The sequence below is a fragment of the Pelobates fuscus genome, chromosome 7 (genome assembly GCF_036172605.1).
Source record: "Pelobates fuscus isolate aPelFus1 chromosome 7, aPelFus1.pri, whole genome shotgun sequence".
Classification (NCBI taxonomy): domain Eukaryota; kingdom Metazoa; phylum Chordata; class Amphibia; order Anura; family Pelobatidae; genus Pelobates; species Pelobates fuscus.
In genome coordinates, this window is record NC_086323.1 from 53,799,666 (window position 1) to 53,943,844 (window position 144,179).

The window sequence follows — 144,179 nt, forward strand, 5'->3', positions numbered from 1 at the left end:
GCCTTTACAGCAACAGTGACTAAAGAAATTTGGACTGCTCTAGGGGTGACTCTAGCCTTCCACACCCCTTACCACCCACAAAGTAGTGGTAAAGTGGAGCGCATGAATGGCACTTTAAAAACCAGAATGTTAAAAATGTCACAAGAAACAAAGATGCCCTGGCCAGAAAGCCTGCCAATAGCTTTATTTAGTGTTAGGCACACACCTAGAGGGAAGCATTCACTGTCCCCATATGAGATTCTATTTGGGACAGCACCCAGACTAGGTTGTTATTATCCGCAGCAGTTGCAGCTCCAATCAGATGTTTTAGTAGACTATGTAACTGAACTTGCAAGTGCTTTAAACAAAATACATGCCCAAGTTTTCTCTTCAATTCCAGATCCCGATTTGGATACAGGTATCCATAACCTGCTCCCCGGAGATTGGGTTCTGGTCAAGAAGTTTGTACGGAAAAATACCCTGGAACCAAGATTTGACGGTCCATTCCAAGTTCTCCTGATTACCGCAACCTCCGTCAAACTGGCCGGTAGGCCAAATTGGATCCACGCTTCCCACTGCAAGAAATCTCCTGCCCCAGAGGAAGCGAATACCGCACAAGCATGTACCTCTGGTACACCTTCTCCTTAATTAGCCTCATAAAGGCCCAGCAAGTAGCCAATACCAAAGATGTTAGTGGGTACACCTTCTGGTATAATTCATCGTGCACCCAGGTGGCTACTTACACCTTTGACTACTGTGATATTGTAGAATGCCCATTTCCCACACCACAAATCCAGAGCATCTATAGAGATATCCCTCATTCAAAAGACCCATACGTTTGTGTAGTTGACAAGCAATGGGGGCACAATTGTGACCATTGGGGGGCGGCGGGATGGAATGCCGGGCCTGCCTGGGGTTACAAACCAAAAAGTGCCGTATCTAAAGTAGATGATCATGGTAGATCCCTTCTCCAGAGAATGACTTTGAGAAAGCCTGGGGGGGGTACACCAATGAAATTAATCCTTAACATTGAGCATCCAAGCCCCACGGATGCAGACCAGTATGTGATGGGAATGTATTGGAAAAAGGGTTCCTACCGTAAATTAGGGCATTTCTACCTCAAAGATATGTGCAACTCTTCTGAGTGGCAAGGGGCCACCCATATGGTCCCTAACCCATTAAAACCTCATATCCAGACCTTTCAAGACATGATGGCCATTGCTAACCCCACCTTTGAAGATACCATGGCCGCTGAAACAGGTTTTAATGATGTTAACCTATGGTTAGAATGGATGAAATACAATGCTAATAAGCATAACAAAACCGCATGCTATGTGTGTGGCGGTGCCCGGCCTCACCTGGGTACTGTGCCTTTAACCCTGCCAGTAGATATAGAAGAATGTGTTTTAAGCCTTTTTGCCTATCACTATAATTTTAACAGGTCCATATGTATTGCATGGACAAAAGAGTATCCTCTCCTAACCCAGGATGTCAAACCCCCAGATGGTATTACCGTGTATAAAGGTAATTACACTTGTTATGCTAATTATGATGGAATAGGTAAATTCTTGGGTAACTTCTCTAAGGGGTATTGTGCTACCTACAGAAATGTCTCTATGGACTTGTTGCAGTTTCACACCAGGTCATTAGGGGATATTTACTGGTTGTGTGGGGATTTACAGCTAAGATCCAGAATGGACAAGGAGTGGTGGGGGGAGTGTACTCTGGCTAAAGCCATTATGCCTATACATATCATCTCTGACACACACCTCGTCACCCATGGGTCCAAGCACACTAAGGTTAAGCGTGACGCCCCAGTGAAAGGAAGTTTTGATCCTCATGTGTATATTGATGCCATTGGAGTGCCTAGGGGGGTGCCCAATGAGTTTAAAGCAAGAGATGAAGTTGCTGCAGGATTTGAATCACTTTTTGCCATAGTTACCACAAACAAGAATTTAAATTGGATAAATTACATTTATTATAATCAACAGCGTTTTGTTAATTATACCAGAGACGCCCTCCAGGGGTTGGCCGAACAGCTGCAGGCCACATCCCAAATGGCTTTCCAGAATAGAATGGCCCTAGATATGATCTTAGCCGAAAAAGGAGGGGTTTGTAAAATTTTGCCCGACACCATGACATGTTGTACCTATATCCCAGAAAACACAGGCCCTAATGGTAAAGTTACACTAGCCATAGAGAAATTAAATGACCTGTCTGAAGAATTAAAAAGGAATTCTGGGATAAAAGATCCCTGGGAAAGATGGTTTGGTTGGATGACAGGATGGCAAAAGGCTTTAATGCATATTGGTATGGCTATACTAATTTTCCTTTTTATCTTTGCTCTTCTCTTTTGTTGTATCCTCCCATGTCTGAGAAAATCCCTCATGAAGACTGTTGACCAAGCGGCACCCACTTTCACCCATCTCGAAGTTGATGACCAAGAATTCCAAGACATCAACTCACCCTGTCTGCCGCTGCAAACAATCCCTTTTGTTGATAAAGTGCAGGAATTCTAGGAAGGGACTAGCTTAGGGACAGCATCTGTCAGTGAATGGTAAAGGCCCCGTGTGGAGAAGTGGTGGGTTAGCTGCCATGGGACACCCATGGGTGTGAAGTGTTCGAGAGCCATACTGACGGATGAGTTAGCCTATCAGGTTCAGATCTAGGGACAGTCTTGCACTTTGCATTAACACCTAGCTAGGGGCCACGGGGTTTCTGTGCCTTTGGGTTAACACGTCTTCTGATACTAACAAATAAAGTTTTATCTCTTAGAATCTAACATTTCATAGGGGGGACTGATGTGGGATTATTAAAAATCTTTATTGTACTTGTATTGAATTATTGTACTAACTCCATTTTAACTTTATACTGTGACAATCCTCCATTTTGTCCTCCTAACCTGACTTCTTCAATCCTCCATTTTGTCCTCATAACTTAACTTGTTCATTTTAAAACCACCTTACGTGACAAAATTTCCCAACACAATTAATATAATAGACAAAGACTGTATTTCCTGCAAAGACATGATTAACACAGGAGTTGCTGACTTCTCCTTAAACTTGTAAGATAGTATAGTTTGAAGGCCATGAGAACACAGTAGTAATGAAATGTTCTATTCATAAGAGACCTTGCACCTGGACACGAGGCCTGATATCACTGACCGTGTAAAATGACGCTCAAGACCCCCTTATCCCCACCTGTGTCCAGAACAATCCCACCTCTGGTGGGTGGGCACGGGACTAACCACTTAATTTTTGAACCAATAAGTAAGACACTAATCCCGACACTTAACAATTAATCCAATTGATGATGTTTATTTGCTGATATTCTAATAATCAATGATGACGCAAAATGCCTCTTAAAAGGGCCTGCGCGCCCGCTTTTTACTCACTTGCCAATAAATTTTCTCGAAGTTATTTTAACCTGAACCTTGTGTGTCAGACTTAATTACTTCAGCGTATATACGCAATTCAATTTTATTAATTTGGACAGGAACAGATAGACATTTAAACATTTTGGTTTACTGCTAAAAAGTACCATAACATATCTATCTAATCTGTCTATAATAATGCTGGACCATGGGTTATGGTAAAATAATGCCATTAGGGTGCTCTGGACATATTAGCAACCCAAGACTCGACCCCATTTATTTTAAAACAATATTTATTTAAAGGAACACTACACAAAAGAAGTTAACCCCTTAAGGACAGAGCTTCAGAAGCTTGTCTTTCACTTAATGACGACGGCATTTTTTGCATTTTTTGCTATTTGCGTTCAACTGCAATTTGCTTTTTACTTATTCATTGCACCGACACATATTATATACCGTTTTTTAAAGGACAGAAAGGGCTTTAATTTGATGTAACACATATATATATAAATGCTTATTTATTATTAAAAAAATACAGAAATATGCAAAAAAATGAATTTTTGTGTGTTTTTTTTACAGTTTTTGCAATAATAATGTGTACATAATTAGTGCAGGTTAAGGAAAGTAATTAAAAATAAATTCATTTAGTTGTTCTGAATTACAGAATATATAATGTGTCTGGGATTTTAAGTTTTTTTTGGTAGTTACAGGTCACAAAGCACAAGGAGTAAAATACACTTTTTATGTGGAGCGATTTTAGAATTTGGTATGTTTGTCTTGTAAGCCTAATAGCCATAAAAGAAAACAAAATTGCCACACAAAAGTATATATTTATATAAAGTAGACACCACAGGCTATTTACCTAAGGTTGTTTTGACACTTTCTACGTAGCCATTTTACCACCAACCTCTGCTAAATATTGGAGTAAAATTGTGTTTTTTGGGGGTTTTCGCACACAAACTTATAACAAAGAACTTCTCATGTGTATTTTGTAAAGTTGGTGTGTGCTATTCCTGTACAAAGTTTTATTATGTGTTCAGTTACTTCTGCTGAGTACAACGGTACCCCCATTGTATGTCTTTGGCACTATTTCGTGAAGCTACAGTGCCATATAGGAGACCTGTCCTTTTCAGTATTCACAGTAGAATTTTGAGAGACGGATTTAATGAGCCTATGCTTCCATTTGGGGTATTATAACAGTCTGTCTGTTCGAAAAAAAAACCCAAAGGCCTACCATTTGTAAAAGTAGACACTCCAGGGTATCTCATAAGGTGCATATTGTGCCTTAACATGCCCCCATTTTTTTACCAATACATGCCAAAGTATGTGGTAAAAAATAATTTTGTGCATTTTTTACATATGGATTGCATTTGTGCTGGGCATTTTGTATATTTCACATGTGCCACTAAGTTCAAACCCCCCAAATTATGTTCAGCTAAGTCTTCTGAGTAAAATGACACCCCCATTGTATGTCTTTGGCACTAGTTCGTGAAGCTACAGTGCCATATAGGAGACCTGTCCTTTTCAGTACTCACAGTAGAATTTTGAGAGACGGATTTAATGAGCCTATGCTTCCCTTTGGGGTATTATAACAGTTTGACTGTTCAAAAAAAACCCACAAAGGCCTACCATTTGTAAAAGTAGACACTCCAGGGTATCTCATAAGGTGCATATTGTGCCTTAACATGCCCCCATTTTTTCACCAATAGTTGCCAAAGTATGTGGTATAAAATAATTTTGTGCACTTTTTACATATGGATTGCATTTGTGCTGGGCATTTTGTATATTTCACATGTGCCACTAAGTTCAAACCCCCCAAATTATGTTCAGCTAAGTCTTCTGAGTAAAATGACACCCCCATTGTATGTCTTTGGCACTAGTTCGTGAAGCTACAGTGCCATAAAGGAGACCTGTCCTTTTCTGTACTCACAGTAGAATTTTGAGAGACGGATTTAATGAGCCTATGCTTCCATTTGGGGTATTATAACAGTTTGACTGTTCAAAAAAAAACCACAAAGGCCTACCATTTGTAAAAGTAGACACTCCAGGGTATCTCATAAGGTGCATATTGTGCCTTAACATGCCCCCATTTTTTCACCAATAGATGCCAAAGTATGTGGTAAAAAATAATTTTGTGCGTTTTTTACATATGGATTGCATTTGTGCTGGGCATTTTGTATATTTCACATGTGCCACTAAGTTCAAACCCCCCAAATTATGTTCAGCTAAGTCTTCTGAGTAAAATGACACCCCCATTGTATGTCTTTGGCACTAGTTCGTGAAGCTACAGTGCCATAAAGGAGACCTGTCCTTTTCTGTACTCACAGTAGAATTTTGAGAGACGGATTTAATGAGCCTATGCTTCCATTTGGGGTATTATAACAGTTTGACTGTTCAAAAAAAAACCACAAAGGCCTACCATTTGTAAAAGTAGACACTCCAGGGTATCTCATAAGGTGCATATTGTGCCTTAACATGCCCCCATTTTTTCACCAATAGATGCCAAAGTATGTGGTAAAAAATAATTTTGTGCGTTTTTTACATATGGATTGCATTTGTGCTGGGCATTTTGTATATTTCACATGTGCCACTAAGTTCAAACCCCCCAAATTATGTTCAGCTAAGTCTTCTGAGTAAAATGACACCCCCATTGTATGTCTTTGGCACTAGTTCGTGAAGCTACAGTGCCATATAGGAGACCTGTCCTTTTCAGTACTCACAGTAGAATTTTGAGAGACGGATTTAATGAGCCTATGCTTCCATTTGGGGTATTATAACAGTTTGACTGTTCAAAAAAAACCCACAAAGGCCTACCATTTGTAAAAGTAGACACTCCAGGGTATCTCATAAGGTGCATATTGTGCCTTAACATGCCCCCATTTTTTCACCAATAGATGCCAAAGTATGTGGTATAAAATTATTTTGTGCGTTTTTTACATATGGATTGCATTTGTGCTGGGCATTTTGTATATTTCACATGTGCCACTAAGTTCATACCCCCCAAATTATGTTCAGCTAAGTCTTCTGAGTAAAATGACACCCCTATTGTATGTCTTTGGGACTATTTTGTGAAGCTACAGTGCCATATAGGAGACCAAGCCATATCAGTTTTTACCGAACTTTGAATTTTGACGCTGGGCCTATGTGCAATTTCCAAGCATCTTAGCATGTTTTAAATTCAAACTACCCCACAAAGGCCTACCATTTCTTAAAGTAGACACTCCAGGGTATCTCATAAGGTGCATATTGTGCCTTAACATGCCCCCATTTTTTCACCAATAGATGCCAAAGTATGTGGTATAAAATTATTTTGTGCGTTTTTTACATATGGATTGCATTTGTGCTGGGCATTTTGTATATTTCACATGTGCCACTAAGTTCATACCCCCCAAATTATGTTCAGCTAAGTCTTCTGAGTAAAATGACACCCCTATTGTATGTCTTTGGGACTATTTTGTGAAGCTACAGTGCCATATAGGAGACCAAGCCATATCAGTTTTTACCGAACTTTGAATTTTGACGCTGGGCCTATGTGCAATTTCCAAGCATCTTAGCAGGTATTAAATTCAAACTACCCCACAAAGGCCTACCATTTTTTAAAGTAGACACCCCAGGGTATTTCAAAAGGTATATTCTAAACCTTAGTGTAGGATCATTTTTTTGTTAGTTTGTACCAAGTCTAGTTGCAATTAGCATTTTTTCTGCCTTTTTGACACACACTTGGAGATGTTACTGTATATTTTGCTATCCTTATGTGTGCTACGGCAGTATAACACCTAATATGTTGCTCAGCTATGTCATCTTAGTGCAATGATACCCCCATATACAGAATAGTTGGGGTAAACTTATCCGGGGGTAGTACACAGTTATCTGCGTCCCGGGCAAAGCTGTCATGGATTCCGAAACCAAAACACAGACAGACCACAAAGAGAGAGAACACAGAGAGAGAAACTTGTAATACCGGTCCTTAGAATGGCCGGGCTATACAAGCAGAGAATTGTCAAGGTACAAGCCGAGGTCAAAGAAGTAAAGAGAAACGGAACAACGATAGGACAAGCCGAGGTCAAGGATCAGAGAAGACAGGATAAACGGTAGACAAAGCCAAGATTCGGTAACCAAAAATCACACCCCAAAACTGGTCTACTTATTCGGCCTGGGTGTGAAAAATTTTAAAACAATGGCCAATACATAGGCCGGGCTGAGAGGGGCAATCAGGGCAGTAATAGCTGGTCTCAACTCTTACGCCCCTCTTGTAACACACCCTGCACCTTTTCTGGGGGTTTTGTTTTTTAGGGGTTGGTGGAATCTTAAAGCAGAAGTGACCTGCCTCCATTCTTCTGCTAGGCTCCACTGATGGTCTCCTTGTGTGGCATTCTAGCAGCTTAGAAATTAGCTCAAACTGGAAAGAAAGAAAAGTGCTTTTCAGCCCAGCATTTGCCTTTTTAAAAATAACAAAGGCATTGTGGATTGCCATCTGCAAAAGGTATATGCCCACTTTTTTATACCATGCCCTGGTCTTTCTCATGATCAAATATGGCTGCATCAGTTGATCGGACAGGTCAACGCCCCCCATATGCCGATTATATTGCCGTATGCAGACTGGCACCCGTTTATATTCGTCTCTGCCACGAACTGCGACCCTCCGAGTGTTTTCACCATGGATGGTGGTTAAGATGAAAACATCCTTTTTATCCCTGTACTTGAGTGCCAGCAGTTCATTCTGGCAGAGAGCTGCTGTTTCCCCCCTTTTCATTTTTTTGTTCGCTAGAGCCTTTGGGAAACCTGTGCGACTCTTCCGAATAGTGCCACAGGCCACGGTCTCGAAGCAATACAACATTTGTAACAGTGGGATGCTATTATAAAAGTTATCGATGTATAGATGATAACCTTTATTAAGTAGTGGCATTATTAAGTCCCAGACAATTTTTCCACTTGTCCCTACTGTATCTGGGCAACCTGGGGGATCAAGGTGGCTATCCCTTCCTTCGTATACACGGAAGGTGTATACGTAGCCACTGCCACTTTCACATAGTTTATAAAATTTGATCCCATATCGGGATCTTTTGGATGGGATATATTGTCTAAACCCCAGTCTTCCCTTAAACTTCATTAGGGACTCGTCAATGGAAATGTTTTTATTGGGGGTATATATAGCGGCAAATTTACTGTTAAAGTGGGCAATTAAAGGGCGTAGTTTGTAAAGAAGATCGTACTGCGGATCACCTTTTGGGGGGCACTTGTTGTTATCACTAAAGTGCATAAATCTTAGTATGTCTTCATATCTTTCCCTTGTCATTGTCTCGGCAAAAATAGGAGTATTGCAAATAGGATGTTTAGCCCAATACATCCTAATTGTGGGCTTTTTAATTAGCCCCATTAACATGGTCAGTGCCCAGAATTGTTTAAATTCTGGCACACTGGTTGGGTACCATCTCTCTTTCCTAGAGATAAGAGAGTCTGGATTGCGTGCCAGATATTGCTCCGCATAGAGATTAGTCTGGGTGACTATCTCCCCAAAAATCTCATCCCCCAAGAACAGCTGCATAACATCCAGCGCACTATAGGCAGACAGGTCCGCCTGTATGCCAGGATTGCCTGTAAACACTGGGATGTCTGGGGAAAAATTATTAGGGGGTACCCAGTCATCTGCGCCATGGTCAGCATTAGGGGAATCGTCGATTTCTCCTGATGGTCCTGCAGTATCTGGCACATAGTCCATGTCCCCTGCATCCCCTGCGTCACTCCCTGCTTCACTCTCTGAGGCAGTGTCAGTCGCCTCTGAGTCTGCCGCTAACAGGGCATAAGCCTCCTCCGCGCTATACTTTCTAAACATTGTTAATACAGCTAACACAGCTAACAAAACTCTAACAAAAAAAAAAAATTTTTTTTTTTTTTATACCCTAATTCCCACTAAATTCCACCCACCAAAATAACTAAATCACAAATTAATAAAATCAAATAATAAAATTTAACCCCTTAGGGTTACAAAAAACCTAAAAATTAACCCTTGAAAGTAAAAAAAAAAAATAGATCACAGTAGAGTACTGTGACCTGTATATTGATCACTGCTAGCAGTGATCAAGCAGCAGGGAAAGGGTTAATTTTTTTTTTAACTCCACAAAAGTGAATTTTATACTTAAGTATAACTCTGCAATAAATCAGGGACACAATGTAGCACCGATCCGTCTCCCTCCACTTCACAAACCCACACGAGGTGGAGGGAGGCGGATCAGATATCCCAGCAGCATTGTGACCGCTGTGACTGGCTATCACAGCGATCACATGGGCTGGGATATCCGGATTTGCTGCTGCTGGTCTGCCCCTGACTCGGAGGGACCCAGCAACAGCATTAACCCCGCGATCGCCGGCACTGCGCGATCGCGGCGTTAATTTTAACGCGTGACGGACGAGGTCCGTCACTCGTCATTAACGCATTCCCCTGAGTGACGGACCTCGTCCGTCACTCGTCGTTAAGGGGTTAAGTGCTTTACATGTCAGGATAGGCTTATTTTATTTGCAGTTTATAAAAGTTCAGTTGGTTTTTTTTTATAAATAATTGCAGTAACTCCTCCCCTGCTGTTGTCTGCAGAGGCTCCAGACAAGGGAGAGCATAAAAGTCCTCCCACAACCGGTCCTTTTCCTTTCCACAAATAGCAGGCTCTGTGCCTGCTATGGTAACTCACTGGCTAGGGAGTACAGGAATGACGTGATTGAAGTTCCCATTATACAGGAGGTTGACAAAGTGTCCCCAAGCAGGGCAGGCCATTGGGCAAACCAGAAAATGCCCAGTGGGAAATGATGGCCAAGGGTCGAGGCTGACCAGGGAGATCAAAGGATATCCTTTGCTGGCCCATGCAGGGCTGAAGCTCAGTTAGCGTCCCAAACAAAAAATGAATTCCCTTTATCTGAATGGGCCGGTGGGGAGATCAGAGATCTCCATCACCGTCCCATTAGTCAGACATGCAGAGCGGCGCAGGGAGCATCGGGTCTCATCTCTGGCTGGGGATATAGTCTCTTGTGAGCTCCAGTCACAACCCTGGAGTTCGTCTAAAGCAGGGGTGCCGAAAAGGTAGATCCCCAGATGTTGTAGAACTGCAACTTCCATGACGTTTTGCATGCCGTTAGAATGAAGCTGTTGTTTTAAAACATCTGGTGACGTACCTTTTGAGCAGCCCTGGTCTAAAGTAAGAGTGCTGCAAGGGAGAGAGAGTGACCTGAGCCCACTTGATCACCAGGATGTCCCGACTCCTCTGATGTCCCCCCCTTCCTTTAGCCAAAGGTAACGAAAGGGAGGGGGGAGTAGATTTTTTTTTTTTAATTATATTTTTAATCTTAATATTTTCTTTCCCCCTTCGTCATCCTGGACCCCTATGCCCCCACACAATAGCCCATAAATGCACACGAAAGCATCCTATACACACACAAACCAGCTCCAATCCAAACACACTATAGCCAATATATTAATACACACACTACAGCCCATACAATTATATATATATACACTACACCCATACATAGATTTTCTTTAGAGGTTTTTCACTCACAATACAACTGTATCAGTGTATGACAAGAGAACGCAAAGGCAAAACAATCTGCATCAAGTATGGCTCTTAAGCAGGTAATTAATCTTTGGTGACAATCGGGTCCGTTTGAAGGAATTTGAGGGCCCCAAGCAAAATTGACATGGAGGCAATTTTTACTCCCCCCATGTTCTTTTTACCCCCCCCTCCCTATGTTCTTTTTACTCCCCCCCTCCCTATGTTCTAATCACCTCCCCTTCCCTGTAGCGGGGCCGTGCGGTAACAGGAGATTCAGTTTCCTCTTCCCGGCCAGACTGAAAGGAAGTGAGCACTAAGTGTGACTGACAGGAGGAAGAGGAGCTCGGCCATGCTACAGGGAAGGGGATTGTGACGAGAGAGGCAGTACTGCAGCCGCCTGAGACTCTCTATAGAGAGCTCAGGCAGCTGCAGCCTTATTGGAAGCGCCGGCCCTGCTTGGGGTCCCAGGCCAGCTCGGGGCACCAAGCAATTGCTTGGTTAGCTTGCCTGGTAGCGACGGGCCTGGTGACAATGCAACAACATTTCCTATACCGTCAATATGAGACTGTGATGTCCAATAGAGTGATGCAGGTGAAGCATCAAGTAGCCTTAACACCACATAACTACTAGAGGAAAAATTACTGGTTGGAGAAAAAACAAGCATGGAAATAAGCAGGTAGGATGAAATTCCGTTGAAATTCTCACTGTAGCTTCTATCGTACTGTTAAGTCCCAGCTCCCTCTGGTTGTCTGACAGGCAGGTTCAGGCTCTGAAGAAAGGACGTTAGGTACTCTGAGGACAAGGTGAGTGTTGCGATTCCTTGTGGGAAAATCAGGAAGTCTCTCAGTTTCTTGGCTACTGGAGCCAACTGCCTCTTCGCAAGCAGCACTGCAAATGGAATATTGCCACAGAGTAACTCTCGAACTGGACAGAGTCGAACTCTCTGGATCTAGTCATGATAGCGGATCAAACCGCAGTGTCTCCGATTATGACTGTTGTGTCTCTGGGCGCTCCCTGCAGAGCAGTTGCTGCCTTACGGACCCTGAATGCTGAGAGTATCATCCCTTGGGGATCAATTCCTTTAAGGCCCATCGAGGCCACCAGCCTCAAAGGTCAGCAGGGCATCCCCTCTCCTCTGATTTTTTTCCGGTACAACCTTTGTACATATATTCTGTTTTCTATGTAGAGACTCAAGTGTAGATACTGAGCGGGTGAGTTTCTGTACCTGCTGGGCTTGGTTGTCCACACTCTTGGTGGGTCACATTGCAGTCAGCCTTCTTGTGTTTGCTCTCTCTTTTCCACCTCAGTAATTTTCTGACAGGGGACCCCAACTTCGATTGTGCCTCTCGGAGGTCTGATTTCCAGACCTTGTGCAGGTCATGCAGGAGGTGAATTATGTCACCTTTTGTGGCCAGCACTGAGTCCTCATCTGATTCGGAGTCTAGGTAGAAGTTGTCCATTCCGGGCGAGGTAGGTATTGCCCCTTCATCGTGGGAGGCCTACTACTCTCTCAAAAGAAAGACGATTATCCAGTGAAATTTTGGGGGGCAAAATATTTCGTGCATTTACCCCATGATGGTCTCTGTTGGGGGAAATAAAGGGTTTGACCTGTAGGATCTCTAGAGTGCAAATAAAGGCCAATTATTTCTAGTCTGGCCCAGAGCTCCGTGGGTTCAGATCTTCTCTGCTACTCAACTAGCCAGGCCCCCTCACAGCCCATATATACACACATATACATGCACATTAGATACATGTATACATATCCCATAGACAAACACATACAAGGTCTGTCCGGAAAAAGTTCAGCCATTGTTAATATAACGACAATGGTTTGCGCAACATCGATCAATGTAACCTGGCAGCCAAGGAGAATGCACTGGAATGCGCATGCATGAACAATGACAACTTCACTGTAGTAGTCAGTGGGGGAACTAGACACAGTTGAGTGACCATGTGTACTTTGTGGCCATCGCATGCAGAATGACTGAGTAAGTAGAGAAATGAATCTGCATCAAATTTTGCATTAAGCTTGAACATTCCTCTGCGGAAACTAGTTGGATGATTCAGAAGGCTTTCAGGGACGATGCAATGAGTGCAGCGCAAATAAATATGTGGCACAAATGCTTCAAAGATGGTCGAGAATCTGTTGAAAGATTTGGTGCCCTACGACTTCTGGCATTTCCCAAAACTAAAATCACCTTTGAAAGAGAAGGGATTTCAGACTGTGAATGACATTCAGGTAATTACGATGAGGCAGCTGATTGAGAGTCCAACAAAGGATTTTGCAGAGTGTTTTGAACAGTGGAAGAGATGCTGGGAGAACTGTGTGAGGTCCCAAGGTGCCTACTTTGAGGGGGACTGAGACCTCATACACTACACCATCTAGACACACAAACACTCTCTATACATACACAAACTACCCTGTACACACAAACTACAGCCCCTATACACATATTACACCCTCTAGAAACACTAAAAATGCTAGATAGACAGACAGACAGACACACACACACACACACACAATCAATCAATTTCTACAGCCCCTAGAAGCACTTACTTTACATTTAGTGGAAACAAATACACACCACAGTTCCTAGCCAAACACACTACACCAGTTGCCTCTACGCACACGCAATCCCACAATCAGCCTCCAGCCACATACAACAATACAGAGAGCCTCCCCATGCATGCATAACATCCTTTATTGGCCATGCCCCACGTTTGTCCTTTGGTATCCTCCTTATAGGGACAACAGAGACAAGTCACCAGCAGACACAGAGCTGTGCTGCGTAAAACAAACACAGGGCATTGTTCCCATGCGAAAGCTCTACAGCAGGGCTCTGCACATGAGATGCCATGGAGGGACATTGAACTAACATACGGACTTTGAGGTGGTGTGCGTGCCTATGTTGATGACATGACATGCGCCCTCTCTGTTCCCGCCCCTATCTACAGGAGGGACTGCTCTGGATTTGACATACATTTTGCACAGAATTGACATTAGGCAGCACGGTAACAGAGTTCTTGTCACGTGTGCTGGTGGCAAAACTAGCTCCCGGCACAACAAGTGCAAATATCTCTGGATGCACAGCTTTTCATCCTGAAACACTTCACATTCAGACTACTACCAACCAAGTCTTTAGGATGTAAATAAATGTCAGGTCCATAGAAACGCTGTTGCAAGCGCTTTTAATTTACACCTCTTCCGCTTCTTAGGTGGGTTTTATAATACCTACTCTCGATAGTGTGTGGACGCGTGCGCTATTAGACCAATCGTCTTATCCCTTTCTCTGAGTTATCTAATTGCATTTCTTTCCCCTTCCAGGGAAACCATAGAAACGGGTTGTTTGTTTTTCGGAACCCATATTGTGGCCGCACATGCGCACCGAGACACATCTCTCCTCCTTTCGGGAGTAAACTCCACCCACTCCAATAGGATTACCCACGCGATTGGCGTATCCCTGCAATAGGAGGGATTTATCTACCTTCAAAAAGCTGATTCCTCGTGGATGCCCTTTCAGCTCTTGAGAAATGCGGTGTTAACCGTCTAAACACGTGTCAAGCTGCCGATGCATATACTTTGCTTTTATATTCACTTTGTTTGTTGACAGTGATACTGAGATCTTTCATTTAGGGGGGCTGCCTTTAAGCAGCAGGGAGTGGCTTAGCTAGCATTAGTAGAGAACAGGATACTTATCCATTAACCTTCAATTTGTTTGTTGGCTCTCACCGCTCATTCGCTCTATTCCTGGCGCCTATACACATCTTGAGTATTGTTTACATAGGGGGGCTGCATTGTAGCAGTAGGGGGAGGAGTTTAAACCATTTCAGGGTTTAAATTGAAACTTGTGTGCCCTTTATGTCTTTACTTCCTTCCCCCAATATAATCTACTCTACTTACCAAGATCTTTTGAACTACATGGGTGTAGAGCAGGCATAGGCAACCTTCGGCACTGCAGATGTTTTTGACTACACCTCCCATGATGCTTTGCCAGCATTATGGGTGTGAGCGCTTTATGGGGGATGTAGTCCAAAACATCTGGAGTGCCGAAGGTTGCCTACCCCTGGTGTAGAGTATATATATATATATTTACTAACCTCGGCTAAGGAAGCTCCTTCCCTTAATACTTAGATCTCAGGTCTAGTGTTTATCTACTTCCACTGCTGAATAGACTCTCTATATAATTACTCCCTGCCTCATATGTTTAATACAGGTTCAATCCTATATGTTGAACATTTTATCCACAGGACACTACAGAAAGCAGTTTGATATTTTGTGTCAAATTAGTTAACTATCTAAATGTTACATTTGTAGCTTGAGGAGTTTACAGTGACAGTCTGAAATAAAGATTTAGCAGTCATTCAATTATCACTTTTCATATGCTCACATCACATTTAGGTTGCACAAGCACCTTTTTCTGTTTAGTATGTGCTTATTTTCAATAAAGACCCTTCCTGGACTGATAAGGAATGGGTCTCCGCTCACTCGTTACCAATTCGCGGCAATGCTCCGCAGGGCGCTGTCAGCCTGCGGAGCGGATGCACAGGGGTCCTCGGCACATTCCTTTCGGATTGGGGCCGCCACTCAGGCGAGTTTGCTGGGCTACTCGGCTGCGGAAATTAATCGCATTGGTAGATGGGAATCGTAATAGACCTGTCTGTTGGTGAAGCACCCCAACAGCCGACAGTGGTGAATATTTGCTGGCATTGATTAACAATAAAGCTGTGGCCGTTGCCCTTACCCGGGTAGGGGTGTTCCTGGGGTAGTCAGCAGTCAAGTTTATTATCCTATATTGAATTTTATCTAGAGGTATTCCTTGTGGGGCTGGTTTTTCCTCCTATGTTTAGAAAGGTAACCATCCTCATTATTTGATTTCAATAGTTAAACCCTATCTACCTCTGTAACCCTTTCCAAACTGTTAGGATAGGTTTTCGTCCTATTCTTTTGTAGTTTCTTCTTTCATTTTAACCTTCATCTGGTGAAGTAAGAGGATTGGAGATCTGTTCACCTGCTCACCTTGGTGTTCTCTGTACAGTGCTTGGGTTTATAGAGTTCCAAGCAAACGGTGCCAACAATGACCGCTGCATGCTGGGAGTCGCCAGGAGGATCCCACATCTTCATGTTAGGCAGAGGGTGGGTGGCTATGGACTCACTATGTGTATTTTCTATTTAAACTGGTGAGTGCTTTGTCCTTCAAATAAATGATTTGTCCACCAAAGTGCTACTATCAAAGAAGGGAAGGGAAATAGTATAAATTAGATCAACAATGTGTCAAGTAGCTGTGAATTCTCCTAGAAACATAACTACAGGGCCGAGGGAGGGTGTCTGAGAACCTTCATCTTAGAAGTGTTACATCTGTTTGATTGGAAATTACAACAAATCTCAAGTTATTTCTTCATGTAAATGTTACACCATTTTCCAAAGCACGAGGGAGTGAAGTAACCGAGATGCATCAAATCATCCTCGCTTTTGTCCTTTAGAAAAGGAAGGATATATTTCCCCATCCTGAGCTCTAATTTCTAAAGAAACATTAATACACTTCCGCTTTTCCTCTGCGCAGTACGTGCTGGTCTTTAATGTATATATCACATAGATAAGACCATCTAATTAAATCTATCTGAATTACAGGTTTCGATTTAAAGTATGCAATGTGTTTATTCTCCAACAATGTAGTTGACATGTCACTGTCAACGGTGTCATCCAAAAAATCCAAATTGGAAAAAAAAAATGACCTAACTCACTATTTAAAAATCCCCTAAATCAACAAAGAGTACCTTTGGTAAACCACTATTTACCATTCTATATGCTGCAATAGTTGATAGAGCACAGACACTTACTTCTCTACTAATAGAGAGTTTTTTAACATTCATTTTTGTAATGTTATATAATTCTCAATATATAAGCAGAGGGTAAAGTATTTGTTGTGGCCCCAGAGGGCTGTGGTAAAAAGTCCCATCCCTAGAGTCACAAATAAAAGATGGCCCGTTTTTATTAATCGGTGTATTTAAAGACGCACTCGAAGCACGTGGTAGTGGTTATGGTGTGAGGGGTTCCCTGGCACTATCCCCCAGATAAGAGTCAAATCATTTTCATTCTCCTACTGTTAAACTAACCACAATTCCAAATCCTATTACAATGGTATCCTTGCCCTCAGTCCTATAATGAATGACTGCCTGGAGTGGAGCCAATCAGGATAGAGAGGCTTTAATATGTACATTTAATGACAGTGAACAAAAAAGGAACAAAGGGCACTGCCTGTAGAGTATATATTGGTGTATATCGTTATATTGATATAGAATAAAAGTAAAATAAAAAAAAAAAATATTTATTGGTGAACAAGATACAAGGTGATTATTTCGTACATCCACTCCTGAGCCTTCTGTATAAATGCATACAGGGGCATACAGAGATACTATGCAGAAATAAAAAAGGTTTAAAAGGACAGTTAACAGCACCTAGATCACAGCTGTTCTCAGATCTTACACTGTCTCCACCGTTACAGTTAATAGTACTCTTGGCAGTTAGTCCTGCTGCACAAAATTTGTAACTGTAAACAAGGTATGGGAGACTAAAGTCGTCTGAGTTATTCTCAGATCTTACACTGTCTCCACCGTTATAGTTAATGGTACTCTTGGCAGTTAGTCCTGCTGCACAAAATCTGTAACTATAAACAAGGTGCAAGAGACTTAAGTCGTCTGAGTGGGGTCTCTATCGTTAAGGTAATAGTATCTCAATATAGTTTTCAAAAGCAAAGGTATCAACTGTAATTGGAATTACCACGGGAGACCCGTGCTGCCTGAATGCTGTCTTAGAGTTAAAAGGCTGCAAGCTATGGTAGTGGTACGTTCGAATCCTGCAATAGACTCTACTCCGGGTACTAGATAGTAAATTACCCCAAATATAATGTAGAGAAAAGACAGAGAAAAAGAAGATATATCTCTGTGCCTTCAAGGGCACCTACCAGATAAGAGAGCTAACTGCAGGAAAAAGAAAGGTACAAAAGGAGAGATGTATTTAAATAAATCACAGTAGATAAATAGTAAATACTAACTGTGCCTTCAAGGGCACCTTCCTTTTAAGTCACTAGCTGGCTTGCGTCTAGATAACTAGAATCTCAACACAATAAAGTATATGTGCATGTGTTAAACACATAAATAGTGTTATAACCACAATCAGTGTCAGTGGCTATAACCTAGGTGTCCCTCCCGATACACCCGCAACCTATATAGATATCGTTAATGATCGTAATATTCTTAGGTATTGACTGCTGGTGCAGAGGGTATAATTCTTAGGAGAGACCAGAAAAAACCCCGACGCGCGTTTCGCCGGTAAGGCGGCTTTTCAAGGGGGCTGTGGTAAAAAGTCCCATCCCTAGAGTCACAAATAAAAGATGGCCCGTTTTTATTAATCGGTGTATTTAAAGACGCACTCGAAGCACGTGGTAGTGGTTATGGTGTGAGGGGTTCCCTGGCACTATCCCCCAGATAAGAGTCAAATCATTTTCATTCTCCTACTGTTAAACTAACCACAATTCCAAATCCTATTACAATGGTATCCTTGCCCTCAGTCCTATAATGAATGACTGCCTGGAGTGGAGCCAATCAGGATAGAGAGGCTTTAATATGTACATTTAATGACAGTGAAACAGTGCAGAATTTATGATCATCTTGGCGAGATTTGCTACAGGGCAAACCTGGGGTTCCGTACAGACAAATTGTTAATAGATACCACAACTGTTCCTTATTTTCAAAAAAATAATTTTTTTATCTTAATCATGTTTCTTAATTACAATCATGTCTACAAAAAGTTATAAAGTGGATGTTTTCGCCAAGCTATATTTAGACCTAAATCTCCCTCAGCATGACTTTCCATAATTCCTTTAGATCACCAAACCCTTTTCTTTGTCGCCTCCTTGTAGTGTTTTTCTCCAGTAAAATTTCGTTTTGTGACATCTTATACCTTTAACAGCTGTTTAACAACGGTCACAATATCTCTGCTTCTTAACCACTTCCTAAATCAAATGTAGACATTTTTATTTGCATGTACTTTGCCGAATGAAATCTAGTTAATAAAATCTCATTTAAACTTTAGTTACTCTGGACCTCCAGATGCTGCTGAAGTTCAACTCCTACAATTTTTGGATTAAATAGTTAGCCAGAGAATCATGGGAGTTGTAGTTCAGAAACATCTGGAGGGCCAACACTTGGAGAACCCTGCTGTAGAAGAACAAATGTATCTGCCAGAAGCCAGTAATCACTGATAGAATGCCTGTATATTTGCTGAAAATGTAAGCTCGCCCTCTCCTTCCAAACAGTAAAGGAGATTTGAATAGGTCATATCATTAGTACTGGCAGGGAGCGAGGGATGAGTGAATGGACTACAATTTCACTGTTACCATTACATTAGCATTCCAAAGACAGATACAGATTGCTATAGCAGTTTTATTTTAAAAATATTTTATGTAACTGTATTTACAGCATGTGGGCAGTGTGCTGAAAAGCACACATTCTTTTTACATTCTGTCGCCACTTTTAGTAAGAGGTACAACTAGTAATACCATCAGGGTTCTTGCAATTACTTATAATCAAGGTATTTGACCATTTTTAAATGTAGTCTTAATTACCATTTGTGAGAAAAATAGCATTTTAAATTTTTTAAGTAATATTTGAGACCCTGTGTGAAATATAGCAAGATTAAGGACACCTACCGTCTAAAGCTTTTACTTTCCCAAATATTTTATAAAGGCTAAAAAAAATAAGTTAATAATAAAAATTGTAAATGATATAGTTTCAATTTATAAAAAATTTCTGCAAAGCAATATATACACAAACTTGCTGTTATTTTACGCTTATATGCTAGCTGGGCATCTCCTGCTTCAAATGCATGTTATGCTAATATTTTTTCAACCAAAAATTGCTAAGCAGTGCAGGGGTTAATATGTAATTTGTACCTTTATTAAGGAGTTCAATAAAAAATTAAGGACATCAAACTTTGATAAGAAGGGAATGGGAAAAAGATTACTGCTCTCCTCATTTTAATCTTGTTAATTCTTATTCTCAGTAATGACTACCGTTGACACCTCACCCGAAAAACTAGACCCAGCACTGAGTTACATCGGCACTGGGATTAAATAAGTTATTGAATTTTTTAAAAAAAATAATTAAATCTTTGCGGCCAGGGGAGAGGGGAAAAGGCAGAGTTTAGTATTAGGAAGACATCTTTGTATGCGTAACACTAGAGTGTTCCTTTAAACATCCTTGGCCCAGACGTTTAAAGGTCTGCATTCCCAAAACAAACGAAAAAAAGATTAATAAGCAATGATCATTATCACTATCACCAGATGCCCTGCTAAACCTTTTTCACACAAAAAAAGTCACATTTATTGGCATTATAAGGACTACTGATAAGTGTGTGCTACAAAAAATAAAGAGTGTGCATCCTCCCAGGGTCTGCCATTTCATTTGGTTAAGTGGGTAGAACCAAACAAGTCAGTGGGACAGCGGTCCGCCATCTTTAAACTTCACCAGCCACTGTAGCATTTCAAAATTCCTCCACTACCTCTTGTCTGAACTCCACAATGTAACCATCACATTGTAAGCTCACGGGCAGGCCCTCTACATATTGTATCGGTCTGTTCTAATTGTATTGTCTTTTTCCCAATTGTACAGCGCTGCTGAATATGTTGGCGCTTTATAAATGCCAGTAATAAATACGTAAGCCCTGAAGTTACATTGCGATGGGGGCGTGAGTGTTCCTTTAAACTCTGGGCCCCGTTCATCTACAGATCTACACAACAAATGTGTGTTTTTCTAATTAGGTTTTATCTGAGAGTTGGCCTGAATCCTGTCAATTCTCTGGCTGTAATGCAGTTATGATGGAGCAAGAATTCAGAATAAGGGGAAGTTATCACACTTTGCATTACACTAGTTTCAGAATCCCCTTCTGGCAGTTTTGAGGTGTGTCACTGCTTCCTCTTGTGTCATAACATTCTAAAAGCACAATACAGCAGTAAGGAGACAGACCGCCTTAAAGAGCAAGCTCCCTGCCCGTGGCAGAGTTAGACTAAGACGTAGAGGCAGAGGGGATAATATCGTATCTGTGAAGCTCAGCTCACTCTTCGCATAGAGAAATCATCCGTAAACCACAGACTTTTGACAAAGGGTTCCCAAACATGGCTCTGGTTGAGATTATGCGTCTTTGGAGCGAGGGGGTAGTAGCTGCAGAAAAGGGGGATTGGAATGACGCCCTGAAATGTTTCACCTCCATCTCAGACCCTCGAGCCAAAATTTGCTTCAACATTGGTTGCTGCCATCTTGTCCTGGGAAATTTACAACTGGCTGAGGAGGTGAGTAAAAAGTAACCGTTACACATTAAAATCAGGGAATATTAATAAAAATGTGCAGTCCTACCACATCCCGCGGTTTTAGACATCTTGCAATACCTGTATTTGCTGTCGTGCCATAACAACTTGTATGTCAAACTTTTACACAACAAAGATAAAGAATAATAAAAAAAAAAATCAGGGAATAAAACTTAATAAATGGATTGGATGCAACTCTAATGGAACAAGCAAGCAAACAATATAAACATTGAACTACAAATTACTAAACACACACACACACTCAAAAAAATAGTGAAATTTTAAAAGCTTTATCTGCTGCCATGACAACAGGAGTATTGGACCTATGTCTATCCCTTCTCTGTGTCACATGACTACAGATTAACATTAATACTGTCTGTTAAAGTAGCAGTTTGTAAAACAATTTGTAAGACAGCAGTTTTAATTGACACGGCTCTGTGCGTGCTATTTGTTTGTCCCCAGGGTCAACATAACTGAGAAACAACACCATTCTCTAAACTTAGCAAACAGCATGCTTTCGAAAAAATCCAAGGTTAATAACAAGAACTAAATCACTTCCAATATAAAGTTGCTCATACAATGCATTAAACAAAAGCAGGACACAGTCTGAAATGAAATAAGAGTAATGTTAATGATTTCTACCCGGCTTAGATCACTAACAATACCAGGGGTCTTTTGCTACATCGTTTCTTTTTTTTTTTTTTTTTTATTCTTTATTTTTGATATGCAGGTGAGTACAACAGTGCCTGTATAGCCACAACGGCATCAGCAGGCTCGATTTTCATAGACAAAACACAACAGTGTTGTGGCATGTTGGGTTTGCATATATTTTTAAATAAAAAGGTAACCAATCGAAAAGTAAGCGTGGATATTAATTAACATTAATTAACATTAACATCAACAGTAATTGATACTATGCAATTGATAGGCCATGCTATTATGTATGAATTGAGTTAATTTAGTGTATAGGCTTTAGTGTATAGGCTAGTGGATCTGCAAGAACAACGCAAAGGACTATGAATAGTTCTGTTCCCTCGCTATACTGGTCTTAACAGCAAGATTCATAAAAAGTAACAATTCAATAATAACATGCTGAACATAACTTATGAGGTGCTACTATAAGGCTAATCTATACATAGGGTTATAGTTACGATGCTGCAGGGTATTGCTGTGTGTTGAATGCTTAAACTTTCGTTTCTGTATGAGAGACATGGTGGGAGCCCGGCAGTGTACTTTGGCATAGTGGTGACAAAGAGGGCAGATCATGGCGCCGGCACCAGGTTACTGGAGAGGGTCTTTGGCTGAGCTTCTCTTTTCTACGTCCATCTCGAGGCAGCGGGTGAGAAAGTCTCTGAAAGTGACTGATAATTTCTCCGGCTTTTGCAGCTCCGGCTTCCCGTTTGTAACTATGAGATACAGTGCCCTCAGAGGATTTTCATGCAAGTGAGGAGGCTCCCCCTCGATCATTTCGATGACCACGATTCCCAGAGACCAGATGTCCACTTTAGGACCAGAAGCTTTTCGAGTAGCCACTTCTGGTGCCATCCAAAGCTTGCAGACACCAGTGCTGGCAGGTTGCCTGCTCTGCTGTATGCGTTGCGCCTCGGAGGAGGATCTTGGTTGAAATCATTGCTCCCGAGCAGGCCTCAGAAGGAGCGATGGTGTCTTCCATAGACACAGTGTGTTTTCCCGCTTGTGGTATGCGTTGCAATCCTCCCCTAGGTCAGCTCGATGCGGGCAGCCGACTCAACCCTGGGGCGGGTAGTTGTGGTAGTCAGATGGCGGTGGATGGTGTATTCTGTGGCAGGCTCCACCTTGCTGGCAGGGTGCATGGTGTGCGGCGGCCATCTTGGGGGATATCGCCGGGGAGCGTTCCGCAGCAGGGTATCAGTGTTCGGCTCAGCTTGGCGGCATGGTCGTTGCTTGTGTAGACCGGGATAACCCCCCCGGTCCAGGGGGGGGGGGCCAGACACCGGCCGGAGACCCGGGAGAGCGGCCGTCTCATCCCGGCTCAAGCTCCTGCACGCCTCAGGCCTTCATCGGGCTACGGTATGTGCCGAATATGGTTTTGGGGGGTGTCCCCTCGTACCCCAGAAACTGGGGCTTTGTGTGGTCGTCGTTGCGGGTGGCTGGTAGTAGTTAGCCTTCATTTTGCACCGTTTTCCGGCCCCAAAGCGGGAGCTCAGACGGAGCACGTCTGATCCCTTCGGAGGTCCGGCCCCGCCCCCCATGCTACATCGTTTCTTAACAATCCTAGTTAACCATAAACTGTTAGTACAAGCGCCATGACCACTCCAATGTTTTAAAGTGGTTATGGTGCACGGATTCTGTATGTACAGCTTTTCAGTGTGAAATGCTGCATATACGGAGAAGTTTAATGTTGCTGTCACAGGTGTAAATTTGCCTCTGACCGCCTTCATTAGTTAGCCAGGAACATTCTCAGCCACAGTATCCAGTTTCTGCATCTGTGTGGTAGCCATATACCATTTAACAGGCATGAGAGGAGGCTTCGAGGCAGGTGGTCCCCATGTAAGAGGCAAAATGGTGCCAGGACACTGCTGGCATCACAACCAATACTGCAGGCTTTAGTCATTATGTTGCTTAGACTAATCATTTAAAGGGGAACAATGATCAAAAGTGCCCACCTATTACTTTAATGAATTAAACATCTTACAAATCTAAAAAAGATTTTATATATAATTTTCAATGTTCCTGTCTAACATGACTTTATAGTTGAACCCTCAGCCCTCTTGGCTCTTTCTGGGAGCAGAAATAGATCCTTTCCTAGTTTGTAACTGGAGCAAGTTGGACAAAAGTGACGCATTAAAGTATTAAGTAAAAAAATCCTACTGGTACTGTTCCCTAGTCAGGTAACTAACAAATATCTGCAACAACTTAAACAAATTGTGGCACTCAGAGCTGATAGAAAATCAGGGATACATGCGGTCTGCCACAAAAACAACAATAATGCCAAGTTCATATGGAGCCTAGACTGACCCATTAAACAGTAATAGGGATTTCTTCCCTACATAAGATTTTTGGCCTCTCACTTTCTTTACATATATTCTATGGCTTGATAATATAAAAAAGAGGCAACCTAAAGCTGTTTTCTGAGACCTGCTTCCATCACTCCCTGCATCTCGTTGTGTGTTCTAAGTTATTAGTCATTGTTGGTGGAACTTATAAATATGTAGTAAAAACATTATTTTGTTTATTGTGTGTGTTAAATGTTGCTTTTCATAAGTAACCTCTTGTTTTCCTGTACACTGTATAATGATAGACCTGAAGCTTTTATTATTATTATTATTATTGCCATTTATATAGTGCCAACAGATTCCATAGCGCTTTACAATATTATGAGAGGGGTGGGGGAGGGGGGGGGGGGGTGTAACTATAAATAAGACAATTAGAAGAAAACTTACAGTAACGATAGGTTGAAGAGGACCCTGCTCAAGCGAGCTTACAGTCTATAGGATTCTCATGGTTTCATCAAACTTTTAATTTTTAAGGAGTTCTGCACATATTGGGTGAATTAATCATCAACATCTCTGCTCTTTAGGCATTCACATTAACCATAGAAAGAGACAAGCATTTGGCTGTAGGATATTTCCAACGTGGCCTGGTCTTCTTCAAGAATGGCAAGTAAGACATATCGGACACTGCAAGCATTATATAAAAATATAATAAAAGTGGTTGTGTTTCTAAATCCATATTAGATTTTATGATCTGTCTGTTCAAGGTTTTTATCAGATCAGACTCCTATAATGCTGAAGGACCACCAATATTATATATTGCTTATGACACCAATTAACTCTGTAAAAAACAGACCTTTTAAAGTATGCAGTTTTTTTCCTGCAAAGGATTCCTTTTGATAGACAGTCGCTGGATGTTACATTAGGAGTTACCAACAGCTAGCTCTCAAGGTGTTGTAATCCGCATACCCATAATGCTTTGTTTCTCAGCCTTTGCCTTGCTGTAGACTATGTGTTGATTGCCCCTGTATCAGAGCATAGCTGCAGCAAGGCAAATATTAACATTCGATTAGTAAAGGTCAACGTATATGGTGCTTGGGTTAACAAAGGTCAATGTATATAGTGCTCGAGTTAAAGATCAATGTATATAGTGCTTGGGTTAATAAAGGTCAATGTATATATAGTGCTTGGGTTAATAAAGGTCAATGTATATATAGTGCTTGGGTTAATAAAGGTCGACGTATATAGTGCTTGGGTTAATAAAGGTCGACGTATATAGTGCTTGGGTTAATAAAGGTCAATGTATATATAGTGCTTGGGTTAATAAAGGTCAACGTATATAGTGCTTGGGTTAATAAAGGTCGACGTATATAGTGCTTGGGTTAATAAAGGTCAATGTATATATAGTGCTTGGGTTAATAAAGGTCAATGTATATATAGTGCTTGGGTTAATAAAGGTCGACGTATATAGTGCTTGGGTTAATAAAGGTCAATGTATATAGATTTTGGATTAATAAAGGTCAATGTCTATATAATGCTTGTATTAATAAAGTTCAATGTGTACACAATTTTGTTTAATAAAGGGAACGTTATAAAAGCTTTGGATTAATAAAACAAACCAGGGAGTCAAAGTATATATCAGTGTATTAGTAAATGTAAAATTGAACTAGAACTGTAGGCTAGTATAAAATCCCACATGGTAGTAAAGGTATGTGCATTATTCTACCATGCTGCTACGGGTTACAAATTATCACCTTGTTATTGTGTCAGGTACATGTCAGCACTACAGGACTGGGTGCGGACCTTCACAGAAATGCGTGGGAACCAGCTGATTGACTACAAAATCCTGGGGATGACCTTCCAGCTCTACAGCTGTGAGGTAAGAAGATTATGAAAATCAATAACAGAAGATCATAGCGGCTTCAGAGAAGCAAGATGTATCAATTATATGTCTGTTCTCATGCTGGGCCTACAGTAGTTAATTGTGAGTTTTTAGCTGCGTTGTAACTTTACATAGCAGAATTGGTAATAGGTTTTGCACTCAGCTGATTGTCAAATGTTGACTTACTTGCTTTTAAATAGAAGTGACATGCGCAGTAGGCCACTTGACCAATACAGTTTTAAAACTGAAAAATCGTGAAAACAATATTTTGTAATATATGCTCTTTGTGTAATATATTCATAAATGCACATATGTAAATGAACAATTTAATTTCATCTCCCAGCTTACTTTTGCTCTATGGGAACCACCATGTTTAAGTACTCTCTGGTCGGACATTATCTGACCAAAGACTACGTTACTTGGGCAGCTGAAAAACAGTCTCGGATGTTTTTTTCCTTCTTTTTTTTTTTTAATTCTTTCTTTTATTATGGCATTTGCGTTATGGGATACAGAATAAAAGGAGGAGGCACTGTGGGGTAACACAAGTTGATAAAAACAAGATGGAGTGCAGTACACTCCTACACAAGACTGCCATATTTTTTAAACATCAAGTAAACATATCAAGACAAACAGTTGTTTAAGATATGGGTGCAATGGTGAGTTAGCGGTTGCTCAAATAGTAGGTTTCATGTGCACAATATAACAGATTTGCAAGCTCATTAGACACCATAGAAGAACAATTGTGTGGCATAAAATAACATTGCACATTTTATAAAATAACGTAGATTAATCACAAGGTTAGCTTTTATTTCAGCTCTGATATAAGATTTTGAGGGACTGTAACATATTCACTTGCTGACATTGGATTTAAGGGTTATATATGAGCAAGCTTGAGTAGACAAGGTTGATACGTCTAGCAACTATCTGCTACATCCCCCCGGGAGATTTCGGGTTCTCTAAGGGTTAGGCTAAGAACATGCTGTATGGTCAGTGTGTTCAAACAGAAAGAAGAAGAAAAACAAAAACAACACGAAGCATACAGTGGTCATACTGTAGTTCGAAGCTTGTGCAGGCGTATGTCTGTGTTACTTTCTGTAAGTATGATCTTATGATAAGTAGCCAGTCCAGTGCCATGAGTCCCATAGAGTCCTGTAATGCCTCCCCTATCAGTCTATGCCTTCAGGAGGTGCAAGCCAGTCCTGCCGCATGTCGATCAGGTTTTCGCGCCAGTGTGGAGGTCGGCGAGCCTGTGGGTGCAGGGAGATCGCAGGCATTGCGTTTAGGTCGGAGAACGGTCGCCTCCTTGTGCTCCAGCTGGGTAGGTGAGGAGTGACTCCGTCAGCCGTTATGGAGAGGCAGTTGAGTGCCGGTCCCTGGGATGTTGGGGCGCCATGCCTGTGTGTGGAGCAGCTCTTCCATGTTAAGGTTCGCGGGCGCCTCTTCTGACTCCTCTGTAGGGTGCGGATGCGTCGTTTGCGCTGTGGGCCCCGTCTCCCCCCGATTTTCAGCATCGGACGGCCAAATGAGAGTGGCTGCTGTTTAGGGGGTTCACCGTTCCCCTCTAGCGTGCCTTGCTTAGGAGTGGCTGTGTCTGCCGTCTGTGAGGAAAGGGCTGCTGCCTTGGCGGGTGTACCGTGTGCACAGGTCAGTCCTGGGGGTAGGAATGCAGCGTGAGGTGCCGGGATGTCCCTCACCAGCAGGGGGGGTATCGGGGTATCTCACCAGGTCGTTCTCAGTAGTTTGTGGGTCCCCTCACTTCTGTGCCGAGGTAGGCCGTAACTAGGCCTCAAGCTTGCTCCAGTGAGATGTTGACCGGTCGACGGGGAGCCAGCAGCCAGGTTAATTGCCCTGGGGTTGTAGGGTCGCTGCAGGGTCTGCTAGTGTCGAATTTGTGTAGCAAGAGTCCAGTTATAAGATTTTATTTGAAGATGGCTCCCGGAGCTCATGCTGCATGCGACCGCTCGCCATGCCAGTCAAGCCCCGCCCCCCTTTCCTTCTTTTTTTGATGCCAGACATTTGCACATGAAATCAGGATTTGTGAACTTGCAGTAGCTCTCAGTGGCCTTTGATCTTATAAGTGGTGCTTCCAACCAATAAGAATTTAAATATGGCTGCTTTAAATTCTATTATAAAGTATGTCTTCGTAATCCTTTTTTTTGGTCAGATTTTGTATAATATCGCTCTGGCGCATGCCAAACTTGGAGAATGGGCCAAAGCTGAAGAAAATCTCCTTCAAGCTCTGAGTCAGAAATCAGAGCCCCGACACAGCACCAAGATTGATAAAGCTCTTCAAAACATCTTGGTAAGTACTATGTAAGTTACTGTGTTTTGGTTAGATTTATACCGGCCTATAATGAAAATTACATTATTTTATCTCCTGCCCAGATTTAAGAATGCGTAAACATGTTTAATATGTTCTTCTGATCTATGTAAAGTTTTTATATTTTATTGATTGAGTGATTGATTATAGGGACCTTTTGAAAGCTTATTTAAAACCATCGCTACGGATATAGGGTACTTAGCTGGAGATGTCCTTATAAGAAAGACTCGCACAATCACTTCATAAGTGATTTCGCTTCTTGGTGGAAGTGTCTTTTATTTTTATTTTTTTATCCAAATGATGCAGAAATTAATAATCCTATAAATTTAGCATCGAAATGCTATTTTGGGATCGAAACTTTTCATGACAACGGACGTTGACGCACATTCACTAATCGGGAAGTTCAAGAGCACTTCATGGAAAGAGTGCAAGACTTAGAATTAAGTTAAAGATAACTTAGTCTTACGTAATTGCACAACAGCATTTTAGTCCCATTACAAACCTTAATATGGTAAGGTAATATGAATGAAACATTGTATATATGCCAATGTATATTTGCTTAAAACAAAGTTTTGTGCTTTAAAAAAAATTAATTTATTTTGAAGTCCTATAACTGCTTTCCTTCACATTTGAGAAATACATTTATATTTTAATAGACCTTTTCCACCTTATATCTGCAAGGCTATGCTGGTGTATTATATTTTAGGACTGACCAGGTTATAAATCTGATGGACTCCCAATGCTTATGAGAACTCTCAATGCTTTTGCTTATTATTAGACATATAACTTTTTAAATGTGTGACGGCTTACTCTAATCTGATGTCAGCATCAAAGTGCAAATGTAATTAGAAAAGGACTTTATATTAGAAGACATTTCTTTTTATAGCTGGTGGATAGGCTTTTGTGAGATTAAGTAATCATTTCTGGATGGTGATGACTAATAATTCTTTCATTAATATTTGATATTTCCTTTTAGAAACAAAAAGATTTTCCTCTGGCGCAAATGCCAAAGGGAAAGATGTTCCAGCCCAATGAGAAGCTGATTGAGCAGCTGGATAAGAGAGATTTCTTGGGCAAAGCTTCGGTATGTTGTGTCAATGCAATAATAACTACAAGCCATTGGAAAATGGGCAATAATCTCTGTTACATATCACATAAAGAGAAATTGCGATCTGCCAATCATATATATATATGTAAAGGTGGAGCCTGGAGTTGTGGGAGGGGCCAGTGCTGATATAAATACTCACCCCCTGCCCTATACTCCTCCTAGGCTTTCGTTTCATTTCGAGTCCCACCCACCCACCTTTTTAAAATTATTATTTCACTTAATCTACCTTCCTTGGTGGGCCCACTTTATTTACAGGTCTACCAATACGTTGGTTTCGGCACACCTCAACCTAATTAGTCATACTCCTACTAGTATGAGAAGGTATCAATTATACTTACGGCTGTTATTGTCCTGACCACAAATATATATATATATAGATAGATCTGTAATTGTTTAATCAATGAGACTCTTTTTGAAGACTTATCTGCTGGTTTAATACAATGTGTGGTAGAAAGTGGTGATAACCATATATAAGGGTGTCACAAATGACAGAATGTAGCTTACATAGAGGCAAAAACCATAACCCCCATGCTTTGGGATGCATCATTTTCCGATCTGGGATACTCAATGTTTTGAGGTCAGCTCAGGCTACAGCTTTATATGAAGTGCCTGGTGTAGAGACTACCTTGGACAAATGCTCAACTCAGAGAGTGTCTTTTAACTGTAGCAATTTGCAGCTTTGTAAGCCCAACTGCAGCTGTAAGCCAGCCCCTCAGAGCTGTCAATCAGGAACCCGTTATTTAATGCCACTTTTTGACAAAGTTCTGTCTCGTTTTATATTACAGGTTGTAGCTTCTGTGGTTGATAAGGACAGTTTTTCTGGTTTTGCTCCTCTGCAACCTCAGGTGAGCCCTTGTGTCTGCTTCTACTTTGATAGTAATGGTAGTATAGGCTATCCGCTATACATGGATATAATGCATTCTGTAAGTATCATATCAAACACGGTCTAGAATACAAAATGTACTGTCTGCACTGCCAGTGCTAATTCATCAAGGAGGTGCTTACAAACTACTTCCTTGCAAGAATAAAATAGAAAGTATAAAAATATACATTATTCAAGATATATATTGAAATCTAACCACTCACTGATGGCATATATCCAACCATGTAGTGCATAATGTGTGCACCCAGAGAAAATTACCAGCTACATTTTACTTATAAATACATTTTTATTTATGAACTATATTTCTTTTGATGCTTAGCCAGCCGGAAGGAAATATAGTTCAGCGTGGTCCAACAAATCCAGCACAGTGATCTGTCAGAACTAATAGCGCACTATCCAAACTGGACAGCAATGGACCCACTCCTAGTGCTCTTGGCCCATCACCAACATGTAAGAGGGATGGATTTTCCCTCCTGATGATGTGCAAGTGTAGTTTATATAATATTAGAGTGGAGAAAGGCAAGGGGGGCGAGGGAGAGCCCGCATACTTCTCACACCTCTAAAAAATAATGTGCCAAAAAGCAGGCACAGGCGTTTATAAAATTATAGCCACATGCCACTACACTGAGCTTTAATAATTATTGTGCTTGGAGTGACCCTTAGAGCAGCTGTCTTAAACCCCCTTAATTTCAATCTGGCATATATCAATAAAGTTAAAGTACTAAATCCTGGGTTTAGCGAATGGCATATAGGGAACATATTTTATATGTGGTGCTTTACCGTCAATACATTTGTAGCTGATATCATGAAAGTAACCCTTTGGTATTTCCATATAGACCAGAAACCCCCCACCTCGTCCAAAAGCCCCTGAAGTCCTCACGTAAGTAACATTTGGGTCTTATATACAATTAGCAATTTTATTTAAATCAGCTATTTTAGAAGCAAACTCAGACCTAATGTTTAGAATGCAGGTAGAAATACAGAGGAATGTATTTATTAGTTTTTCCATAGTGCCGGAGGGGCAATCTCCAGGATGTAACCAGTTTACCAGCAGCATTTGCTTTGGTAATGGATTTTGTAGTGACTGCTGGTGTATGTTGGACAGGATTAACCTAAGCATACTGACAGAAAATGGGTTTATTTGCTAAATTGAGGAAAATATACCTAAGAATTACACATTTCACACCAAAATAGCCAAATAGTAAACGTTCTCTTACTCAACTAGTTTTCCAATCTGGCTATTGGCTTGCTCTAGTCTAGAGAGTAAGCCCCATGTCTACTGTATACAGCAAGTATATCATCTGTGCTGGTCATATCGCTAGTGAGCTTTTTTTTTTTTTGTCAATCTCTTTTTATTGAAATTTTGTTTTTATCATACCCTTGCGGGTCAAGAATATTTGAAATGTACATCATACATAATCATGAAAACATAGTACGGCATGAACAATAGCACTTAAACAAAATCATGTACTAGAGAATGTGGACCTGCAAAGGTATGTTATCGTGAGTGTGTGAATTGCTTCGGGAGAATGGGTGAGTAACTATAATAGGTGTATAGTAACCCTATCGGGTTCTGAGTTATGGCCTTCTTCTATGTATACCCAGGGCCCAGGGGGGGCCTGGGCGGGGGGGGGGGGGGGTAAGTAGGTTTGGAGCGGTCGCTCCCTCTTGTCAGTGGGGGGGATGAGGTGAGCTAGGAGTGGCTCAAGGCCAGCAGATTATGTGTAGCTATAATTGTGCAACGTAGAACATGTGTGGTAAAGTCTCTGTTGCTGGAGTCAGGCCTCAGGAGTAGGTCGCTGGTCAATGGCCTGGTTGGGTGCGGGTATGCCCAAAGCGTGGCAGAATGTCGGGAACTCCTCAAGTGTGGAGAGTTTGTGAACAGTTCTGTGTCTATTGACCACCAGGAATCTGGGTGACCTCCAATGGTATTCTATCCCCGCTTCTCTGAGGGTGCTGGTGACTTGGTTCAGCGATCTGCGCCATTGTAGCGTGGCTCTGGTGAGGTCTTGGTAGATGTTAAGCTGTGCGCCTTCAAATGTTAGTGGCGTCTTGCCCCGGAGAGCAGTCATCAGGATTCTTTTGACTTGGGGGGTAGCACAGCGGACAATCACGTCTCGGGCCAAGCTTGGGGCTGACCTGCCCGAAGGTGGCAGGCGGTATATCCCATCCGTATTAAATTTCTTGGCCTGTGTAGGTGGCAGGATGGCGGCCACGAGGCGTCTCAGGTAGTGAGGTAATTCGTCTGAGGAGACGTCGTCTGGTACTCCTCTTATTTTTATGTGGTTTCGCCTTGTCCTGTCGTCGAGGGCGATATATTGGAGGGAGAGTGCTTGCTGTTGATTCTGGAGTGCCAGTACTGTGTCCTGCAAGGTTGTTAGTCCCTGTTTGATGTTAGTAACATCGTTCTTTGTGGTCTGAACCCTGACAGCTATAGCCTGCACGTCAGACTTAATGGCTGCTATGCTGGTCGCCAGGAGGTTTTTGATTTCCCCAATTAGGTGTTGGAAGTCCCGCTGGGTGACTGGGGCAGACCCATCTGTGGTTCCCCCTGGTGTAAGTACCTGTTCTGGGGGTTGGGCATGTGGGCTGGGACCCCTGTGTATCTTCATGGTGTCCTGCTCCGCTGCTCCCGCCATTTTGGCTGGCGGCCTGTGTTGTTGCAGCATGGTGCTGATATCCCTGGACCCTGATGCTGTCTCCGGTGGGGGTTTCTGGGACTGGCGGCCCATTTCTGCCCGAATGGGTAAGGGTGCCGTATGGGGATCGTCCCCTGCTGAATCCTCTGGCTGATCGAGGCCGTCGAGGAATGCCGTCCAATCGAGGGCTGCAGCCGGCTTGTAGGCCGCGGGTCTGCGTTTCCGGCGGTTCACCTGTGCCGGGCACACAAATGGCATGGGAGGTTGTAGGGTAGAGTACCGATGGTGCCCCTGGTCAGGAGTGGGTCAGTTGGGGGTTTTATTCCCCACTTGTCAGGCTTTTTTGCGGGTTTCGGTCGGGAGCCGTGCTGAGTTGCGACCGCTCCGGCTCGTGGTCAGGCTCCCGCTAGTGAGCTTTTTAATAAACATTCAAGTAGAACTCAGCTTTTGAAGATATAAAGGTATTTAATGGACATTAACTTTATGTCTTCAATCTGTCTTGGTTTGAAAAATAGCAGGTGAAAGACATTGGGTTAAAATATCAACAAACGACATTAAAAACGTTTGCTTGTGTATCCTACCATATATGTGTAGGTGGCTGTACATGAGTAATGAGAGTTATGAATTTGTGAAAGTTTGATCTCCCCCTCCCTTTCTATTTTTTCCCTTTGAGGCAGTGGGAGCTGGAAGGTCATTTGAGATATTTGTAAGAACCCAGTTTATCAGCAGATGCCTATTTTAATTCCTTCTTTAATGTACACACAATCTCAGTCGCTTATACAAACACATACAACAAACACTCATTTACAAATACATGTTCTCTCTCCTTTTCACACAAGTTCACTTGGATCTAATGATCATAATAATAATAATTATTAGTATTTAACCAGGAAAGGTACATTCAGATTACTCTGGTTTTCAAGTACGTCCTGGGGATGTTGTCTTAGCCCAACATCCAGGCGTGGTTTCTATCACCCAATTAAATGGTACTCTTAGCCCATCACCAACATGTAAGAGGGATACATTTTCTTGCCTGATGATGTGCAAGGGTAGTTTATATAATATCAGAGTGGAGAAAGGCGAGGGGTGCAAGGGAGAGCCCGCATAATAAAACGAGAACACACACAGATAAGCCTCCAGCCACACTCACATACTTCTATATACCCACATGCTGGCACATAATCATATATCCACTCACAGACACCTAGGTATAGGGATATACTTGGGAAGTAATTCTCAGTTCAGACGGTTATTATGGATTTCTATTGGCCTTTTTCGGGGGTGAAAAAATAAGATTTTAGAAAAAAGAAGTCATCAAATGGTAATTTCATTTATTTATTTTTTTACAGGTACCTAGTTATTGCTCCCCCTTCATTATTTTTAGGGTGAGGGGGGTAGGTAGGGGTTATTTGTTTTTGGGAGGGGGGTAACTAGGGGTTTGGGGACGCCTAGTCACCTGGGGTGCTAATTTTTTATTTAGGCTGCTTAGGGGTGGGGACCAGGTGGGGGAGAGGGGAGGACAATAGGTGTCCACCCCTTATTCTTCATTAGGGCCCCCACCCGCCGCTCAGGAGGGAGGACAATAGGTGTCCCCTGTGGCACAACCAGCCTCGCCACTGGGCATTGGAGAAGACTGATTGCCAGCCTCCTGCCATGTGACTATGGCCCCTGGGATGTATTGCCTGCTCTCCTGTACTTTTGAGGTTTGCTACCAACTAGGTGGATTTGGCTATGGAGCTTGTCTAGTGCCCTCTGTTGGTAGCAACAGCAATATGCACTACCTGAATAGCAAGACTGGTTCATTTGCATATTCGGGTAGATTTGCATATTGCTAATTCTGCAGGCACATGAGATATTTTCTGTTAATTATTGTCTCCCCCACCTCTTTAAAAAGATGCCATTGTGTTATAATAAGTCACTGTATGTTGCCTGCTATGATTTGACTGTTTGTAATTTTATTGAGTTGTCACAGCAATGTTAATGTAATGACCATATGGGCTAGTCCCAAGGAAATTAAAGTTTTAGTCAGTACTTCTTCACTCTCAATCTAGAGTCCTGTCTCTTATTGAGGGAATTGCTATATCATTACAAGGGATTGCTATACTCTGCATGCTCCCTTGGATAATCACTTCTAAGCTCTTGTAAGAGCTTGTTCCTGTTTTGCTCTCTGAAGGAGTCTACAGTGGTTATGGTGTTGGCTGGAGTGCTTGGAGCCCTCAGGAAGTGCTAGGAGCATCCTTCAATGGAGCCAATCGGGGTACCAGGTGATCCGTTACATCCCCCCTTATTTTACTTTAGGGCTCCCACCTGCCGTTCAGGGGTGGGGGGCCAATAGGTCCCCCCCTTCAGGTTAGAAGCCCCCACTTGCAAGGCTCCGGACAGGGGGGGAACTTTTTTTAATAGACATGCCCCTACTCGCGGTATAGCAAGTAGGGGCATAATTTACTAATACTAAGTAATGTTTACTTAGTATTAGTAAATGTGGCTGAAAGACCAATTTAGTTCTTTTAGCCTTTTAGTAGATAGCTCCCTAATACCGTGGGAATTAGGGAGTTATCTATTTATTCATACCTGTCATTCAATTGACTGGCTAAGTAACTTACATTTTATATGAATATGTGTTACTTGATTGTTGTAAGTGTTGCAAATGCTTAGCCAGCTATTCGGACGTGTCCGAATGTCCAAATTTCCCGAGATTCGTTCGAATGTCCTAATTGCACGTCTACAAGTTATTATTCAGGTTTACACTGATTTAATACCCCCCAAAACAAACCCTTGTAATTTGTCATTCTCAATCAGCTGAGTCTTTCATCACCTGGGTCACAATTGTTTTTTTCTCTCCACGTACTTGACAACTTGTCCAACATTAAAGCCAATGAATGAGAGCATAGCAGGGAAATGAAACATTGATAGACTTATCTCACTCTCTCTCTTAGGACATTGCAGGGGGAGCCACACAGAGTCCTGTTTGAGTTTAATCCCGAGACCTCAGAAGAAATACAGGTTATGCCAGGAAACATTGTGTTTCTCGTCATGAAAGGAGCAGACAACTGGGCCACTGTCATGTTCAATGGAAAGGTAATCGTAATTCAAGGGCATTTTAAGATCTAGCGGTTCGGGGAAGGTAGTATGTCATTTTATAATGTATGTATTGACATATGTATCTTGGCCTCCAATGCAGTGCCCATTGGAACTCCGTTCCTGTACTATTTGTAGAGGGAACAGAGTTCCCACTATTCTTACAGTGAAGGGAGCGGCATTGCTGACAGTACAACATTCATACAAAGCCCTGGACTTTATTTTTTGAACCGCAGGAAAAGCAAATAAAAAAGGTGCTCTACCTGAATCTTTACTTATGCAGTTTTTAAATCCTCATATATAGTCATCCCATTGTACAGCGCTATGGAATTTGATGGCGCTATATAAACAATAATAATTATAATAATGTGCTTCTCCCTTCACACAAAGCTGCCATCATTTTGACACAATTAGATGCTGTTTGGGGTGGTAAGGTCAAATGGCCCTTTAACAGCCAGCTTCAATTTCCAGTGCGTTAAGAGTGACATTTTATTCTATTTGATTACAGATTTTGAAGATCTGTAATGCTGCAATTTTCTCATTTGATAATTAAATCACTCAAACTAGCCTGTATAATGGCATTAATGGTGGGTATTTAATATATATATTCATATTCTTATTTTATTATTTAAATGTTTTATTATGCTATCCCAGCAGGTATTTTAAAATTAATATACCCAAACCGCTAATTGCACTGCATATAGACTAGGGCTGCCTAATAAGTAGACCCCAGATGTGGTAGAACTGTGATGCTTTGCAGGTCTTTAGAATGATACTTAATGGGAGTTGTAGTCCTCCCCCATCTGGGGATCTACCGATTGGGCAGCCCTGATATGGACAATATATTGCATTTACACATTCCAATATGCACCTCACTACGCACAGGGTATAGCTGACTTGTGTGTGAATTACAAACACATATAAATGGATTTAAGTGTAAAAGGTTTTTATGGAAACCGTGATGTCTCCTCAAGGTTATGGGTGCATTCTTGTGGCTGATCATCTATAAATGGCCAGTAGAGGGGGCAGGCAGGCTGCTCAAAGCAAGTTGGTAATAAATGCACCATTGTAGGAGTAAAACAAAACTTAATATATAAAAGGTAGACTAAAAATGTCCAGGTGCCAACAAAGAGAAATAAATTATGTTACAGGAAGGACCTGCAGAGAAACTGGAATCCATGTCCACCAATCCATGATGAAAAGCTTATCAGCCAACACTTTAGAAGGTTAAATAGGAACAGACAGGGAGCTATAATATAGGGAGACTTAATGTAAAGAATTGTGTTTAGAGACAGCTGGTGAAGTATTAAGTATTGTGATGCTGGACCACCAGGGTTCTAACCCCCAATGTCTCGAAAAACTTCTGTGGACATCCACCAATCAGGACAGGGAAGACTGTTACGATTAAAGACACACAGGTAACAAGTGGCATAACAGGAGCTGAAGCCATGGGAAGCACTTTCAGGATATATCAGAAAAACTAGGAGGGCCAAATTAGGTAATTTAAAAACAAAAAAAACAACAAATTGCATTCTAAACCTTAACCTAGGTTCTGGTCTTTCCTGGTTGCACCCAAAGTACCAGAATCTTATTTCTTCATTTGCGGTCAATATAAGAACATTCTTAACTCGACCCTTGACATTTAAAATATAACACCAAAACCAAAACAGGTTAATAATGCTGAATATTCTATTCTTGCCAATGTACTATTGACATTTGTAATAATATGAAGTGTTCACCTCTAACAGTTTTACAGTCTGCACGTTATGGTGAATTTTGCTTTAAGCTTTGCACAAAGACAAAGGATTTTCTCAAACTCACATAAAGCGCTACAGGCCAATAGTAGGGCTTCTATCACTCTGAACAATTTCCCATGATATTCACCCAGACTTCTGGCCAATAATTTCTCACATAGATCAAGTATCAGTACTGTGTATGTACAGTTGGGCTTAATGTTGTGAAAGCATCATAGGAGTTATTTTTCAACAGCTGGGGTTCCAGCCTTTGGTCAATCCTTATGTATATGTGTTTTCCTAAAACATCTACAACTTGTACTTTTTAATCAGGTGTTTTCCTACCGTAAGGAGTTGGCAGTTACAATACTGACTTTGTTTTTCTATTTTTGGCATTTAGAAAGGCATCGTACCATACAATTATCTGCAGCCAGTGGAACTGCGCTTTCAACAAACTCAGGTAATAACCATACAATGAGTACATGTTTTTTTTTTTCACTGAACAATGCGTTGCGAATTAAAAAAAAAAAAAAGAATTACAAATTTTAGATTAAAAACAGTGGATTTGGAAACTTTCTCCAACCCAGCTGTAGTCAGACATGATGATTATTTTTAGCCCGTGTATTGCAATTTGTGTTCAATTCAGCATGATTCAATACTCCATGAATAAAGCAAAGCTGTTTTGTTTTTACTTTGAGAAAGTGCAACCCGATTGCCAGTGTATAAATACAAAAAGATAACCAATACACCCACTAAACACGATTGCAGAATTTTCTTTATATGTATTTGCGTAATCATCTAGAACTAGAGATATTTGGAGTTATGCCGGAGAATCAAAAATCTGTTACACTAGGAGTTCTACTCACTAAACTGTATATTTTAAGTGAAAATACTTGATTTGGAAAAGTTGTTGATTTGGACAATGTTTAAAGATTAGGCTGTTTTGGCCCAAAATATGCAGTTCCCAAATCCATTCTCCAAATTTCCTGGTTTACGGATTCGATAATCGAATATTGCAATGAATAAATATATGAAATTATAAAAATAAAAACAAGAATGGATAATCAATAACTATGGAAGAACCATTAAAAAAAAGCACGTAGGGGGTGAGGAGCTAGCTGTTGAACAGAGTGGACGCATCGGCATGAGCTCCGAGATTTACAGCCAACATAATTGAGGTTTTGGAGGTGAAAACCGGCACCTGTCTGCTCAACCACCCCATACCTGCTGTGGAAAAGCAATATGGGCCGAACAAATAAAAGAAGCAAAGGCCAACAAGAGCCGAGACATCAGGGAACTCCTGCATGGCTCTCAACGGTCGCTCTGGAACAAAATGGCGCTGGAGGGAGAACAATCCTCTGTTCTTTGGAGGATACCCCCTTTGTTCCAGGAGCAGGGGCATAAGACAGCTTGTCGATCAGTGCACCCGTTAAGCAGCCCACCACTGGATACCCGGTCATGGCTGTGCAGCTAAAAATCATGCTGGCTGAACTGAGAGCAAGCATAGATGCAGATATGGCCTACATTATGGACGCCATAGAAGGGTCTACCTCACGGATCACTATGCTGGAGGCAACAACAAGCAGTCAGGACTCAAGGATGGCCTCCATGGAGCAAAAACTTGAAGCCCTTCAAAAACAGCAACAAGTCACGAACGAGAAGGTGGAAGCCATGGAAGAACTGAGGCGGTGTTATAACCAGAAAATATTGGGTGTCCATGACTGTGTGCCTCTCCGACCTACCTCACTACATCAGACGCCTGCTCAACACAGTATTACCGCCAAAACAGGCTAAAGCAGTGAAGGTAGATGGTCTGTTTCGACTACCGAAGCAGTCTACAGCCCTCTTGACCGCTACAGCAGACCTCATCCTCTGCTTCCAAACGCATCAGGATAAGGCCCTTCTCCAGGCAGCAGTTCAAGGAAAGACCCCATTACATTTTGAGGGATCGACACTTCTGCTCTTCCCAGATCTAACTCGCAGCGTGCTGATGTGGCGCAGAACCCTGCAGCCGCTCCTAAAAATTCTACGCACGAAGAACATCTTATACCAATGGGGGACACCGAAATTTCTCATCTTTACCCACATGGGCACTCCTTACCGAGCACGGGACTACTCGGAGCTGGAAACCCACATGCGCACACTGGGCCTAATGGAGAGAGCATCGAGCACAGGCCTGGCTCAACTTTATCCCTCTACTATAGAGGAGTTTACACCTCGTGCAGCTCGACGCCCAGCACCCAAGATAGACGTGACATGAGAAACTGTACCTAATATCAGCTATAGAGCTGCTGGTCCACGCCGGATTCACCACAGATGCCATGAACACCTACCTGACTTTTTTAAATGTTATAATTTTGTAGTTTTCATTGCTTTTGGCTTTCCTTTTGCTGTACCTTTGATGGACAACATATAGGCTGGTTCACCACTAGCACTTACTCACTCCCTGAGCTAAGACGAGGGAACTTGCAGGAAGACATCACAATGCCCACACGGCAGAGCTCAGCTCGGCAGAGCTTAACTTAGTCATAAACTCCCGCCACCCTCCCCAGACTTCGGATGGCAATCATATGAGAACGCTGCATAACTGGAAGGAAGGTAAAGTCCCATAGGGACACGTCAGGCCCAAACGAATACCACAACACATGAGAGCCTTAGGGGATGGTACTGGCTGGCACGTTTCTGTGCACACACTACCTTCTCACAATTTCCTTTCACAAGCTAACCGTAGCGTTCCTCTTGCCTTATAATATAAAATGTGCTGATTTCCTTAGCGAATGTCACTATTTGGACAACTTGATAATACTGATGTTCAACCACCGTTTATTTGTCCTGGACATGCTTATGCACACAAAAATAAAGAATAAAAAAAAAAACCCTAATATATAAAGGAGTAATGAACTTCATAAAGTCATTGTCATCATGACTTTCAGGATTATTCACTAAAGTTAGAATTCAAAGTGAATTTGACATTTAAGGCCAGAGTAACCGAATTGAAAGCATAGCAGATATAGGACATTTTTTTTTTTCAAGCTTGGTTACTTTGACCTTAAATTTGAAATTCACCATGAATGCTCACTTTAGTTATTAACCTTCTTCTTAAATGGAAACCGTCACTTTGCTGGAAATGACATTATTGAATAAAACATTGAAAATTGTGTTATAGATTTAGCTATTGACAGTTCAATGAAGTGCAGTCTACAAAACGAAAGAACATAATCTGTCCCGGTTAAATAACGTCCTTAATAAACTTGACACACAAAATATAACATTTAATAGATATTATTTAAAAGGTAAAGTAACGTTAGGACACGGGAATACAGAGGATATTGCTCTAAATAATACGTACCTTAACTAAGGAGGTTACATAGAAACATAGAATGTGACGGCAGATAAGAACCATTCGGCCCATTTAGTCTGCCCAGTTTTCTAAATACTTTCATTAGTCCCTGGCCTTATCTTATAGTTAGGATAGCCTTATGCCTATCCCACGCATGCTTAAACTCCTTTACTGTGTTAACCTCTACCACTTCAGCTGGAAGGCTATTCCATGCATCCACTACCCTCTCAGTAAAGTAATACTTCCTGATATTATTTTTAAACCTTTGTCCCTCTAATTTAGGACTATGTCCTCTTGTTGTGGTAGTTTTTCTTCTTTTAAACATAGTCTCCTCCTTTACTGTGTTGATTCTCTTTATGTATTTAAATGTTTCTATCATATCCCCCCTGTCTCGTCTTTCCTAGGTTCTAGTTACTATAAAGTAGGGAGGACAATGACCAATGGTAAATTCTCCAAATCTAACCATAAGTTGTTAACTAGTATAAGCTGCAGATCATGAGGATGGTAACTTTTCAATAAAGTCTGTAACTGGAGACAAGTAACTAGCTGGTTACAGACTTTATTGAAAAGTTACCATCCTCGTGATCTGCAGCTTATACTATTTAACAACTTATGGTTAGATTTGGAGAATTTACCATTGGTCATTGTCCTCCCTACTGTATAGTAACTAGAACCTCCTTAGTTAAAGTACTTAATATTTAGAGCAATATCCTCTGAGTATTTTTCTCCCACCCTTTGTATTCCCGTGTTCTAAGGTTACTTTACCTTTTTAAGAATATCTATTAAATGTTATATTTTATGTGTCAAGTTCATTAAGGACATTATTTACCCAGGACAGATTCTGTTCTTTCGTTTTGTCTACTGAAATTTCTTTAAAGGGTTATCCCCTCTAATCTGTCCCAAAGAAGTTTCTAAACATACTAGCAGTTTCCTATAGCTTTCTCTTTTTGAAGCACAGCCAAGGCACGCAGCATTGGAGAGGAGAAAGAGGTAATGTTTTTAATTCTTCTCCTCTGCTAGGTGCAAAGTACAGGGTTTAACAGTGACTTGTCAGGAAGCCAAGATGGAGGTAGTCAGCTCCAGGTTAGAAAAAAAAATACAGCGCAGTACATTTCTGTATTTATTATATTTTCAGACACAATATATATATATATTAAATATTATTAATAATTAAACATAATTCCTTAATGACCAATCACGTATCATGTAGCCCTTATCATAGGATTTGCTTAACTCTTTGTGATGGAGCTAAAAAGCAGTGTCTTTAACTGGATTCCATAAAAGGAGGGTCCTTGTCTTTTATGTTCTGCACTAATTTCACTAAAAATACAGAATACAAGAATGATGTTTATATATCTTTCAGCCGGCTGCATCACAGGAAGAAGTCCCCTCAACCAGTGTCCCACCAGAGCAGATAGACATCCCAGCACCACCGACTATTGTACCCCCTGCGAGACCTAACAGTGAGTAGTGAATTATTACAAGAAGTAAGATGAGCCCAAATATAATTTGCTTTAAGCACATTTGTACTGCACAATTTTGCGCTGAACTAGCTAAGACAACAATCACAACCATATCTTGCTCATTCGGGAAAAGTAAACACAAAGTAGTTCTTTGCTCGCATTTTCAATGCTCTTGAGCAGCAGCAAGAGTTCTTAATATTCAGTGCCCCCAACTGTCAGTTTTGGTGAGACCAACACAAGTTTGTTCCGTGAGGTCCTACATCTGTGGACACAAGTGAACCTACCTCAGTCGGCACAGAATGAGCACATCGTTAGATGCACTCACTCAGTGAGAAGGATGCTAGGACATTGCAGAGTGCTTTTCTACATGGTTTGACCGTAATGCCCTCCTTTCTGTGCAGAGCACCCAATTTTGTAATGAAGTGATCCCCTGCCCTGATTTTATACATGCCAATGTAATCATGCAACTTTTTGGATCTAAAACATACATAAATCCTTTTTGTATTATTATACTACAACAACAGTTACAGAATTACATCTTTTCTTTTCTTATTTATCAGTTAAATCCAGTACCAATGAGAAGCAGAAAACAGCATGTTCGGTAAGAGTTGTACTACAAAGTAACCTGCAGGACAAAACCATTGATAGTTTACATTAAAACAGTTTGTGCTACTGATTGTGCAAGATGAGAACAAGAAATGTTTTGTACTTATGGTACTTTTTTTTGGTTTTATAAAGTAATAGAACATTGGGGGAAAGCATATCCAAGGTTTGTGAAGCTGAAGTAATAGGACGTATGATAACTAACTCTGGGAGTTAGACACTAATACATTGGACCATTTATATATATAGGGATAGAATGTGCTTTTATTCCTGGGAGCAAAAGACTGATAGCGGCCTATTATAGAAGAATTTCTTGTACTTTTTTTGTTGTTGCTTTGTTTTTTTTTTATTTTTTATTTTTGCAGTGCATATTAAGATAACATACAGGCATGTGGTGCCCCAAAGGCAGTCCACTTGCACAATTCGAAACATAGGTTACAATGGGGTACATAAGAACAATGCACAATTTTATATATATATTTAGATACCAGAGGATAGGTCACGAGTTTATATATAGTAAACATGCTATTCAAATTAAGAGGTCACGAGTGTATACGTATTAAACATGCTATTCAAATTAAGAGGTCGCGGGTTTATACAAAGTAAGCATGCTATTCAAATTAGGAGTGAGTAGTTATTATATAGTAATTCAGCGCGTAATGTTCAACAAATAGCTTAATAAACTGGCTATGAAGCTTTAAAACACAGCTATGAATAAGTCTTATAGGTTAGGGCTAGAGATCATACGCTTAATAATAGTAAGATTGACATGCATTTTACACAGGTTTTAGACTGAGGCTTGAAGCACAATAGCAGTATAATAACGTGGCATATGGAGTGGAAAAATGGTTTCATACTATAAGATTTGCATTGGAGGGAGTTAGACAGTGCGCAAACATTATGGAAAATTATTGACTAAACGTATGGTTAAGTCCAATTAGTGCTAGACCCCAAGATTGTCCGGCTGCAGTGCTGCGGTGGTTGCATGTTACCGGAACATTGGGCGCTTGTGGTATTGTCCCTGTTAGCCGATGCCCTCTGTTGGGGTGCAGTCAGTACCAGTTGAGGGTCCTCTGGATGGCAATTTGATGCGATGGCTTCCTGGGCGTGATGGGAGTCGTTGAGGTGGGTCACCAAGCCGGTATATGGCTGCTCCTGGAGAGGAGGGTGTACTGTGTGTAGCATCACTCGACATTTGGTCGGTGCTGAGTGATTGTGAGGAAGGGAGGGCTTTTCCCCAGCCCCAGGCCTCTTGTGGGGTCGGCTTCTTGTTGCCACAGACTCGGACGTCTATGTGAGCCGGGTCTTTCCCCTGGTGGGCGCCGAGGGTGGCCCTGGTGTTTCGCCGCCGCCGACGGCGGGCGGGCTTCCGGCGTGGTGGCTGAAGCTGTGGAGGATGTCTCCGTGGGACCTCCGGCCCAGGTGGGTATTTAGTGGGTGTTGAGGGGCAAGCTTTACCCGGGATCAGCCCACTCCTTCCCCTTCTCCTCACCTCCTCTCCATGTGCAGGGGGGGACCCGGTTAGGAGTCGTTCCAGTCGGGCCCAGAAGTTCTGGAATATCCGGTCCAGGTTGGTCGGCTGGGGCAGCGTGAATGTAGGCTGGGATACAGCCTCCGCCATCTTGCTGGGTCCAGCCCGTCCAGGGCCCCAGTCTGGGAAGTCAGCTGCAGTCAATGTCTCTGTACTTGCTGTGTTGGTGGAGACCGGGATAACCCCCTCCGGTCCATAGGGGGGGGAACGGGAGCCGGAACTGATCTTGTCCACGCTTTGCGACGACGGGAGAGCGGCCGCCTCCCCCGTGTCCGCCTCGTGAGTAGGCCGCAATGGCTGGATATTCGGGACTTTGGCATACAGCCTCGGGAGAGGTGTCATTCTGACGGTCTCGGTGTCCTGAGTCGATTAGTGGCCAAAGTGGGTCGGGTCACAGGTTCCGTTTAGCGATTTTTAGGTTGCTTTGTGCGTGGCTGCTGGAGCTTCAGCAGCACACGTCTGCTCCCTTCTGCAGTCAGGCCCCGCCCCGTTGCTTTGTTTTTACCCTTAGGCAAGATGAGATAAGTACTGGCTGGGCTGGTGACCTCTTTGATGTCTATTTATTACAGGAACATCTTTACATGGTTAAAGTTTACTACAAATACACAGTAGCAATACAAACACCACACAAGCTTGCATATGAAGATCTTCTGTTACTGATCAGCAGCAAATTGAAGTGTACGCCCTGCAGTATCAAGCTCAGGTAAGATCAACTATCAAAGGATAATAGAGAGGTATTCATGAAATTTGTACTTAATCCCTTTAGGACCCAACATTACTATGACATTTAGAAGCTCCATAAAATCTGTCAGTCAGTAAAAGTGATTGGGAAAGGTGGAGACAGTCAGCACAAAGCTTTGCCAGATGGCGTCCATGAGAGAGACTTTCAAGCTGTATCCAAACCCTTATTCATCTCTCTACAGCAAGACCATGGCTGGTTCATTAGCCTAACCAAGAGTTCACAAATACCCTATACCAGGATCTTTCTGAATAAGTCTGTTAAGGACCTCTTGTTTAAGGTGGAGGGCAAGAGCAAAAGCACAGGTGGTAGCCCGGGGCCACAATACTCAAAAGTAAGGGTTGTCCATGATGCAGTGTCAGACCTTGCAGAAAACAAAAACAAACATCTGCACCTGCCACTGTTGCAGAGGATGGTGAGAGTTGGACCCCTCCACAGAGACTTGGGAAAAGTTGATGGGCATTTGGGCCTTCTAAAACTTGGAACACAAGCATGGCTTGGACTTCTAACTGTGCTTAGTGGAGTGACAACAATTACAAAGAGACGCCTGATGGCCACTACATTGCTTGTTTTAGGAACAAAAACACCTTAAATGTCACCCATCAGCAGTAAGATTTTTCTTGAGACTGAAAAGCACTCAGCCATAAACACCTTCAAGATAGGGGCTTCCAAAGGACAACCCAGGTGATCCTCAAAAAGTGGTGCAACTACAAGCCTCAATTTAGAACACTGGTAGACAGTTAAACCACAGGACCCTACACAAGAGAATCTGCAAAGAGAATCTCAGAACATCCATGGAAGTATTTAGCATGTAGGTAAAAAATGCATAATTGCACACTCTATAAGTGTTTCCCAGGTGAGACTCCAACACGTATAGGTTGATGGCAGCTTTTTAATCACAGAGAATTTTGTGAAGTGTTTTACTAACATTTAATACAAAAGGATTGACTTTATATAATTTATTCATCCATTACAAAATATCATCTATGTTATACAGTAATACTGTTAAATTGTTTTAGTTTCAAAGATGGAGATGCTGATGTAACACTGAATAAGGACAACATAGAAAAAGCTTGGGAGTTAATCACAGACAATTGCCTGAAACTGAAGTGCACCGATCTAGAGGTAAGAGAAGAACCATACTTACGGTAACAGGCCAACACAGATGAAGGGATCAGGTAACCAGGACAACACAAGACCACCTAACATACATTGCCTGGCAGATTCTCTGCTAGTGCAGTAAACCCATGGAACCATAACGAACATTGGTCATAACATTTAGATTTCTCTCTCTAGGCAGAGGAATCCCCTGTGGTTATAGAGGAGGTCGACGGTCAAAATACTCTCCCAGATCAGGGAAACACAGAAATCCATGTGACTGCTCTGTTTGACTATGAGGCTTCACAACCAGAAGATTTGTCTTTTAAGAAAGGAGCAATTATTAAAGTACTGTCTAAAGGTAAATGTTGCTGGTAGGATTCTAGGTACAAACTAAAGAGTAAATAGCGTTAACTGAGAAAGTATTTATCAGATAATTAAACAAGATGTAGAAATGGCAGTGCTTGAGACATCTGTATTAAAATAGTTACTTAACCCTTTAAGGACACATGAAATGTGTGACATGTCATGATTCCCTTTTATTCCAGAAGTTTGGTCCTTAAGGGGTTAAACATGATGCTTGAAGTAACACTCTGTGTTAATGTAGTAGACCATGAAGAAATTAGATTTGCCCACTAATTGATTTGCATTAAAAACAGGTCTGTCCCATGCACCAAATTAACACTACTATGTTGACCTTATGCAGTATGCACTATATATTAACATAAAGTCCTGTTTTCCCAGTTTCCAAGGATTGGTGGGAAGGTGAACATCAGGGAAAAGTGGGAATCTTTCCAACGGCGTTTGTAAAATAAAACATGGAAGAAAAAAACCAAAAAACATTTCAGAAAATCTGTTTCAGCCGTCAAAGTCCATAAAAAGAATATTTAAAATTGTGTATATAATCCCTTGTTTTGCACTGAAGAGATTAAAATAAAATAAAAAAAAATTGGTCCAGATTTCACTTGTGAATTTTGTACATTATTTTATAACGTTGCATTTATTGCATATTATATATATATATGTGGCTTGATACATTTTAGACATGGTAATATTTTTATATTATGAACCTTTTCTGCTGCAGGAGAAATGTGAGGCATTTGAAGTGCTATTAAAAACAAAATAGTAAGTGGTACTTGGGTGCCAAGCGAAATAAAATTATTGCTTGGATTGGTATAAGTGCTACAGGCTAGCAAAATTTGAGCAATGATGAATTTAAATTCCAATTGACTTCAGGCAGAAAGCAGACCCTTCCACACCACAATAATTATGTATGTCTGTAGATTAGATCTGAGGATATTACTCCAAGTCTAAAGTAATTTTTTCAGTAATAAAATTTAAATGCTGATGTTACCTTCTATCACTTGTGGCTGGAAAATATACCTGCAGGACGACCTGAATCCACTGTAGATTATCTAGAGAAGAGCTATAAAAGGAACGCTTCAAGCACCCTGAACACTACAATCGCCTGCAGTGGTTGTGGTGCCAGGAGTGTCTTGAATGTATCCCAGTGTAATCCATCAACTCCGCTGATGCGCTCAGCCAACAAAAGCGACTCTGCTTACCTCAGTAATGCTAACTAAATTCTTCTGCAGGAGAATCTTGAGGCACAGTATGCAGCCATGGGTGCCAGATGCACTCTTGTAAGTTGTCAAACTTTTTTAAAACAGTTTGATAAATTACACTGGGAGGGCATAAAAACGCTCCAGGCAGTGCACTGTTGGTGTTTTGGTGCCATACCAACCCAGAGTCATTTGTCAAACATATTTAGAATAATAAACTTTATGTGAACAACAGTTTGAGATTTCCCATTTTACAAGTACTAACAGTACCAAATACCATGGTAAACACTGAAAAAATTAACAATACATTGTGTTTTTCATAGTGCCTTAAGGAGGCATGGTTGAGCTGAGAGTTTGGAAATGGTGAGATTGGAATATATTTTACGAAAACATTGTAAAACTGGGTTCTAAGCAACATTAATCTCCCATTATCATACAAATATTTTAGATATATGTACTTTAAACTCTTTTACCGAGAAGGATGGATTTAAATCTAGTCTTAAAGTATGCTATCGAATAAGATATTACACCATTTCTTGGTACTCATTTTATCAAACGTAAAAGTATGGGAAATTGTTTAAACCCTGTTGGGAAACATAAACTGGGACTCAGAAGTTTGAACTAGTAGTTCTCTTGAGGCAATTTCCAACAAAGCTCACAAAAGACCCCTTAACATTTTGAAGAAGAAAAAAATAAATACAAATTCAAAACATTTTGTTGATGGGGGTGGGGAGCTTTTATGTCCCATTAACAAAAATATCAATCAAGTGTTGCCTCTATGTAAACAGACAGAATACGCAAGCTATTAGAATATAATTTGAACAATACACATCCAGATAATAGCATAGTTTAAGATTAATCAATAAGTGCACACAACATTGCCAGATGATCTTAAAATAATATTTATTAAAACTTAAGTGCCAGTAAGATAGCCCTCCCATAATAGCTCTTGATGATAACAGTTTTGCTTAATGCAGTCAGTACTACCTTGGCATAGGTCTGTTTTGGAATTTCTATAAATCTTATTAGGATTCATCTACTGTCATACAGTGTAATTAAAAATAATGTTTTCACACCTCCAGTGTAGGAATTCTTGATTGATAAAATAAAAAAAAATAACTCCTCAAACACACATCTCTATTGCGCACACACACACAAAGAATCATCTTTTAAATTGATAAAGAAAACACCATCCTCGCAACCGCCTCTTCCAATAATGAGTGTTGCAACCAATAGCCAACAATCCTTCTTTGTTTTCTCTAATGGACTCCAATATTGAGATGGTGTGATTGCTTCAAGTTCAAGAGCGGAAAGAGATGTGGGGGGGGATATACTCCGATATATATACGGTAGCTGCACTAATGTGAAATCTCGCTTCTACTGGTTGAACAACCACCCGATCACTATAATCCGAGAAAAAAAATAAAAATAGTTCATCCCTTAATAAATAAAATATAACCATTCCTTCTAGTACTTAAAGCACATCACTATTTGCAAGGTTGTCCATCAAATAATGTAGGGGGCATACGAGGAGTTCTAAAAAGTCGTTACATATTGTTTTTGTTCCAAGAGGAAAGAAAGACAACTCATGCAGGTAGCTGTAGAGAAGATGAGTTTATTAATGGTAAAGCAGATCCGAGCGAACGGTGCTCACACAAGAACACAAGGAAAGGTGGGAGTGGATAGGAGTCTCTGCACTCTCTAGATCCTGCTAAAGGAAGGATGGCCAAAAGGACATCTCGTCACCTGTTTGTCCAGTCAAGTGGAACTGCTTCGTCCAGGAGAAACCTAGATTATGGGCAAGACAGCCAGTCCCATATAGTATGTAACGTGTATGTTCAATGGATGAAGTGTTGAACGTGCTGGAGTACGCACTGGTACTCTTGGCATACACAGAAATACACCAATGCTACATGACAGAGTTGTGACAAGAAGAACCACTCTTTCCTCGTAACTGTAAAAGTGAGGGCACCCCTGTCTTTTACACTGCATGTCTATCTGACCATGTGCTCATCAACTAGCATAAACATCCTGATGCTCACACACTTCTTGTGTGCAATGCTATTCAGGATGCCGGAGAAATGAAGAGGATAGAACAATCTCTGTTCTTGATTTGTGCTATGAACTCTGGCATGTGTATCCGACATTGCATTGCCACTTGATCCAATACTTCCGTTACCTTTCTGCCAGATGAAAGGGACTTTTTCAAAGGGGCAGGGTAAGAAAACCACCTACAGCTGCAGTCTAGCTGTAACAACTGTGAGGCTGTTTATCTAGCATCTACTTGTCCTAATTCCTGCCCCACCTTAAAAGCACCACCTTCTAATATGTCAGCACCCATCCTGCAATACACAGCCTTAAGGGAACATGGAGCGCACACACACACAAACACACATGACAATAAAGCAGGCAGGGAGACAGACACCAAAGTAGATTAAGGACACTCAATGGGAACAAGCAAGCATCCATAACCATAACACAAACACTCACCCCCTCACCTGTTCCCCAAAGAGGGGAAAGGAAAAGAAATAAAGCCACCCAGCCAATCACACCTCCTTCAGCCAGCACAAGCTGATGGATGAGAGGGGACAAGTCCCTCTGCTTCCTCTAATAGAGAGAATTCCTGACATTCGGCTGCAATTAGGATGTGGAGGTATACATCCTCCACCATGAAAAACAACCATAAAACTCATTAAAACTTGGATGCTCAGAGGGAGGTTCTCATTTCCCCTGCCTGCCTTACGCTGCTGGGGGATATTTTCTATCCATGTGTTAGGCATAGGTTTGGGGGGTGCTGTGAGAGGCATGCACAAATAACGAGAAAGATGGGGGCACAATAGCCCCTTCCCCCTAAACTCAAGAAGCCCCATGTTCCTTCTGGATGGGAACTTCCTGCTGTGTCCGTCAGGTGACGTTGCCGCCTGCGGGGCTGGGGGTTTTCAGATTGTGTGGGAATTGCTGGACGCTCTCCCACACATGCTCCCCCCAGATCGGTGAGGGGGGAGAGAAGGCTGCCCTCCTCAGGGCTCAGGACAGATCCTGCCCTGTGCTGCTGATCCGTCATGCCATATGTCACTTAATTCTTCTCCCCGTATTCCTCAGTGCGGGGGGTTCAGTGATCCTTGCCCTCGTTGCTGCTTCTCCTTCTGCTGCATCAAGAGCTGCTCCAAGGCTGAAGGGCCAGGGTGCATCATCGTGGTTGACCAGATGGACTGAGAAAGAAACATATCAATGGTTACACAACGATCATGCTTACTACCCACAGAAGAACACCACAAAACAGAATATATATACATATATATACACACACACATACATAATTACATACATTCACACATACACCAAATAGGTTATGGTGGCGAAAAAAATTGTGATTGAAAACCCCTTCCACCTGAAGTCTGTAGATAGTTAATACAATGTTAAGCCATGAGTGGTTCACTGGCTTTGCATCTTTTCCCAAGCTGTGTTTCCAAGCAGTTGTATACAGCAAATACAGACTCAAAAGGAATCCATGTTTAAAATGGAATGAGACAAAAATGTGATTCTTTGTTAAGCTAATTTGCAGATGCCCACCCAGAATCCTTTGTGGTAGTAACATCACTGCAAATGTGTGATTTCTGAGGGGAAAAGCAAGTCGTATGGCTTGACTGGTGTGCAGATATTTGTTTAACATTGTATTAACTATATATATCTATATCTCTTTATCTATAGATATATACACACACATATACATCCACACACAGACAGATCTATGTCATTCTTAAGAGAATATTTGAATCGTGAAACTAAAGTCAACCATTTTTATTTTGTTAAATGCATTTGAAAAAAAAAAAAAAAAAACTACAAACATGTATTCCTAATATATCCATTATAGTGTCCTGAAGGTGTTTAGAGGTCTGGCTCCCTTAGAATACATGAAAAAGGTGAGTCTTCCCTCTCAGTGCAGCCCGGATTCCTTGACTGAGATCAAATCAATCAATCTTGATAATCTCAGCTACTCCAATGTTTCCAGAGGTATTGGGAGGCTAGTACGCATGCGAAGCGAATAGTCGCACCGCACCAATTACTGCTCTAGGAGCAACATTTGATTGTGAACAGAGTTTGATTCAATGTAAAAGTGCCTCTAATGGCTGTCCGGAAAGGAGGTGTGTTAACCATGCAATGTTTTACATTGCAGAGATAAAACTAAAAGGCCACCGCATCCACACCAGTTCATTGAGATTAAAGGGTCTGGGTGCCTTTAGTTATCCTTTAAATTCAATCAACTTACATTTCCCATAATTTCTATTTTACAAGGTCTCAAACGGCCTCAAGTGTTCCTCACAAAACTTTCAGGATTAGAAGGTATTACAGGACAGAGTTTGATAAATCTTGGGTGCTTGAAAGCCCATTCAGCACTGGCCACCATAGAGTTCCCCCCCCGAGGTGGGCAACTGTGCGGAATGGAGGCGGCGAGGGAGCTGTAATCTTCCTGCTCTGCTCCCTTGTGCTTCCTGCTGTGATGTCGGGAGCCAGGATATGATGTCACTCCAGCCCGGCATCACTAAACAGCGCATGAGGGAGCAAAACATGAATAGCTTGAAGATTACAGTTGGACACAGCTGAGATTATCAATCTTAATGAAAGCATTGGGAGGCTATTGTACATGCGCGGCACAAACACCACACTGCGCCAATCAGCATCTCCTCATAGATATACATTGAATCAATGCATCTCAATGGGGAATGTTCTGTGCCTCTATGCAATGCGTGAATATGCTCAGTGGAGGTGCTGCACTAGACTGAGTGACTGCCACTAAAGGTGTTACCAGGCAGCACTGTAAACTTTGCCTTTTCTCTGAAAAGGCCAGGTTTACATTGAAAATCTTGAAGGGATAGGCTGTAGACACCAAACCACTACATTAAGTTGTAGTGGTTCTGGTGACTATAGTGTTTTTTGAAGAATTATATTTTTCTCCTTGAAAATAAATCTTTGTTTAGAAGAAGAAAAAAAAAAATGGCCCCTAGAATAAAAGCAATGGTATTTTTTCATGTCCCCTTTTAGAAGTAAGATGACGTGTGTAAATCGCCAAAACGTCAATTATTAAATAAACTCCATACCTTCAAGCTCTCCATGAGAGCAGCAGATGAGTCCTCTCGGGTATTACCGTGAGCTGCCCAAGTGTTGACATTGCTGGAATTGTTCACTTGGCGCCAGCTGTTCTCCGAAGATGAATTCACGGACAAGTAGTCAAGACCAAAGCCACCCATTGCTAGAAAAGATATATATTCAATTTAAACATTACAAGAGCAGGGAAGTTATTCAAGACAACACAAAACCACACTTCAAAGGGAAACTGATAAAAAACGGTCTGATAAATAACAAAATGTAGATATGCACACTGCTGTATTTACTTCAAGCCTGGAAATGAGTGTGAAATCTTGAGCATTTTTGATCTTTGTTAATCATGTTCTAGTAATCTTGACTGTTTTCTCTCAATTTCCAGTTTGTGGAGGAGGAGAAAAACAATATTCCAGTTTCTCCTCTTTCAATGCATTGTCTGCCAGGACAGAACTGGATTGCTGTGTCAAATGTGAAGTTACTAATATACATTAAAAAAAATAAAATCATCACATGGAAATGTCAGTGTTTGCTGTACTGTAAGTATATGTTGAGAATTGTCCTGCTACAATGCTGTGCGTCTTTCTCTTTGAGAAAAAGTGTATATAAAATGAAATAAAGACAAGATTCCTATAAATGGGGGTGTTCATAAAAAGGGAAGAATTAAGAATCTTGTAGGAGCAGACCCTTACCCTTACTGCAAAGTGATAACTTGGTGCCTAGGTATCAGATAATAGGACTTCCTAGCAATAGAATTTTTGAAAACAGGCAACCCCTCCCCAAAAACATTAAGCCGATGATTTAAAAAAAGAAAAGAAAAGCAATATCTGCAAAATGTTCATTTAATGCATATGTATACATTATTTTAAAAAATTATATTCTGAACAAGACAAACACAATGGAAAAACCCACCTGGCTTGTCAGTTTTCCAACGATCAACAGCTCGTCGATCTCTGCTGTCTGGAGTACCAATAGGCCCAAAATTGGAGAACGGCTGAGATGTGTGGTTGTGGGTAGGCGGAGAACTGGGAAGGCTGCTTGGGTTTGAGGAATGAGGTGACTGGCTGGCTGGTGTAGAGTGATCTGTCAAACAACCATTTGGGAAGCTAACATTAGCTGAGTGGAACGAAATAAAACAATCAAAAACTCTGATCAGTGCAAAGCAGCATGGGAAGAAAATTAATTAATTTAATTAAATTAACATTATTACATAAAACATATAAACCAGCTATGCAACTGAATTAAGCTAATCAAACATTCTGGTAGTGAACTAAGTTACAGTCAAATATTCTTTCCTAAATAGTCATCTTTAATGTATTGAGCTTTACATGTTTTCTTCATTACCTGAGCTTGCCGGAAGTGATGGTGACCAAGGTTTGCCCTCAAACAGAGAGTAGAGGGAGGTCTCCTGCTGCCCCATGGGTGGACAGACCTCATGCTTTGTGCTAGTGCAAGGAGGTTTGCCGTACACCTCATTAAACATGCTGTTACTGGGGAATCTTTCCTGCAATTACAAGTAATAGTATTGTCAACAAATAATACAATTAAACATTGCCTACTTCAACAAAAAGAATAAGCACAGATGGTCCCATCCCAATTATTCAACTACTCAGGAATTTATATCCACGCAAAACCACCTCTTACCTGGCTCAGTGAAAATCCAGTGAGTGAGAGGAAAGAGGTGGGCTGGGATATCAGTTCAGATGGCTTTTCCAGAAGAGACTTCTCCAAAAGAAAGAGAGAAACACTTACTGCCATACCCATTTATTTACTATACCTATGCATAGAACTTTGAGTGCCAGGGATTGAGCAACCCATTGCTTAGCATGGTAAAATTAGTTTTTTTGTTTTTTTTAACCCCATCCACAGCGGATAAAAAGGATGCGTTTCAGAATTATTTGATGGCCCGGGTCAAATATAAAATAACTTTTACCCTGTTAGCAGCAGCAAAGTAAATGAATGGTTGCTAGAACACTCTATTCAACAGCCACTACTGAGTGCTTTAAAAAAGTTAGCTGTGGATTCTGCTTCGATTTTTATAGGATCGTCAGTAAATGTTCATTTAAAAAAAAATGTTTTTTTGTTTTTTTTTCATTAATTGGTATGTCTGAGCACATCATATACGTTGAATTAACACTCTCAGTGCTTTGTGCACTTATGGCACTACTGAAGGCATGCCCCAGCAAGCAGGTGATTATATTGATAGAATATTGCATTTCTGTGCAGATTAGACATGTGCACCAGTGAAATTTTCATTTTGTACGAATGATTTCGTACTAAATAAAAATGACATTTGTCAATCCCGAATTGTATCCACAACTCATTCATTTTCGAATGAAATTTGTTAAAAAATAATTTGTTTTTGTCCATTAGGATGAAAACAGCACTGCACCAAAAAAAAAATTTTTTGTAAAAAAGCAATGAGGGAGCCGGCAGTGCTACCAGCTCCTTCCTTGTAATAAATAACGATTCCTACCCCCACCACTGCATTAAAACACCTAAGGGGGTCATCTATGCACCCCCCCCCCTATTAATAAAAGAGCGGTTAAATCCTCCTGCATGCCCCTACACAGCCTAATTAATTAAAGAGGGGACCTAATGTCCCCTCTGATCCCCACCCATAAGCGGCGGGTGTAGACCCTAAATAAATAAATAATGGGGGGACCTAATGCCCCCCCAGGTCCCCATCCATTAGCAGTGGGTCCCCATCCATCACCACAAATAATAAAGTGACTAGAGGTCCTCATGACCCTAGTTACTCCCCCCGCCGCCCCCCCCGAAATAAAAATACCCTACCTAATAATAGTGAGGGGGGTGGGGGGTGGGGGTGGGGGGAGGAGGCAATAAACTAACATCCTGTAAAATAAATTTTGATACTTACCATTAGATGTCTCTTTTCTTTCTTCAACCCCCAAAAAAGGCCAAATAAAAATCCATAATACCCGTCGCAACTGTTATAAAAAAATGTAACAAACAAACAAAACCAGAGCACAAAAAAAAAAAACAGAAAAAAAAAATCCCTGACTGTAAAAAAAAAAAAAAAAGAATCCTTCACCAATGGAGGGCACGGTGAAGAATGAGCTCCACTGTGCGGGAAAAGGCTTATAAGGCCTTCCCCCACCCTGCAATTGGGCTCAGAGAGCTCTGATTGGTTGGTTTAAGCCAACCAATCAGAGTGCTCTGACAGGTCAATGAAGAGACTGACAGGTAAGGGGGGTGACTAGGAGCTTGGGGACCCCTAGTCACTTTATTATTTGTTTAACCTCCCCCCAATAATTTCTTTATTTAGGGTCCCCACCCGCCGCTCATGGGTGAGGACCAGGGGAAACATTAGGTCCCCCTTTAATTAATAAGTGGTCCCCACTAGTGATGTCCCGAACAGTTCGCCGGCGAACATAGCGTGTTCACGGTCGCGAACACGCGCGATGTTCGGTCCGCCCCCTATTCGTCATCATTGAGTAAACTTTGACCCTGTACCTCACAGTCAGCAGACACATTCCAGCCAATCAGCAGCAGACCCTCACTCCCAGACCCTCCCACCTCCATAACGAATAGGGGGCGAACGCGAACACGCTATGTTCGACGGCGAACGGTTCCCGGCGAACTGTTCGGGACATCACTAGTCCCCACCTGTCGCTCATAGGTGGGGACATTAGGTCACCCCAATTATTTATTTTCGGTCCCCACCTGCCGTTCATGGGTGGGGACTAGGGAGACATTAGGTCCCCCCTTTAATTAAAGTCCACAACTGCCGCTCATGGGTGGAGACCAGGGGGGACATTAGATCCCTCTGTTTATATTAGTAGCCTTCACCCGTGACATTATGTCGTCGTCCCCCCCCTCCCCCCCAACCCATTTTAGTTATATTCTGTTTCCCACCAATGGTAGTAGTTGCCCAATCAGTAGTAATTTTACATTTGTTTAGGCGGCATGCCACGAGTAGGGGCATGCGGGAGGATTTAACCTCCCTTTTATTAATATGGAGGCAATATTGACCCACATAGGTTTTAATGGGGGGGAGATGGGGTGGGTAGGAATTAATATTACTACAAGGAGCGAGCTGGTAGCGCTGCTGGTTCCCTCCTTGGTTTTGTTTTGGGTTTTTCCGCGCATGCGCAATGTTATTTTCTCCGTGCTGTGGGGGTTAATTCCCCTGCAGCACGGAGTCTATTAAATGAACGAAACGAAAAGGTAATACATTCAACATTTGCCCTTTCATTTAGCTTATATTTAGTTTGTAGGGCTTCGAATACGAAAAAACCAGAACTTTCAGGACGAAATCATATCCGTACGAAAACGAATGCACATGTCTAGTGCAGATGCCTGTGTAAGCCCAGAGCATGATGGGGCAACCATGTTGTTCACAAGACAACTGCTGAGTAGAGCTTGTTTTACTTATCTCACTTACTCACCCCAATAAATTCTTCCCTAGCATTAAAGTGACCCATACATTTTAAAATCCACCCTGAACTGCAGACAATGCGTTTGGTGGGATGGAATGTGTGTGTATGCTTTTCATCAATATGTACCAATATACAGCCTATCAGCAGTGGCTGTAGGTGAAAGGCCTTGTCTCACTTTTTCTACAGGGAGATTTTTTTTTTTCTCCTCCCCACGTGAATCTTGGAAAATACAAACTAGTTCACCTTCACTTGTCCAATGCATGCAAATAAGTTTCAGTTCTGTATTTTGAAGAAAGGAGTCTATGGAATTAAAGTGGACTTGTGAATTAGAAATAAAGCTAATGATAGTGCCTTATTATCAACTTGGTTGTATACATATACATTTTGCAGTTTGTCTGGTACCTTCTGGAGGATATTACAATGAAAGCATTCAAAAACTTTAACAACTAGGCGGAAGTTGCAAGTAATTATAGATTATAATAACAATGCTGCCAGTAATAATTATTTATATACATAACAATTTTCCTCACGCAAACCAATGGTAATGTAGCTTACCGTAGCACAACTAAATAGGTATTTTATATTTCAGAGGTATGAAAATAGCAGTGTGAACACACGTTGCTATGACTGGAACTCTGAAGTTCGAACTCTAAGCTTAGCCGATTAAAGCCCCAGCTACACTATCTTGCTAGCATTATGATTAGCGAGCTGTAGTGATTATGGTGCATGAAGTGTTCCTTTAAATCAACTCTCATCTAAGAACAAACACACTGAGCAACCAATCAGGAAAAACCTAGTCATTCATTGACCAGATAAAACACAGATGGAAACATACTAAAGACAGACTGTTTGCTATAAAAATAAAATAAAAAAATTCTGAAGTTATTAAACCATAATGTACATAAAGGACATCCATTTTAGTACTGCTTGCCTCAAAGTGCTTTATAATAGAAGTTGACCTTAAGTTGAAATCTTCGGTTCTCCAGTTATTGATCTAAAACAGTACTGTAGGCCAAATACGATAGCTAAGAATGACCGATCCAGACTTCATGTTTTAGACAGAGACAGTAAAACCACCACTGGGAGAAAACTTTGAGAGAAGCAGAAAAGAAAAAACAGCCCACCAAACCGAATACATACAAAGAGGCTTCGTCCAGGGAGAGAAGCCAGAGGGCCGAGCAGAGCTGGGTAAAGATCAGGAGGAGGGGAGAAAGCCAGCTCTTCCTCCTCCTCTAGAGCAGCCAGACTCTTTAACAGGTCCGGGGGCAGGAGAGGGGAACGCTTGGGCTCCTAGTAAGAGAGACAAGCAGAAAGAAACAGGAAGGAAGAGAGAGGAAAGAAACAGAAAAATAAAATGGAGAGAAGAGTTACACAGAATGATAAAAAGGAATGATAAAAAGGTCATTTGTAGAACACGAGTGAGGATTTAAACCATACAGCGGACTCCTAGGCCATTGACTGGCTGCAACACACCAAGTACTTTACTAAGTGTATCGGCTACTAATATTCTACTTACAGGAATGACAAATTGAATATTCTATATGGCACCGACTATTTTGAAAATCTTATATTACTCTTTGAAAGAATATAAAGTTTATTTGATTTATTTGCCATTAAACTATCTGTATTGGAATGATCAAACTTTGTCTTACCAGCTATTCTTGGGACACACTCCCATGATTCTTTATGAAAAGAATGCTAAAAAAATATTCACATTCATTCAAATTCATTTTTGGAGTGGCAGAGTGGAGGACGGCAGTTTGACACCTTCAGCCTGAATCCAAGGTGTAAGACTGCATGCTAGTTATCACGGATTAAGCAAGGAACTAAGGAAGCACTGATGGGATTTATGCCAAAAAAAAAGGATCTAAGTACAACACAAAAAGAGTAGTTTTTAAATCCCCACTTGTGTGTAAGGAATAACAAAAGAAGAGGACTGAGACTATCACACAATTATAAAATAGATGATCAGCACAAGGTGACTGTGTGAAATATGTCTTGACAGTACCAGAACACAAATAATCTTTGGAGGGGAGAGACGCACACAAAATAATTCTTCTTACCTCAAATGGCATTCGAGTCATTGGCTCTGGGCCGGATGAACGGAAGCTTGTGGGCGGACGCTTGCCCCTTTGGTTATTAAGGGATTGCTGTGCAAGAAGGGCCCTGCTGTCATTTAAGTTGAAGGAGGAGTTGTCATTCCAATAGAAGTCTGTCATCTTATCAGATGTGCTCTGGTTATAGGCATCCATCGGGTAAGATTTGATCTTTTTCTCCAGAGGCTGCTGCATGACTGAGTGCTGCTGCAAGCACTGCTCCAACATACTCAAAGGTTCTGCTGGTAATCGGCTATCCATATAATAGGACTGTTTCATGGGCATCACCTTTCCCATTGAGTTAGAGACTGGAGGAGAACTCCATAACTGCTTGGATGCATCGGCTTGCTGGTACTAATAAGGACAGAATAAAAAATAAAAAATAAACACTTTGCATAGGTTCTATAGAAGTGAGGACACATAGTATGTCTCAATGTGCACCATTCTTATGGATAGTATCATCTATGAGTTGTGCCATAGATCACATCACAAATACTTTTTTTTTGTCCTTAACCACCCCCACACCTCCCAATATGGAACATGCACTAGGTAAGAGAAAAAAAATGGTAGAACAAATGCATATGATTAAAAATGGCCTCGGTTATAAAAAGCACAGAATCTTGCAAAAACATAAGTCTCCAAGGGGTATCTACCGCAATCTAATTATTATATAACTTTATATATATTATATAACACACTAGCAGTATCTCTCCTTATCTTTTTGCCCCATTCCTCAAAATCTGCTCATTCTACCACACTACTGTCAACAACAAAATACATAAAATAAGACTTTCAAAATACACCACCACACTACAAACCTCAAAAAAAATAAAAATTACATATGTTTAATACAACTCACTGTGGACTTTGTAAAGACCACCAGAGAGCTACTAGAGGCAGTTTAACTCTGTGAAAAGACGCTGGACGTCCTCACGCTTTGTATGAGGACATCCTGCATCTTTTAAATTTCCATAGGAAAACACTAATTCAATGGACCTAACTCCTAATGCAAAAGAATACAGCTTTGTATTGCTAACACCATAGTGTTCCTTTAAGTCAAATCTGCTGAAATTAAAAATAGATATTCAAGTCATCTATTTTGGAGTACAATTCCAAAATGAACTTCACAAACATTTTGGATGGAAATACAGCGGTCATGTGCAGAAATCAAAACAAGAATGTACACATTTTAGCTCATTAACAGCCAATCTAAATGGGACAATGTTGCACATTTGCCATCTACTAGGTGCCTTCAGAAATGCTAAATGGAATGTAGGTTGTGAAGGAAAGAATACGCAGGATTTTGACTAGTTGTCTGGTCTGACATATGAAAGTTAGCCTAAATGTCACTGTTGTCTAGCCGTGTAATACAAATCAGAATAGAAAATAAATGTTACTTTGCATTAAACCCCTTACCACACAATATGAAAACGAAACAAACCCAAATCATACATACTTGTTGGAGGGAAGGGTGATGTGTGGGGTTCTTGCCATGCGATTGCATTGGTTTAGTTGGAGATTGTTGCTGCTGGGCCATTGCTTGGATTTGTAATTGAGTTGCAGTCTGTGCACTGGATTGAGTTGGAGAGTTGGACGGAGCCTGCGATTGTGATTGCCCAGGTAACTGGTTTCCAAGAGCTCCCTGGTTAGGAGTTCCTGGTCCAGAGGGTCGCTGCTGACTGTAAGGAATGTGTGATGGTTTCCCAGGAGGTCCCTGGTTTCCAGAATTGGAGTGAGATGAAGGCTGTAGGAAAGATCCTGGGACATTAACCCCAGCCGGAAATGTATATCCAGAGCTCATGGAGAAAGCCACAGGAGGTGGGATCACATAGGCTGGTGGTGGGAAACCTGTGGAGTGGAACATTCGTGAAGTCAGCAGCAACTTGTGCAAGTATTAGGGATCGACCGATTATCGGTCTGGCCGATATTATCGGGCGATATTCTGTATTTTCAGCAATATCGGTATTGGCTAATAAAGATACCGATATTGCAGACCAGTGCCGCCCAGCACACTCTTACTTACCTTCCCAGCAGCTCTCTTCAGCTCCCCTGTCTAAATCTTGCGAGTACCGCGGCCGTCAGAGAGTTGCCATGGGTTACCACGGCAATGCTTCGTGCAGGAGTTAGACACAGGAGCTGAAGGAAAGGTAAGAGTGTACTGGGCCCCCCAGGGAATACCATATCCCCCACCCTGGCCAGGTATGAAGCAAGGAGTGGGGACTAAAACCAATTTTTGAAAAAAAATTATATTTAAAAATAAAAGTAAAAAAATAAAAAGCCCCTCCCCCCATTTTACACACATTACATACCTACACAAACACTCTGCATCCACTACACAAACACTCTCACTGCATCCACTACACAAACACTCTCACTGCATCCACTACACAAACACTCTCACTGCATCCACTACACAAACACTCTCACTGCATCCACTACACAAACACTCTCACTGCATCCACTAATCAAACACTCTCACTGCATCCACTAATCAAACACTCTCACTGCATCCACTAATCAAACACTCTCACTGCATCCACTAATCAAACACTCTCACTGCATCCACTAATCAAACACTCTCACTGCATCCACTAATCAAACACTCTCACTGCATCCACTAATCAAATACTCTCACTGCATCCACTAATCAAATACTCTCACTGCATCCACTAATCAAATACTCTCACTGCATCCACTAATCAAATACTCTCACTGCATCCACTAATCAAATACTCTCACTGCATCCACTAATCAAATACTCTCACTGCATCCACTAATCAAATACTCTCACTGCATCCACTAATCAAATACTCTCACTGCATCCACTACACACACATGTATTCTGGAAAACATAAATTCTGACTGTCATGTATATTTTGTGCTTTTCCCTTAATAGAAAGAAAAAAAAAAAATGATTTGCAAAAAATAAATAAAAAAATCATAAACATGTTCAGTTAACAGTACATTTGTGTAGAAATAGTTGTTTTTTTTTTTTGTTTGTTTGTTTTTTTAAATGGTAAATTTACAGAATATCTGTATCGGTAAGTTATCGTCCTGAAAGTTCACAGATTATTGGTATAGGCTCTAAAAAAAAATAAAAAAAAAAATCAGTCGATCCCTACAAGTATGTATACAAAACTAGCTGAAGAAAGCCACTCTTCAAATGCCTGACTAGCACACAGAGGAAGGTTTTCAAAATTACATTCAAATACTGTAAGTTTCTAACAAATGTTTATTTATCTCTGTGGGAGCTCCAAAAACGAAACCTGTCAGACAGGAATCTTAACAACAATTACAGCCGGCAACATGCATTGAACTAAACTGGCTAAATGAAACCCGTCAGATGTGGTTAATTAAGATTCCTTTCCTAACCATTTATGTGCTGAACAACCCAAGAAAATTTATATAAAAAAATATCTTTATAAAACAAAAAAATATAAAATAAATCGACTTAGGGGGAACACCATTACTAATGTATTAAAACTCAGATCAAAATATTGTATTATAAAAAGAAGTGAAAATGTGAGATCCGCACCTTTATTACATATAGAAGTGCCTAATGACACAAGGGCCTGAAATATTCTAAGCATGTTTGCATACAGGTTTTTACATGTAATGTGACACTTCCCTCCCCTGAAGCAATTCAGCTTTCTGTAATTATTAAAGCGACACTGTCATGGCCAAATCCCCCCTCCCGACTCCACTACTAATCTAATTGACCCCCTAGTCACCCCCAAATGCCCCTAAGCCCCCCATATTATTGGTAGAAAGCTCCCTGATACCGTGGGAATTAGGGAGCTATCTACTAAGCGGCTGCAAGATGCAGCTGCGGCACGAATTGGATCGGAATTTCATTAATTAGAATGAAATTCCGATCAGAACAAAGTCCCAAATTGCGTCCCAACATGAATGAACAAACTGTTCTAATTCTGTTAGGGTGAAATTCGGCAAGAAAACTAGAGCAGACAGGAAGAAATTAAGAACAGATTCTGACAGAGGGAGAGAAGAGGAATCGATTAAAGAAAGGCAAGTTTGGCGTGACAGTGCCGCTTTAAGGCCTGTTCAAAGTTAGCACTTCTCAAAGAAAATACTTGTTTCAATGCCTCTCTATGAGAAGCACTGTTTACAGTGACTGCTGTGCTTGCACTGTGTGTCTCTATGCTTCTCCACTAGAAACATCTGATTGGACAAAAGTCATCAGTAATTATGACTTTACTGGAGATATATAAAAACTGCAGTGTGGAGGGGGGATTTAATAGATTTCCAGCACTTTCAAAGCAGAAATGGGTGAACTAATAATCTAAATATAAATAGAACTCAAATTAAAAAAAAATATATGAAAATATTTATATTTACACACACCAACATATATATTGGAGTAATCTTGTAACACATTTTAATGAGAAAAACTTAATCCAATTGATTAAAAAAAATAAAAAAATAGACTAATAGAGTTACCTAAGCTGCAGAATATTACACACACACACATTTATTTACTAAAAAGTAAATTAGCATGAACCACTCTCTCTGCACAGCAAAAAAACTTAAAGGGAACCTGTCTCTTTTGTTAATATTATGTTTACTGATCCTGTACATTTAGCAAATTTAAATTTGCAATATATGAAAAAAATAAATATTATAAATCCACCCCTATCTACTCTGGCACTGAATCTCCCCAGCTTGCCCTTTAAGGTCACTGAACATGGTGGAAAAGGAGACCCGGAATCAAGGTTTCTATTCTTCACGGCATGCCTGGTCTGACCTGAATTGCGATATCACTTTATAAATTTGTAATATATATTTGAAATCAAATGAAAAAAGGATAACATAAGTAACAGTCGATATCCAATATTTAAAAACAATACAAAAAGAAAAAGAAAAAAAACAGAAAAACAGCAGTTGAAACCTAATTACCTGGCCGGCTAGGCAGAGGTGGAAAGGCTCCAGGGTGGTGAATTGGGATGAACTGGGTGTTTGCACTTGGACTTGAAGTTGGCGTTGATGGGGTTTTCCTTGCTTCAGGGACCGGAGTTTTCACCTGTAAAAAGACAGGTTTAGGATTAGAACAATGAGATAGCATTTATTTGGCATAAAAGAAACACAAATCTTATGTAACCATAGGAGTGATTATGGCCGTCTGACTCCTAAGTTTGTCAAACCCTGATTTATAGTGATACACAATAAAATAAAATAAATATATCTTTCAATTTTACCTGCACTGCAATGCTCTGTTTTCCAAGTTCTGTGACCTTCTCAATATTTAACTTCTTGGGCTCATTCTTCCGTTTAATGTTATTATCTTTTTTGGTAATCGCAGTGTTCAACCCCTTGCTATAGTCTCTCTGTTCCTTGCCAGCATTTACTGTTCTGGAGTAACATTTTGCTGGAGGTTCACGGTTTATCTCCTGTGGCTTAATGTTTTCTTTGAATGTAACCACTGGTTTTTCAGAGGATTCACAGCTAGGGCTACGGCCAGTGGACAACACAGATTTTAGGCCAGGGCTGCCTTCATTTTTTTGAGTCTCTGAATGGATGGTCTCCTGTGGGGAAGACCTGCCATCTGCTTCATTTGCATCTTCGGTCAAAAGCTCAGGGATATCTGTGAAGAATTCTACCTCTCCTGCAATACAACGATATTGCATAAGCCTGCCAAAGAAAAACAGAAGTATTAGGTGTTGGCCATTGATGTAACGATTTGGTTTTAATGCACTAGTCATATGGGATGCATTCTTTGGTTCTGCATCCACAATTAACAAAGAGTATAGCCAAATTGCCCTCTCCTAACAAGAACTGTTAGAAAAAAAACACCATTTGAACACCAATCCCCCCTTCACCCCCACCAAAATGTAGCTACTAATAGTTGCAGTACAGGGTCTGCTCAGTAAGCTATTATATAGCCTGTAAAACTCACTTAGGAGTTGCAATAACTTTATCCATTTTATAGACATGGAAGATGATTATGTGAAAAAACTTACAACACTGGGACTCAAACATCAGGTCTCTGGGTATGCAGAGAGGCATGATTCAACAGGTATAATAATACATAATAAATGCAATTGCTTCTTGTTGCAAGGAAAAATACAGCTGCTATTCTGGACTCAATATGGAGGTCCCCTACCTTGGGCATAGTTGAAAACTACTTTAAAAGGGTATACAACTTATTTGTCATATTTTGAAAAGCTTGTTGGCTTTTTTTGGACTAAATTATGTTATTAATAGCACTGGCAACATCACAATTACACAATAAAATGCAAGATCTTCCCTGACAGGTCAATAAATGTACTATAGAATCAATCATGAGATCGCAAGCAGAGAAATGAGCATATTCATTTTTAATACTGCCATAGAAATGTCAAGAGTTCCTCAAATAGGCGGTGAGGCAATGAATTAATAAAGCAATGAACATGCTTGAGTAACACACCGAGGCTGGTTTTCACAGATCCATTTCCCCAAGGATACAAGACGCATGGGCCGTAGCCTACGGTGCTGTGCATCCCTGTCTCCAGTGATGGCTTGGTGGCCTCTAGAAAAATCTAGATTCCTGTTGAAAAAATAAATAGTCAAGACAGCAGTGCTGGATAAGAATGATAAAAACTGTACAATAAACTAGTGCTTTTGTTTTGTTGCTAGGTTCTTGAGTGTGCTTTGCAACATTTAATGGAACCATGACCATTCTTCGATTTTTTATTATAATGTAGAACAAAAAAAATCTTTAGAACACCTTCATTAGACTCTTCCCATTCCCACTGAGAATAGCAATCTTGCTACAGTAAACTATTTACCATGGGCAGTGTCCGAAAGCATTGGCACAACTCCATACTTTGCAGATCAACTAAAAATAGCACAAGACCCCATTTTTGGGACCCAACCCAGGAATCACTGGTTTAGTAAATAACCTCTGAATTTACTAAAGTACGGTTCATTAAGTTCACAATATACAGGCATTGCAACAGCCATTTTGGGGGTACGGAAACGGCATAGTTAGCAAGAGCAACAAGGAGAAAATATTTACCTAAAGGCTGGGCGAAGAGCAAGGAATCCTTGCAGCTCAAACTCCTCCGGAAGTGGCAACACTAAGGAATGAGGAAAAACAACACTTCATTACAACCAGCATTACTGTTTATAGGGACACTATAGTCACCTGAACAACTTTAGCTTAATGAAGCAGTTTTGGTTTATAGAACATGCCCCTGCAGCCTCACTGCTCAATCCTCTGCCATTTAGGAGTTAAATCCCTTTGTTTATGAACCCTAGTCACAGCTCCCTGCATGTGACTTGCACAGCCTTCCATAAACACTTCCTGTAAAGAGAGCCCTATTTAGGCTTTCTTTTTTGCAAGTTCTGTTTAATTAAGATTTTCTTATCCCCTGCTATGTTAATAGCTTGCTAGACCCTGCAAGAGCCTCCTGTATGTGATTAAAGTTCAATTTAAAGATTGAGATACAATTATTTAAGGTAAATTAAATCTGTTTGAAAGTGAAACCAGTTTTTTTTTTCATGCAGGCTCTGTCAATCATAGCCAGGGGAGGTGTTGCTAGGGCTGCATAAACAGAAACAAAGTGATTTAACTCCTAAATGACAGTGAATTGAGCAGTGAAATTGCAGGGGAATGATCTATACACTAAAACTGCTTTATTTAGCTAAAGTAATTTAGGTGACTATAGTGTTCCTTTAATGGATTAAGAATAGTAGAGCTAACGAATGATCACTTCAATAATGAGCAAACATTATTTAACGCCCCTTCAAATTTGTAGAAAACTGTTTCTTTCTTCCCAAGATGCATTCTCTATTGCATACAACTGAAAAGTAAAGTGATGGCATCTGTCCGTACCTTTTACTTGACCAGACAGGTAAAAATTGGTGTGAGCAGTTTGACAAAGCACTGAGCACATCAGGTACCTACAGCGTGGTATGGCTAATGCAGACGGGAACTTTCACGTTAGCCGTTCAACTTTAGAACAGCAATGATAAGCAGAGAGCCTGGCTGATGAATTAGCCCAGCATTCTGAGCCTATAATTGTTCTTCAAAGTCGGACAGTTATTGGGGATAGTCACCATTCATCAAAGCTTTAGAGATTTGCAAACATCATTCTCACTATAGGCTCAACCGAAAACTGAACGATATCACACAGAGAAGTTCAAGTTTCAATAAGGTAAGCATGCCCACAAAGAGAGCCATTTTCAGCAAGCGTGTGTTTTTCTGTGAATGAGACAAGTTTGCATTTCTTTATGTACTATTTTCATAGTGTATTACAAAATAAATGGTCAACACTAAACAGAAGGATCCCTTTAAAAATTCACAATTTAATAATGTACCCTTTTGACAGTAAACACTTATTGACCTCTTTGAAATTATGGCACAGTTAAATCACTAGTTAAAATTATTAAGGCTTTCCCCAAAAAAATTACCCGTTTGTTAATTTGCAAGCATCACTGCTCTGGACTTCCCAACCGATATGAAAAAAGGCAAGGACCAAAAAAAAAAAAAAAAGGCATTTCAAACATAATGCCCTTAAGGACCAAACTTCTGGAATAAAAGGGAATCATGACATGTCACACATTTCATGTGTCCTTAAGGGGTTAAAGAAGAACTAGGGAACAATGTTTAACGTCTACACTACAAAGGTTCCATAGTTTGCCGGCTCAGGTTCCATAGTTCCCTTTGACATTCATATTTTGGAGAGTCAGTTATTTACTAAACATGGTGAGGCAAGCAAAACCTACATGGATTGCATGCTGGGAAAGCACTGTACACACAGTATACATTGCGGAGGTTATTTATTGAATTATTCTCAGAATTTTAAGGGCTGCTTACTTAAATGACTGTGTTTTAATCATAGCAACATATTTCCTTAACTTGATGAGGCTGTTATTTTACAAGTCTGTCAGACAATAACAAGTCAAAAAGTGTTTGTTTGTTTTTTCAGCATAAACCCAGATCTGTATGCTTTATTAAAAGAGACATAGCTTAATCAACTAGCCCTTTATCTTAAATAACATTATTGCAAAAATGCTTACAAAACAAGGGAGAAAAATAGGAAAAAAACAAAAACATGAAAATTAAACCAATGACTATGAGAGATATTGGTCTATTCACTCAAACCAAAACCGCTCCGCACAAATGGGGCAACATTATTTGACCAGCCTCCAAATAGTCAACACTCAAGCTGCGGAGAGTTTTTAAACTGCTTGCTGGCAAATAGTACTTGTAATTATCACTCGCTTGTAAAAAGGACCGAAAGGCAATTTAGCATTCAATGCTTTTTGGAATCAAATTAAAATTTAAAATCTGTGCTTTGGAAATGCCAAAATCCTAAAGTGGACACCAAATGTATCTCTTCGAACAGTGCAGATTTGGTCTGATTGACTGAACAACCTGATTGGCAATTCTCATATTTACAAAAAAAGGTTGCAAAATTTTTACCATCTTGACAAATGTTGGCATTTAGTGAAAGGGCCAGATGGCATTTCTTCTATGTACCTTGAAAAGACACGGGATTCCTGATATCGCTAGAATGTAAGCTCGTTTTATCATGGACCTCAACCCCCCTATGTTCCTGTGCAACCAACTAGTCTTATTGCAAATACTTGTCTGTAAGTCCATCTATTGTACAGCGCTGCGGAATTTGTTGGCGCTTGATAAATAATAGTAATAATATCAAACGATAGGCTTAGCCTTCTCAATACTTTGTCAACTCTTCACGCACAATTCAATTCAATGCAATGATTCTAATAATGGCTTATTCAACTTATTTTTTTTGCACTTCCCAATATAGGACTGTCAAATGTGGCTCAACTAATTTACTGGGCTACAGCTTTCCTCATCTTCAACCAGTTTAAAGGCTGATGGGAGATACAGTTTAGCAGCCACAGGAGGGCAGCAGCTGGAAAGCACAATTGTGATAAATTAAACAATTTGTACACTATATAGAAACATAACTCTTACTGTTGGCACCAGAGAGGTCCTCATCAAGCACATGAAAACGGTTTAGCAGAGAAATCAGCCAAGGCCACACACTGCAAGAAAGAAAAAGAGGAACATGTTCACCTTCAAAGCAGAATACCTCTGGGAATTAAAAATGCAGAGAGCCGGCAGGATCTCATATCACATATATTCTGTGTCTTGGTAATTTGATATTCTAAGCAGACTCCGATAATGTCAAATATACATATATATTATCTTATCCTATGCTATCTTCTGCTTCCTAAATGGCATACTAGTTAAGCTAAATAAATACTACTTCCATGTCCTCAGCAACTCTTCAGCAAAAATACATTTAAAGCAGCGTTTCCCTATTGGTGTTCCGCCAAAATTTTCAAAAATAAAATGGCCGTGGGCAGCGAGGGAGTAGTGAGCAGTGATCTGCCCTGCACGTTATGGAAAAGGAGAAATACTAATAAAAGGAAGGTTTTCTAGAGATACTTCAAGAGGTGCCTAGATGTTTTTACTGCAAATGAAGGACAAACAGGAAATGCCGTATCAAACATGGCCCTGCAAGCCGTTAGAACAGAGGACGACATCAAAGGCAGGGAATAGCCAGTTTAGATAGGTATGAAGGTATTACATTACATTACAGTAGGAATAAGTTAATAAGTAGTTGGAAAAATGTGTCAAGAGGGAAGGTGTATTTTTATATTACCAGCATTGAGAAGACACACAAAAATCATTGTAGTAGTATGCCAAGATAAACGTATGAAATAATATGTAGTACTTTCTGAATCTTTCATGCCCTTAATTTCACTGTGATCAATGTACATGTACCAACATTATATTGTACAATGTATACTGACTGTTGTACAATATGTTACATTACAAGGTGTCTATAAAAAAATCCATTAAAAAAAAAAGTATGAAATAATAAGAGAATAGGAGAGTAGAGGCAAAGGTCAGAGTCCCAAGGAATGCTGTCAGAAAGCAGAACAAAACAGGCAAACTCACTGGTGAATGTCCAACCATTTACAATAAAGTAAATGTTTACACGGCTACTTTACACATTCCAGTTCTTTTAAGTCAAATGTGAATCTACATTTTTGTCAATCTATGCAACTGTACATCCACACGCTAAGACTGTATCTTTCAAACTCTATTCAGTTTATAAAATTTTAACTCCCACTTTTAGCCACATATTTAAAGAACTCCAAAAAGTGCAAAAGTAATTCTGCTTACTATTGTCTTTCCTCAACTGCGTTTTCATGGAAGACACTGGGACGCAGCTTCATCCAGTCTAATGACACCTTGATGGCAGGAAGCGGGTCCGCACAGGAAGTCTCCTCACAGTGGTGGGTCTTCATGGGGCTCCTGCAAAGGATGCCCAGGAACGACACTGAGGGAAAAAAAAGGAACATAGAAAGATCAACTGCAATCTCTTCATGGAATATGAGTGGGAAGTTTAGCTTTCACTCAAGTGTACAGATTTATAAGAAAGACATACATGAGGAAAATACTGCAAAGAACCATGTCCCCATCACATAGGTTCCCACTACCCAGACAAAGCTAAAGCCTACTTTCGTTTTAGTAATATGAATTCTGCTGGCCTTTAAACACAATTCACCAGACGATAGTCTGCTGACTCTCTTAGCCAATAAATTTTGTCAAGAGTCAAACAGTGTGAAAACAGATTATTATCTAGGCACAGTGACAAGGGACTCCTGTGTACAGCGCACTGTAGTGATTAGACTGTCCCTTTAAAAACCAGCAGCCAATAAGAAGCTGAGTTTCAAACAAATGTGCAGTTCTTAAAGGGACACTATAGTCACCTGAAAAACTTTAGCTTAATGAAGCAGTTTTGGTGTATAGAACATGCCCCTGCAGCCTCACTGCTCAATCCTCTGCCATTTAGGCGTTAAATCCCTTTGTTTATGAACCCTAGTCACACCTCCCTGCATGTGACTTGCACAGCCTTCCATAAACACTTCCTGTATAGAGAGAGCCCTATTTAGGCTTTCTTTATTGCAAGTTCTGTTTAATTAAGATGTTCTTATACCCTGCAAGAGCCTCCTGTATGTGATTAAAGTTCAATTTAGAGATTGAGGTACAATTATTTAAGGTAAATTACATCTGTTTGAAAGTGAAACCAGGTTTTTTTTCATGCAGGCTCTGTCAATCATAGCCAGGGGAGGTGTGGCTTGGGCTGCATAAACAGAAACAAAGTGATTTAACTCCTAAATGACAGTGAATTGAGCAGTGAAATTGCAGGGGAATGATCTATACACTAAAACTGCTTTATTTAGCTAAAGTAATTTAGGTGACTATAGTGTTCCTTTAACTCAGCATTCTGCTGCCAAATATCATCTATGTAATAAGGAAGTCCAAGTGAGCTATAACTACTATATTTAATTTCAACTGAAAAAATGAACAGATTTAAAATATATCAGGCCACGTCCACATATAGCTAGTTTTTTTTAAATATGGCTTCTGTTCAGGACTAAAGCAATTTCACCGTGCTGGTTTGTAGGCAAACTATGCAGAGAAATACATCATTTTCTAGAGACTCTATTTACTCAACTGTGGTAAATAACAAATGTTAGATATGCATTCTAAAAAGCATTCGATAAAATACTGCCAACAGTGCAGGTTTTATCAAGTTTCATGAATTGAGCAGGTTAATCTATAATACCCACTGAAGAGAGCAAGTAGTTGTGACCAGCGTAGGTCTTCTTCTGGAGTAAAACTCTGCTGCTCAGCCTCCAGGCCAAAACTCCTCAGGTGGTGCAGCTGAAAGAGGTTAATCACGGTGATGTGAACCAACTGCTGGGAGTTGAAGGCTTTCTGGAAAAGCATGTTCTGTGTAGGAGAGATGAAATCCATGTGACCATTTTGAATTCAAACACAAAGGGGGAAAATAGTGTTTAAAAAAAAAAAAAAAAAAAAAAAAAAATACATACAAAACATGCAGTTGAAAACATTATTCAGTAACAAAGATTTTTATTTATTTTTTTCCCCCAGAATGGATCCTCTGGAAAGGTTTCTTATCGTCAAATTTATCATTATCAAAATCTATTAGAAATTCATTTTACAAACTGCAGCATGCCGAAAGGCTAAGCCTGCTGTGCTCTAAGCCTGTGACCATAAGGTTTGAACAGGTTATAGAGGGAAACAATCTACCACTATGTATGAGGGCAGCAAGCAGGAGAAGAAAAACATGGTCTATTTGTGCTACTTACAGGTGCTTAACCCATTGACCTGTATTCACTAAAGGATATACATTTCACAATATACTTTTTGGAGATCACCAGCAGATTAAATATCTGGATATTTTGATTATTCAAATACCAACAGAATTCACAAATAGAAGAGAAGATTCCAAACATATACAATGTGTTGTTAGATATATGTTTAGTAAAGATAAATGTTTTTGCCATGTTAATATATAAAAGGTTTGCTGAACGACAGGTGCATAGTTTGTTTTTTTGTTTAGTTTTAAATGACAGGAAAGGCAAGACTTATAACAATGACCAACACACTGCCAAAATGGAGGAGCTAATTTCCAGAATAGAGGTAAATATAGCAGCGTGGAGTTCTACATTTAATTTTATTTTTCAGACGTCCAAGCATATTTGTTACATACAATGCATGTTCCTAAAATTCCCTTTAAAAATAGCCAATGCAAAAAACATGGTCTTTCTTTAAAAATCGAAAATGGAATTCCACGTTAATCTGATCACATACTCCTAATGTGCAGCACTTTAGCAGAATGTAGAAAAATATGGCAACATAGCATCAACATCAAACAAAACAAGACTGCGAAAGTGAACCAGTGCATATTTGTATGATATGATGCAAATTAATGTATCTTGTGGTCTGAAAAAAAATTAAAAAAAATAAAGCAAAAATAAATAACTAAAAAAAGTTTAAAAAGCACCCCCCCCCCTCTACCAAATAAAAAAAAAAAAAAACACATTAACGCTTCGTACTGTGTTATTATGTAAAACGCAATTTAGCTGCAATGAAGATAATTCTGCTAATAAATGACTTGCTGTTTGGAACAACTATCCAATGATCTTGTACTGCCCTGTGATAAATTCATCTCTGTAACCATTCTGGGAGATCTATGGCTACACCCAAAGGGGCAACAGGCATACATAAACCAGCACTGCCTATGGAGAACAGGAAATCTGAACTAGTTTAACTTTTCATAACTGAAATAAACACAACATTTTTAACTCCTGAACAAGAGAACTTCATAAAATGTCAAACAAAAGCATGGCAAATCCAGCACAATTGGTTAGATCTTGGGGTGAACATTTGTGTTCAATATGACTTTACCTAATGTGATTTTGCTTTCTTACAGAGACTCCTCCCAAATCAAATGGTTACTATAGCAGAGCTGGAAAGGTTTTCCAACACGTCCAGCTCTTTTGTTTTTTCTGTTATACCACCCACTTGGTTATACCACCCACTTGGTTATACCACCCACTTATTTTTCTCTCTGCCGTGGACTTTGTATTTTTCAGCTTTGTGATAAAATCTTGAGTTGCGGACAATCACATTCTACAATATCATAGACCAGCATCAAGCTGGAAACCATCCCTGAAATTCTGCTAAGGACTATCCCAAGGATTTTGTCCAATTTGTTTATTTCACAGTAACCCAGGTATAGCATATGAATTCAAATAGTCAAATAGACTCAAAACAACAACAAAAAAAACAAAGAAGAAGACAAGAAGAAGAAAGGAAAATGTGCCCATTCCGGTTCCACTGTTCTGAATTCCGACTAATAATCTTCTGAAGAAGTGGGAGTCACAAAAGAACGGTTACATTACAGACTAGTGCAGCCTGATACATAATCCATTCCTGCTAACAAACCGGATAATTTAGCCTCAGAGCTAATGCACATAATCATGCTCACAAACACAAAGTAGAAAATAAAGTTGAGACAAGAGCACTTGTAAAAATAAAATTGGACACCGATGCATTCACATATTCCAGGAGTGAACACTATAGTCATTATATTAAAACCAAACTCAAAAGGAGGAGTGGCAGTCATATATTACAATAACCACATGACAAGACATTATTGGTCAAAGAGTTTAATTGATAAATAAAACGGGCACCTTGAAATGCACGTCCGTTGCTAATTTTAACTCTAAGCACTGATGTGTACTCTTTGTAACATGAGCCACAGAACACACATACTGTACTGACAAAGTGAAAGTTCTACTGTATGGTTCATTCTTACAACAATCACATATATATACATAAACAAAATGTTAAATACTGCACGGAATCAAGATAAAGAAAACAATTCTGCTGATAGTAAAGGGTTTTAGAAATGCTTTTTTAACAGTTATGGGGGGGGGTGGGAGGGGAGCCCTGCGACTACAAAAATGTTTCTTTAAATCTCCACACACAATAAAATAGATCTTTAAACAAATTATTATAAATATACTAGAACCCAATGTGACTAGTGGCAAATGTGATCGGTAGAAATGTTCCCCTCCAATTCTTTACACTGAAATCTCCACTTACAATTTATGCTAGTATAGTACTCGTACTTTACACAGAAACAAAGAGCCATCAGCTTTAATGATTATATAATTATATTTTATTATTTATATAGCGCCATCAGATTCCGTAGCGCTGTACAATTTTATCTCTGCATATTTAGATTTGTTCTAGTAGACCTGACCTCTAAGGAGAGATGGTTGTCAATATGAAAACTCTTATAGTACAACAGGGGAAAGCTACAATAGCGGTGTAATCCGTAGGAATTTGCCGTTTGTTACCAAGGAAACGGCTCAAATTTTAGAAAAAAATCTTGAATTGCCCATTAATAAATAACCTAATTTGCTCAACTGACACATTTCCATTAGCACAGTAGCCATGTATACTAGAACAAGGCAAATGTGTGTAAAAATAAAAACAGAGGGGGGCGGAGCTAGCAGCTAAACGGAGCAGACGTGTGGCAGAGGAGCTCCGAGACAGCCTACTTAAATACATTACCTTTGCTCCCGAAGGCAAGAAAAGACACCCACGAGCATGGTGAAGAAGATACTAGGAACCAGGAACCTGTCAAACTCTAGTGCATCCAGGATATAGGGGACTTTTTGCTGCGCTCGACACCTCCAAGTGGCCACTCCTTAGATGGCCACTGGAGGGGCTTCCTGGCTCAGGGCTGCAAACTAAGCAGCTCTGCCGTTCAGCGTCCCCACGTTCTGCGTGGAGACTATGAATTTTCCTCATAGAGATGCACTGATTCAATGCATCTCGATGAGGAGGTCCTGATTGGCCTGCGCCAATTTTAGCCAATCCAATGCCTTCCCTATGGGAAAGCATTGGACTGGCTAATAATCTGCCATTTTGATGATGTCACTAAGGGGGGTGGAGCCAGCGTTGGTGGACTTGCACGGCGCTGGAAATTAGGAGAGTTTTATACTTTTATAGGAGGGCAAGCCACCTAAATGGTGGGTTAACCACTATAGGGTCAGGAATACATGTTTGTGTTCCTGACCCTATAGTGATCCTTTAATCTAATCGTTTACTTTAACTTGCATAATTTAAAAGGAAAAGAAGTGCGCCCAGTATATCTCTCACTAGTACTATCTTTGACTCCATGATTGTAAACTGTAGACTCTCTTACGGATTTACGATTTACTTGCATAAGTATCTGTGTGAGCAGAACTCCTGATTTAAAAGCAAAGATTGTGCTTTTTTTTTTTCCCCCTTTCCTTTTTTCCATACCTACCATGAATGCCAGTTTACACAACCCATTACTACTAAACATATTTAAGCATCCCCTGGCATGAATAGCATCATCTTGTTTACTTAAAATGTTTTGGTTTTTTTTTCAAATGTGTGCAGTTTAATCCTGTTATGATACTGTTTGCATTACTATGCCTGTTACTGCTATCGTGGCACTACAGGCTTGTTTGTAAATCTTTATGGCACAGTAAAAAATAAAGATAAAAAAACAACAACAACAAAAACACAAGACCCACTACATACAAAGTATTATCCTATGGGGGGCGGGGCCGTGCCGCCGAGCGGAGCGGTCGCAGGGAAGCTCAGCTCGGACAACTAACGATCCACTAAGCTTGTATAATCAAGATTTTAATTACTCACATCACCCACAACTGCGACCCTCGATGGGAAAAGGCTGCCGGAACCAGGAAGAGGCTTGCTCCCGTAGTTCTAGTCCCCCGGGGGGGAGATCTCTGTTACCTCAAGCGGGACCTTCCTGGTGGTGAGTGGAGTGGACGGCCGTCGCTCCACTATCCTGCCTAACGGAGCCAATAGCCACGCTGCAACTGTGCGGAACCGGTCCCGGTCCCCCCCTCTGGGCCGGGGGGGTGATGCCGGTCCTCACCCCATAGCCACAGTGGGAGGCCATATCATAACAGGCCGCTGCATAGGCCCGAAGCCTAAATCCAAGATGGCAGAAGCCACGTGTGGACGAGCTGACTCACAGAGCCCGAAGCGGACCACCAATCCCTGCTGGCCAGACACACAAGGGAACCGGCAACGAGTGAGCATTGCGGGGCCCCAACTAGAAAACTACCTTCAAAGGCCGAAGGGAGATGAGGAGGGGAGACGCAAAGCAAATGGCAGCACAGCAAACACCGATACCGGCGCCATGCACCAAGCTACTTATATACTGAAAGAGCCGAAAGGCCGGAGCCCGAGGCACAACGCTGCGTCCCCCTCCAACACACCGAGCAACACCACCCACCCAGCAGTACCTCAAAAACGATACCCCAAGACTATGGACAGCACGGAACTTGCACTGGCTAACAACAGCCAAGCGGAACAAAAGGACGGTACACCACTCACGACACAACCTCACGGAACATACCCACGATGAGGCAGCACACCGGCCCTCCATTCAGGACGGTGGGGTGTCCAACCAACGCTGCAAGGCCATACACACTGCCACAGCTGTCATGGGGCGGCTCAGAGACACTCAGAGACGCTAGCTATACTCTAATCATTACAGTGATCGGATCTCCCTCATTGTGATGGTGTCACTGAATATTCTTATTGTTATTATTTTCTTTAGCGCTTCTCATACCACCGACAATCTCTACCATACCCTCACATGAAGACTGGTAGGTACCGCTTACTTCAAACGCTTACACGAGGCTCTTCACAGACATAACACAGCAGACTAACCGACCATTCAATATTATACACATGCAGGGCTCCTGCTTCTAAGGGCTTGGGGTGACCAACTTAAGCCAATGACTCAATCTACCTGATACCGATAACACGATCATATAACCGAAGCCTAATAGACTATCATTCCTGTCATATCAAAATGTGGACAGTATCTCGCTCAACCAAGCTTGATGTAAATATGCATGCCTTTTTAACACTGCTAATCCTTCACCTAACTTGGAGACACACTAGAATTATTACACTCTACGTTTACTTAGATAGACATGTAATGTTATAAAGGATTGGTATATGACTAATCAGTCCAGATGTCACTGTAAGGAATGCCTGTCCCTCTTTGAATACTTAAAAGTTTATGCTACTCGAGAACCTAAACAACTGCTAATTTGTTACTTTAACTAAAAATGTGCCTGATTCTCATTTACCACAACCTGTAATGCAAATGCTCAATATTGTACCCTGATGTCGCTGTTGTGGCGCACCAAAGCTTGTGATTACTCTTGTGCACAAAAAAAAAGTATTATCCTATTTTGTTACACACTGTAGAATATGCAAAAGGTTGATGCATTCCTATTAAACCAAGTGTACTAAAGCTCCTCATTCTTTAGCATAAGCAAAAATCTAAAAGTTTTGAAACGCCTCTATCCGTGCTGCAGCGGCCATAAAACTGTATTCTCTAATGTATGTGTTGTCCTGGAAACATGGTCGCATGACTGGTCTTTGTGAGTGACTGATGAACATCCTGAAACAGCGTGAAGCGAGCTACGCACCTTGAACTGCTCTTCTAGCTGCTCGCGAAGGGGGTTCACTCTATCCAGACTCTTTGTCAGGTACACGTGCCCGTGAAACTTGATGAAGGACTTGATAAAATCAGATACACTCCAGCGCGTCTTTACCTCCTCGCGACTTCAAAATACAAGGCACAATGGATTGCAAGATTAATACAAGGGAAGGAAGGAAAAGCACAAATAAGGATACTAGCACAATAATGATATACTTCACCATATGTACCTCTCCAAAGCTTTGGAAAGGGCTTTCTGCAGGTTGGTAGATGCAGCTGGGAAAGGAAACTTCACAGCAATGCTGCGGCAGTAGTAAAAAATAGTGGTCAGATGGTCCCCCTTTGAAGAGGCTAGAATGGCAAGCTGGTTATACGGTTGACCTGTAAATGCATAATAACACACATTTGCAGTCACATACCAGCCATATAAATCCTGGGATACATTATCGTAACTTCCGATATAGTACAAAATGTTGACAAAGCTTAAAATACTAGATTACAATAGAAGGCTAAAGCAATAAATAGCGTTCTTTTTGTTTATTTTCCATGCTAAATTGTGTGCAAACATAGTCGTATTACCCACTTCCATTATATTTGGAAAGCATAAACCTTCATCCTGTCTATTACATAAATTTTAATTAGATATTGTTTTTTTCCCCCCAAACAAATTTTAATAAAACGTTTATGAAAAGAATTTAGCATTTTTTAAATAAGTATTCGATCTTGGGCATCAAACATGATTGGCCGACACTTATTTTACCAAGCCAAGAAACAAATATACCACTCACTTTTTGTATTAATTTCGAAAGAATATTATTATAATTAATATAAACTATTTGATCCAGATCAAATGTTAGTCCGGTTCCTAGGTATATTATTTCTTTATAAGTACAGACAAAATACAACTTTGATTTTAATTCCACCATTTATCTCACTCCTATATTTGCTTCTCAATGTTCTCAAGGGAGCCATGTGTATGTCCAGGCAAATGCAACGATTCCCTGGAGTGCCATATGTACGTACGTCCAGGAACACACCAATGCTGGACTTTATGTTCCGCTGTTTCCCATTTAGGTCTCAAACTGCCTTTCTGCATTAAATCTGAATATAATGACCATTAAACTGACAGTTTGCCCTTCAAACAAATGCCTCAATTGATATTTTTGGATAAGCTCTTAAGTTTTTTTTTTATACATATTGAAATTTCTTTTATATATTTTTTTTAGATTTTTCAGTAATTATAAAAAAGTATTATTATTTTTTGTTAATTCTTTATTTTGTTTGTGCATGGGTTGAACATGTGGATTTGCACTGCCACAACAGCTAGCACATCCAGGGATACATTCCACTTTTAAACAAATGGCATTACAGAAATACATTGCACTATTTTGTTGGTTTTTAAGGATGTAAGTACACAGGGTTATAGCCGTTGCTTCAGATTTTCAATGCTAAACATAGAAAAAAACTGTGGCTTAGCTATCTTATCACTGAGCTGAGCTCAACACTTTTATTCAGACATTAGGATACACTTGTTTATTTATACATAGAACGTAGTAGCTCTCGGTCGCTCTGTCAGCGGACAACTGGTTGTACTAGGTGAGAGAGGGTTATCTCCTAGTACCTGGCTAGTTTGGCCCGTAAACAGACACAATTGTGGTTGGGATCTACTGAGGGTGTATACAAAATTCTTTTGAATGTTTATAGAATAATATTTTTGAAAAGCTTATTCACAAGTATGGTATTTTGTGCCTTATTTTTAAGTCTGTACATAGCAGTTAAAATTCAACTTGCACTTTACAGAAAATTACTGATCACTGTACTCTACAATAGTAGTCCTGTATGGTACTATATGAGTGGATCAATATGGTTACAGGACTCTCTGATCAAACAGACATGTTTTCAAAAATAGTAAATCACTTCAAAAATGTATCCAAAAGTATTACATTGAGGCCTGTGTATTTATGTTCCTCCCTATGTGGATGATTGCTTATTAACCCCTTAAGGACAGAGCTTCAGAAGCTTGTCTTTCACTTAATGACAACGGCATTTTTTGCATTTTTTGCTATTTGCGTTCAACTGCAATTTGCATTTTACTAATTTATTGCACCGACACATATTATATACCGTTTTTTAAAGGACAGAAAGGGCTTTAATTTGATGTAACACATATATATATAAATGCTTATTTATTATAAAAAAAATACAGAAAAATGCAAAAAAATTAATTTGTGTGTGTTTTTTTTACAGTTTTTGCAATAATAATGTGTACATAATTAGTGCAGGTTAAGGAAAGTAATTAAAAATAAATTCATTTAGTTGTTCTGAATTACAGAATATATAATGTGTCTGGGATTTTAAGTTTTTTTTGGTAGTTACAGGTCACAAAGCACAAGGAGTAAAATAAACTTTTTATGTGGAGCGATTTTAGAATTTGGTATGTTTGTCTTGTAAGCCTAATAGCCATAAAAGAAAACAAAATTGCCACACAAAAGTATATATTTATATAAAGTAGACACCACAGGCTATTTACCTAAGGTTGTTTTGACACTTTCTACGTAGCCATTTTACCGCCAACCTCTGCTAAATATTGGTGTAAAATTGTGTTTTTTGGGGGTTTTCGCACACAAACTTATAACAAAGAACTTCTCATGTGTATTTTGTAAAGTTGGTGTGTGCTATTCCTGTACAAAGTTTTATAATGTGTTCAGTTACTTCTGCTGAGTACAACGGTACCCCCATTGTATGTCTTTGTCACTATTTCGTGAAGCTACAGTGCCATATAGGAGACCTGTCCTTTTCAGTATTCACAGTAGAATTTTGAGAGACGGATTTAATGAGCCTATGCTTCCATTTGGGGTATTATAGTAGTTTGACTGTTCAAAAAAAAACCACAAAGGCCTACCATTTGTAAAAGTAGACACTCCAGGGTATCTCATAAGGTGCATATTGTGCCTTAACATGCCCCCATTTTTTTACCATTACATGCCAAAGTATGTGGTAAAAAATAATTTTGTGCATATTTTACATACGGATTGCATTTTTGCTGGGCATTTTGTATATTTCATGTGTGCCACTAAGTTCAAACCCCCCAAATTATGCTCAGCTAAGTCTTCTGAGTAAAAGGACACCCCCATTGTATGTCTATGGCACTATTTTGTGAAGCTACAGTGCCATATAGGAGACCAAGCCATATCAGTTTTGACCGAACTTTGAATTTTGACGCCGGGCCTATGTGCAATTTCCAAGCATCTTTGCAGGTTTTAAATTCAAACTACCCCACAAAGGCCTACCATTTCTTAAAGTAGACACTCCAGGTTATTTCAAAAGGCATATTTTAAACCTTAGCGTGGGATCATTTTTCCGCTAGCGTGTACCAGGTGTAGTGGTTATAAGCGTTTTTTTCTGCCTTTTTGACACACAAAGTGAGTTTGCACAGTATATTTTGCAAACCATATGTGTACTACCACTGTATAATACTTCATATTTTGCTCAGCTATGTCTGCTGAGTACAAAAATACCCCCGTATGTACCTTTGCCAGGCATATGTGGACATCGGAGGGGCACATTTGGGACACAGCCATTCCATTTTTTTTCAAATTTTGAATTTTTACGCTGTGCCCATGTCCCATTTTAGAGTATTTTACCAGGCTATATAATCCAAATACCCCATAAAGCCATACCATTTCTTAAAGAAGACATCCCAGGGTATTTCAAAAGGCATATTTTGAACCTTAGCGTGGGATCATTTTTCCGCTAGCTTGTACCAGGTGTAGTGGTAATAAGCGTTTTTTCTGCCTTTTTGACACACAAAGTGAGTTTGCACAGTATATTTTGCAAACCTTATGTGTACTACCACTGTATAATACTTCATATGTTGCTCAGCTATGTCTGCTGAGTACAAAAATACCCCCGTATGTACCTTTGCCAGGTATATGTGGACATCGGAGGGGCACATTTGGGACACAGCCATTCCATTTTTTTTCAAACTTAAAATTTTTACGCTGTGCCCATGTCCCATTTTAGAGTATTTTACCAGGCTATATAAACCAAATACCCCATAAAGCCACACCATTTCTTAAAGAAGACATCCCAGGGTATTTCAAAAGGCATATTTTGAACCTTAGCGTGGGATCATTTTTCCGCTAGCTTGTACCAGGTGTAGTGGTAATGAGCGTTATTAAATGTATTTTTTTACTTTTTAAAACTATTTTTTAAACTTTTGTTTTGATTATTCATTTTTTGAAAGTTTCCTAAACTTTCGTAAAACTTTTTTTTACAGATTTAACATTTTTCTAAGCTTTTTTTTTACGTTAACCCCTAACTAGCAGTAAGCAGCACTAACAGTAAATTCCCCATTTTCCCATAAATCCCACCCACCCCAGCTAGCAAAATATTTAATTATACAATATTTAAATTAGTTAATTAAATAAATTTAGCCCCTGAGGGTTAAAAAATAAATAAAAGTTAATCGTCAGGGGTTAAAAAAAAAATTAGAACAGTATAATACTGTGATCTGTATTTTGATCACTGTAGGCAGTGATCGACTGGCAGGGAAGGGGTTAATTTTTATTTGGACTGGGTAAAGGGTTTATTTTTTTAAATTTTTTACTTAAATGTTATTAAAACTTTTTTTTTAACTTAATTTTTTAACTTTTTAAAGCTTATTTTTAAACTTTTTTTAACGTTAACCCCTAGTTAGCGTAATACTAAATCCCCCAATTCCCCACTAACTTCCACCCTCCCCAGCTAGCTAAATTTATAATTTAAAAATATTTAAATTAATTAATAAAATAAATTGAACCCCTGAGGGTTAAAAAAAAAAGAATTAACCCTCAGGGGTTAAAAAAAAAATCAGATCTTAGTAAAATGTAATCCCTGCCAATTGATCACTGTAGTCAGTGATCAATTGGCAGGGAAGGGGTTAATTTTTTATTAAAATGGGTAAAGGGGGGGTAAAGGGGGGTGGGATTTTAATTTTACAATGTTTTCTTTCCACCAGGGGGCAGGATCACTGAAGATCCGTCTCCCTGCACTTCACACAGAACCAGGAAGTGCAGGGAGGCGGAGGTGAGTATAGAGAGCACATGTGCCCGCTCTGGCATGCTGTCAGAGCGGGCACATGTACTCTGACAGCCCGATCCGGTGCTCCCGGTTTGCCTCTAATGCAGAGGCAGACCGGAGCACCATTAACCCCGCGATCGCCGCGATTGCGGCGATCTGGGGTTAATTTTAACGGGTGACGGACGAGGTCCGTCACTCGTCATTAACGCATTCCCCTGAGTGACGGACCTCGTCCGTCACTCGTCGTTAAGGGGTTAAGTGGAGATCCACAAAGCCAAAAATAGAGGATTTTAGACTAAATGCTTCTTTCAATTCCTCTCTAAAGTGAATGGTTATTTTATTTTATTTTTTATAATCGTAGTAGCACAAAACTTTACTCACCATTGGAAGGGACAAGCTGAGCAGCATGCCTATAATAAGATTCAGCCTGGCTTGTCTGATTTCGGTAGCGAGCTGGAAGAATAAAAGAGAACACAAAATAAACTATAATTTGCACAAAACTAAGCAATTAGTAACTTTAAACCCATTTGCAGTCTAACAGACGAAAGTGGGTTTACGTATATATTGTTACACTGTATGAAACCTATTACATGGAAACCATCTAAAGAGGGGGGAAAAACATAAATTTTACTTACCGAAAATTTCTTTTTCCTGAAGATTAGAGGCAGTGCTTACACCATAGGGATATCCAATCTGGAGGGAAAAACAGGCAGGCAAATCTCCAAACATTTTAACCCCTCCCCTAATTACCTCCTTTCCAATAAGTAGCAGCTCCTCCTGATCATCCCCAGACAATACATAAGCCAAATAGCTGCAACATTACTTAGTTTATTAGAAAAAGGGGGCGGGAATTGTAGCACTGCCTCTAATCTTCAGGAAAAAGAAATTTTCGGTAAGTAAAATTTATGTTTTTCCTTTCAGATTAGAGGCAGTGCTTACACCATAGGGATATAATAAAGCAGATCCTGAGGGCGGGTTTCAGTTCACTACTGCTTGAAGCACCCTGCGCCCAAAAGCTGCATACTCCGAGGCCAGCATGTCCCACTTGTAGTGTCTTGAGAACGTATGGAGAGAGGACCGATTAGCAGCTGAACAATTCGAGACGGAGAAGTAGCTGCACGCAGAGCCCCTGATGGCGAAGCAGCTCTAGAAGAATGAGCCTTTATAGGGTCTGCAAATTCCGTGCCACTCTTAGAATAAGATAACAGAATACAATCCTTCAGTCATCTAGCCAGAGAACTCTTCGAAACCAACATACCTGTACTTTGTGCCTATGAACAAGACAAACATACCGATATCCTAACGGAAGGATTCCGTAGCTTTTAGATAATGCCAAAGACATATCGTTACGTCTAAGCAGTGAAAATTACTTACCAAGGCATTAGACGGATTCCGACACAAGGTCGGCAAAACCACTTCTCGGTTGACATTGGCAACAGAAAAAACTTTAGTGATACCTGAAGGATCGAGCTTCAGAACCTCCTTGTCCTGATGAAAACCAAAAAGGGAAAATACCCCCGAAGCGCTCGGAGCTCACATACTCTTTTAGCTGACGAATAGCCACCAAAAGAAAACGGTATCCAAAGAAAACATCTTCAGGGAACTTCTTCCAATGGTTCAACAGGCGGTACTCAAAGCGCGTAAAGGACCAAATTCAGATCCCAGGGAGGACAGGTTTCCCTAACAAAGGGCACCAAACGTGTCAGCGCTCTGAAGAACCTTGAAATCAGAAAATTCGAGGTGAAACATCTGAGGGAGAAGAAACCGATAGCAGAAACATGTAATCTAAATGAAGCAGGTTTAAGACCTTTGCAAATCTCATCTGAAGGAAGCATAGAATCTTCTGGATGGACGCGGAAACAGGGTTGACTTCAAACCTACAACACCGCTGAAAAAACTTCCAAATCCTAACGTAGAACCTTGAAGTAGATGCCAAAAAAACATTTTTTATAACTTCTGGATCCAGACCTTTACTCTCTAAATCTGGAGTTAAGAAACCAGGCCGACAATCGGAATCTCCGAAGGGCCGGAAGAGGCACCATGGCGTCCTCTAGAATTACTCCTGAAAAAGGAAGCTTCCAAAAGGTGACCCCCGGAAAGTTCAGGAGAACCGAGAACCAACTTCTTATTGGCCACCCTGGAAGGATTAGGATAATACTTACATATTCAGCCTTACTTTTTGAAGTATACTGGGAATAAGCACTACTGGCGGGAAGATATATGCCAGGTTGAACTTCCATGGTACTGACAGGGCATCTATGAAATCCGGCCTGTCTGCTGGATTTAGGGATGCAAACGTCTTGTCTTCCTGTTCACTCTGGGTGCCATCAGGTCTATCTCTGGAACACCGAAGCGGACTGTGCTGAACTTGAAAGTTCTGCATGACAGGGACCAATCTGCTAGTTTCAAATGATGCCTGCTCAGGGCATCTGCCACCACATTGAACTTTCCTAAAATGTGAACTGCAGAGATTGACATAAGGTGCACTTCTGCCCACAGCATGATTATTGAACAAAGGCTTACTAATCTTGTTGATCTCGTACCTCCCTGTTTGTTCAAAAATGCCACTGTCGTTCGATTGACTGAACGAAATTGAATATGTTGAACTTAGATGAGAAACTGAAACGCCAAGAGTGCCATCCATACGGCCATTAATTCCCTGAAGTTCGAGGAACTTCTCATATCCTTCTCTTGCCAGGAACCCTGCTTCTTTATGTCTTCCAGATGGGCCCCCCAGCCCAGCGCAGAGGCGTCTGTTGTTATGATAGAGAAGGACTTCATCCGCTTGATCTTTAGTTTCTTTTCTTCTGGCAGAAATAACTTCATTGCGATAGAATCCAAAATTAGACCCAAGAACTGGATCCTTTGAACTGGCACTAGTTCCGATTTGTTGAAATTTATTAGCCAGCCATGCTTTTCCAGCGATTTGATGGCTGTTCCCAGATCTAACTGTAGTTGAACCTGGGACTCTGCAATCAACCGCCAGTCGTCCAAATATGGAATGACAGCGATGCCCATACCTCTTAGAAAAGCTGAAACGACTACTAGAAGCTTGTGAATACTCTGGGCGCTGATGATAGGCCGAAAGGCAGTGCTCTGAATTGGTAATGTTTGGTTACCGATTGGCAGCACACCGCAAACCGTAGAAAACTTTTGCTGGATTCCGCTATGGGTACATGAAGATAGGCATCTTTCAAATCCAGGGACGCAAACCAACTCTTTGGGTGAATAAGCAGAGCCGCTGATTTTACTGATTCCATGAGGAATTTCTTTTTGATAATCCGCTTGTTTACGGCTTTTAGATCTAGAATAGGTCTGAACGAACCATCCGGTTTTGGCACCAAGAAAAGTCTTGAATAGGTGCCTAGATGTCTTTCCTTTATAGGAACTTCTTCCACCACTCTTTTTAGTAACAGAGTCGACACTTCTCGCATCAGAGAGAGTTCCATAGTTAGAGACTGAACCCTGGAACATAGAAACATGTTTATAGGGGCTTGTGATAATTCTAGAGCGTATCCGTGCTCTATCACTGTAAGGACCCAGCCATCTGATGTTGTCTCTTTCCAGTGCTCTAGGAAGTGACTCAACCTTCCACCCACCGGCCTGGCGCCATAATTTTTTATTTCTCTTGGCAGTAAACCTTTCCTTCTTCCTATAATCAAAGGCTCTTTGCTGTTGACCCCTGAAATAGTTTCTACGAAAGGAACTTCTGAATGAAGGACGTGTCTCTGCGTGACGGCTTCTAGACTGCTTCCTATATGATACTGGTAAAGCTTTCCTTCCTTCCTTCATCTGTTTCAACAGCTCATCCAGCTTAGAACCGAAAAGTCTTCCTGGTTCAAAAGGTAGCTCACACAGAGAATTTTTAGATGCCGCATCTGCAGACCAATTTCTAAGCAAAAGCGCTCTCCTGGCGACTGTCGATATACCTATATTCTTGGCCGACAATTTCAGGCTTTCTGCAGAAGCATCCACTAAAAAATCAGGCGCCATCTTAATATTTTTTTACAGCTTTAACGGGTCTTCCTTAGCTTCTCCCGTATAAACTTTTTCTAGCTCTTCCAACCAAAGTTTTTTGGGCCTTGGCAACTGATGACCCCGTAATCAAGGCTTTAGCTTGGGCTGCAGAAGAGATGAACAACTTCTTTAAAGAGGAGTCCATGCGTTTATCCATGACATCCTTGAGCCCGCTTGAATCTCCAATTGGTAAAGAAGTCTTTTTACCTATTTGAGCAATAGGGACGTCCACTACAGGGACCGTATCCAGCTTGCAGTCTTGCTCTGATTCTATGGAAAAAAGAGTTTTTTAAAATGCTTAGACATAAACGGCTTGTGACTAGGGAACTTCCATTCTTTCAAAATCAATTCCTTAGTCTGTGGGTGAAAAGGAAACACTTTGGACTTTTTCCCCGTTTCCCCAAAATAAAACATGCACTGCACTTCTTTAATCAATTTCCCAATGGCTACATCTGGGAAGGCAAATTCCTCATCTGAGGAATCACTGCCTGAATTATCTTCATACTCAGAACCACTAGTTCCCGAACTAGTATCAGAAGTTTCCCAAGATCTCAGTCTTTTCTTAGCATGCTTTACCATCTGAGAAACCTGGGCAACAGAAGCCTGAACTGAATGTAATGCAGCTGACTGCATATCCACAAATGTTTGCTGCATACTTTGCTGCAACCAGCTGAGAAAAGTGGACATTTCTGTTCACTTTGCTTCCTCTGAAGCTTCTTTGAACACACTGAGCAAAGTTTCTTTTTACAACCATCAGGCATAGGTTGGCCACACACAGAGCACATTAAATGCTTGGTTTTAAATGCACATTTCCCCTTCTCAGCTTTATCCATACTTTCCGGATTAGACATACAGGGAAAACAAGAAAACAAGAAAGGGGAAAATAATCAAACTTTTCTCCTTACGGATTCAGGCTAAGAACCATTTAAAATGAAAACTTAACAGTCTTACCTTAAATGGCCTGAGAGTGTGTTGGAGGGCAGGTGAGAAACACACTTCACAACCGTTCTGAGAGCTCCTGGCAAACAGAGGTTGCTGCTGGTACATGCTCATATAAGTCCTGTAACCAAACGAAAACGTCCAGTTCGAATTTGGCGCCTGAATCCAGGTTCGCATTGCGCATGTGCATAGCGCTCTGCGACTCCCTGGTGGAACGCAACGCAACCTGTGTGTGCGTTCCACCGACAGGACCTCCCAGCCGACGCACGCCTGCGTCCTTCGTCATACCGGCACCTGGCACGGCAAAAGACGGCAACATAAATTTTGAGTGACCACGCCGGCCGGCGTGTTGAACGCTACTTACCAGACATCAAGGAAGCAGAGCCTCCAGAGCCTCAGCCCTTCTCACCTGCTTCCTGGAGAACCTTCCTGCATAACCTCCCCTGCCGAAGGCAGGCAAAGAACTGGGGATGATCAGGAGGAGCTGCTACTTATTGGAAAGGAGGTAATTAGGGGAGGGGTTAAAATGTTTGGAGATTTGCCTGCCTGTTTTTCCCTCCAGATTGGATATCCCTATGGTGTAAGCACTGCCTCTAATCTGAAAGGAAAAAAAGGTGTACATTAAAGATTGTGCAACAGAGCACTAATGATTCTGAATAGATCAAAGTATTCGGTTAACAGAGCACAAAAAAAAAAGTAAAAGAATAGCTTTTCTAACCAAAGCAGTTTAAAAAACAAACAAACAATGCAATGCGGAAGCACGCCAAGTCAAAGAAGATTCTGCTTTCGTGGTTAAGAAAAGAAGAATAAAAAATCCATCTCAAATGTTTATAAAAGTTAGGGTGTGTTAGTGTGCTCTCTAACATGCAATCTTCTCTTGATTCTTACCAATGTCTCCAAGATGGACCAGGCAATGCTGGCAGATATATGCACAGGAACTGGACTGAGGCTTTACCATGGATCCAGAGTGTGTCTGTTTATTGCTGATAATCCCCAGCTGAGAGGACTTCACGCGACATGGCAAGTCCACATTAAATACAGTGCAGAGCTCCTGCAAAAGCTTGGGATGGAGGAAGGGGATACAACAGTTAGTAACACAATACACTAGGATTAACAGCTAAAAACAGACCATTAACAACAAAAGCCTTGGGCTAACCAGGTCCTGAAAAGGTAATAAAATGTAAATTAATCTTTACCGGAGACCAACAGAGTTAAACGCAAAGTGTTTGGCACACAATTGCCACTTAATAGCTCACAATAAATGAATATATAGAAATTAGAGTTATCTAATATTATAATTTGGTTTCATTCAGCTGGATGTGTGACCACCTGTATGCTCATACAACATGCACAAAACATGCTAGAAATAAACCAAGTGGAAGTGTGTGCGCATCAAACTGCCTGAGCTAGCTGAACATACAGTAACAAGAAATGGAGACAAACAGGGTATTAGTGCACGTAAGTGCTCACACTAAAAAAAACTTGTTTGGGGAAATTACAAATACAATCTTTGGAGTAGAATGACTAAGGGAATGGAAGGTGGGGGAAAAGCCACAATAGTGCCCTATACCACTTCTCAGAATTATAGGACAACAGTCATGAAATATTTACTTTTCATTTTCCCCCTAAAAAAAATAAAAAAATAAATAAATCCAATGCACTTCAACTTAAAAAAAACTAAACATTCCGTTTTGTTAGATGTAATAAAGTGAACATTTTATGACCGTTGTCCTTTATGGTACTGTAACCACGGTTTTTGCATGTCTTACTACAATAAAGTTTGTTTGGATTGGCAAAAGATGTTGACTCCTTGCGAGTGCTAACTGGCATGATTATGTGGCTAGGATCCATATTAATTCTAGTAGAGCCCTGCAGCAAAGCCCTCATTATCCACACAGCAAGACATCAAATCAACAAATAACTAAATATTACTTGACCACGAAATGGACTCCTCCAAGCCTTCTCAATTACAGGCAAATGGGCAACAAAATATTTAAACAGGACACTTAAATAATTTCCAAAATCCGAGCTTTAATAGGACGGTTTATGGCCCAAAAAATGCCAAACATTATTATTATTGCCATTTATATAGCGCCAACAGATTCTGTAGCGCTTTACAATATTATAAGAGGGGGGATTTAGCTATAAATAGGACAATTACAAGAAAACTTACAGAAACGATAGGTTGAACATGAATTGCAATCTGCAATTCTACGGCAGTAATGCTTTGTGGGCTATAGATTCACTATCACCGCGTTTCATGCAGTTGCACAATAAAAAAAAATGCTTTTTACATTTTTATTCATGATTTATTATTATTATTTTATTTTTATTTTTTTAAGATGGACATCTACACATCATAATGAAATATAAGAATTTCTGCTTCATATCTCAATGCAGATTGGTCACTAAAGTGATACTTGCGGGAATATCTAAGTGATTTAAAGCCAAAATAGCCAAGCTGGAAGCATTGCCAATGTTGAAAATGTATCCAGGCTTTAAATCTGAAATAACCCTGTTAGGATTTGGCTTTAATGTAATAAATACAGTCTTACATCTTTAACATTTAATGAAGCATTATATATTGTGAATAATTTACTATATGTAAGGTGCCACCACATTAAGTCTGCGTGAATGATACAAAAGGAATGTTCATTAATTTAGACAAGGCCTTACCTGTGTGTAGAAGCCACTAGCTGCCTCAAGGAACAGTGACAAATTAGCTTGTACCTCACTGCGGTTTGGGTTGGCCCTGTTTTTGGCTTGCCCTTGCAGTGTTGTGATCTGGTTTTTGAAGGCATGATTCCAGCTACAGGCAGAAAACATGGTTACTCCTATTGTTATCACTGTGTATACAATAGTGTTAATTATCTACTGTGCTATATGTAGTAAACAGACTGAGCCAGAAAAAAAAATTGTTCAGTGATAACAAAAAGCAAGAAAAAACAAGATTCAGGTTTAGAGTAGCTAAAATACAAACAATATGACAATTGTTAACACGCATGTTAATTTTTATTATTACATCAAATTTCACTTTTATTATTATTTAAGAGAATTTCACTTTTTGTGTGAGTCGCCATGTTCAGCACCTGCAGCCCGTGTCACATTTGTACACTCAAGCATGCACGAGAGTACAACACTCAGGTATATGGAAAGATGCTCCATATACAGGGCCCTTTTCCCTTCAGACGTCACTAGTGATGGCTGGGTGCGTGATCAGGCTTGATTAAAAAGGACTGCCAGTATTTCACACTTTTACTCAGGGCAGCAAGCGTTAATATGATTTTGTTTCCCCCCTTTCATGATTTAGACCCAACTTAATCTCCATCAACTGCAGTATCTATAGATAAAGTATTCAAAAACAAGTCACATGTTAGACACATACCCATCTCAAAGATGCAACAACCTAGCTCCTATTATTTGCATAGATTAACAAACATATTTAGAAAATAAGTCATCATTAATGAGGCTTCTCTTATTACCCGACAAGAATCCTTATGACTAAACAGCCAATTATACAGCACTGTCTCTTGCCCTTAATCTTTTAAGGGAAAAAAAAAAAAACACAAAAAACTTGATACTTACAGGTCCTGTTCCACCTTTTTGTCCAGTGCATACTCTAAGTCTGTCACCAGCATCTTCTGATACAAGTCCTGGAGCGCTTGACGAGATGTCCAGACCTCAGCTGTACCAGGTTTAGAATCTGAACATCAGAACACACACAGTTAGATTGACAGGTCATTTGTTTTTTCCATTATCTACAACTAATTAGAGATTCAGTTGAATTAGAACAAAAGCTAATGGTACAGGCTACTAAGAATAAGTTGTTCTCCATTGTCGCAGACTAGACATAACATACGGATCCCAAATGTGAAATTTCCTCCTCAATGCTCAATATTACTACAGAATGTTTCATAGTTGCACTGGCTGTGGCATTTAGTCTCCACACTTACAGATCTATCTCTTGGCCATACCCACAGGCACTTGTATTAATGCATTCCTCACTTCATTTACTACTATGGATACAGCAAGATACTCAGCCAAGTTACTAAAGAGGCTGTTTAGTACCCATGTGGTTATCTATCTAGGAATAAACTCTGAACAGGGTGTTGCTTGTGGGTTTCTAACATCTGTAAGAAAAAAACAAAAACACAAGTGCAGAACACTTACCTGTCATATCTGCTTTCAGGACTTCAGCCTGCCTGCAGGGGAATACACAGAAGAGAATGGAAAGTTACAAACAGACCTAAGAATCATTTTAGTTAATAAAATGGAAACAAAATCACAACAAAAAAATGTTAATTCAATGTGACTCATGACAAACAAAGCACAGCCAAACAAACAACAAACATACGGATACTTTACTGCGACTTAGCAAAACAACCCCACAAACAAACCCAATCTACTAACAGAAAAAATAAATTAATTTTTTATTTTCTGAGCACACCAGTATTCCACATTCATACTGTGCAATAGGCTGGATCATCAGGACTGAACTTGTGAAATTAATAAAGGTGTAATACAGGACTCAACAAATAGGTGTTTGTCATCCCGTTGAACACTGCATGTATGCCCGCCGGTGCAGTGGCAGAATTACAGGGTCTCGAGTGCAACCAGTCATACTGTGTTCCACCTATGATGGGTGTCCCATGATGTCCTTTCAGGCCCAGGCATCACTAAATAGCGAGGAAGATTACAGGATCATAGCAGCTCCACTGGACCACAGGGAAAGGATCCACTATAGATCACCCAAAGGTAGAGAAGCTGGGTGGATGTAAATGAAAACAAATCGTTTGTGTGTGTGTGTGTGTGTGTGTGTGTGAGAGAGAGAATGTGTGCGCTTGTCGGCCAAGTGCGTGTGTCTATTGGTACTTTAACCCCTTAAGGACACATGACATGTGTGACATGTCATGATTCCCTTTTACTCCAGAAGTTTGGTCCTTAAGGGGTTAAAGGAACACTATAGTTACCGAAATTACTTTAGCTAAATAAAGTAGTTTTAGTGTATAGACCATTCCCCTGCAATTTCACTGCTAAATTCACTGTCATTTAGGAGTTAAATCACTTTGTTTCTGTTTATGCAGCCCTAGCCACACCTCCCCTGGCTATGATTGACAGAGCCTGCATGAAAAAAAACCTGGTTTCACTTTCAAACAGATGTAATTTACCTTAAATAATTGTACCTCAATCTCTAAATTGAACTTTAATCACATACAGGAGGCTCTTGCAGGGTCTAGCAAGCTATTAACATAGCAGGGGATAAGAAAATCTTAATTAAACAGAACTTGCAATAAAGAAAGCCTAAATAGGGCTCTCTTTACAGGAAGTGTTTATGGAAGGCTGTGCAAGTCACATGCAGGGAGGTGTGACTAGGGTTCATAAACAAAGGGATTTAACTCCTAAATGGCAGAGGATTGAGCAGTGAGGCTGCAGGGGCATGTTCTATACACCAAAACTGCTTCATTAAGCTAAAGTTGTTCAGGTGACTATAGTGTCCCTTTAAGTCTAAAAATACAAGGTATGTTCATGGCCACAAAAAGACAATAATAAAAAAAAAAGATACAGTGCATAAAACAGTAAATTGGATTCTAAAGTCCTAGGACACAAAAGTGACCTCTGGTCCTCCACGCCAAAACATAAAGGGTTAAAAAAATAAACAAATCAACAACCCTTTATTCACTTGCCCGATGCCTGTGCGGATAACAGAATTGAGCAGTGAGCCTACAGGTCCATGATCTATACATCTACACTTCTGAATGTTTACAGGTGCACTGTAGCCTTCACTGCTTCTGATAAAGAAGCATTATGATTGGCAATTGAAATGGCAAATGATTTAGGTAAATTGGAAACATTGTCAGAGTTGTGGCAACTGACATTTACTGTGAATAAGTGCAAGATATTGCATCTAAGAAGTAAAAACTCACGGGCAGAGTATAGAATATTTGATACAGTCCTAACCTCAACATCTGAGGACCAGTATTTATGGGTAAATATTTCAGATGACTTAAAGGGACACCAGTCACCAGAACAACTACTGCTTATTGCATTTGTTCTGGTGAGTAGAATCATTCCCTTAAGGCTTTTTGCAGTAAACACTGTCTTTTCAGAGAAAATGCAGTGTTTACATTACAACCTAGTGACACCTCCAGTGACCACTCATTAGATGGCTACTAGAGGTGCTTCCTGGGCAGCACTGACCCTCTGCATGCAGACACTGAACTTTCCTCATAGAGATGCACTGATTCAATTAATCTCTATGACAAGATGCTTATTGGCACAGGGCTGTGTATGACTTGTGCTGGCTCTGCCCCTGATATGCATCCTTGACAGTCTCAATGCTGGGAAAGCATTGTGATTGGCTCACAGAATCACTTCTGATGATGTCAGCTGTAAGCAGGCAGGGGCAGAGGCAGTAGCTGCAGACATGTATACAATTAAGATTGTACTATATTTAGGAAGGTATGGGGGAACCAAGGGGGCTAGATGGCGATTTTAACATAGGGTCAGGAATACATGTTTGTATTCCTGACCCTATAGTGTTCCCTTAAAGGTAGGCATATAATGTAATAAAGCAACAGGAAATGCTTGGTTCTATAGGGAGAGGTATTAGCAGTAGAAAGAGAGGTGTTCATGCCATTGTACAGAACACTGGTGAGACCTCACTTTGAGTATTGTACGCAGTACTGGAGACCGTATCTCCGGAAGGATATTGATAACTTAGAGAGAATTCAGAGAAGGGCTACTAAACTGGTTCATGGATGGCAGGATAAAACTTACCAGGAAAGGTTAAAGGATCTTAACATGTATAGCTTGGAGGAAAGACGAGACAGGGGGGATATGATAGAAACATTTAAATACATAAAGGGAATCAACACCGTAAAGGAGGAGACTATATTGAAAAGAAAAAAAAACTACCACAACAAGAGGGCAGAGTCTTAAATTAGAGGGGCAAAGGTTTAAAACAAATTTCAGGAAGTATTACTTTACTGAGAGGGTGGTGGATGCATGGAATAGCCTTCCAGCTTAAGGAGTTTAAAGGAACACTATAATCACCTAAACAAATTTAGCTTAATGAAGCAGTTTTAGTTTATAGATCATGCCTCTCAGGTTTTACTGCTCAATTCACTCACTGTCATTTAGGAGTTAAATCACTTTGTTTCTGTTTATGCAGCCCTTGCCACACCTCCCCTGGCTATGATTGAAAACTGGTTTCACTTTCTATCAGATGTAATTTACCTTAAACAATTTTATCTCTTACTGTGTAAATTGAACTTTAATCACATACAAGAGGCTCTTGCAGGGTCTAGCAAGCTATTAACATAGCAGGGGATAAAAAAATCTAAATTAAACAGAACTTGCAATAAAGAAAGGATAAACTTTAGATGACTCTTTACAGTAAGTGTTTAAGAAAGCTGTGCAAATCACATGCAGGGAGCCGTGTCTAGGGTTCATAAACAAAGTGATTTAACTCCTAAATGGCAGAGAGTTGAGCAGTGAGGCTGCAGTGGCATGTTTTTATACACCAAAACTGCTTCATTAAGCTAAAGTTGTTTTGGTGACTATAGTGTCCCTTTAAGCATGTGTGGGATAGGCATAAGGCTATCCTAGATATACTATAACGCCAGGGACTAATGAAAGTATTTAGAAAATTGGGCAGACTAGATGGGCCGAATGGTTCTAATCTGCCATCGCATTCTATGTTTCTATGATTCAATGCTTCTGCAACAGAAGATAACTGGCACATTTGCGGCACTCATTGTGCCTGCACACAGGATCTACGAAAAGCATTTGACTAGACCGCACATCTATGATGATGTGGCATGACTAGAAGGAAGATGTTGAAAGGATCCAGGAGAACTTGGAACAGAAAAAGAAAGAAAGAAAAGCAAGATGGGAAGGGGGCTACTAGCAAGTGCACAGTAAAAACAATATTAATTAAAAAGGTAAAATGAGATCGGAGTAACCATTTAATCTTAAAAATATTTGGACATCCACAGTGCAAAGATAGACACTACCTGCATTGAGATGTGCCCAATTGATGCAATGCTTTCTGAAGCCATTAGCCCTCTTACTAAATGGGTGGCTCTGAAGGGCTGCTACAAAGTGGCACAGCTTAATCCAAATATATGGAATGTTAAGGAGTTAAATGATTCATTATCACATCACCATCTGAGTTGGAATCTGCAATAAATGGAGATAATGCAACTGTACACCAATAACACCATAACCACTATAAGTGGTAGTTGCTATGGTGCTTTTAGGATTTACGATTTCACACAAGGTTGCAGTACTTACACGTAATACATTAAAGTTACAAATACATTTTTTTTATAAAACATTCAACAAAACTCAGCCGTTTGTATATGCTTGGCTTATTTAATGGCAGATTATACTGAGTAGTTGACTTATGGTGCAAACATGCAACGGACTATTGTTCAAGAACACTGAAATCCAAACTATTTTCTATTTATTGCTTTGCCTGCCAGTGCCAGTCTGGCAGTGCCATTTTTAACAGGTTACAATTTTGCTGGCTGCATTATTTGCAAGCTGCCAGTAACCATGGCCTCTGACAAACACTGGAAGACTATGCAGCACTACTCTGTGTGATGTACCTTGAAGTAAAGGGCTGTTGCCTAGTTACAATTCACATCATGCAGCCTGATGCTGCACACGTCTCGGAGTTCAGACGTTCCTTCAGAACATTTCTAAGTTTTAGGTAGTTGCTTAACAATGTATGAAATCATATCAAATACATGGCGCAAGAGTTCACATTTAAAATAAGGGTAACTATTTCATGCTTTTGCAGATTTATATATCATTTTACAAAAAAAAAAAATGTGAAGGAGCACTGGAGGGCAGTGCTGAATGGAGCAATTTAACTAGTTTTCATGTCTAAACATTCTGAATAGACTTTGGTAATTCCAAATTTTGGACTGCTTGTGGTAGAGGAGTACAATCCAGTTCTTTTGTGATCAAGCCTTACTATAAATGTGTTATTCTCTAGATAAATGCTGGAGGAAAAAAATATGAACTACTTCGCTGGAGGGGCGATTAGGTACAATCATATCATGAAAGTTGAATCAAACCAAAACATGGGACTCCTTTCTCACCTAAAGAGCCGAACATATAAATATATTAACTGAAATTATTCCCCTCCACTTACAATAGCATTTTACTGGTGCGCAGCCTCCGTCTGGGTTTGTAATTACTATTTCACGGTTGTGGCCTTACCACAGGAGGTCATTTTATTCTAACTTTCCTGGCTAGGTACTTCAAAACAGATATGCTCCCTCTTTCCCCATCTCTCTCCTCTCTAAGCAATTTATTTATTTTCCTTTCCATTTGAATGCCCCCGCCCCCCCTACCCCCCCCTTAACTATATTGTAATATTTTTGTCCGTGATTTCCTGATGGCTATGACATTGCACTAACTCTGTCGTGACAACTCTCAGCGGAGGTGGCAACCCGTCCAGGGTAGCGTGAAAGCCACCACTATACCATTTGAGACAGGCTGCACATTTGTTTCCTTCTCTCTATGTTTTATCTTTGATATACATCATATCGCGGATTGTAGGTGTGATGCTGCCTTAAAAGCATACAAGCCAGATTACGGAGCCAGTATTCATATACAGGCTCCTTTAAATGTAAGTATTCCACTATACCACCATTGTATCGGATTTAATTTTTACGTACCATCTGCAATGTATTGCTTTTTCAATTTTTTTCACATGTATTACATACCGAGCTTATAATAAAGTTATATGGGGTAAGTGTACCCCGCTATCTTTTCAGCGCTCCACTTATAGGTGTAGGTTCTGCACTTATACCGCCTTATAGATTCCAGCCGCCCGCCCGCGGTATCGTAGAAACCTGCCGTCCGAGGTAGTGTGGGAGGTGATGCGCCGAGGGAACAGTAATCTTCCTGTAGTTTCTCTCTGCTCCCTTGCACGGTTTAGTGATGCAGGAATAGGACAGCACTCAGGCCCCCGGCATCACTACAGAGAGCAGAGAGGAACTGCATTAATGTGATAAGAGCAATCCCACAAGTTCCAGGAAAAGAGCCACTCAGCTCTCCCAAAGTTTGGGAGCCTGGGGGGATATAAATTAAAGTGACTGTGAGTGTGTGTCTGTCCCCCTCCGATCGCATGGGAAAAGATGTTTTTACTTGCCCTCTCGCCACGGCCGGTCCCGCCTTCATAGCCGAGCTCATCAATCTTTAGTTAGCCAAGTAAAGCTTTAGGAGGATATTGTGCATGCGCAACAAAAGGCTGCGCCGCGCCAATCAGCATCTCCTCATAGACATATATTGAATTAATGCATCTCTGTGGGGAACTATCAGCGTCTCCACACTCTGAACATAGGAATCACCCAGCCTAGGAATTACCTCTAGTAAATGCCACTTAAAGGGGGCCCAAGGCCGCAATATAAACTCTGTCTTTTTTCTTAAAAGGCAGTGTTTACATTGAAAAGCCTGCATGGACATGCTACAGGAACCAGAACAACTGCATTAAACTGCAGCGGTTTGGGTGACTATAGCGTCACTTTAAGAATTTAATTTTTTCTCGTTCAAAATTAAACTTTGCTAGTTTAAAAAAAAAAAAAAAAAAGACAAGCTCCTAAATTTCTTAGCTGGCTCCTAGATTCCAAACAAATTTGTCAAATTCTGGGCTGTAATTAATTTCTCCCAGGCAAACAATTACAATAAAACATAATCCAGAGCATATTCTACAATCCTTTATATACATGTTTTAGTTCATAAAAATAAAATGGAAAGATAAAGAGATAAGTACCTAGTATTGTGTTTGTACAATAATTTTATACTACTGTACTTCTGTAACACAAGGCAGTACACTTGTAAGAGAAAACCATTAGGTTTATTATTATTTAGAATGAGAAAACAAATTGCATAGCGCTGTACAATGGGTGGAATAACAGATGTAATTCTGATGTAATTAGACGCCGCCATAGCCTATCAGCATCTCTACGGGGTAAGTTCAGCATATCCATGCACAGCATGAAGATGCTGTGCAGCACTGACCCAGGAAGCACCTCTAGTAGCAATCTGAGGAGCGCTCTCGAGAGGTGTTCCTAGGCTGCAATGTAAACCCCCGCCCTTTCTAAGAAAAGGCAGAGTTTACATTAAAAGGCCTGCAGGTTCTGCTATACTCACCAGGACAATTACATAACGCTGTAGTTGTTCTGGTGACTATAGGGTCCCTTTAAAAACAAACACTAATGTTAATTTGTGGATTTATGAGAAAGTGTGCATGACACACTGAAACCTTCATTCGTTCAAATCATCATAATCGTTCATCTTGCCGCTATTTACTCCCTCCTCTCCCCCCCCCCTTTTTTTTTTTTTACCAATTGATGGGGTTTTGTTTTTCTTATGCTTCAGCGACTTACATTTTAGCTTTGGACTATCTGAAGTGAATATGTATACAAGTTTATAATTTAGATCTTGCCACCATGTCCATATAATTCCTAAACACAGATTTTAGTCTACTACTAACACATATCAAGCAACTCTATCAAGTAGTGTATCACAGGCTTCACATCTTTTTTTTGGTACTCGGTCAGATGAAAACCCAGTTAGGGAGTTTAGGGTCATACATGTCTGACAATAATTCACCTCCATAAAGCATGTCAGAAGAGGTTATAGAAAACACACTAGAAATTGAGAGGATGAAAATAATATTCTTTTTAAACCAATAAAGGAAATGGATATTTATGGGACAGGAATGCAAACATGTATTTTTACACTATAGTTATTAAAACACATTTTAGGTCCTCCTGTCAGCTAAGAGAAAATGTGATCTCAGCCAATCCAACGCTTTCCAAATGGGAAAGCATTGTGAGGCTATTGGGCATGCGCTGCAAGTCAATCAGCTTCTCCTCATGGAAATGCATTGAATCAATGCATCTCTATGAGAAACATTCAGTGCCTCCATGCAGAGTGACGGCCACTACAGGTATTAGCAATAAAAACACTGAATTTTCTCTGAAGAGAGAGGCTATAGACATCAGAACATTACAGCTTAATGTAGTGGTTCTGGAGACTATAGTGTCCCTTTAAAAAAGTAATTCACATCATGAAAATGCTATTCATTTTAAAATGTCAAGAGAAAGACAAAAAAAAGCCGTTATATCAACGTGTTAAGGATTTAGAGAATTTAAAACGGAACTGGATTGGCTGAATTGAATGATCATTATACTTTGGGGGCTGACATTTAAGAACCTTTAAGAACATTTTATATTCTGTGCAAAGATAGAAGTACTTTTCTGGCACCACGTATGCGTACAGGCTATAAATAGGACTACTACAAAACACAAAATGTGATTGAAAATGGAGTTAAAACCAGAAGCCACATATTTTACAAGTAAGCAGGTTACAAGACGATAAGAAACAGAACTTGGTTTTTCCTTTGTGAAACAGCATTTAACAGATGCAGGACAAAAGCGGTTACGAAGTTGAATCAATGCATTTCTAGAACACATGCAAAACACCACTGACCCTTTAAGTGCCAGAGAGGTGGACAAAGCAGATCTTGACAAAGCGTTGCACATCGTTGTGACACTATGGGTGAACAGCAATGAAATAAGAACTGCATCCTGTTGCTGGGAGACCAGAGGATTCCAAGGAGGAAGGTGTCAAAAAGCACCAGCAATAAACCAATCATGGTGTTGTTACAGAGTGTTCAAATGCAAGGATAGGCGACTATCTCCACACGGACAAACAGTGAACTACGACTCCCATGAGGCACAGTCTGTTACATGAGCCGCATGAGAGTTGCTATGCCAAGAGATTCATATTCCAGTTCTAACTAGTTGTTGTAAACAGTGGTTTCCCTGTATCTGTTTTCAGTAACACAGCTGGCTGTAAAAACAGGCAAGTAACCAAACCTCATTATGCACGACTCCAGAAAAGAAACACTTTTTTACCAAATATATGATACCTGAAAGTAAGAACAAGATTCTGAAATAAAGTATTTGGAAACCGGCAGATATGCTCTGCACGGTTTTCTCAATTCTACAAATCTCTGCATGCAGATACATTGCATTGGTGCGCAATGCTCATGTGTGGACAACCAAAAATTGGAAAGAAAGGGTTCATGGTTCACAGATGATAAATACTGTAAGTAAAAAAAAAAAAATGAAACCTATAAAACAAGCCACCTTTTTCCCTTAAACAAAATTTTACATTTCGAATGCTGTATTTAAAGAGTATGTGTCATGCCCCAAACAATGTGTGGTCATTAGATTAAGAATAAGAATTTATTTATATATTGTGCCTATAGTTTTGCTAGCAAATGTATAGAGTAGGAGAACCCGAGGCATTGACTGACATGGTGGAGCAGAAGAGACCTCCTACGGATGGTTGTGCTCTAAGCATCGCAGCCACAGCGCATGGTTGCTATAGAATACGGCTTGACAAATTTGGTTGAAATCTAGGAGCCAGCTAAAAAAGTTAGTAGCCAAAACAACAATTTTTAAAAGGAAACAATAGTCAGCAGAACCGCGACAGCATAATGTAGTGGTTCTGAAGTCTATAGCCTGTCTCTGCACACTTTCCAATGTAAACACCACCTTTTCAGCTAAAAGGCAGTGTTTACATTGCTGCATAGTAACACTTCTAGTGACAGTAACTCAGATGGCCTCCAGAGGTGCTTCCTGGGCCAATGTTGCTTGGAGACGAATTATGCTCCCCATAGGGATGCACTGATTCAATGCATCTCTAAGAGGATATGATTTGCACAGCATGGCGTTTTGCCGTGCATGTGCAGTAGTCTCCCAATTCTTTCCAAAGTAGACGAATTGGATAGGCTGAGATCATCAAGACTGATGATCCCCGTCATGGAGGTGAGGCCAGCCGCAGAGATAGCAGCCCAGTGTGAGGGGGGGGGAAGGGGAGTAACACCTTTTCCATATGATTGGAGGGGGGGCTGGGGACTTAGACACACTCACTAACAGACACATACAGTCACGGATTTGACACACACACACAAACTATGATTGGTTTTATTTAAATGTGCCCACCCAGTCTCCCTATCAGCGGGAGAGCTGGAGTGGATCAGTGTTCCCTGGGGTGCTATGTTCATCTCCCTGCTTTTCTCCCTGTCCCGCACTACTGAATGATGCCAGGGCAACGTCATATTCCGGCTCCCGGCATCACTGCAGGGTGCGCGAGGGAGCAGAGCAGGGAGATGACTCCCTCGCTGCCCAAGCACTTAATCAGCCTCCTGCTTCAGCTATCGATGATCCGACTGCCCGCCTCTGCTCTCAGGCAGCCGGTCATCTTGTGAGCTGAACAGGCTTACAAATCTCATGACGACCTGAGATTTATCGAGCCCTTATATAGAAGCTCCCTAGCCGGCGCTTCTAGCTTTGTCTAGAGGGTACAGGAACAGAGTGACGTTTATCCGTCAACAAGCTGGCAATGAAGCCACAGTGCTTGCGTCACTGAAGAGGTTTGCCCTGCATGGGGAAATGTCCCCCAAACAGTGCAAATCACTGAAGACCAGAGTAGGTGGTTACATGAAGATTAACACCCATAAAGCTTGAAGGTGGCAGTTCTGGAACAGAGAAGTGAGTAACTCTCTATGTATCTTTGTGATATATGCCACATTCAATGTATAAATCGAGTGTAGATGCTGATGGCAGTGCGCTGACAACAATCTTATTACATGCACAGAATTGACATTACGCAGCCCGAAACTCCAAAGTCATGGGTGTAACAAGCCCCGGCACACAAGTGCAGATTACTCTGCATGTGCAGCGTTCCAAGCAGAAAAAGCTGCACATACAGACTCCTACCACCACGACCACTTCAAATTACTGAAGTGGTCATGGTGGCTTGAGTAACCCTTTAAAAAGACCATCATAGTCACCCAGACCAGTTCATCTCAATTAACTGGTCATGTTCTTTTAGTCCGTCCGTCCCCCTCTTTTTTTTTTTATAATAATAAATAATAATAATAATATTATTATTATTATTAGGGAGCCTGAAACAAAACCAGGGGTCGACTTTTTGGGGGATTCACATATAAAATCGAAAAAAAGAAAAGAATAGAATATATATATATATAAATCTTATCACTGGACAAAAGAACAATGTTAATAGGAGTCGCATACGGTTATACCTTCCTTTGGTAGTTTACAAAGCCACAGGCAAGTTTCTATTTTGGCCCTCTCTCTTAATTGCAGAGCTATTATGAAGCCATGATTAGTCGAACAGATAAACAAGTAACTGATCTGCAAGAGGTCTAATGAAGAAATGCAGCTCACTAATTCCCACATCATGAAGAAGTAGTAACAGCAGCTGGGATTGAAACGTGCCTATGTACTTTGTATTAATATTGGACAACATTTTATATTTAACTCCTTATCCATCCTTTCAGAGAGACCCTGCTAAGCTTGCAAGAAGTCATAATGTTCTCTGATAAGAAAAGGATTTCACTGTTACTTGGAATAAAAAGTGGGGTTTAATAACGAAAAGGTAATAACTGCAAATAACAGCAAAAATTGGCAAACAATGCATACGTTGGAAAAAAACAACCACTAATTGAAATTGAATATTTTTCCGAGCTCAGCTATTTTAGTCTAGATTTAGGGTTTGGATTTTAGTTTCCACCACACATTGCGCTTTTAATAATTGAATGGGGAGTGTCACTTTGCAGGTTGTTTGTTTATTAGGTTTACTTATACCTGCTTTTAACAAATGTGTTTGTATACTGTAAAAAAAATTGAATTAAAAAGTAGACATCCACATCTCTTTATCCTGCAAATGGACCCTTCCATTTGAGCTTCCTGTCAATCGCTGGAATAAGCTCTGTCCTTTGCACCTGGCAGTCACCATAGAGAAAGCACACAGAGAAGAGGAGGAGAAATAAAACCGTTTCTATTTCACTTCCCTTTTTGCAGTGTTTCTCTTGGCTGAAATGGATTGTGATGTAAGTCGCTAAATCATTACCATAAATTTAAAACAAAAAGGAGACCCTCAGGAAGAAAGGGTTAAAGGGACACTCCTCCTAGTACTAAAGCACTTCAGCTTGCTGCAAAGATTTGTGTGTGAAGAGTGTGTCCTATTTTTTTCATTTTGCAAAAAGTGTGGATTTCAATAGAAATTGACACTTTTATAAGTTAAAATGGTTACACCCCCAATGGTTACTCCCTAAGCTGTAATGTAAACACTGTCTATTCTTTGGAAAGGCAGCGTTTACATTAAAATGCCTCTAGGGACGGACTATGGACACCAGAACAACTACATTAAGTTGCAGTTCTGATGACTATAGTGTTCCTTTAAAGAGACGCTAGAGGCACCAAAACATATTTAGCTTAATGAATAATCACTGCTCAATTCTCTGCCACTTAGGAGTTAATTTGTATATACATCCCTAGTCAACTGCAACTTAATGTAGTTGTTCTGGTGTCCATAGTCCGTCCCTAGAGGCATTTTAATGTAAACGCTGCCTTTCCAAAGAATAGACAGTGTTTACATTACAGCCTAGGGAGTAACCATTGGGGGTGTAACCATTTTAACTTATAAAAGTGTCAATTTCTATTGAAATCCACAGTTTTTGCAAAATGAAAAAAATGCGCATTAGGTCTCCTTGGCCGGTGGGCGGGATCAGTCTCGCTCACCGGCAGACGGAGACCGTAGGAGGAGCGGCGCGGAAGATGAGACAGCGACGAGGGACATCGCCGCTGCCTCAGATAAGTGACTGTAGGGGTTTTCACCCCTTCAGTAACCGGGGATTGGGGGGTGGGAGGGAGAGGGTACCTCCAGTGCCAGGAAAACGGATTGTTTTCCTGGCACTGGAGTTTTTTTTAAACTCCTAAATGGCAGACAATTCAGCAGTGAAACTGTAGGAGCATGATCAGTACACACAAATTAGGCAAATTAGGCATGTTTTATTGCCTATAGTTACCCTTTAACCATTACCTTGTTTAGGTTCCACAAAAAAAAAAAACTAATGTAAAAAGAACATGGCCCGTGTATAAAGCTGGAAGTGGGAAGTTGTGGTAATTGTAAACAGGGTTAAAGCCGCACTGTCTCCCATCCCCACCTCCAAAATAAGTCTTTCATAAAGATTCAATTTTTATGAAATACTCAGATTGACAGTGATGGGATTTCATGGAAATTCCAACCCAGTCAAAAGATATACTGAGACAAATTAGGGACTATTTTGTCTAAATATTTTCCTATATAGTGTACCCTCGGAACTGGAACGCTCCCTTAGCCAAACAATTCTGTATTTAAACATAAAATTACAGGAAACAATGCCTTGGTACCCAAACAAAACACGATATCACAACAAAATCACACAGCATTAACCTCATTGGTACCTCAATGGAACCTCGTTGGTATGACGCATCGGCCTCCTAGCACTAGACAAAGCGAACAGAGCTCCATTCTGTCAACAAACAGCGCTGACAGGTAAAGTGAAGTTAAATTTTAATTTCATTTCCATTGCGTTTATGGTTTTTCACATTTATGCATGCAAGGTATTATTAAACTGTAAAATTTGTGTTAAAATGTTATTTGGGGGCTTTGGAACAGATCTAATTTACATTATTTCTTATAAAACATTTTGATTTGTTTTTCGCACAAAAATCAGTTCTCAAACATCCTTTTGGAACAGATTTAGTTTGAGTTCCGAGATTCCACTTTATTTGACAGAGCTTGACAGAATGCAGAGCTACTGCCATCAAGACTTGCCATTGGGTAGCTATTTTCCTCTTCTCTGGTACTAGATGTTCGTGCAAGGAGCTCATAGCACAACATAGCCCAGTTCACTAAAGAGCAAACTGGGCCATGTAAAAACTGAAAAACAGCTGTAGAATGACGGCTATCAGTTTATAATACAGTTCCAATAACGCTACAAGATTACTAGACTGCGTGTGAGGTATAAACTACTTATCGCATGAATGCAGCATCTCATCCTGGTGTGCAGCTAAAGGAAAATCCAAAGAGTGACACTTTGCCTGTATGTTTTAGTTTAGTTTTTTTTTAGCAAAATGAGAATATAAGATCATGTCTAACTGGACAATCCCTTTAATCCTAGTGAACAAACCCTACATTGTGAAATGGGTCTCTCACAAACGATAGATTATGTATAACACTTATAATGGATGCACCAATTAGGGTATTTCAACTGCTTTTCTGCCTAGATTTTGACAAGATTACAGCAAACGTCCTAGGATCTGTTTAGTAAGGCACAGCTTCCAGGCTTAAATGGAGATCTGTTTTAACTAAGAATGTATGCAAATAAAATTAGATCATAACATTTTCAAAAAGGGTTTTTCCAGCTATGGCAGTAAGTAGGTTGCATGTGCTAAAAAAAAAAAAAATTAAAAATTTTTTTTAAAAAAAGTACCATTTGGGATTCCAAACACAGTGGAAAAACAGTAATTTTACTTACCGTAAATTCCTTTTTTCTTAGTATAGTGGCAGTACTTACAAGTGGGATGTTCCTTAGGATTCTGGACAAGAAGCTCCCCCTTCTTTAGAATTTAAATGCTGTGCTCCGCCTGCTGCCTCCATATAAGCTGTAACTCAGAGACACTCACCAGTAATACAAAAGAACCAAAACGGAGACCGAATGATGCATAGAATTTAATCTATTTGAAAGCGGAGGGAAAGCCAGTACTGCCACTATACTAAGAAAAAAGGAATTTACGGTAAGTAAAATTACTGTTTTTCCCTTCGTATAGTGGCAGTACTTACAAGTGGGATATAGCAAGACCCCTGCAAACAACAAAGGGTGGGAACTCAGCAGGCCACAGCTTGTAGCACCTTACGCCCAAAGCAGCTTCAGATGATGAGAATACGTCCAGCCTACAATGCTTGATAAAAGTATGTAAGGAAGACCAAGCAGCAGCTTTGCAGATGTCTGCAGGTGAGGCGGCTGCTCTTTCAGCCCAGGAGGTCGTCATAGCTCTAGAGGCACGAGCCTTTAAAGGGAAACTAAGGGGAATCCCTTTGGATTGATAAGCCAACCTGATTGTATACGTTAGCCATCAGGCCAAAGAGGGCCCTGAGACAGCACAACCCCTGTTAGCGCCATGAAAGAATACACATAGATCTAAGGATCTAATCCCTGAGTCATCTGAAGACAGATTTTCAGGGATCTTCTAACATCTAGGAGATGTCACATTCTTTCCAGATCCGACGTAGGAAAATGATAAAACCCCGGTAGGACAATAGGTTGGTAATCGCAGCACCAGAAAAAACCTTAGGCAAAAAAGAAGGCTTGGTGTGCAGGACCACCCAGTCGCGATGAAAAAGGTGAATTCCGGAGAGAAAGAGAGAGCTCGGATCACACCTACTCAACTAGCAGAGGCGATAGGCACCCGGAAAACCATCTTGAAAGTAAGAAACTTGATAGGAACCTCCAGTAAATGTTCAAATGGTGGTTCACAAAGGGCTCGAAGCACCAGACAGATCCCAAGTAGGGAAAGGTACTACTTAGGAGGCCTCTTAAGCCTTATGGACTTAAGAAATCTTAGAAAAAGCAGGTTTGAGGCAAAGCCCCGAACCAGGAAGTGATTTAGAGCTGAAATCTGGCCTCTGAGCGTAAAACTCCCAGGCCGGCTTCAAACCCATCTTGCAAAAAAGAAAGACTTTCCGGGATAGAGGCTTTGGCCGGATCCAACCTCGAAGTGAACACCAGGTTCTGAACTTCATCCAAACTCTGAAATAGATTTACGAAGTGGACCAGCGGACAGAAGACAGCAACACATCACATAAAGGTCAGAGAGACCATGGCCTTGAAGGATCACCCTTGCAGCAACCATGCAGTCAGGTGAAAAATATCCAGAGTTTCCACGGGGAGAGTCACATTCTCCAATATTTGAGAAGAGACTGGAGATGCCAACGTGAGATTGTCAAGTTTTCCACTTCCGAAAACCAACTCCTGTTCGGCCAGAAGGGCAGGACTGCCAATTACTTGCCTTCTTCATCTTACTTATGAACAATCCGTGGTATAAGAGCGACAGGAGGGAAAACATAAGCCATGTCGAAGGTCCAAGGTATCGATAGACCGTCTAGGACAACTGGGTACTCTCCTGAATGGAGAGAAGCAAAACATTGAACTTTCCTGTATCTCCGGCCTGCCGAAGCGTGAACCCAGCGCCAAAAAATTTAGCTTGACAGTGCCCAGTCTGCCTGGGACCAAAGTCTACGGCTGAGGCCGTCTGAACTAATTTTAGAGACCCTCTGACCTGGGTAGCTGATATAGCGAGAAGATTCGCTTGAGCCCAAGACATATGAGGTAGCAGAGCTTTTGAAGAGCTTTTACCTTCGTGCCACCCTGGCGAAAAAAAACACTGTAGTGGCGTCGTCCGACTGAATCCTCATTGCCTGATTTGTGATGGCTGAACGGAAGGAAACCAGTGCCTTCCAAACCGCATTAATCCCTGAAACTTCAGGAAGCGCCTGACTCCACTCTGTTCCAAGACCCTGACGGAACTGAGAAGCTAGATGGGCGCCCCAACCCATCTGGGAGGCATATGTGGATATCATAAACCATTGTTTCTGAGCAAACGATAGGCCCTTTGGGATTTTGCTTCTGTTTTTCCACCAGTTCAGGAGTCCTTTCACCCTTTTGGATAGGTGGAAGGGAGAGTCTAGATCTCCCTGTTTTCGTGTCCATTGGGAAAGGATGTCCCATTGCAATGGTATTGCTTCTGCCTTTGCCCAAGCCACTGCTGGGATTGCAGAAGCGAGGAGGCCTAGAACCTCATAGCATCTCTGATTGAACTTAGGTTTTTATGCAGCTTTGATACGGCTTTTAAAATCCTCAATTGTTTCACTAATGGTAGAAAAAGAGAGAGGGACTGTGAATTTCCTCTAAGACCCAAGAACTCTAGACTTCGTGACGCCGTCAGCTTGGATTTTTCCAGGTTCAGGATCCAACCGTGATCTCTTAAAACCTTCATTGTAATCGTGAGATGAAGATTTAGCAGTTGTCTTTATTGGGCCTTCAGGAACCAAACGTCCAGGTATGGAACAATCGAGATACCTTTCAGACGTAAAACCACTGCTATGGATGCCAGGATTTCCGTAAAAGCTCGAAGAGCTGAGGACAGGCCAAAGGGAAGAGTTTAAATGTAAATGGAGAATCCTTCGCTTTCTTGAAACAAGAATGCTTGGGCACTTCCGGATTTGAACCCGGGACCTCTCGCACCTGAAGCGAGAATCATACCACTAGACCAACAAGCCAGTGTTGCTAGAACCGCAAACCTGAGAAACTTCCGTGAAGATTCTGAAACCGGTACATGGAGATAAGCATATTTAAACCAACTCTGCCATGTAATCTCCCTTTGTAAAATGTGTGTCAAAAGACAAAAAACGTTCCATACGGAACTTCTGTCATGGTAAGCAGGTGTTTACCAGTTTCCATCTGGTTTTTGAACCAGAAAAAAAGGCGTGAGTAAACTCCCTGAAATACCCAACGTTTGGGTACCTCTCTACCACATTTCTTAAAGAAAAAGAGAATTTGTTTACTCTTGATGGATAGCTTGACAGTAGGAAGGATGGACGTGGTTTCGATGAAACTTTATTCTGTAACCTTCTGAAATGGTTCTTGTAATCCACCTATGAAGCACTCTTTCCTAGTCTTGGGTGAAGAACCGAAGGCGTCCTCCCATTCTTATGGCGTCAAAACTTCCTCTTTTGTCATGCCTGTTGGATTCCTGTCAAGACCACTGGCTGTTTATTTGAGGTACATAGTTGGTCTCCCATACAAGTACTAACCAGGCCCGAGTCTGGATGGCTTCTGAGATCTGACGAGATCAGGGATTTTCAGGCTGGTATGGCCATAGGCCATCATGCTTTTGAAACCTGCAAAACCGCCCTGGTAACGAAAGGACCTCTGACCCTTGTACTGAAAACTTTAATATCCCTGGGTTCTTGAATCCAGAGGCAGGGCTTTCTTCGTATCAGACATCTGTCTAACAATGTCTTCCAAAGGAGTGCCAAAAAAAAATAAAAAAATTTTTGTTCCTTTCAAAGGGTAATTCACATAAGGATGCCTTAGACGCAGAGTCAGCTGTCCATGTTCGTAGCCAAAGAGCTCTTCTGGCTACTGACGACAAACCCATAATCCTCGCTGATAAACAAAGAAAACTCATCTTTCAGTAGGAACAAGAGATGGGAAGGATCTGTATCAGATTTCCCATAATGGAATCTTCCAGGGCTAGTAGCCAAACGCTCTGAGCTCTGAGGACCGCTGAACCTGCAAATTCAGCTCTGCACTGATATCCTGCGGCCTGGAATATTCTACTACACGAAGTTTCGGCCCGTTCGTCCATTGGGTCTTTAAGCCCTGAGACTTCGCCAATGGGTATAGTGGTTTTCTTTGATAGCTGGTCAATCTGAACATCCACTTAGGAAGATCTTCCCATTTTTCTCCAGACTGTAGCTTGACTTGAACGTACGTCTTTCAAGATTCTTTCATTCTCTATGATGGAGATCCAAGATTTAAGGAGACATTGGGAAACCTTTAACCTTACCCTTGGTAGGTTCAGTTTCTTGTACCGCCGTCGTCACTTCTTTAATACATTTCTTCAGCTCTTCTGGTGGAAACCCCTCCTCCACACTTGAAGCCAGGCTGGAAATATCCGAAGGCGAAGAGACGTCAGACACAGAAGGAGATCTATTCCTCCTACGCTGTGTGGGCAGTTTCTCCCGAATAGCTTCAAATGTCTGGGACAAATTTTCCTGAAACCAGCCCAGGAAGGATGCCATATCAGTCTGCTCGGCTTTTACTAGCCGATCCGTTGCGCACTGATTGCATGTATTTTTGCGACATCCGTCAGGTAGAGGTAACGCACATTCCAGACAACATAAGTGCTTAGATTTACTTGTGGTGTTTGGAACAGAAGTTGACATCTTGTCTATATCTGTCTTATCTGGAGACATAGGACTTATTCTAGAAGCATGCATAAAAACAAAAGGTGAAAAAAAAGGAGAGTTCAATAGTTAAACCTCACCTTAAATCACCTAAGATCCGTGTAGGAGGGCAGGTGACACGGAGAACCAGAACTGTACACCCACCCTTGGGGTCAGGAAGGTCCTGCACAGCCATGTATCCAAATTTTAAATTTGGCGCCAAACACCGTTTCGCGCATGCTCAGTAGCGTGATTCTGTGTTTGGTGGAACGCAAAGCCTCCCGGGCGTGCGTTCCACCGCTGTGCGCATGCGTAATGAGCAATGAAGGAGAACCGCCTGGGAACTCAGTCAGAAAAAACCACAAAAGACAGTACCCGGTCACGTTCCGTAACGCGAACCCGGAAGTACTGTTGCCGCTCAGTTCCCGCCCGGGAAACTATCGGGCACTCACCTCCCGGTCAGCAACCTGTGCTGAACGCACCAAATCTCCACCTGCACTGTGGGGGAACCTGTCCGTCCCGTTGCCGGGACAAGAAGAACTGGTGAGTGTCTCTGAGTTACAGCTTATATGGAGGCAGCAGGCGGAGCACAGCATTTAAATTCTAAAGAAGGGGGAGCTTCTTGTCCAGAATCCTAAGGAACATCCCACTTGTAAGTACTGCCACTATACGAAGGGAAAATGAACAATAGTTACTGCGTTAGTACTGCATATATTAGTACAGCTTTAAATAGAAGCTTTAAATATCCATTGACAAAGGACACCTGTTCTGTATATGTGACATGGTGGTAGTTCACAGATGATACACGTTATACATTTCACAGGCCAAACTTATCACAAATAAACGCACAAAAAAAAAAAAACTTGTCAAAATGTGTGTGTTTTTACATGCAGACATGTGATATGCATTGCATGTCTGATGTATGTTACATGGCAGCAGTGCATGTGATCTATTAACACTTTGTGGTATGGGTGTGGTTGGCTGTGAGAGCGATGTATGAAATATGGCTGCAATGAGTATAATAAACGTCATGGCAGCAAGATGTGTCATACATGAATCATGAACCAAACATACATTTTTTTTTACAACAAAAACTGACTTCTGAACTGTAGTCTTGGCTCTGGTCTACAGTCACGATGACTTAGAAGTATAAAATTACAAACATGGCACAATGATGCATGGCATAGTGGGAGAGAGAACCCACATCAACATGTATGTATTTTTCTGGTGATTTGTCGATTATGGTTGCAAAAGTAAAATCCATACTCTCGAATCTCAAAGCTGTTAATGGTCGGAATAATTGCCACGTTTTCATGAATACTACATTAGTCAGTAATGCAATCACATGAATCAGACTGGCATGGCGTATAGATATCATGTAGAGTAATTTTTCTGCGACTTCCCCAAATCCGATTGTCCACAATCAAGTTACATATACCATATTTATGAAAGCGGTAAGAACATACTGTGCGGAAACGCAATATTAGGCGATGAGAACATACATCTTTAAATGTACTTGAAATCTTACTGAAGGGGAAATTCAGAGAGAAACCTTTGATAGGTCTTTCAATTATCAGCATTTATGCATATAGAGTTGAAGACTCAGATATAATAAGAGTACAACAGGACTCAACATTTCCACTCGTCATTAGCTGATGAAAACTTAGCAAAGGTGATAAGAATTACACCCCTGGTGAGTGTGCCATAGACCCTCCAAGCAATGTTCCCTCTAATTTTTTTTGTAGATGTACAAATATTTTTTCCTGTTACACAAGTATGTGCACATTTAATGCTTGGCAAATGTAAACCTTACATTTTTTTAATATAATTTTGTCAAACTGTATTGCCATATTTTAATATAGTTCATATAGAGTTACACGCTATATTATACGTGTAACATTGCCTACATATATTTCGATGTGTCTCCATTTTATAATGCCCACATGTCCATTCCTTTTAAAAAACATTAAAAAAAAAAAAATGAAAATTCACTTTTCCAGGAAAGCATATCAATGTCTACCTTACCCTTACATTTTGTGCCACTGTTATACTATACCCCACTACCTCTAGCATTTAAGCAGGGCCCTCTGTTCTTGTGCGCCCAGCTCGTCTGGTTACAAATCTTAATCTGTTAGTCCATCCATTGAACAGCGCTTCAGAATCCGCTGGTCATTTATTAAATGGCAATAATAATATTAATGACTATCCACGCCACATTGACCACATTCATTTCACTTTGCATGCATTACCATGGCCATTTAGGCTGCTCTGACTCAGGCTGATAATTCTGCACATTGCGCTCATACGAGCTGCGCATTTGTTAGATTTTTATTTTTTGTTATATTTTGTTATATGTGCTGCAGTCAAAAGGGGTGTGCGCAACTACACTCGCACACCTTTCAGGAAACAATGCCTCCAAGCATGCAGTGGTAAGTAACTTTTAAAGTCTGACTAGTAGCATAGCAGTACACAATGATTCAGATTATACTTCAACCAACTATTCACCAAAGGATAAAATGGATATCCTTAGCTTTTAAGTCAACGGGCTATCTAACCATGTACTTTGTTAAAAGAGCTTCAACAGCTTGATCTTAGCTTACAGACAGGGTCCTCTTTACCTTTTGTATTGGTCTATGCATAATGTACTGCCTCCCCCCTGCCCCCCTCCCTGTACAGCACTTCAGAATATGTTGAAGCTTTAGAAATGCCAATAATAATTCATTATACACTAGATAGCCAGCTCACCTTCACACAACGTTTTAGACAGAATAGAGATGCATTTGTCCAGGAACCCTAAAACAAGCACAGGTATGCAACAAGGATCCCATGCATCTACTTGTTCCCAACGCACTGGAAAAGGATGTCAACTATTTACATGACAAAATACCTTTAATGCAAGCATTTGAGCCTAAAACAGCCTACTTGAATTCAATTAAGAACTTGGGCCATAAATGCTATTTATTTCATATTAGGTGCAGGTGTTTGATCATACTTGCCTAAGGAAATGCAAGTGGATGTTAACAGACATCCCTAAACAAAGCATTATTTTTGTTTGTTTTTAGTTATATCTTAGTGTATTTATAATAAAACGTCTTACATTTTCTTCAAGCCAAGCAAAAAAAAAAAAAAAAACATTAAGTAGACAGCCATGTATTGAAAAGGTATATATAATAACACATAAGTCATACTCACACACATCATGACTATATAGTATGCAAAGAAACTGTATTGGTCACAAGACCCTTAAGTTGCCTACACAAAATGATTCCAATTATTACAAACAGCAAGGTGTAAACACATGCACGTCCTGCCTACCTGATCAACTGTCATCAATGAAAAACAAACCTTGCATTAGCAATACGCACACATTCTCTTAGGAATATACAAATCCAGGTGTTTTGACATGTACAGAGTTTAATTTTACAGCAGGCCATGTATTATTGTGGTACAAAAGACTATTAAGATTTGTAATTTTGTGACAGATTCTTGACTTGGTCAATACCAGACACTTTGTAGTCATCACACATACAATTAAACATGAGTAAACGTCCTGTTAAACAAGTCCAAAACCGCATTTCAAATTAAACATATTCAATAAAACACTGCTATAAATAAAAAAAATTAAAAAGAACAGAATTATATTTTGAACTAATAACAGCTATTATGTATTGAAATTCTCCTATTTGGATTTAGAATTCTGGTTACAGGAAAAAAGATGTCTGTCTATAAACCAGCTTTAACTAACACACAGATATATAAAAAAAAAAATTAAATCATGTCATACACCAGTGTATCTAGAACAACACGCATTAGGAATTCCCCCATGAAAAATGGGGAATCCACAATTAATGCTAAAGAGTTTCCTTTTGTTTTGTAAAGAAGAGAAAAGCTTGATCAGCGTATACCTGCTAGAGCTACTTTACAAAAATGATGTTAACAGCTCACAAGACCACTCAGCCCTTTAACACTGGTAACAACCATTTAACAGTATAGTTGTTCTTTAACACATAGTTAGAATGGCACAATATCATTGCTCTCTCTACAACTCCTTTACCTGATCTACTCCTACACTTGAGTATTCTCATATGATCTACCTGTACGCTAACATTATTTCCCATCTGATCTACACTAACATTATATTCCCATATGATCTATATGCACACTAATTTATATTCCCAGCTTTTCAAGGCCGTGTATGTGTGTTGGTACTGCAACAACTGGAAAATCTACAGTTCATACAGACATACAAAAACTATGTATTTACAAAAGGTAATGTTATACACAATGCATAGGTATATAAGGCAACACTGAGATTTGTGTGAAACCCAAAGCAAATATGTGATTGTGATTATATATATATATATATATATATATATATATATATATATATATATAAACATACAAGATTCAGCATACTCGCTCATTCACTAAACAACAACTTTAAGTCTCACAAAATGTAATTGTTTTAATTTAAAAACACCTCACCAAGGTAAAAATTAATGGGGACTTAATTACAGTACCTACTAAGTTTTCAGTGATTACTTTTCTAGCAACCTATTTCATTACCCCTACTTATATCCTTTGTGTCACTTTAACCCCTTAAGGACACATGACATGTGTGACACGTCATGATTCCATTTTATTCCAGAAGTTTGGTCCTTAAGGGGTTAACCCACTCCCTCTAGCATGTAAGCTCATTGAGCAGGGATCTCAACCCCTCCTGTTCATGTGCGTCCATTTGTCTGGTTACAATTACGTGTTTGTTAGTCCACCCATTGTACAGCGCTACAGAATTTACTGACGCTATATAAAAATTAAAATAATCATACATTGAATACACCTGCCACAACAACGTTAAATATATATACACACACACACACACAAAACGTATACACAATCCCAGATGTGTGTGACACTATACAATGTGTCTGTAAAATATATATTCTAAAACACACACTCTCCTAGATTTATGTGATATTATACTATGTGTGTATGACAGATGGATATACACACAATCCTAGATGTGTGTGTGGATATATGTACATCTCTCTCTCTCTCTATATATATATATATATATATATATATATATATATACACACACACACACCTACTATAGAATATGTGTGATTCTATAGTATAATGTGTATAATAAACATCTATGATCCCAGATGTGTGTGTGTGATAGTATAGTGTGTATAATATCTATGATCCCAGATGTATGTGTGATAGTATAGTGTGTATAATATATATGATCCCAGATGTGTGTGTGTGTGTGATAGTATAGTGTGTATATCATCTATGATCCCAGATGTGTGTGTGATAGTATAGTGTGTATATCATCTATGATCCCAGATGTGTGTGTGATAGTATAGTGTGTATATCATCTATGATCCCAGATGTGTGTGTGATAGTATAGTGTGTATATCATCTATGATCCCAGATGTGTGTGTGTGTGATAGTATAGTGTGTATAATATCTATGATCCCAGATGTGTGTGTGTGATAGTATAGTGTGTATAATATCTATGATCCCAGATGTGTGTGTGTGATAGTATAGTGTGTATAATATCTATGATCCCAGATGTGTGTGTGTGTGATAGTATAGTGTGTATAATATCTATGATCCCAGATGTGTGTGTGTGTGAGATAGTATAGTGTGTATAATATCTATGATCCCAGATGTGTGTGTGTGTGAGATAGTATAGTGTGTATAATATCTATGATCCCAGATGTGTGTGTGTGTGAGATAGTATAGTGTGTATAATATCGATGATCCCAGATGTGTGTGTGATAGTATAGTGTGTATAATATCTATGATCCCAGATGTGTGTGTGTGATAGTATAGTGTGTATAATATCTATGATCCCAGATGTGTGTGTGTGATAGTATAGTGTGTATAATATCTATGATCCCAGATGTGTGTGTGATAGTATAGTGTGTATAATATCTATGATCCCAGATGTGTGTGTGATAGTATAGTGTGTATAATATCTATGATCCCAGATGTGTGTGTGTGTGAGATAGTATAGTGTGTATAATATCTATGATCCCAGATGTGTGTGTGTGTGAGATAGTATAGTGTGTATAATATCTATGATCCCAGATGTGTGTGTGTGTGAGATAGTATAGTGTGTATAATATCGATGATCCCAGATGTGTGTGTGATAGTATAGTGTGTATAATATCTATGATCCCAGATGTGTGTGTGTGATAGTATAGTGTGTATAATATCTATGATCCCAGATGTGTGTGTGTGATAGTATAGTGTGTATAATATCTATGATCCCAGATGTGTGTGTGATAGTATAGTGTGTATAATATCTATGATCCCAGATGTGTGTGTGATAGTATAGTGTGTATAATATCTATGATCCCAGATGTGTGTGTGTGTGTTCCCTGGACCCCATGCTCTCTCCTTGCTGCCCCTCACCGGAGATACTGCGCACACAGCAGGCTCATCCTCCTCCGGGGCTCTCAGGGTCGGTCCGTACAGGCTCAGGATCTGGACGGTCGTGTGATAGCCATCTTCTCCGGGCCCCCACTGCCTTAGAGCTCGGGGCCCTGGGCCTTCAACCGGCCCCCCTCTTAGCCCTTTGACAACCAAACCCCCCCAAAAGCGCCTCACTGAACACCTTCCCCTCCGGAAACAGCTCCTTCCAGCAGCACTTCCGGTTCGGTGCGTCTGCTATAATCCTCCGGGCTGCCTGAAGATTTCGAACTCCGAGAGCACGGGAAGCCACGCCCACCGCGTCCCAGCGCGCATCTGAGGCGCGCTCGTCTCTGCTACTGACGTCACTGCGAGATGGGCGGTGACGAGAAGGGAGAATGAGAGGCCTGGGCTCCTATGGCAACCGGTTGCCTGCTGCCCGAACTGTCGCCTAGGTAACGTGATATGGCGACGCTGGGCCTGCTTAGTGCGTCAGTAGATGCCCTCATTGACTTCAAAGCTGGCCCATGTGCTCGGGCAGCTGCTGCCACCACCGAAAAAGGATGTAGATATTTATATTTCAAGGCTTGTCATGTGTAACCATTTCGTGGCCTCCAGCATTGTACATGTCATTCTATGGTGGCAGTGTCGTGCTTTCCTGTTTTGGAAGATCTAATATTTGTAATCCAAGGTTACTTTTTAAGCAGGGTTATGGGCTGAGGCGTAACAAGAAACCCCCGGCCCCGGTGCAAAAAGTGCCCCCCCAGCCCCTCCATATTTCTCATTCTTCTCCACCCCCTGCGTGTCTCATTCCCTCCTCCAGCCCCTCCAAGTGTCTAACCCCCCCCCCCCCCCAGCCCCACCAAGTGTCTCATTCTGCTCCAACTCCTCCAAGTGCCTCACCCCCCAAGTGTCTCATCCCCCCCAGCCCCTCCAAGTGTCTCATTCCCTCTCAAGACCCTTTATGTCTCATCCCTCCCATCGGCTTCATGTCTTTCATTTTATCTCCCAGCACCTGTGTCTCATTCCCCCCCTTCCCCTAGCCCCTCTGTGTCTCATTCTCCCACAGCAGCTTCAAATGTCTCATTCTCTCCTTAGCCCCTCCAAGTCTCTTATCCCCCCTGTCCCTCCTTGTGTCTAATTCTCACCCAGCCCCTCCAGTTGTGTCATTCCCCTTCAGCCCCTTCATGCATCTCATTCCCTCCCAGCCCCTTCATTATTATTATGATATTTATGTCTCTCATCCCCCCCCCCCCCCCCCAGCGCCTGCTGGTGCATCATTCTAACCCCAGACCCTCCAATTGTCTCATCCCTCCCAGTGGCTTCATGTCTCTCATTTTCTCTTCCAGCACCTCTGTGTCTCATTCTCCCCCCAGCCCCTCTATGTGTCTCATTCTTCCACAGCAACTTAAAATGTCTCATTCCCTCCTTAGCCCCTCCACATCTCTTACCCCCCTGTCCCTCCTTGTGTCTCATTCTCCCCCAGCCCCTCCAGTTGTGTCATTTCCCTTCAGCCCCTTCATGCATCTCATTCCCTCCCAGTCCCTTCATGTCTCTCAACCCCCAGCGCCTGCTGGTGCATCATTCTACCCCCATACCCTCCAATTGTCCCATTCCCCCCCAGCCATTACATGTGTCTCATTCCCTTCCCAGCCCCTCCATGTCTCTCATCCCCCCCAGTGCCTCAAGGTGTCTCATTCTCCCCTCAGCCCCTCCATGTACCTCATCCACCCCCTCCCAGCTCCTCCATGTGTCTCATTCTCACCCTAGCCTCTCTATGTGTCTCACTCCCCCTCCCCTCATTGCTCACTGTGCTGAATGCTCCCCTCCTACCGGTCACAGAGGTTGACAGAATTGCCGGGCCACCTAGCGCGACTGTGGTAGTTACGCCACTGGTTATGGGTAGGATTGCCATGTTTTTCTGGACTCTTTTCACAAAGCAAGACATTTCATTACAACTGCAGACTATGCAAGTCATCATCAATAACATATTTTGTGTGAACACTACACTGTAATCATAATTTACTAAGGGACATTGTGAGACATTATGTCACAGACACTGGGGGACACAGAGACACAGTGTCCCCATGTCTCTCAGCCAGTGTCCCTGGTGTCTTTGTGTCCCCATGTCTTCAAGTGTCCCCTTGTTTCCCAGTGTCCCCTAGTCTCTCAGTGTCAACATGTCTCAATGTCCCCATGTCTCCCCAGCCAGTGTCCCTAGTGTATGTGTCCCCAAGTGTCTTAGTGTCCCTAGTGGCTTTGAATCCATGTTTCCCAGTGCCCCAAGTTTCTCAGTGTCCCCAGGTCTCCCAATGTCCCCTGTCTCAGTGTCCCCATGCCTCACTGTTTCCCCATGTCTCTCAGTGTTCCTAGTGACATGGGGAACCTGGGAGTTATGGGGACACATACACTAGGGGACACTGAGAGACATAGGAATACTGGGGGACACATGGAGACATGGGGCATTGAGACACTGTGATACATAGGGTCATGACACTAGGGTACATGGGGACACTGGGAGACTATGGGGCACTCAGACACTGTGATACATAGGGACACTGTGAGACCTGGGGTAATCAACACATGGGGTCACTGAGTCATGAGGGCACTGGGAGACTATGGGACATTGAGACACTGGGCGACATGGGGACACTGAGACAGTGGGAGACTTGAGACACTGCGGGACAGGGAGACACTGGGAGCAATCCATCTATACAGCAGAATCAAACTAAGTAGTTTTTTTGGTGATTTTTTTTGTGGCCATTTTCTCTTATGTCACTCCTTGTGATTTACATCATGTGATGTCACCCATACATAATTAATTGTGCAAATTAGTAAGTCCGGTGGCAACCCTAACTTCTTTTCACATACTCTTGCTTAAGTATGGAAACTTAAGAGTGATGTATGGGAAGAAAACTTGTGTGGACTGGCTGACAATGAAATTAGTTAAGGTAATGCTGACTTTGGTCTCTCTAACACTGTGGCATGCTCCCTTTCTTCTACACTCACTACATACAGCTTTTCTCTCTCTCAGACTATATACCAGGAGCTCCTGCCTGTTAGCGAGTGCTAGGGGACAGTCCTTAGAAAGTGTTGAGCAAGCGCATCATTAGACTCATTTATGCCAAGCTCAGGGTGCTGTCTGCATAGTATGCCCTAAGTTGACCAGCTAGCATGATTGGCAGGCATCCTGACATGCATTTATGCCAGGCTGGCATTCTAATTCTTTGGGCGGACATGCCCTCTTTTTCGGCATCTTCGCCCCTTTTGGTAGGTTACGTGATTTGTGTCAGTGGCCCACCCTTTTACAGCGTCCATTGACTTTCTGCTTCACTGGACACTGCAGTTAGGGGGTTATGGATTTACTTGAAAGATGAAAACAAAAATCAGAGAGAGATTAGCATAGGGTATGTATTTTCTTTTCTTTCCGTCCAGCACCATCAGATACATGACGCTTGGGAGTGTTTTAGTGTTTTTGGTCGATAACATACTGTAATTAGGCCCATTATAATTGTCCGCACCAGGCCCACTGGGCTCTTAACCTGGCCCTGCTCGGACTATGCAACGGATGTGCCTCTAGAAGTGGGCTTAACACTGCAATGCTTTATATTGCAGGATTGAAGGGACGGGATCATCTCAATTCTTGAGATGAAGTGATCTGGGTGGTTGTAGTATTTCTTTAAAGTTGTAATTTTTAATTGGGTTCTTTGAGCTATGTGAAACTATTGGATATGTTTACAGCTTAAAGCAAAAGATGAACATTACAGGAACTTGGCTGGAGTCTTTAATGCTAAGTATCCCGGCCATTGCTAAGTTTTTGAAATAGTGTTTAGCTCTGCTTATTCCCAATACAAACTAAACAAAACATTTCAGCATCTTGCCATCCACTTTCAGGACTGGTCCCATTCAATTTTACCTCAGTCCGCCATGCACTATGCCGCAGATGAAGACCTTGGGGAGTCAGGGAACATCTCCAGGATTAACTCCTGATTCTATTGCAGTTAAGCCTGACCGGAGTCTGTAGGAAAAAACTGCAGTTGAAAAAAAACTGAAATGTGGGGAAAAATTACCAAAAAGTGTTCCAATAATTAATAAAGAAAAAATTTCATTAAATTAAGTAGTACTTTTTGGGGGGGTCCCTAAAAGGACAGTCAGTGTTGCGAAGCTGCAATCCTAAATCTGAATATCTCCACCAAAATCCTCTTGAGCTGGAAAAAGCGCTAGTTAGTGAATATAGCCCTTTCCCCCAGTAACTGGATGACACACAGTTCTGGGAGTATAACTGATTTTTATTGAGCCAAACGTTGCTTTTCATGGACAGACTCCAGCATGGGGTCTCCATTCAGTAGATATAGTACCCCCCAGACACCCCTGTGTCTGGGATATAATTGAGTTGCTGCCTGCTAAACTTATCTCCCGGATACAGAGTGACTAACATACAAAACACAGTAAAACCATACAGGAACACCACGTCATACATCCCCGGATTGCTCTTGTCCAAAACGCCCAAGTTGGTCAAATAGCGCCCAGAGGGAAAGTGGTCTTGGCTGGTCGAATATTGGGAGCGTCTGTGGTCAACTAAAGGGGCATCCCCCTGGCTCTCAGGGAGCAATTGTTCCTCATAGTCCATAGAAGTAGTCGAAACCACAAGGGGTGGGAGGATAGAGTGGCCAATTCCAGTTCCATGGAAAAGTGCCTCTGGGGACGTTCGTTTACTGCTTATGGCCGAATGGCTGCAAAGGGGAGAGCTCTTTGGATGATGTTCGGGAGAGGGTAGGAACATAAAGGAGGGAAGGAGATATGGGAAAACGAACGGGGATAGGGCAGGGTCTGCCACAGTAAGTATTAGATCTTTGCACTAGTGATATTTGAGGTTCACTGACCACTACAAAAGTAAGACAACAAAGCTATCAGCTGTTTTTTTTTTTTTCTTCTTCTGATTTTATAATATATAACGATCATTTGGTTACGGATGCAGAAAAGAGCTGTGCTTTTTGAGCGACAGGGGTGGTCATCATAATAGTTTGCCATTTAACTAGTTTTACTGTCTGTGCTGAAAGTTACAAGTGTAATGCTAACTGAAATAGACACTGAATTTGACAGGTAAAATGTAATTTGTTGTATAAATTTACTATAAAATCAAACAGTATGCATAAATCAAACAGTGTGCCGTTTAAGGTATACCTACATCATAACATTTTATGGTTGACTTCTATCAGTTTTACAGTGGGAGGGGTATTCAACAAATGCATATCCTCTCTCGCACGAAGAAGGTTAATGTCCTCTGGTGGTGGGTGTGTATGATCTGTTTCCTACAGACAGAGCATAGTGCTCTTATCCTACTTAATTATTAATGATAGTTCCTGTCTTTACCATTGTTATACTGTTTCTCATTTGATTGGAACTTTGGTGATTGCTCACTTTTGATGCTCTGCAAGTGATGCTATTGTGAAACTGAAACAGGTGCAGTGGCTTCACTGTGAGTTTTTGGTTTTAACAACATGTTATTGAATCCGCTTTAATGGCTTTTGCTGGCGTCAGTGAGCAGTACTGAGTGTATTATATTTATTTTATTAACCAGTGGGTGTCACTGTTCAGAGCTGAACAAAAAATATTTACTACCAAGAGACAGACTGGCACATTTTAATTCAAAGCTAAAGGTACTAAGCTGTTAAAATTCCATTCAGTTAAAACAATGGGCAGACATGGTGGCAGCATCCATCATTGGCATGGCACAGGGCAGTTCAGAGGTAATAGGGTCTACCTGCAGATATGAAATCCCACAAGCTTTCTGTAACCACTGTAATTTATAAAATGTGGCAACAAGTGATCTAATATCTAGTACTTGTAATAAATAGTATTGTTTTATATCGACTAAAGGTTCTGCCTTTGTAAAACTGAAACTGGTTGTAGGACTATATTTAAAGAACTGGAATCAAAAGTAAGCACGTGCTTGTGAGAACGCAAGGTTCCCTTTATGTGGGAGTATGGGGGTTTACAGAAACAAAAGGATGAACCAGGCTGATAGGACTGAAGGTTCCCAGTTCCTGCGTTCTCCTGCTCCTGGTCCTTCCCTGGCACCGGCATCCTCCTTGGCGTGATGATTACGTGATTATTACGTGATGAGGACACAAGGTGTCATAATGGGTGCAGCAGCGACCCTTGCTATTCAAGGGGCTGCGCAGAAGTAACTTTTGCTATGCAAGGTGCTGCAGCCACATACTGGTACCCTGACATATCTAAAAAGTTAATTGGTAAGCCTGGCAAGGAAGGACCGGACTAAATGGAGTATGAACATTGTTAGCATCAGTTTAACCTTTCTTCTGGTCCATAACCTTTCCGGTTTACCAGATACTGCAGCTTGCCTCTTATGATCCTTTATTCCAAGATGGAGGGATCTTCAAATTACTCCTGTCTTTCCTTCAAAACAGGAAAAAGTGTCAAGTAAGATATATTTGTTGCAAGACAAGGGTTTCAACAAATACACATGAAAGAAGTATGGTATACAAAGGGCAGCAGGTAACTGTAACATATGAGACTGGATTTATCCTTCTGATTACTATATATAGGCCACTGTGTAATGGGCTAGTTTCATAGTGGGCACTCTCAGGCGTATATTCCGTATACCAAGCCATACCCTTTCACCCAGTAGCTGCTTGTTATACAGTAGCTGCTTGTCTACATCTATTGGTGTATCTTTTTTGCGCAGAAGGCTAATGACTCAGGATGTGCTAGACTTGCTCCCATGCTTTTTCACAGGTTCTTTAAATGTTCATCCACATCGGGAATTCCCCGTGAGGAGAATGCCACCAGGAAAACAGTGGGATGAAAACTGTAGATCAGTTAACATGTCTGTGCTCTATGGATTTGTGTTTATTATTTTGCTGCCAAATTTTCCTGGTGTTCAGAGACAAAAGACCTTAAGTGCTGTTCCAATGTTCTCTGAGCAGCCCCATTAGTTTGGGAGTTGTATGCAGACGAGAAGCTTAACTGAATGCCCATTTGTTTAGAGAATTCTTTTCAGAATCTGGAAATAAAATGTGGCAATCTATCTGAGACGATATAATCTGGTAGCCCATGAAGTCTGCAGACTTCTGTAGTGAATATGCATGCCAATTCTAAAGATTTAGGCAGTTAAAGCAGAGGCAGAAAACTAAACATCTTATATTATCTATCCATAATGATCTGTATGACAGGAAGGTCTACAATAAAAATCAATAGACAGACTATAAGGGTATGAGGGGTTTTGTACCGAGCACTGTACAGGTTTCAAAATATGCTTTTTTCTCTTGTCTGGAAATTAGATCACCACAATGAGTGAAGATTAGGGAACACATCCTGCAAGCCATAATTTTTACCGACCGCAGGCATGGTCCCATAGCCGAAAATAGTTCCATAGAATCGCGGCTAAGTGCCGCTGGAGGACCGACCGGGAACCGCAAAGTTTTCATGACAAAAATAGTTCCAGGGCATTTGCGGCTAAGTCCCCCTGAAGTCTATTCGCGGTTTTGGTCCATGCGAACAAGATGGCCGCCACATCGTGGTCGGCCATAGGAATTGCGGCCACCCAGACGAACACTTAGCCCACAGAGGTGCAAATTGCAACAATATATCAATTAAGCTTAACAAGCTCCAGGGTGGTCTCCGGTTCGTGCATCTGTTTGGTAAACTAACCATATAGTCCCAATTGCACAAACCTAGCATGTTTAAAATATTTTAGCCAGGTCTATTGCAGGGGCCATAGTCACAGGGTAGGAGGCTGGCAAACAGGACCCTCCAAAAACCAGTGGCGAAGTTACTTTCGTCACAGCTTCTATTTAACATATTTATAAATGATCTTCAAATAAGCATTGCAAGTTATGTTTCAGTGTTTGCAGATGATGCAAAACTCTGTAAAATGGGGCCTGTCCTTAATGGTGGAGAGATGTGTTTTAAATGAGCTTCTCTCTAATCTTGACTATTAAAACACTCTTCAGCCTCACACAGCTTAAAATGAGTAAAACCAAGTCACTCACTAGTCCTTAGCTCTCATTGTGAACTGGTGTAGCGGTCTGCAACTCTACAACAGCCAGCTTGCTATACTTTTGAGAGCATGCAGTCTAGCGTGCACCGGGCGGGAGAGGCGGCCGATCTCCAAGTCCGGCGCTGCCTAGCAACCGACTGCATCGAATAGGAGCCCCATGATCCCCCCCCCCTTGGACCAGCCAGGGTGATCCCGGTCCACCTAAGGTAGGCTTCCCTGACCTAATGGGAGCACCTGATGAAACCATGAGGGCTGCTGGAAAATCTAACAACCCACCTAACATGGCGGATGCCACACGGATCCCCTACATCATCGAGGAACAGCATAATTTCTTGTCCAAACTGGACAAAATATTCAATAATTTCTGGTGAAAACTTGAGCATCGGGTACACCAGACTGCCTTACAACAGCCAGACAGACATGTTATTTAATTTTCTTTTTTGTTGTATTTCATGTAAATTTTGTTTGTGTTTTGTGTCAACACCTACAAGATTTAGACTGTTTAAATGTTACACATGCTAGCAAGTCTTCTTTGATATTAAATTTCTATAGCTCTTTGATTCAAATAGAAGTTTAAGCATTGTAACTTTCTCCCCTTCTTTTTGGAGGAGATATTTTGTTAAAAAAAAAAACCTTCTTTAGCAGATAGTTAAAGGAGGAACACTATGGTCACCTAAATTACTTTAGCTAAATAAAGCAGTTTTAGTGTATAGATCATTCCCCTGCAATTTCACTGTTCAATTCACTGTCATATAGGAGTTAACCCCTTAAGACCGGAGGGCATACTATTACGTCCTTTTTAAAGCGGCTCTAAACGCCGCAGGGCGTAATAGTACGCCCTCCGGTTTTTAGTAACTTACCCGGTCCCCGGCGGTCCCACGCCGGCGATCGCGGTTGGGGGGACTCCCAGGGAGCCCCCCCGCGGCACATCTTCCTCCTCCGGTCCCTCCCGGTCATGTGAGAGTGAGGTCCTTGCGAGGACCTCACAATCACATGGCCGGTATAGCTGGGTGCAGCAATGCCAATGACAGTTGGTCCCCCTGCTGGCTGAAATCAAATAAAATAAATGTTAAATAAGTGTAAAAAAAAAAATTATACTTAGATCATATATTATATATATATGATCTAAGTATATATATACACATATACATGCACACACATACACCGTCTAGGTGTATTTTAATATTAATATATATATAATTATATATATATTAATATCAAATTACACGTAGACTGATACTGATTAAATATATATATAATTATTGTTATATATATATATTTATAAATAATATGAAAAAAATAAATATGTAAATACGTAAAAAAATAAAATATTAAAAAATATATAGATGTGTTTTATTTCGTTCTAACTGTATTGTGATATTAATATATATATATATATATTTATATCAAAATACACGTAGAACGAAATAATATATATATCTATATACATAAATATATGCGTATATATCACTATATACCTATATATAAATAAAAATATTAAAAGAAAAAAATATATATATATATACACATGTGTATATATACATATATTAATTCTACACATATATTTATGTAATAATTTTACATAATTAGGTATCCTAATTAATTACAATTAGCGGGACCTGCCTGACCACCCATGCCGAAAGTATAGGGAATTTAATTTGCTAGCACTATATTTAACCCTATAACTTTCCAAGACACCATAAAACCTGTACATGGGGGGTACTGTTTTACTCGGGAGACTTCGCTGAACACAAATATTAGTGTTTCAAAACAGTAAAATGTATTACAACGATGATATCGCCAGTAAAAGTGACGTTTTTTGCATTTTTCACGCACAAACAGCACTTACACGGACGATATTATTGCTGTGATACTTTTTACTGTTTTGAAACACAAATATTTGTGTTCAGCGAAGTCTCCTGAGTACAACAGTACCCCTCATGTACAGGTTTTATGGTGTTTTCAAAAATTACAGCGTCAAATATAAGGCTTGTGTTTAATTTTTTTCACATTAAAATTCGCCAGATTGCTTACGTTGCCTTTATGACCCTATGGTAGCCCAAAAATGAAAATTACCCCTATGATGGCATACTATATGCAATAGTAGACAACCCAAGGTATTGCAAACGGGGCATGTCCAGTCTTTTTTAGTAGCCACTTAGTCACAAACACTGGCCAAAATTGGCGTTTTTTGCATTTTTCACACACAAACAAATACGAACGCTAACTTTGGCCAGTGTTTGTGACCAAATGGCTACTAAAAAAGACTGGACATCGCTTATTTGCAATACCTTGGGTCGTCTACTATTGCAAATGGCATGCCATTATGGGTGTAAATTTATTTCCTGGGCTACTATACAGTCTCAAAGGCAACGTAACCAATCTGGCGAATTTCAATTTCAAATGTAACACGCTATATTTGACCCTGTAACTTCCCAAAACACCATAAAACCTGTACATAGGGGGTACTGTTTTACACGTGAGACTTTGCTGAATACAAATATGTGTATTTTATTGCAGTAAAAGCAAACAGTATTATGACATTGACAGTTAAAATGTCATGTAGAGGGGCGGAGCCTGGCATCCAGACTGAGCGGTTGTGCTGAACCTCAGCTCCCGCTCCAATCTACTTTTCTGGGGGTAAAACCCCAACAAAAACGGCACAATTGCACACTGGCAGGAAGTCATCATGAAGGGGACACCCGGGGGACTCACCCGACACAAAACACAAGCCTGTAACCCCCCGGGGACCCGACAACAAGCCTTGAGGCCTACCGGAGATCGAGCTTCGGGGAGGCGGCTGCTCCCCGGGGTGACTGACCTGGACACTGGTTCCTCGAGGCTGACATCTCCTACCCCCCCCCTCTGGACCGATGGGGGTCATCTCGGTCTGCACCAAACGACATGAGGGGCAATCGCGGGCTGGCGACACAGCTTGACACACCGCAGCACACAGGCAGCCGAGCACATGGAGCAACCAAAATGGCGGCGGCATCCACATTCGGCGAACTAAATAGTGTACCCGCAGGGGAGACTCACAGCGACATACTGCAGCGCGTGGAAGCTACATTTGCCCGATTCTGGCGCAACTTCTACAAAAAGCTGCACGCACACCCGGCAGCCCAACACATCGCCACAAAAAAAAAGCAAGCCGAGTGATCCCCAGGTGAACTTGAGAAAAGTATCACTGCACCGACAGACGGAGAGAAAGCGTCGACCCACACAAGGAGGGAAGAGACGCTCCACTCCAGGCAAGGCCGCAGCCCCCAAGCTACCTGCACGACAGAGGCGGCGAGGTGGCAACAGGAAACCCGGCTGCCAAGTTTCTTACAGCGACATAGCCTCAAGACAGGGGGCCCGAGCATGCAATCTCACGAAGCCGGTCGCCGGTCCGACCCAGAACTGGGTGACCTGTGTGCCCGACTCTTATCCGGCAGAACTCCCTTTACAACTCCCACACCACCCTTACCCACCCCTGTGGACACTTCTTCGGAAAACCCGGCGTCCCCCCTGCAGAAGGGGAATTGGCTAAAGAGGACTGCCTGACCAACACCGATCCACTCCCAGCTTGGCTTACAAATGGCATCGGGTAAACTGCTCTCACGAACTGGGACTTACCACAGGTTACCGATCTCTCACCTTCCATCTCCACGCAGTGTCTGCAGACATAGTACTCTACCAGTTTTCCCCTCCCTGGGGCCAATAACTACAATAGGCATTATTGTTTTTACGCTGCAGCAGTATATCGTTTGAATTTATCTATGAGAATTGAAATTTGCATGTTTAAACTTTTATTTTTCATATATATTTTTGTATATTTTTTATTTTTTTATTTTATTTTTTATTATAAGCACAGATGGCTCAAACACGCTTAAAAATGTGTGATTACTCTTAATAGTTTTTTTTTTTTTTTTTTATTATTTTTTTTTTTTATTTTATTTTTATTTTTTTTTATTATTATCCTATATTTTACAATGTGCTAGCCGTTAAGCGATTATTGCCTGCTCCTCCTCTTATTAGCACAGATAGATCAAACACAGTTCAAAAAATGTGTAACTACTCTCTAACAGTTTTATATCTAATATTTTGCTATGTGCCAGCCGTTAAGCGACTACTGCCTACTCCTCCTATTATAAGCACAGCTGGATCAAACATACTCAAAAATGTGTGATTAATCTTTAATAGTTTATTTTTTATTTTTATTTTTTATTATCCTATATTTTGCAATGTGCTAGCCGTTAAGCGATTATTGCCTGCTCCTCCTCTTATTAGCACAGATAGATCAAACATAGTTCAAAAATGTGTGACTACTCTCTAACAGCTTCAGATCTAATATTTTGCAATGTGCTAGCCGTTAAGCGACTATTACCTGCTCCTCCTAGTGTTAACACAGATAGATACTCTTGTTTATTATATTACTCTTGTTCATTATATTTAAAAAAATGTGCAACTGATCTACATATGCCATGTACCTGTGTTTTTGAAATGCTTATAATTGCTATTGTGGCATTGCAAGCATAACTGTCATCTCCTGCATATCAACAATAAAGAATTATAAAAAAAAAAAAAAATGTCATGTAGAACGAAAAAAATAAAAAAAAATCTTATTTTCGCCCATTTTTTTCATATTAAATTATGTTTCATAGCTAAATATTTGATATTAAATGAAAGCCCTGTTTCCCCTGAATAAAATGTTATATAATAAGGGGGGGTGCATTTAATATGAAAGAGGTGAATTACGGTTGGACAGACATATAGCGCAAATGCCAGGTTTTGTTTACGTTTCGTTCACAACTTGTACATTTGGCTGCGGTGTTAAGGGGTTAAATCACTTTGTTTCTGTTTATGCAGCCCTAGCCACACCTCCCCTGGCTATGATTGACAGAGCCTGCATGAAAAAAAACTGGTTTCACTTTCAAACAGATGTAATTTACCTTAATGTAATTTACCTTAAATAATTGTATCTCAGAAAATCCCAGCGGACGGCGGCAGGTGCGTGTAAAGATACCCACGACATCAGCACCATGCTCCAGCGCCCGACGGGCCCAAAAATGGCGGCCACGCCTGACCCAGAAACTAACTCCACATGCTCGGACTATGCCGAGGGAGATGCAATGGACCAGCAACCACCCCATGACACACATGCTGACCCAGATGCACTAACACCAGCCACCAAACTTGACATTAAAAACTTACTACTGGAACTAAAACGAATGGCAGCGGCAGACATGGCCATGATAAAAACGGAGATCCAAGCAGTCACAGACCGCGTAAAAGCCTCAGAGGAAGATATCATAGACATGCAGCAAGAAATAAAAGGCCTTAAAGACACGGTATCACAAATTACGTCCTCTCACTCAACTCTGCTCAACAAGCTAGAAGCAAATGAGGAGAGGAGCCGTAAATGCAATGTAAAAATCAGGGGAATCCCCGAAGACATCAGCCCGTCAGAGCTGCCACATTATATTAGGCGACTGTTAACCGCCATATTGCCTCACGCACAGGCCAAAAAACTGGCCATCGCGGAGATGTTTCGCACCCGCAAATCGCCACAGGCACCACCTCAAGCAACCAGGGATGTAATCGTCAGGTGCCACACACAGGCGGACAGAAACACCATCTTTGCAGCGCTGAGGGGCAAGACACCACTGGACTTTGAATCTGCAGGTCTGGACTTTTACCAAGACTTAACACGAACCACACTCCAATGGAGACGAACCCTACGCCCAGTGACCCGACGCCTCCAAGAAGCCAAGATAACTTACCGTTGGACAACGCCCAAAACCTTGTCTGTCGACCACAACGGCACTACCCTGCACCTCACTTCCACCCAGGAAGCAGACTCTTTCCTCAACTCGTTGAAGCTCCCAAAGAGACCAGAACCAGCTGACGAGCCCACCAGCTCACATGCATGGGACCCCAACAGAACCGTTCCCTTCGTGCCGAGGAGGAGAGAAACCCTGATAGCGGACGCTTGACACGCTTGATTGTTGCTTGGCATGCTGACATATTGCCAGAGTTATTAATGTTTTTCTTTTACCAGTTCTACGCTTACCTATATGTCAAGGGTTAAACACCAATTAAGGTAACTAAAGGGGCTCACACCCACGTGACACCTCCCGAAGCCACAGGGCCATCTTGCAGGTGACGATCCACATACCACTTACGTAATTAGCGGTTTCCGCGACACCTACGAAAACAACCGACAAGTTAGGGCCGACTCAAATACCACTAGTATAACCCCTCCAACCCCCCCCCCCTCCCCGAAGCCCACCAGATAAGGGGTCAACGACCACACACACATGGGACAACCACTCATGAGACCACCTAGCATGGCCTCACAGGTCATTGTGTGTATAGAGCTTCTCTCACGCTCCCCGTTCCCACTCAGCCCGGTCCATATAAATACATATACTGTCTCTCATTACTCATGACTATGGGGCCACACACCCTCAGCCCCCAACAATGCCCTTATGTATGCATACACATGATACATATGTATCACCTTCTGGTATAAGTCTCGCGGGACTGCAGTGCCAACCTGCATTTATTAGACTAACTTCACATGTGACCTTACTGTGTTATTCCTGCCTCATACACGGTACGCTAGATTAACTGTACGACTACAATGGTGTTCGGGTACCTCATACGGCCGTAAGGGGTACTAAATGTTAAATAATTATGTCTTCACTACACCGTCTATTGAGCATTACACAGGCAAAATTTAGGACCTATGCCTATACTTAACGATGCCCACCATGTATTGTTTTTCTTATTGTTACCATACTACCTTTCAATCGCTCAAGATGTAAAGGCACTGAGGGCTGTTATATGATTAGCTAGGCAAAGTTGAATAGCCTGTAATTGTTATTTATAATGCTGGCACCAGTATATGTTCATGCATAACATGTTTAAGGAGACCTACTGCTACTATACAAAAGACACTACAGCGAAGTATCTGAGTATTGATTATAAACGGCTGTCACTAAGCGACAACTTAATCCATTATGACCGGGACGGATACACAGCTGGTACTTAGCGTGTATTGTTAACATGGAAATTTTGTATGAGTGCAATGTTAAATCAGTCACCCTCCAAGACACACTAGAACAGTTTCACGCTTCATATCTCATTTCAGCAGATAGTAACCACTCAATAACGCCTAACTAATTGTTACATTGGAGGAGGAATGGTTAACTCATATTAAGCACGATTATATCTAATCAAGCAGTTAGGAACCTGTAACTGATGCAAGTAGCTAATCGCCTGTTGCGCTAGCGGGCTCCCATAATTTGAGCTATACTTACACAGCAGGGAAATGTTGAACCCGCACATTTATTTTATACACAGCTTACACACTTAATCTCATACAACTAGTTAATGCTAAGCGACATCAACTGCATATTGACTGAACCTGATTATAAAAGCACAGTTAAACCATAAAATATAAAAATGAGGTACAAGTACTGAGGAAATGTTAGATATCATTGTTATTGAACCCTATACTGTATTCTTACTGTACATTTCCCTCTCTTCATTATGTATCCCATCTATTATGCCTCAATAAAATACAGATTGATAAAAAAAAGAATTGTATCTCAATCTCTAAATTGAACTTTAATCACATACAGGAGGCTCTTGCATGGTCTAGCAAGCTATTAACATAGCAGGGGATAAGAAAATCTTAATTAAACAGAACTTGCAATAAAGAAAGCCTAAATAGGGCTCTCTTTACAGGAAGTGTTTATGGAAGGCTGTGCAAGTCACATGCAGGGAGGTGTGACTAGGGTTCATAAACAAAGGGATTTAACTCCTAAATGGCAGAGGATTGAGCAGTGAGGCTGCAGAGGGCATGTTCGATACACCAAAACTGCTTCATTAAGCTAAAGTTGTTCAGGTGACTATAGTGTCCCTTTAAAGGTATCTTTGGGGGGAAGTCTGAATTAGTCCACGATTTAATTGAAGGTTATGATTTTATGTTCTGCTATTATGTTTTTAAATTCCCTTATCCCCCCCTTATTCCAGGTACCTACTTTTGTATTATCCAACATATCTGAAATACTAGAGAAAGGAAGCGCATCTATTATTCTGTTTCTGAGTTCTATATTGTTTGTGAATTTGTCCCACAAACTTGTTAATTCTTTGAGTATCTGGGATTTAGTTCGTGCTTCTTTGATTAATTTTTTATTTACGTCTAATACCCAGAAAAATGACATTAGGTTTCCTACCCCAGTTTTAACTTTTTCCATTTTGTACCATGTTTCTTGGATTGCAACAATATTTTCCGATAGTAAAGTGTGAAAAAGTCTACTGGCCTGATAACATTGTATTATTTTCAGACAGCCCAAACCTCCATCCTTCCTTAATGTAGCCAAATCTTTCATTTTTACTCTTGCTTTCTTGCCACCCCATACAAATTTATGAAAGGAAGAGTATAATAAAGATAGCCAGTTTTCTGGGAAATTGAGTGGGATCATTCTCCATAAATACAACCATTTTGGAAATATATATGCTTTTAGAATATTGATCCTACCCGACCAAGAGAATGCCATACCTTTCCACTCCCTTACGTTTTTATTAGTTTGAGTTAATAGAGGTAAAAAATTGTCTTCTACTATGTCTTTTAATTCTGAGGTTAATGTTATGCCTAAATATTTTAATCTGTCCTTGTTTTCTGGTAGCCCTAGATTTTGTACAAGGAAGTTGATTAACCTTTTATTCATATGTTTTGCTATAAATATTGATTTCTCTATGTTCATTTTATATCCTGACACTTTAGAGGATTTTTTTTTTATCTCCTTCAGTAGCTCTGGGACTGAGGTTTTTGGTTCTTCTAGGTTAGTAGGATGTTATCTGCATATATATTTAGTTTACTTTGTTCTAGGGAGTTCGTAAATCCTTTAATGTTTTTATTTTGTCTTATTAGAATTCCGAGAGGTTCTAACACCATTATGTACAGTAAAGGGGAAAGGGGGCACCCTTGTCTTTGAGGAAAGACGAGACAGGGGGGATATGATAGAAACATTTCAATACATAAAGGGAATCAACACAGTAAAGGAGGAGACTATATTTAAAAGAAGAAAAGCTACTACTATAAGAGGACATAGTCTTAAATTAGAGGGACAAAGGTTTCAAAATAATATCAGGAAGTATTACTTTACTGAGAGGGTAGTGGATGCATGGAATAGCCTTCCAGCTGAAGTGGTAGAGGTTAACACAGTAAAGGAGTTTAAGCATGCGTGGGATAGGCATAAGGCTATCCTAACTATAAGATAAGGCCAGGGATTAATGAAAGTATTTTGAAAATTGGGCAGACTAGATTGGCCGAATGGTTCTTATCTGCCGTCACATTCTATGTTTCTATGTTTCTAGTCCCATTTTTTTACTCTAAAATTTTGTGATGGGAATCCTGACTCTGTTGTTTTGGCTGATGGGGAACTGTAGGCGGCGGATATAGCTTGTAGAATTGATCCTGTGATTCCGTATTGTTTTAAGGTGGCTAATATGAAGCCCCGCCCAACCCTGTCAAACGCTTTCTCTGCGTCTATTGACAGTAGTATGAGCTACCCAGTTTAGTTGATTTCCCGGCCTAGAATTTTCAGGCCTAGATACGAAAAGTGTTCCCTTGCCCAGAGAAATTTAAAGTTGATCATAATCTCTAATTTCATTTGGGGGATTATAAAAAAAGAAAGAGCCATTGTCTTAGAATTGTTTAATTTATAATCGAGAAACGACTATTGCCAATACTTCCAAGGTTATAACATATAAAAGTGGAGAGAGCAGGCAACCTTGTCTGGTACCACTTTTTAATTTAAAAGAGTCAGAAAGGATGCCCTGGCCTATTACTTTTCCTGTTGGATTCGAATATAGCACCATAATGGCCTGATGTATCCTGTCTGACTCGGCACTTACCTCAAAAGCTGCCTCTTAATCTGCAGCAGAAGCCGTGGCTCCTGTAGTGAACAGAGCCACAAGTTGGCGGCAGAACACACGACACCCAACGCTCCAACAAAAGGCGGAGGAAACCACTGCAAGCCAGCACCGGATCTCTTAAAGTGTCCAAGGTGCAATCCTGCTTCAAGTGTTTGGCTCAGCCGACTTGTTCCCAGCAAACCTGCCCGATAACCACACTGTAACGTGTCTCTGTACGAGAGGGCTGCTAGACCTTCCGTGGCAGAGCTATGTATGGCCCCAACAGGGCATAAGTTGAATCCCAGGCTGAGATATGGTGCTTTGTACCCGTGGTATGGTGTCCTGCCGTTGCACCCAGCGCTACTGCAGAAAATGAGTGAATCTTGTCTCTGCTTGTTACTCCTGGGACTCATGGCTAATTAATCTGGAGGGCCTACTGGAGGTTTTTCTTTTCTTTTTTTTATTATACTTTTATTACACTATCTGTTAATTTCAGTACATGCAATATACTCACTGATCTAACATTATCTGCCACATATACTGCATTTTTATCTTGTTTATACCTCTACATATCTCAAAAGTGCAGCATACTTAACATATGTCCCGTAAGTCTTATATTTTGCTTGTCTAAGGTGACCTTGTCACCTTAATAAGGGACTTTTGAGCGTGTGTGCAGGAGAAAATGGATATTTTTTATATATATATATATATATATATATATATATATATATGTGTGTGTGTGTAAAAAAACAGATAAAATTCGTATCTTGTAATACCTTTTTTATTGGACTAACATAATTTTTTTTTATTTTTTTTTAAATTCTTTATTTTTGCAGTGCTTAAAGTTTGACAAACATGCTCGTATCGCCAAGATAGCTGGTACAAGCAGATGAAATAAGACATATTAGAAAACATCTTGGCGTTCATAAACAGCACTTTTTTTTTTTTAAAGCTTAGTAAATTATATGGCTTAGGTATAGTTAAGGAGCATGAGTATCGTCATGCATGATAGTATAGGCATAGCAGGTGATAAACAAATTAAGCATGTTATATAAGTACATCTGAGCATTTTAAGCAAAACTTGTGAGGATCAGGCTAAGTAAATAAGACATTGCTAGTAATACGACTGGTTAGGCATTAATCGTAATGGCCTAACATGCTGGAATGTACATGACACAGATGGCGTTATTCACTAATGAGACGGGCTGTAACGTGAACTGCAGGTAAGAGTCCCAATATCCGAATGTGTGAGGCTAATCATCCGACCTGCTTCCGCCTCGTGGCAGCGGGCCAGTGCTTCGGTGGTATGGTATTTTCAGCCGGTGCCCCGCTTGCATAGGGGTGTTGCCGTTGGGGGGATTATCCGGTTGAAGCCGACTTAGTCGCCTGTCCGTGAGCTCCAGGGAGGAGAGTGCCGCGCCGGGCCCCCGACGGGAAGCCTGATTGCAGGTATTGCCACTTCACACGGCCTCGGTCGATGCGTCCCGAACCTCCATGCTAGGCCCCCGGCAGCTACAGTCTTTGTGTGAGTCCCTGTGTGTTTAGGGGGAGTTGTAATGCTTTGCTCCCGTGGGGGGGGGGGGGGGGAGAGAAGATCTCCGGTCAGTTGAACTCTGCAGTTTGGGAGTGCGTGGGTGTGCCGCCATACCTGATGACTGTTGTGGTGTAGGAGGCGCTGGTGGACTCCGGTGCTTGTCAGCCATCGGGTACTTGTGGTCGGGAGGTAAGGTAGACTGCCTGTCTTCTCTCCGCTGCTCTCCTGTAGCTTTTGCCCCTCTGCATCTTTTGCAGTAGGTTCGGTCGCCGCCATCTTGGGTGAAGGCCCGACGGCCCGGCGGTGTCTCCGAGGGTGGCTCTGGGGCATGGACCCTATAGCAGTTTTACCATTCATATTGTCAGTCAATGCGGTCTACTGGTGACTACTTTGTGTGTTAAAGTCTGAAGCATTTCTTATCAAGACGACACATAGAATTCAAAGTTGAGGTGTGATACAGGGGTTAAAGCGACATGAGTGTAGATAAGACACAGGTTTGTTAGAAAATAGACACCATCTTTGCAGAGGGTCATAAATATCTTTCTGAAGAGCAGAGTGAGGGGGGAGAGAGGGAAAATAAAAATAAACAAGCAGACAGTGCAGAGGATGGTACACTTTATACATGCACACACACATAAATATGTATATGCATAAACACATTTACATATACATATACATAAAGACATATACGTACATGAACTTACAAGATACAAATTTTATCTATTTTTTTTACATCTACATCACTGGACTAATACGGCTACAATTTCTACTTGAACACTATATATATATATATATATATATATATATATATATATATATATATATATATATATAAAATCTGTGAAATAATACAATGTGAGCTTCTTGATCCAGGGATAAATCTGTCTGCCATTCTGGGGTCAAGATGGAATTGTTCCATAGTTTGTTGCAAAATTGGCTTTAAACTGGGTTTTTGCCTTCTTTTGGATCAAAAGCAAAACACAGATGTGAGGAAGGCTGAACTTGATTAACACATGTATCTTTTCAGCCATTTTTCCACAATTCATTTTAGTCTATCAAAGAATTCTGTAATCAAGAATATAGGGTACAAATTCTTCACAGTAATCTTTTTGAAAACATGTTAGACCATTTATAGACACAAAAAAGAACAAGAACTCTCATGCAGAAGGAAAAAGCTTAACAAAATCCTCTTTAAGGATTTCTTTATTTATTCGTCTAACATCAGAAAGTGGGTACACAGTCCTAGGGATGGTGCAGGGGGCGTTTATCTGCTTCATTTTTACCAAAAACCTTTTTAAGGTCTATACCTAACATGATTCCCTTATTAAATGAGGAACCTAAACAGTATAACTGTTTAAGTTTGTCAGTTAATAAGGGAGACATAGTAGGTACATGGATAAAAATAAGTGGTATTACCTGAGTCAATGATCCTACTTAGAAGACAGACTCCAACTCTTTCTCTAACTTAATTCCCAATAAATGAGTGGGTTGTGTTTTGCTAACCAGCACGACCCCAGCACTATAGGTAAGGAAGGAGATGAAATGAGCTGCATAACAGTAATTTTATGATGCAAACCCCTACCCTAATATGCAAAGGAATAGATTCCTTGGGTATAGTTGGTACCTAAAGGTGGAGTCTACCGTCTACAGCCAAGAGGAAGTTCTGTTTTTTTTTTGTTTTTTTTTATTTATTTAGTATTTTTGTTGTGCAAAAAGTTTAACATACAGGCTTGAGGTACCCCAAAGGCATTCCTCAGGCTTATCATCGCATAGTGTAGTGGGGAATAGAGGGGACTTGCACATTTTATATTATTATATTCTACCGAAGCGTGAACATTAAGTGTGTTAGTAAAGCGTGGAAGTAAAAGTAAAAGCGGGAGGGATAGGCATATCAAAGACACAGATTAAGGAATGTCTCCCACGTTAATATTAGAGTAAGTCCTTATCGTTGCTTTGTTGAATGACGAAATAGGCGGGCGTGAGCAGGGAGCAATCAGACACTTCCATTTGGAAGCGTCATTGCTCCCTTGTGCGCATGCGCGGCTTCGCCACACATTCATGCCGCCCTCTGAAGTCCTGAGCGCACTACCGCGCATGACTGACAGCTCAGCTCGCGGTCTTTGCCCGCCCCTCTCCTCTGCTGACAGGCTGGAGAGAGAAGGCGCGCACACAGTGCCTTCTCTCTCCTGCACACGTCAGACGTATTTTAATACGTCTGACGTGTACAGGGCCTTTTTAGGGCCCTGCATGATAGGAGGTCCCTCTGGTGGCCGTCTGAGTGACGGCCACTGGAGGTATTCCTATCAATCAATGTAAACACTGTATTTTCTCTGAAAATACAGTGTTTACATTAGATTGTCTGCAGGGAGCTATAGATCATACCTGAACAACTACATTAAGCTGTAGTTGTTCAGGTGACTATAGTGTCCCTTTAAGGTAGAAACGTGCAGTTAAACAATTAACATTAGATATGTCACAAACAAAATTACATATCATCACACTCTGTACTGGACATCTAGTTCACATGCACCTCCTTTTATTCTTTCTAGCTACTCTATCAACCCCTGCTGTATTGCAAAGAGGACAAACTCTGCTTTCCAGTGATATGTCATGTGATAGGCAGGGATGCTGGGAACTTCCTCTTCCTTTTCATCAAAAATGCATGGCATATTGGAAGACAATTTTTCCCTCAGTTCCCAGGAGGATATACCTTTTGATTTTTATTTTATTGGTGATGTATACCTCATTCCCATCTTAATGTTACTGGTAAGAAGCCGTTTTTCAGTATTTGATATTTTGGAGGACGTGTAACACATCCAAGGCCTGTCCTCCCAATAGTCTTAGGAGCATGAGTTTTACAGCTGGCTAGGACAAGCTATCCTGAGATTACCTTTCTTACCACATTGTAAACACAGGTCTTCTTTCCTCCTATATTGGTTATGTTAATTTAGTAAGCCCTGACTGTCACATCCTGTCCTGTTCTGCGGAGATGTCTGGCCTTGGCTTCTGTCTCTTTTTACAGTTTTACTTGGTTTTTCTGGTTTTCTATTCCATGTCTGCTTTTTTTATGCTGGGTTTTCCGGGTTCATTCCTGTATTCCGTTCCTGGAATTCCCAGTCTCTTGGATTCCTTTAAATGTTTGTTTTATGTTGCCACACCCGTTCCTTTTCCATTAATCCTTTTGTTTCAGTTGGTTCCTGCAGGCGGTTGCTACAAGTCCTCTACCTTTTCTTGCAGGTAAGTGCGGTGTGTGTTTAATTATTGTTTATTTAGTCATGCATATCTAGGTAGATAGGACCCACCTTAATTGGAGGACTTTGACGCAGTTGGTGGGCTGCATACATCTTGGCCATTTATGTATGTCTAAATCTCCAATGTTTATTACATATATAGTACTTAGTTATGTCTCCTCTTGTTTTGCCTTGCATCTCTGGTCTTGTTTTATTTTGTCTTGTATTCCCAGTTCATGTACATTCCTGTCCTGCCCTGTTCATGTTTCCCTCATGTCTTGTGTGCATGTTCTGGGTTCTGCTTTCTGTCCTGCTCCGGTTCTGGGTTCTTCTAATCTTGTCTTGTTTCTTGTGCCTGTTCTAGTCTTGCCTTGTTTCTGTACTGGATACAGGGCTCGAGTCCTGCAGGAACGCATGGGAACGGCGTTCCTGCACTTTTTCCAAAGCAGGAACGCCGTTCCCGTTACCAGTCCTGCAGGACTTGCCCTGCTACCTTCACACAGGGGAAATCACACGCTATGTTCCCTCTCCAGCTCTAACTCTCGCGAGACCCGTGGCTGTAAGAGCGTTGCCACGGTAACTCCGCACAGGCGAGTCTCGCGAGAGTTAGTGCTGGAGAGGAACACAGCGTGTTCCTCCCTCCACCGGACCACCAGGTGATCTCCCCGCTCCCTGACAAGGTAAGAAGCAGGGAGGGGGGAATAAAACAAAAAAAACTAAACACATGAAGTTTAAAAAATAAATGCTTCCCCCCATCATCGCACACACACACACACATCATCCAGCGCACACACACACACACACACACATCATCCAGCACACACACACACACATCATCCAGCGCACACACACACACATCATCCAGCACACGCACACACATCATCCAGCACACGCACACACATCATCCAGCACACGCACACACATCATCCAGCACACGCACACACATCATCCAGCACACGCACACACATCATCCAGCACACACACACACATCATCCAGCACACACACAAACACACACATCATCCAGCACACACACACACATCATCCAGCACACACACACACACATCATCCAGCGCACACACACACATCATCCAGCACACACACACACATCATCCAGCGCACACACATCATCCAGCACACACACACACACTTCATCCAGCACACACATTATACACACTATGCACTCACTACAAACACACTGCATTCATTATACACACTCTGCACTCACTACAAACACACTACATTCATTATACACACTCTGCACTCACTACAAACACACTACATTCATTATACACACTCTGCACTCACTACACACTACACTCACTACACACTACATGCATTATACACACTGCACTCACTACACACTACATTCATTATACACACTGCACTCACTACACACTACATTCATTATACACATTCTGCACTCACTACAAACAAACTACATTTATTATACACACTGCACTCACTACAAACACTTCATTATACACACTCTGCTCTCACCACAAACACACTACATTTACTATACACAATCTGCACTCACTACAAACACACTGCATTCATTATACACACACTGCACTCACAACAAACACACTACATTCATTATACACACACTACACTCACAACAAACACACTACATTCATTATACACACACTACACTCACAACAAACACACTACATTCATTATACACACTCTGCACTGCACTATATGCATAGGAGTGTATTTTTTCTTAAGGCCCCTTCCCCCTCCCCCCCTTAAAAAAAAAAATTACACTCCTATGCATATAGTGCAGTGCAGGAATCTTGAGTTCCCACACTTTTTTCCCCAGGACTTGACCCCTGACTGGATACATGTCTGCTGCAGAGCCTCCCTATCCAGTTACTGGGAGGTCTGCATATCATCAAGCTCCTAGCTCTGGGGATCCGCGGTAGCTGCATCAGGGCCCTGGTATGTGGCGCACAAACGCTGGTGCTCAACACCAGGGGGCGTGTGGTTACCCTGCACCAGGCCCTGATAGTCCATTACCACGCTGAGAATCCCAACAACATCAGGCACTCAGGAGTCCTGGTCTCTGTACCGCCACCCGTGACGGTGGCTCAGGAAGAGCAAAGACCTGAGTATATGAGCTACTGAATGAAGGTGCTTATTTTGACAATTGACAGGACTAGTATAAAATGACGCGGGTATGGAGCATCCAGTGTTAGAAATGATAATGATTAACGTTGTTGTTGACATGAGGTGAACATACTGTGTCAATAATGATGTGAGGAGGACGCAAGGGTTCAGAATGAGCTTATTAGAAGTGACTCTTACTGCAGCCACATACAGGTAACTTGACAGCTTGCAGGCTGAATATCTGCAGGTTTTGCCAGCTTTTTTTTCACTGTACCTTAAATGGCAACATGCAGAAATAAATGCAGCATGTTTTAATTTTGGGTATATCTACTAAATACTAAATCAAAATTAGGTTCTTCTTTACCTTTAGGGGCTAAACCATTCACGAACAGTTAAACCCCAAAGTATGCTCTTCAGCTCAGTTTTTCTCTGTCCTGTTCACGGTCGCTTTCAGAAACTCTTGTAAAGGAGGTTTCGGGACTGCAGGGGTTCTGCTGATCGACTAAGAGCGGTCAGCTCACCATTTTTTTTTTAAAATCTTTATTTTTGCAATGGCAGATCGTATGGTAAGGTAAAATTTTTAGGCTTATGCAAAAGCCATATGATAGTACATATGTCAATTATATATTACAGAAAGGAAAAGACAGTAGAGAGTTATTTTGTTAAGGTTTTTCTTCCTGTTGTTAGCTCACCATTTTTAAAACAGTTTCAGAAGGTTGGAAAACTCCTTGACTCGGCTTTGCATCTTTGTCTTGTGTATTTCTGGAATCCCTGATCTTGGGTTGTTCTTTGGCCTTTATAATTAAAAATTCCTATAACTTTGGTCCACCAAAATGCGTTTCGCCAAAACCGGCTTCATCAGCTATGCAAAGAATGCCAGAATTGCACTAAACTCTTGTAATGAAGGTTCTTTTTGTTAGTCTTTTGATTTTATTGGTTTTATTATTTTTGTTTAATAAAGTATATGCTTTTTAATTTATCTGGCGGCCAGTTCCTGTTATCCTTGTACAGCGCTACGGAATCTGATTGCGCTATATAAATAATAAAATAATAATAATAATAAACAATAATCCTAGGATATAGGTGGTATGGTCCTTAGCCATACTATGTGCATTTATTGAGACATTTTAAAGCTCTATTCCTCTCACAAAAATTTTCAGTCTTTCCCTTTCCTCTGGCACATTTCCCTCACCCTTCAAACATGCAACTGTAACCCCTATTCTGAAAAAGCCCAGCCTTGACCCCAACTCCCCATCTAACTACCCCCCTATCTCGCTACTGCCATTTGCCTCCAAGATCCTTGAGAGAGTTGTGTACACCAGACTGACTGACTTTCTTGA

General features: G+C 40.9%; 2 protein-coding genes across 13 annotated transcripts; one reads left to right on the forward strand and one right to left on the reverse strand.

The window, feature by feature from the left end:
- Nucleotides 1–20,892: 20,892 nt before the first annotated feature.
- Nucleotides 20,893–47,457, forward strand: NCF2 (neutrophil cytosolic factor 2). Its single transcript, XM_063427286.1, has 15 exons — nt 20,893–21,236; nt 24,811–24,893; nt 25,994–26,102; nt 28,270–28,407; nt 29,402–29,509; nt 30,319–30,378; nt 31,253–31,296; nt 35,992–36,133; nt 38,267–38,326; nt 42,570–42,669; nt 43,230–43,270; nt 45,373–45,506; nt 46,562–46,667; nt 46,839–47,001; nt 47,385–47,457. The coding sequence occupies exons 1-15, from the start codon at nt 21,063–21,065 to the stop codon at nt 47,453–47,455; spliced, it is 1,533 nt and encodes a 510-aa protein (XP_063283356.1). The 5' UTR covers nt 20,893–21,062; the 3' UTR covers nt 47,456–47,457.
- Nucleotides 47,458–49,088: 1,631 nt separating this feature from the next.
- SMG7 (SMG7 nonsense mediated mRNA decay factor) lies at nt 49,089–118,330 on the reverse strand. 12 transcript variants are annotated; one of them, XM_063428277.1, is made up of 23 exons: nt 118,034–118,330; nt 92,882–92,913; nt 92,297–92,414; nt 91,388–91,520; nt 89,600–89,771; nt 84,137–84,208; nt 78,916–79,075; nt 78,684–78,819; nt 72,423–72,585; nt 70,969–71,125; nt 69,748–69,818; nt 66,814–66,874; nt 66,223–66,342; nt 65,015–65,447; nt 64,716–64,839; nt 61,258–61,649; nt 59,769–60,155; nt 58,846–58,995; nt 54,947–55,027; nt 54,647–54,806; nt 54,215–54,418; nt 53,302–53,453; nt 49,089–51,414 (listed from the first exon to the last, which is right to left on the reverse strand). In XM_063428277.1, exons 1-23 carry the CDS (start codon nt 118,060–118,062, stop codon nt 51,301–51,303), a joined length of 3,621 nt encoding a protein of 1,206 aa, XP_063284347.1. In that variant the 5' UTR covers nt 118,063–118,330; the 3' UTR covers nt 49,089–51,300. The 12 variants fall into 12 exon arrangements, with proteins under 12 accessions (XP_063284347.1, XP_063284351.1, XP_063284349.1 ...); XM_063428281.1 differs by having other exon boundaries at nt 54,215–54,385; nt 78,925–79,075; nt 118,034–118,329; XM_063428279.1 differs by having other exon boundaries at nt 78,925–79,075; nt 118,034–118,329.
- Between the last annotated feature and the right edge of the window lie 25,849 nt (nt 118,331–144,179).

Coding starts and splice junctions, on each gene's coding strand:
- NCF2 (XM_063427286.1), top strand. CDS start 21,063: ATGGCTCTGGTTGAGATTATGCGTCTTTGGAGCGAGGGGGTAGTAGCT. Junction 24,894..25,993: donor GTCTTCTTCAAGAATGGCAA/GTAAGACATATC, acceptor TTATTGTGTCAG/GTACATGTCAGCACTACAGG. Junction 30,379..31,252: donor TTGCTCCTCTGCAACCTCAG/GTGAGCCCTTGT, acceptor ATTTCCATATAG/ACCAGAAACCCCCCACCTCG.
- SMG7 (XM_063428277.1), bottom strand. CDS start 118,062: ATGAGCCTGCTGTGTGCGCAGTATCTCCG. Junction 89,772..91,387: donor CTAGTGGCTTCTACACACAG/GTAAGGCCTTGT, acceptor CTCCATCCCAAG/CTTTTGCAGGAGCTCTGCAC. Junction 79,076..84,136: donor TCAGCTTGTCCCTTCCAATG/GTGAGTAAAGTT, acceptor ATGCATTTACAG/GTCAACCGTATAACCAGCTT.